At 41.0% G+C, this 144,179-nt stretch overlaps 2 protein-coding genes, 2 long non-coding RNA genes and 1 pseudogene across 10 annotated transcripts; 2 read left to right on the forward strand and 3 right to left on the reverse strand.

Moving 5' to 3' along the window:
• Positions 1–10,724: 10,724 nt before the first annotated feature.
• Positions 10,725–46,759, reverse strand: LOC116561803 (cytochrome b5). Of its 4 annotated transcripts, XR_004273615.1 has the most exons (6): positions 46,495–46,736; positions 20,456–20,584; positions 18,048–18,077; positions 13,928–13,951; positions 12,856–12,890; positions 10,859–11,091 (listed from the first exon to the last, which is right to left on the reverse strand). XR_004273615.1 is itself a non-coding variant. In XM_032293748.1 (5 exons), the coding sequence occupies exons 1-5, from the start codon at positions 46,621–46,623 to the stop codon at positions 11,010–11,012; spliced, it is 405 nt and encodes a 134-aa protein (XP_032149639.1). In that variant the 5' UTR covers positions 46,624–46,759; the 3' UTR covers positions 10,725–11,009. The 4 variants fall into 4 exon arrangements, 3 of the variants coding, with proteins under 3 accessions (XP_032149639.1, XP_032149636.1, XP_032149637.1); XM_032293748.1 differs by lacking the exon at positions 13,928–13,951 and having other exon boundaries at positions 10,725–11,091; positions 46,495–46,759; XM_032293745.1 differs by lacking the exons at positions 12,856–12,890; positions 13,928–13,951 and having other exon boundaries at positions 10,725–11,091; positions 46,495–46,737.
• Positions 41,442–43,275, reverse strand: LOC116561804. The gene is made up of 2 exons (XR_004273616.1): positions 43,149–43,275; positions 41,442–41,861 (listed from the first exon to the last, which is right to left on the reverse strand). It is a non-coding gene; the product is annotated as an uncharacterized LOC116561804 (long non-coding RNA).
• Positions 46,760–54,929: 8,170 nt separating the features above from the next.
• Positions 54,930–56,657, forward strand: LOC116561677. Its single transcript, XR_004273552.1, has 2 exons — positions 54,930–55,134; positions 56,191–56,657. It is a non-coding gene; the product is annotated as an uncharacterized LOC116561677 (long non-coding RNA).
• An 8,764-nt stretch (positions 56,658–65,421) lies between these two features.
• Positions 65,422–110,034, forward strand: CUNH18orf63 (chromosome unknown C18orf63 homolog). Of its 4 annotated transcripts, none has more exons than XM_032293752.1 (14): positions 65,422–65,534; positions 68,932–69,096; positions 71,432–71,510; positions 73,708–73,764; positions 75,034–75,145; positions 76,086–76,127; positions 77,973–78,049; positions 86,128–86,237; positions 92,425–92,521; positions 92,633–92,718; positions 93,926–94,109; positions 103,831–104,853; positions 105,042–105,131; positions 107,344–110,034. In XM_032293752.1, the coding sequence occupies exons 2-13, from the start codon at positions 68,963–68,965 to the stop codon at positions 105,096–105,098; spliced, it is 2,058 nt and encodes a 685-aa protein (XP_032149643.1). In that variant the 5' UTR covers positions 65,422–65,534; positions 68,932–68,962; the 3' UTR covers positions 105,099–105,131; positions 107,344–110,034. The 4 variants fall into 4 exon arrangements, with proteins under 4 accessions (XP_032149643.1, XP_032149640.1, XP_032149642.1 ...); XM_032293749.1 differs by lacking the exon at positions 65,422–65,534 and adding an exon at positions 65,872–65,917; XM_032293751.1 differs by lacking the exon at positions 65,422–65,534 and adding an exon at positions 66,087–66,157.
• Positions 84,066–84,212, reverse strand: LOC116561864 (annotated as a pseudogene).
• Positions 110,035–144,179: the final 34,145 nt, after the last annotated feature.

Raw genomic sequence — 144,179 nt, forward strand, 5'->3', positions numbered from 1 at the left:
CACGTGTAAGTAGTGATTCTTGATCTTTAGGGGATCACAGACCCCTTAAGGATTCTGGAAAAGTTATTTCTTCTCAGAAAGATGCACATATGAACAGAATGCTTTATGTAATTTTTGGAGGTCTAAGGACCCCCTCGAGCTGCTTTTTGAAATAGAGATCAGCTACTCTGAAATTCAGGTGCCACTCATTTAAGCCTCGTTGTTATTCAGCTGCGCCAGAAGCTACTAGAAAGACCTTTGCTTTGGGTTTCTCTCACTGAGAGACAGGTAACTCCTATTCATAAAATGGCAGTTGCTTCTAAGAAAACACACAGAGAACCAAGAATGATAAATGGAAATTTATAATGTGAGCTCAAGATAGGGGAGAATGAAGCAATAGTTCGGATTGAGCAGTATAAACTTTAGAAGAAGCTCCATTAATTGAGCTCAGCCTACTCACCAGATTACCTCTCTCCATGTCCTCTGAGACGCAGATAACCGGTGTCCACAGCATACTGACGTGCACAATTGCCTGCCTGCCTGCACACCGCTGCTCCAACTCCAATTCTTCAGTGCACTTGTACTCACTCTGCTTATATTAGCTTTATTTTTTATTTTATTTTGAGACAGAGTCTCGCCCGGTCACCCAGGCTGGAGTGCAGTGGTGCGATCTCAGCTCACTGCAACGTCCGCCTCCCGAGTTGAAGCAATTCTCCTACCTCAGTCTCCTGAGTAGCTGGGATTACAGGTGCCCGTCACTATGTCCCACTAATTTTTGTATTTTTAGTGGAGATGGGGTTTTGCTGTGTTGGCCAAGCTGATCTCAAACTCCTGATCTCAGGTGATCTGCCTGCCTTGGCCTCCAAAGTGCTGGGATTATAGGCAGGAGCCACTTCGGCCCGCCTTATATTAGCTTTACACGCAATTACAATTACACTAATTGAATCTGATGTAGCCTGAAGAAAAATACAAGTTCAAAAGGAAAGATGTCCCCATAAAGACTATGTTGGATGCTATTGAAAGCTTTGATAAAGGAATTGTTAAAATGGCTAATTAGGCATGTGCAAGGCAGCTATAAAAGACCAGGAAGAAAAATTCTAAAGCTCTAGGAATTCTACAGTATGGAAACAGCTTTGAAGGCTTCTTTATGTTCTCGTTCCACATTAAAGTTAGGGAAAGGGACATTTTAGATGCGTCATGGTTACAGAACTCCTATCAGAGGATCATCCAGACTCAAAGAATAAATTTAAAAAGTTCTTGGCAAATGAACTTAAAATGAGTTAAAATATAACCATTACAATTTTCCAATTTACCTGACTGATTAATCAACCATCCGACCATATAGTTAAGGGCATTCTACTACATTCTAAAAAGAGAGAGGAGACAGCCAACCCGAAATCATGAAAGAAATTAAGGAAATCTGTGAGCACCACTGAATTAATTTTGTTTGTAGCCGTAATGCCATCAGACCTGTATTATTTTTTCTTTGCAAAGTCATGGCTCAGGAAACTGACAAAGACTAGATCCTCTGTAATCCCAAAGAGAAGAGCGCTTTAAAGCTGTGGGGGGACACAGGGAGAGAGACACGTGGTGCAGGTTTGCTTGGGTGAGAAGAGTTTCATGAGGACAGAAATGAAAGTTATGGAATCCAGTTTGAACTCAAAACATATAGGGAACCAGCCACAAATGGGCGTGATTCTCAGGGGATAACTCTGAAAAAAATATTAAAGGAAACATGAAGAACCATCGGAGAAAAAGTGCAAAAATCTATTCCATGGTTTCCCTAAAAGGATTTTGTTTTCTGTAACGTATGAAAACTTCAACCAGAAACATTAGCTGCTCTAACTCACATCTGTGAATTACGTGAGTTACTCCGAGTCTGGGAGTAAATCAGGAAGGAAGCTGTGCCAAGAGGAGAGAGAAAAGCGCTTTCTTTAGTTACAGGTCTGAGGAGTAAGTCTTGGGCGCTGAAATAGTATTTTCCCAGGAGGACGGTGTCACTTGGGGGCCCCTAAAGACAATAGAATCTTAGTTAAAAGGCAAGGCTGTTCGTTAGGCACTGGACGTAGTGACACAAACGTGAACTTCATCAGCACCAAAGTCTACAGACTCAGGGTGGGGGCGGGAGTGCTGAAGTCATGAGATACCGCAGCTCAGCAGAGATAAAGACGAACTGAGGTTATCAAACGCAGGTCCAGAGGCGCAGAACTTCCCTGACCTCCAAGAATGAGCCGGCCCTGCTCTCCCCCACATGTTTGCTGTTGATAATCTTCCACCTCCCTCGCCTTCAGCCTTTTGGGCCCATGCTAAGATCTAGGTACTAGCTTGACCTTCCAGAGTTTCACAAACTTCCAGGATCTGGTGTACTAAGAATATGACGAGCTTTGTCAGGTAACATCTGTCTCTGCCTCTTGCCACGCTGACAAACTGTTGGAGCCGAGCATTCCTGTGCTCCAATATACCCAGCCCGGAAGTCCTGCAGTTCTCAAAGCCCCTGCTTCTAAAGGCTGAGGAGCAGTTTGTAGAGTGCTTCAGAGCTGCCTGGGGCAACAGTGATACCAGAGTGGTGTTTTAGTAAGAATAACCCCATGACGATGGGCACAAGAGATTGAAAATAGAGACTGGAAGTGGGAGACCAGCTGGGGGACTCCAGTCATCTATTCATTTAGTTATGTGGTTAACAAACGCCTCCTTTCTCTCAGGAAAAATTGGATGAGGCCCCAAGAACACAGTGCAGAACAGAAATAATGACCTGGGCAGATCCAGATGAGAGTAGGAAGTGAGTTTTTGCAGCAGTAACTCAGGGCAGCCAGCTGCAGCCTAGACGAGGACCGTGGCACTGGGTGTGGGGGTGGGGAGCGCTGGTTAGAGAGGAGACAGACGGAACTATCTAGAAACACACCACACATCAGCGATCAGTTTATCTTCAGCTGCAAAAATCATTTATTTAACTCCAACAATATGTAAGTTAACAAAGTATACAGTGAAACAGTAAAAGCCTCTCCTCCTTCACATCTCACCCTATCAAGGAGGCCACTCTTAACCAAGCGGTGACTGAAGGAAGTGACGCTGAAGGTGAGGGCTGTGAAGGAGAAACCCTGTTTCTGGCATGACCTGGGTGGATGCACCTGAGATAAGAAATGCTGAGGCCGAGCGCGGTGGCTCACGTCTGTAGTCCCAGTACTTTGGGAGGCCAAGGCAGGTGGATCAGGTGGCATGTGCTTGTAATCCCAGCTACTCCGGAGGCAGAGGCAGGAGAATCACTTGAACCCAGGAGGCGGAGGTTGCAATGAGCCCAGATCTCCTCGCCATTGCACTCCAACCTGGGCAACAAGGGCAAAAAAACTTGAAAGAAAAAAAAAAAGGAAGGAAGGAAGGAGGAAAGAAAGAAAAGAAAAAAAGAAAGAAAGAAAGAAAGAGAGAGAGAGAGAGAAAGAGAGAAAGAGAAAGAAACAGAGGGAGGGAGGGAGGAAGGGAGGGAAGGAAAGAAAGAAAGAACAAAAGAAAGAAAGAAAGAGAGAGAGAGAAAGAAAGAAAAAGAAAGAGAAAGAAACGCTGGACAGGACTATTTCTTGGGCATAGAGAATGAGTTCACCTTGACTATGTTTAATTTTTTTTTGTAACGGCTTTGTTGAAATGTAGTTCCCATACCACACTGTTCACGCACTGAAGGTGTACAGTTCAATGGTTTTTAGTACATTTAGAGTTATGCAGCCATCACCATAATCCATTTTAGAACATGTTTATCAATCCCAAGAGAACCCTGCACCCATCATCAGTCACTCCCCAATTGTCTTAAGCCTTCTTCCCAGCCCTAGGTAACCACTTTCTGCGTATATGGAGTTGCCTATTCTGAACATTTCATATAAATTGAATCATACCATATGTAGCTTTTTGTGAATGGCTTCTTTCATTCAGCAAATGTTTTCAAAGATTCAGCCACGTTCTAGCATGTATAGTACATTTTACTGTGAAATAACATTCCACTGTATAGGTATAATACAACCGTTTATCCATTCCTCTACTGATGAACAGTTGGGTTGTTTCCAGTCTGGGGTGTTATAAATAATGCTATGAGCATTCACATAACAAGTTTTTGCCTAAACGCCTGGTTTTTCTTCTTTTAGATGTATACCTAGCAGTGGGATTGTTAGGTCATGTGGTAATTCCGTTTAACTTTTTGAGGAAACGCCGTACTGTTTTCCACAGAGGTTGCACCATTTTACATTCTCAGCAGCAACGTGCAAGGGTTACAATTTCTCCACCTTTGTCAAAACTTGTTAGTGTCTGACTTTTTTATTATAACCTTCCCCACGGGTGTGAAGTGGCATCTTGCGGTTTTGATTCGCACTTCCCTAGTGACTAATGATGCTGAGCATGCTAATCATGCTTATCTGCTGTTCATGCGTTTTCATCTGGAGAACTATCCATTCAGATCTTTTGCCCATTTTTAAATTGAGTTGTGTTTTGTTGAGTTCTAAGGGTTCTTTATATATCCTAGATACAAGTCCCTCAGATACATGATTTGCAAGTATTTTCTCACTTTCTCTGTCATCTTAGGTTACTTGATGATGTCCTTTGAAACAAGTTTTAATTGTGATGTTCAGTTTATCTATTTCATCTTTTGATATGTGTGCTTTTGTTATCTAAGAAACCATTACCTAATCCAAAGTCATTAAGATTTATGCCTATGTTTTCTTCCAAGACAAATATGGATTTTTGGTTGTATGTTCATGAACTGGCAAACTAAGAAAAGAAATGTGAAGGTAATGCTATCATTACTTATAACGATGTTAAATTTTTCTTTGTCTTTTGTTTTGAGATGGATCTCACTCTGTTGCCCAGTCTGGAGTACAGTTATGTGACCTCAGCTCACTGTAATCTCTGCCTCCCAGGTTCAAGTGATTCTCCTGTCTCCGTCTCTCAAGTAGCTGGGATTATAGGCATGTACCACCATGCCCAGATAATTTTTGTGTTTTTAGTAAAGATGGGTTTTCACCATGTTGGTCAGGCTGGTCTCAAACTCTTGACCTCAGATGATCAGCCTGCCTTGGCCTCTCAAAGTGCTGGGATGACAGGTGTGAGCCACTGTCCTGGCCAATGTTAAATGTTTCTGTGTGAAAATTCTCAAGTGATCTCTCCTTAAACTGCTATTGACTTATAAAAATGGCAAGCATAATCGTAATGGTAAAATAAATTCAGTTTAGCAATAGCATATTAAGATAATGAAACAATAATTTTTAAAGATTGGTGAAGGTTTTCCATATGATATCACTTAAAATTATCATGCGAATTTCAAATTATTTGTGCTACAACTTGGAAGTGTTCCTTTATTTACAGAATTCCCTCATGGCTACAAGAAGATTAAAACAAGCCAAGCTTTCTAATGTAAAACTGACAACATGCCATTTTAATGTTTCCTTAAATTATCTGGACTAGAGGTAAAATTCTTGCAGTTGCACGTTTTGCATTGTTTTTTCAGGAGACCTAAGGTTTTCAAAAAGCAAATTGGTTTCACTTGCTTCTTTCTTCTTTCTAGGGAGTGGAGGTGGTGGAGCGCACGGTGGCTGTCCCACTCTGGTTGTATGTTTGTTTCTAGGCCAATCCCGAAGCCCTTGGTCAACTTCAGCCTGGTCCGACAGATCCCAAATACAACCGGACACAGAGCTGGCTGCATGACAATGGAGACCGTGCCTGGGAACACCCACTACCCTCAAGCTAGAAATTATACTCCCGGTCTTCATGAGGCTTTGGTTCATGTCCGACTCCGTGGCTTACTGGACCCTGTGCCATCACATTCAGAAGGAAGGAGGAGTGACCAGAAGGATACCCAGGCTAGAGAGAAGAGTAGAGAAAAAAGCTTCACTAATTCTTCATTTTCAAGGCCTTTTCCTGACAGATGTCCCCTCCCCACCCAGAACTTGGTTGTGTTTTCTATCTTGATGAAAATGTTCAAATTTCGGTCAAAAAACAAGGAAGACTGTGATTTATATTTCAGGATTAATGTAATGATTTAGTGATCTCTTACTACTCAGATATTATTGATTGATTACAAATTGTGAGTCTTCACAGAACCCCTTAGACACCCCCATCCCTATTTGATAACCCCATGCCCTTCTCTCTTGCTTCTGGCAGGTGCTGAGTGCCAGCATGCTTCTTCCTGCTGGCCTCTGCTGGCCATGCCTCCGCCAAGCAGCTGAGCATCAGACCTCCACCTACATGTGGAGCCAAACCAAATGGTGCCTCCAGATAAGGTGACAGAGCGGACAAACTGCTCATAGGAGAGGAAAAGGGGAGCTTTGTACACTCTGCCAGCCCAGCCTTCCGGACGTGAATGTGATTAGCAACTGCAGTTACTGCAATCAGCTTCGTTTTGTTCAAATTTTATACACCAAACACCTCACCTTAACATAAAGCAAAGTTTAAGAGGTATGGAGAGGGCCGGCCTGCAGTGGGGTGGTCATTTCAATCCTCACCCGCTGAGAAGTCACCGTCCCCAGCATCTGTGGGGCAGGAGTGTGTCCAAGTGTTTTAACATTGTGCAGCCACTGACCAGTCTTAAAATATACCCATCCACCTGCCTTGACAAATGGCCAGGAAGGCCACATTTGAAGTTAGGATTATCAGATTCATCAAAGTTCTGTGCCAGATGGTGGTGGCATTGGAAGAGTCAGCTCCCGGCTCCCCGCTTGCCTTCCCAGTGCCGGTCCACCGGCATGCGGAGTCCAAGTGCACTCACGAAGGCTGCACTTCCAGACGCCACCTCTTCATCCAGGGTGTCCATCCTCTCTGAAGACCACAGGCCCTTGGCTACCCTTTCAGCCCTGATGTGCACCCCTACAGCCTGGTGACCCTCGGGAGGATGAGCTGGGGAGACTACAGACCTGCAGGCAGGACTGGGACGTGCGTGTGGGGTACTGGGGGTTGGAGGGGAACAGGCTCCAGGTGGGCACATCCTTGGCCCAGGGGAGGTCCCTAGCCAGGGGCCAGATGGGGTCCTCCGAGTGGGCAGGGGCCCCTCTAGTCAAGGTCTAAGGGAAGCACTGCTCATGAATTATATCAATAGGAAAGTAAGATTCCACAAGGACAATAATTTACTCAAAGCGATGCAGCTAGCAAGCAGGAGTGCCAGGTTTCCAGCCTCGGTCTCTAAGCCTCCCAAGCGTTTCTTTCTGCCCGAGAGTGACTGCAGACTTCAGTGCAACAGACATCTTCCTGAAAGAGGAGGTGTTTTCATTCTGTCCCTGCTTTATAGTATCAAAGATGCCTTACCTTTAACACTTTCCGATTCAGTGATTCCAACTTAAGAGTCAAGAGTAGAGGGTCTTAAAAAATCAAGTCAAAGACTTCTAAGCCATGGAAAATATTAAACAATTCCCAATTTAGATTCAACTCCAAACCACAAATGTTTCTGTGAGCGAGGCTATGTGCTGAGGCCTTGGACTGACGAGCTAACTACAAATAAAAAGCAATTTTTAACAATTTTTATTTACTATTTTGAAACAAAAACATTCAGGCAGCCTGATATCAAAACTAAGCATGTAGTGCATAACCTCACTCAACATAGACTATTGAGGCTTGAAACTTATGTTCTGATTTCACAGTGCAGCCAAGCCACGGAGAAGGGATGTGGGGACAGGCGCCCGAGGCGGCGGGGAGAGACAAGTGAGAACCAGCCGAGGGCCCCGGCTTTTCACACGTTCTACTTAAATTACCCTTACAAGAGTTTTGAAAAACACCTTCAGCTGCCCTTTAAAATTTTCATCATGAGTTTAAATATTTACGAAGGGCATCGTTATACAACATTTAAAATACTGACATTTTAAAATAAAGCTGAAATATTGCTCTTTAAAATAGACTAAGTAGAATTTAAATATCAATGCAATTTGCCCTCATTTCCCTTTTGTAAAAAATGCTGAAACACTCTTTCTTAGCAGAAACTGTACGTTGTTCCTTTTTCTCCTTGACCTCATAGATCTATTTCTTCTCCCCAGTTTTATCCTAATAAAAAATAGTTATGAAACTCTTTTGCCTCGCAATCACATTGTCTATAATAGAAATGTATATATTCCAGTGAAATTAAAAATTTGATTTTGATTTTCTGTGGACCCATATCACAACATGAGTTCATATGTTACCTGACCAGTCCCCCAGGGTACTCCCTCAGGAGGGAGGCTTTCATCGAAGGTGGTGGAGGCAGAGGTAGAACAGATATTGCTCAATGCAGTGTCACCACCTCTGCTGCTGACTGTCCATCTGAACCCCAATCACCCTCCAGTAGGCTGAATCCCCCATTCCTGCTCTATGTTTCACTGTCAACAGAGCGCAAAAAATCAGACAGGTCTCAATTTAGGAAGCTTATTTTGCCAGCTAGGTGCAGTGGCTCATGCCTGTAATTCCAGCACTTTGGGAGGCCAAGGCAGGTGGATTGCTTGAGGTGGGGAGTTTGAGACCCAGCCTGGCCAACATAGTGAAACCCTGTCTCTACTAAAAATACAAAAAGCAGCCAGGTGTTGTGACACATGTCTGTAATCCCAGCTACTGGGGAGGCTGAGGCAGGAGAATCGCTTGAACCTGGGAGGTGGAGGCTGCAGTGCGCCAAGATTGTGGAGATCGTGCTACTGCACTCCAGTCTGGGCAACAGAGCAAGACACCATCTCAAAAAAGAAAAAAAGTTTATTTTGCCAGGGTTGAGGACATGCCCGAGACAAAGCATGTCAGGAGGTCCTAACATGTGCCCAAGGTGGTCAGGCACAGCTTGGTTTTAATACATTTTAGGGGGACATGAGACATCAATCAACATATGTAAGAAGTACATTGGTTCGGTTTGGAAAGGCAGGACATCTTGAAGTAAGGCAGGAAGACTGAAAGTGGGGAGCCAGCTTTCAGGTCACAGATAGGTCAGACACAAAGGGTTGCTTTGAGTTTCTGATGAGCCTCTCCAAAGGAGGCAATCAGATATGCACCTATCTCAGTGAGTAGAGAGGTGACTGAATGGAATGGGAGGCAGGTTTGTCCTAAGCAGTTTCCAGCTTAATTTTTCCTTAGTGATTTTGGGGGCCCAAGATATTTTCCTTTCACAACCAGCAGATGAAAAGAAAGGACAGCCTTGTGAAGTCTCTCACCTCTCTGAAGGGAAAGCAAGAGAAAAAGGTGTGAAATATCACCTTGAGATTTGAGATTCTGGCTGCACGAACTGTAAACGTAAAAAAGGAAGTAAACTCGCTCTCCTTTACTCCACATGTTGTTCCCAAAACACAAGAAAAATTGCCAGCCCTGGCAGCAAATTGCTGAGTCATTGATAAAAATGTCAAAGTTCAAGTGCTGTGGTTCTTAATGATAAACAGCTGCTATCAGCCAATGTCTTCAAAATGATTTACAAGTTAACCCTTTAATGTCATCTAAAGTATGACAAACCCACTCCGATTCACTTCATGGGTGATTTAGATGGAATGTTTTAAAAAGCACTAAAATGTGAGGGTTTATTGCTAAAACTCACAACCAAAAATACTGACATATTTACACAAGTCCCTTAACAAATGTTGTAATTTATTTTGAAACAAACTAGCTTGTCAACTTTCGCTGAGTAAAGAAGGCAAAGGCGGTGCATGCTCTTTGATTATAAAGGTTGCACTCTGTAAGAACAACACAAGTCCTTTCCAATGTGCTCTGAAGAACCTTGTGGTCTGTCAGCTCACACCAATGCAAACGCACTCACAGCCAACGACACAGGTACCGGGGTTTGACAAAATCATCCTTTAAGTTTCTACATTTAAAAGAATGTCACATAAGGCAGAGACTAAATGGGAAGTATGATGACTGAATCAGCCCCTTAGAGCCCCAACGAGGAGACAGAGCCACACCAGAACTCACAGCTCAACACTAGTGGCTAAATTTCTTCAAAGTTCAGATTCCAATGTCCCACAGTCTCCTTACAAACTAGAAAACCAGCCTTTCCTTAGAAGAGTATATAAACAATTCTCCCCTCTGAACGAGGAATTCTTAAAACTTGAGAGCCTATGAAGCTGAGCGTGTCTTTGCAATGACATGTTTAAGCTGAGAGAGCGGCTAGTTGAGATGCCCTCTCGTGGTCCAAGTGTTTTTAAGTCACTGATGTTTTTCTATCAGTGAAGATAAGAAATCACTTTTATTGGCCCTGTAGGCTACTTTCTTCTTTTGTCTATTTCTTTTTTGAGATGGAGTTTCACTCTTGTTGACCAGGCTGGAGTGCAATGGCATGATCTTGGCTCACTGCAACCTCTGCCTCCCCGGTTCAAGCAATTCTCCTGACTCGGCTTCCCAAGTAGCTGGGATATCAGGCATGTGCCACTATGCCTGGCCAATTTTGTATTTTTAGTTGAGACAGGGGTTTCACCATGTTGGTCAGGCTGGTCTTGAACTCCTGACCTCAAGTGATCCACCCACCTCAGCCTCCCAAAGTGCTGGGATTCCAGATGTGAACCACTATGCCCGGTCACTACTTTCTCTTTTTATTATCTATTCAAGTAGAACAATATTAGAAATCCTTAAGCTATAATTTCTGGCCTTTCTTAATTTCCTTGAAGAAACATACTATATTGAAGGCATACAATGCGTGGAAGGAGGCACTCAGACCTATTTCCCCACCTCCAGTCACATGGCCTCCCTGGATCTGAATGATTTACACACTGAAGGATTCCTCTAAATAATCAGAGATTCTAAACATTAAAGATAATCATACACCAAACAGACAGGCAAACAGTGCATACTTTAAAAGCCAGATATATTTTGAAAAGATCATACTTATAATAAGTAAATTACATAGTAAAGAAACATCAAAGTAGATGAATAAAAAGGCACACTCGAAAAATTAAAAATTCGAGAGCAGAAAGGCCAGTTCTGTTTTGTTTCTAGTATTGGAAGAAAGAGAAAAAAATACATTAAAATTAATCTTTTCAAGTGAAGGTTTCTGTCAGTGAAGTAGTTAGCGTTGGCTTCTTTCCTCCTGTGTCCAAAGCAGGCTTTTCGTGCACTGGCTTCTGAGGAGGTGTTCAGTCTTCCGCCATGTACAGGCGATACATCAAAGCGACGGCCACTGCTGAGATGCCAGGGATCACCCAGTTGGTCCACCAACTAGAAAGACAAAAAGCTAGGATGTTGGCATGACGTTCACTGTGGGAACTTGAAATCTTTGCTCCTTTTAACGGAAAATTACCAGGGCATGTTTTTCTTAACTCTGTAACCAATTTCACTGAAAGGACAACCTGGATTTGTAAAAGTGACATGAGTGCAGGGGATGCCCTGGAGTACTAGCAATCACTGCCCTGCTGGCTTTATGAGAAAACTCATGCCCCACCTGGCTGGGAGCGTTGGCTCAGGCCTGTAATCCCAGCACTTGGGAGGCCAAGGCGGATGGACTACTTGAGGTCAGGAGTTCAAGACCAGCCTGGCCAAAAGGAAACCCTCTCTCTACCAAAAATACAAAAATTAGCTGGGCGTGGTGGCAGGAGCTAATTGTAATCCCAGCTGTTTGGGAGGCTGAGGCAGGAGAATCACTTGAACCTGGGAGGCAGAGGTTGCAATGAGTCAAGACTGTGCCGCTGCATTCCAGGCTGGGCGGCAGAGTGAGACTGTCTCAAAAACAAACCAACAAGAATAAACAAACAAAAAAACTAACGTCCCACCAGCTGTAAAGTTGAAGGGTATGGACCCTGTGACTGTTAAGGCTGCCATTAACACCGCAGCTTTAAGCTTAGTTTTGGAAAAATCTAACCGTTACAGCCTGTGCTGAAGTGGATTTAAAGGTTAAGAAACAGAATGACCAAACTATTTTTTGTGTGTGGTCCACAGGTCTAAATTCACACACAAAAAATGCCTAATTTACAGTCCTGATGCATAGAAGTTTGATCTATAAATTACAGATTATAAATGAAATGAGGGACAAAGGAGGGATGAGCTATAATTGCTATTTGAATCTTTAAATTAGATTTGAATCTTTAGATTTCAATCTTCAATTTAGATTTTAATTTCTTATGAAACAAATTAATGTGTAGGCTTTAGAATATAGAGTAGGTATACATATGTGTTTCATATGAATTATAAGTATAATCCTTTCATAAGGATTACAAGTGTAACTTTCGTCTTAGTGGGATTTGGTGGGGTTTTTCAATTTCACTTTAGAAAGAAACTGACTTGTTAATGACGAGTAAAGTGAATTACTGCCTACCGCCTGCAGACGGGGAATGCTCCAGAACACCAACAGACTGAGGCAGTTCAGTTTGACAGGATGAAATACATATGTTTGCTTTTGAGCTTGGGTCCAAAAAAGTGGCAATGACAGAAGTCAGTATGGTAGAGCGGCCAAAAATGTTAATAAGCCCTTGGACTATAATAAACAAATCTGGTCCCTAGAACAATCAAGTCATGTTACACATAGATTACCAGCTGCAACTTTACAGCTAACTAATAACAATGACCAAGAAAAACTAAGCCAAGCTTAGGGAAATGTAATCATTAGCGTTTAAGAAGCAGACATGTATTGAAAGGAAGGAAGTGGAATTCTGCCCGCTAAGCCAGAAAGCAGCTGTGGGACTGGCCGCCTGAGCTGCTGCCTAGGTTGGGGGTGGCGGGGGAAGGAAATGCCATTGTTCTATATGTTCCTTGGGGTGGATGCAGCCCTCCGGCGAGATCACACGGCTGTGGATGTGGATGGTGTTCACAGTCGGCTGCCTGAAAGTTTGGGGATGAGTGCTCTGAACACTCTGGCCTTCGGTGGAAAGTCGCTGAGACAGCACAGTGTCAGGCCCAGGGAGCCAGCAGGTGCCGGAAGCACCGTGTCCAACCTGGACGCATGCGCATTCCCATCTGCCACTGCTTTAAAAGAAAGCAACCACATACCTGGAACTAGAATCAACAGTAGTGATAAGAGTTTCCTGAAACACAAGAGGAAAAAGTAAAGTTCAAGGGAATGCTGAACTTACTTCACTAACTAAAACCCTGTTTGAAAATAAGGGCACAATATTGTATGCAATGCATTCTTCAGAAGATGTTGAAAGGGAAAATTACATCATAAACTTCTTTTCACTAAAGTGCCTAACTTTTTTTCCAAAATAAAACATTTTAAGCATTATCTATATTTACTTAAGGACATAACTTCAATAATTTAAAAACACTCAAAATTAATACGCTACATAAAATATCTTACACACAACAGGCATCTAAATGCGTTAATGCAAAAACTGAGAACAGATACTCATGTCCATATACACACAATCCCACGTCACCTTTAGGAAAAGCAGTTTAATTCTTCAAAAGCATGGACACAATGTTCAATTTTTAAAAATGAGTTATTTCATCCAAATCTGACAGATGTGAAAAAGTATAGCTAAATTACATTAAATGCATGTCAACCAAAAAGAAAAAGTAAGAACTGCCATTTGAAGTTTTATATTCTAGGCCAACTTTTCCTGGGCTGCTTTAATTCTGACCAGATAGTACCAGCAAGACGCCAGATCTGCCTCACAGGACTGCTGTGCCTAGTGTCACACTTGTCACCAGCCACTGGTCACTGTCACCCTAACAGCAAATCCCCAAATAAGGAAGCCCTGTTTTTATTCTCCAGGGTCTTATGAGTAGCACTAAAGTGAACTGACAACGACTCTGGAAAAACGTATACTTCTCCAAACAGCTGAAAAGCTAAGGTCTGGTGAAATAAAAACTTTCCTGGACTTGAAAATGTGTTAAGAAGCATTATTTTGATGTTCCACACCAGCAAAAGTATTAGTGCCTCAAACAGAAGTTGCAATAAATAAGGCAGCTTCAGATCTGCAGTTTCCCAAAGCACAGATAAAGCATTAGCAAAACAATCAGCGGCCTGAGGCAAAGCATCACTCTGCAAAGCATATTAGAGAAACTCCCGACAGACAGCTGTCAGGGAAAAGCCAGCAAAGCAGTCATGACACCCACCAACCTTGAACCATCGCCTTTAAGGTTCCTGACACAGTAGGGGAAGAAAGGTAAGTCATTTAAAAATAAAATTGCAAATTTATCATCTATTCCAGCAATTTTAAAATCTCAGCATCTATAAAAAGTATTCATAACTATAGCAAGTTGATTTTCCAAAATTTGCATATATGAATAAAATTAGCAAAGATTACTAGAAATAATCAAAATATACAAAAATAATTAGCTATTAGAGGACACAATCCGTTCTGAAACAAAAGAATCACTGAAGGTAACATATGATTGTCATACTAGAAAGTGAAGCTTGAAACAGTCAGGAAGGCAGGCAAACACAAACATCCACGGCGTTGTTAACCTGAGCCCTGAGCGCAGGCATTTCACCCACGCACTGATAACTCTGGAACCTCCCACCTACCCTCCTGCCGCCTTCGTGGTCACCATGGGTGAGTGCTAAGGTTAAAACACTGCTCTCAAATCAGCACCACCAGCAACAGCCATGAACTCGAAAGAGCAGAACCTGAAATGATTCTATCACTTTTTGATTGTTGAGATCTTCTTGGCTCTGTAGCCCAGGATGCTTGACAGTTAAAGGAAATCTGAATTACTACTTTGCACTTTGATGAAAAAGTAATTGGACTTTAGTGGTCAACGCTGAGGGCCTCGCTTATGGACGTGACTATCAAAGTATCATAGCAATGAAGGAGGGAAAGACCGGTTTTTACGATCGGCTCTGCCACCTGTTCACTCCATGACTTTGAGGGTTCAAGTTCAGTAAAAAGAGGTTAGCAATTAAATCAGTATGTCAACGGCCAGGCATGGCGACTCATGTCTGTTATCACAGCACTTTGGGAGGCTGAGACTGGTGGAATGCTTGAGTCCAGCAGTTTGACAACAGTCTGGGCAACATGGCGAAGCCTGTCTCTACAAAAAAATACAAAAATTAGCTGGGCACAGTGGTGTGTGCCTATGGTCCAGCTACTCAGGAGGCTGAGGTGGGAGGACTGCTTGACCCTGGGGGGTGGATGTTGCAGTGAGTCGGGATCCATGCCACTGCACTCCAGCCTGGGCAAGAGTGAGACCCCATCTCAAAAAATAAATAAATAAATAAAAATAAGTATTTCATGCATAATGACTTATAAAAGTCATGTGAATCAGTGTAAATTATGATAAGCTCCATAAATTATGAAAAGCATGCAAAGCCCAACAAGCCTTTGTAAATCAGAATCATCTCATTTAGAAGTTCATCTAACGTAGCCCACTCTTTAGCTGGAAGCCTTTTTCCCTTACGATACTGACAGAGTGATGCCTAATGTGGCATGCCACGACCTAGAGAAGACGTTTAAGAGACTGCAGCTGACCGGCCTGAGACGGGTGCTAGATGGTTCTGGAGCATGTACTGTGAGCCAGGTGCCTAACACCCCCGTTGCAATGTACTCACCTCCCCTGGCAGGTCTAACACGGAGATACTGTGAGGACCAAATACTTTCTATAGGAATGTTTTGAAAACTATAACCAAGAAGGGTTATTGCTCCTACTAATCTTCTCTATGTAATCAAATGTGATAGAAAGGTTTATGTTCCATTCAAATGCATAATCTGTAAGTCTACAATTAATTTGGCAACTTAACACTATGCTTTCATTAGGGTAGGTTCAAGCTAATAATCTTTACTGCATTTTATTTCACTATTCAATTAGGTATTTCAAGCAGGCAACATTTCAAGAATTCAGAACACAGTGTGCATTTTTCAATCTGGAGACAGATAGACGGTTATACAGACACATGACAAAAGAAACACCTATGGGTACTCTTTCCTTCTGCTCAACTGAACGCGCAAAAAGACCAAGCCAAAAAAGTGCTCATGTATTTCCTTTCGTTTCATCGGCTTATGGCCTCTCAAAAAAAGCCAGCAAGTTCTTGTCCCACATTCTTCTGGTTCAGCTCTCATTGAAGCAAAGTTACAATAAAGAAGAGTTGTTTTAAAAAAAATACTCAAAAGTTAATTAATCTATAAAGTCTCTGAAGAGAGTAAAAACATCTACTTTAGACTGGGCACCATGGCTTATGCGGCTCACATCTGTAATCCCAGCATTTTGGGAAGCTGAGGCGGGCAGATCACCTGAGGTCAGGAGTTTGAGACCCGCCTGGCCAACAAGGTGAAACCCCTTCTCTACTAAAAATACAAAAATTAGCTGGGCATGGTGGCAGGTGCCTGTAATCCCAGCTACTCAGGAGGCTAAGGCAGGAGAATCGCTTGAACCCAGGAGACAGAGGTTGCAGTGAGCCGAGATCACGTCATTACACTCCAGCCTGGGCGACAAGAGAGAAATTCTGTCTCAAAAAAAACAACTAACAAACAAAAAAAGACATCTACTTTTAAAAGTGAGTGTGATTCTCAAACTTCAGTAAGACCCTCTACCGGTAACAAGCTGATCAAATATCAACTGCTAATGCTGCAATGAAGTAAGCCATGTCTTAACACACAGAGAGCTGTCACTCTATCATAATGTTGTCAGAAAAGCTTTCTTTGATACTAAAAGCTAAAGTCCTGGAATTTAGCATGTAAACTTCCTCTGTTCCCAAAATCCTCTCAGTATCAAAGTAACTGCCACTTTAAAATAGAAAAATAAGAATAACAAATAGTAATGGGCAATTAATCCAACAGAGTATATATAGGTTGTATGTAATACACATGTTCTAAAAGCAAATAAAGAAGGAAAGGTTCTGTCCTTCAAACAGAAAGCAGTGATGGCAGGAGACATGTTTACAATCCACACCTAAAGTGTTTTCTGCTTGTAGTCTTTACGGTTTAGGGAAACTGCTGGCCCTGTGGTCGTCGAAGTTCATCGAATGCATCTTAAACCTTTGTTTTACTATAGCTAAATAACATACACCAAAATGATTAACATACTAAACACATGATAAAAGTATATATACTCTTCCCTTAAGAGACTTCAGAAAAAAAGGAAAAACTGGATGCATCACAGAATTTCGGCTGTCCAAAAAGTAGCCTCAAAAAAGGTGCTAAAGTCAAATGAGCTCACAGCAAGGATTCCAAGCAATTGTCACAGAGGCCAAATTCTGAAGTCCATTTTTTATCTTCTGGAAGTACTCATATCATGAACATTGAACTTAAACCTGTCTTGAATAAGGAGAGAATAGAAATGAAATTGCTTTGTACTAAACAGTATTACACAAGACTTTTATTGTACCACCAGGGTTGGCGAGGCAACTGTGGCCTTTATGCTCATACTATTGGATTGATGGCTTTGATGCTGCTGCAGATTAAAGACACTGTCTAGGCAGCAGCAGCTCGAAAAATCAGCTTACCAGTTCTCGACACAAGCCCAGTGAGGTTTGCTGTGGCACTTTCTCCAATGAAACCAAGAGTTTACACCAAAATGAAAAATCATATCTTCTTTTTTGTCATTTGTTTTAAGCAAAACTTTCCCCCATAGTCCTTTAATTAGATGCTAGAAACGATTTTGCCGACCTGTACTTTTCAGGAACTTAGGATGTGCACATTGGTTCTCACCCTACATTTATCTTCAAATGTAAGTGAGACGGTCAATTCAGAGAGAAAGGCTAGTGCATCAGAACATAAAATCAGTATATTACCAGAGCTATTTTCCTTTCCCAAGGAAAAATAAGTCAAAAGAATATTATTTAATTTCATTAAATTCATCTGACAAGTATTTATTGAACACCTACTATGCCCAAGAGACTTGAAGAAAACATAAGATGCATCCTTAAAAATCTAAGTAATAAAACCACTTTCCATTCAGATTTTAAGTTCTCTGAAAATAAGGCTTATGTCAAATCTTTTAGATTAGAAGCACAGAGCTACTATGAAAAGTAACTCTTCAAAGGGTACATATTGATAATTATGATGAAAAAAGTAGTTTAAATATTGGTAGCCTTAAAAAATTACACACAAGCCATCCTAACAAATCATACTGACAGGTTTCCATAAATAAAAAATATTTGCTGAGCCAGTAGGTTATATGCTCATTTATCTAGAAAGACCTGTGCTGGCCTCAGTCGGGTAAATAAAAGACCTCCGCCTTCAGCTTGACAAGAATTAAATACAATGAAAACATCCAGAGACATTAGAAATGGTCACACTTACCGAAGGCTTGTTTAACTTTGGTCTGTCATCCTGCAATGAAAAAATAAGGCACATTATGGAAAATCTACAAAAGAACTACCTCCAAAATGCTCACTTTGAGATTTAAAAAAAAAAAATACAATTCGGCAATTAGCATTTCAGATTCAACATTCAGCTATTAGACACAAAGTTTGATCCATCTGATTTAACAGCAAAAATTAGTAGCAGATTAAGTGCCAAGAGATATTTTCTATCTGAGTCCCAAAGTTTAGAACAGCGGCCATGCCGGTCCTCTGTACATGCTGATGTGCACATACATTTATTAGACTCAGGTTGCGATATGCAATTCAGGGAGCAGCTGAAGACTGATTCTTCCCTTCTGTCCTCTCAAATTCCATTTGAGATCGTGCAGTATCTCTTGTGTGTGATATCTTCAGTTAACTCCTGCCATCTCTCAGTTTTAGAGGCATAAACTATTTAAACTTCAGGCTGAAGCTGTCAAAAATACAGTGTGTTTAAAGGCTGGCCAGGGGGAAGTTCAGGGGGTAGGTGGAGCAGAAATGCCTTAGCCAGGGCCTAAACCTGCCCTACAGCTGGAGAGAACAGGTTGGGATCAGGCACTTGTAAAGGCAGGCCTCCCTGACGACCCTAAAACAACTTCGCCTTTGTGAAGTATGGGATGAAAATACAGGGGCAAATAAACTTGCCAGATAAATGAAGCTTACTCCCTCAAAGCACGTATCTCCTACCATCAAAAACAAACTCAAACAAACCTCCCCACTCATTGGAAGTTGTTCTCAAATGGGTCTCCTACTTTCAAGCCTTCTACAAAGAGCCTAATGTAACCTCTCCTTCATTCAGTCATTATAGGAAGCATCCGTGGTATATGGTAAGACTTCGCCTATATTTTTAAAGAGTTTCTCAGTCTGCTCGCTTGGAATGAGGCTATTTGCCTCTATGTTTTTTCCCTATGAGAGCAGAGCCAGCTCCCAGCAGGCCTCAGTCCCCTTCTGGTGGGCTGCTCACCAGGCTCACAAGTGGGAGGGCAGGATGGAGCCAGGCGGTCCCAGAGAGGGGGAAGGCGGCTGAGTGAGCGGCCCTGGGACCCACTCCAGATGCTCAGACCACTCAGAGAATTCTTTCCAAGTTTTCAGCTATTTTCCTGATAACTCATATGACACACTAATGATATTTAACATGGTCATTTATGACTTCCACAGAAGGGTCTAAAATCATAACACAGCCCAGTGTTTACAGAAAAGCCAAATTAGGGTCAGGCATGGCCATTCACACCTGTAATCCCAGCACTTTGGGAGGCCGAGGCGGGTGGATCACCTGAGGTCAGAAGTTTGAGACCAACCTGGCCAACATGGTGAAACCCTGTCTCCATTAAAAATACAAAAAAAAAAAAGGCCAGGCATGGAGGCGGGTGCCTGTAATCCCAGCTACTTGGGAGGCTGAGGCAGGAGAATTGCTTGAACCCAGGAGGTGGAGGTTACAGTGAGCCGAGATCACACCACTGCACTCCAGCCAGGGTGACAGGGTGAGACTCTGTCTCAAAAATAAATAAATAAATAAATTTGGCCATGGTCAATGGACTGGTCCGGAGCTGACATTCCCAAACGTCTGGGGTAAAGTGAGCAGAATACGGACAGTGTGCTAGTTCTACAGAACACAGAGCTTATTCATTTCAGATAGCTCAGCTTTTATATTTTTTAAGTCATTTTTTGGAACTAAAATATCCTTGGTCTAATGAAAGTAGAAGTGGGTTTCTTAATAAAAATATTTTGGTCAGAAAAGGAAAGAGAACAATGCTGGGTTGCTTCTCCCACTTTTTCACATGCGCTGCTGCATGGTATTTCTAGGACTGAGAAGCACCCCCCAGTGCATGGCCTTGGGGTGGGGATGCCGACTAAAATGAAGTGCCAGTAAACAGTGCAACCAGGCTGCGCATGGAGGCTCAGACCTGTAATTCCAGCACTTGGGAGACAGAGGCAGCTGGATCACTTGAGCCCAATTTGAGACCAGCCTAGGTAACACGGTGAAACCCCGTCTCTATAAAAAATACGAAAATTATCAGGTGTGCTGGTGTGCACCTGTAGTCCTAGCTACCAAAAGGCTGAGGCGGGAGGATCACTTGAGCCCAGTAAGTCGAGGCTGCAGTGAGCCATGATCATGCCACTGAATTCCAGCCTGGGTGACAGAGCAAGAAACAAAACAAACAAACAAACAGACAATAAACAGTGAGCAGTGAAATGCAAAGACATTTTTGGTCAATGTATCTATGACAAAAATGGTGTCCTAAAAATCAGGAGGTTTTTTTCTTTACTCCTTTTTAAATGTGTATACATGCAAGCTTACAGATTTGGGTAGGGTCATCTGATAGCCTTAAAGACAAATAAGAAAGGCCCCCCCCAAAATGTACTTACTGGATGGAGCTCCCCAATGATATATGTTTTGGATAATTCCCTGGCATCTGTAGAGTGCCCGACATCCTCAAAGTTCTCAGTAGCGTCACCTCCAGCCTGTTCCCTTAAGACTTCTTCCCCACCAGGATGCTGTTCAAAGGACAGGTAGAAAGAAAACATGGCTTTTTTTCAGGCAAATGAATTAGTCAAATGGCCAGAATTTATTTAGCCAAACAGGCTACTCCTCAGAAGACACAGATGACAATGCGAGACGGTAACGTGTCCATAAATGTGAATTAAAACAACACCTGCCTTTGTATTCAATTTCCATCATGCAAGTACAAGAGGCCTAGGGAGTAGAATTGCTTGAGGCCAAGTTCAAGACCAACCCGAGCAACACTGTGAGACCCCATAACTATAAAATACAATTCCAAAAATTTAGCTGGTCCCAGCTACATGAGATGCTGAGGCGGGAGGGTGGTGTAACCTCAAGAGGCTGAGGCTTCCGTGAGCAGCGGCTGCGCCACTGTACTCCAGCCTAGGTAACAGAGGGAGACCCTCAGAAAGACAAAAGTATAAAAATTTTAAAAATAACCTTCCCTGGCCAGACATGGTGGCTTGGGCCTATAATCCCAGCACTTTGAGAGGCTGAGGAAGGCAGATCACTTGAGTTCAGGAGTTTGAGACCAACCTGGCCAACATAGCGAAACCCCGTCTCTACCAAAACATACAAAAATTAGCCAGGCATGGTGGCACGTGCCTGTAGTCCCAGCTATTCAGGAGGCTGAGTCTTGAGAATCACTTGAATCTGGGAGGCGGAGGCTGCAGTGAGCCAAGATTGCACCACAGCACTCCAGCAGGCTGGCAACAAAGCGAGACTCTGTCTCAAAAAAAAAAAAAAAAAGAACCTTTCACTAACAGCAGCAGTTGCTTCCCCATGTCATTCATACAGCTGAGTAAAAGCCTGAGGCTGGTGTCTTTCATCCTTTGGTAATGTTTGTTTTGTTCTTCCATAAGGCTCTCAAAATTACTCTTAATTGGTACCCAATCTGTTTTTTCTTGACTCCAGCACCTGTGACTGACTCCTCTGACTTCTTCGGTCTAAGTGTGGCTGCAAGAGCTGGCATGTCTGAGATGATGACGAGAGGCACATGGTGTGTTGCTTTCCTTTGGAAAGCACCCTACATGCCGGCAACGTACAGGCAACCTGCCAGACAGAGAAGTCCCTGCCTTTGCAGAACTCACATCCTACTAGGAAAAAAGAAAAGCAAAGCACTTAACTTGCTGAAGACACTGCCACCAGGACACAGTGGAGGCACAGAGGCAGGGACTCCACACTGGGGAGAGGCGGGAAGAGTCTTTTGTGGAATAAGAGTTTTAGTGCTTTCAGCTGCATTCATTAGTGAAACACAGATGGTCATGACGCAGGGAGGGAAATTTTTTCTCCAAGATGATTGACAAGTGGGGCTTGATCACAGGATAGAGGTAAGGAGGTCTGGAGATTCTCAGGCAAGGGAAGCAGACTAATAAAAAAGAAAGTGGAGCTTGGGCAAATCATCCTAAGTGCGTACTTTTCTAGGACAAAAACCTTCTTTAACTGAGCTTGAATGCTATCTTAGATTCATTCCGACCTTGAGCAAGTCACCTGCAAGTGTCCAACAACTGGACAAAAACTGGTCTCCCTTGCAGAGTCGACTATGGTCAGTCCTTAATTTCTCCCAATAATGGAAGATATAAGGGCATATAACACTGTAGGAAGGTGGATCATGATTCTGTTTGGAAGCCTGTTTCTCTTCCTACTTCATCTAAACATGGCTAGTGCTAAGGAAATCTATTCTTCTTTTTCTTTTGTAACATTTATCCATCTATGTTGCAGAAAAATTGGGAATACAATGAAAAAAATTAAAATCACCTATCATCTGGCCTCCAGAGGTGCTAGACACACACACACACACACACGTATGAATAATGTTTACTAGAAACTGTGATCACTATCTTATGAATTGTTTAGTAAATAAAAAAGCAGATAATACATGGTAGAGAGGCAGGGTTGCCTAGTGGTTACCACTCACTCTGTGAACTTGGGGAAATACTTATATAGTTTTTGAGGATGAAATATGTTAACATATGTGTCTGGCACATAATTTATGCTCAATAAATATTACCCAGCATTTTTATTAAATACTTTCCAGTGTCACGATTGTAGTCTGTTTTGTATTGCACTGCTGTGATAAAGAAATACCTGAGACTGGATCATTTACAAAGAAAAAAGAGATTAATTTGGCTCTCAGTTCTGCAGCCTGTATCAGCATGGCACCATCATCTGCTCAGCCTCTGGTGAGACCTCGGGAAGCTTTTGTGTATAGGGGAAGGCACGGGGAAGTCCGTGCATCTCATGCCGAGAGAGGAGGTGGTCCCAGGCTCTTTCAAACAACCAGCTCAACTAACAGTGAGAAGTCACTCACTACTGCCAGGATGGCACTAAGCCATTCATAAGGGATCCCCCCCAATGACCCAAACATGCCTGCTAGCCCCACCTCCAATGCTGGAGGCCATTTCATCATGAGATTTGGAGGGAACACATCCAAACCATGTCAGTCACTAAGTGTTATTCCTCAACATGGCTTTGACATGGCTACCCGATGTTACATTGTGTAGGCATTCCCCAAGTTACTGAAATGTCTTCTACAGGGGCCATTTAGATAAAAGTCCACCTAAAACAGGCATGGGAATGCATGCTATATGTGCAGGCAACAGAGTGGCTAACTCAAAGCCAACCCGAAGCTTCTGGATTCATCTCCAAGGCTGCAGCAATAAAAGCATGGTTTTGTTGATTCTGGAAAAGTCTGTGTAAGGTTGGGCACTTCCATTCTCCTACTGAGTAGCAGAGAAGCCACAAGGCGAGACAGAAAATGATTCAGGCAGCACCCACAACTATGTAAACTCACAGGCTGCTGTTACTTGCATGGGGACGGCTTCACTCAGGAGCTACGGGAAATTTTGACTCCTGTCGAGGATATGTCAGTGGAGACAAATCTCCCAGAGTCAATCATTATTTTCCAGGGACAGCCAATGTTCAAAGGAAGACATCAAGTGAGGTTAAAAACATAGATTTGGACCTTTATAAAGAATCACAAACAGCAGGGCATGGTGGCTCATGCCTGTAATCCCAGCGCTTCGGGAGGCTGAGGCGGGCAGATCACGAGGTCAGGAGATGGAGACCATCCCAGCTGACATGGTGAAACCCTGTCTCTACTAAAGATACAAAAAACTAGCCAGGTGTGGTGGCACATGCCTGTAGTCCCAGCTCAGCTAAACGGGAGGCTGAGGCAGGAGAATCACTTGAACCTGGGAGGTGGAGATTGCAGTGAGCTGAGACTGCGCCACTGCACTCCAGCCTGGGCATGACGGAACAAGACTCCATCTCGAAAAAGAAAAAGAAAAAAAAACAGAATCACAGACAAGTTTTTAGATACAGAATTCTCATCTTTAAAGTGCTAAAATTGAGAAAATAAACGTTTGATTTCATGGAGTAATTCAACAGTCTTAATGTGAAACACAAGTACAAGGGCAACTCCTCACCTCCATTTCTGAGCAAGAACAGCACCGAGGGATAGGTATGTATGAATCTACCTATCTACCTCTGGTTTTTACTTTGCCTAAACCATTTGAGGGGCAATTTTCCAAAGACAAAAAAAAAGAGAGAAAGAGAACTATCTTGGATTATATTGGTTTCGCTGACAACTCACGTAAAATTTCAAAGTAGATTTTAAAAACTAAGAAAAAAACATAGCTTAGAATAAACTGACATTAAAATGTTTTCACTCTATCCTAAAGGTCTGTCTTAATAACTAGTAGGAAAATTACAGACTAAAAATTGATATTTGGAAAAAACAACTCATCTTGATAATACAGTAAAAGATAAGGGTGACCTTTTGTAATATCTAATATTTTCCTTGAAATATATGTATTATGGAGAGAGACACTTAGCCAAGTAAACTGAATCTAAATCATATTTTGAAACTTGTCAATTAATCTTGTCAATCTTACTCTTGTTAGCAAATACACGCAGCAGTTTTAATAAGCACACATCACATTTTCAGACTAAAGAAAATGCTCTTCTCTGCCTGTCAGCATTCTGAAGTGACAAAGGAAAACTGGGTATGCTGGTGTTTGTGCCATCTGGGTTATGCCCAGAGATCAACATGTGGAAGTGGTTTATGTTCTAACCTTTAGGCAGGTTATAGCGCTTGGGGGTGGCCTGAAGAAAAGGCAAGGTAGAAAGTGGTAGAATAACAGGTAAGTAAAATTATCTGATAATTATCTAAAAGATTTAAGAAAAAGACCAAAATGTGTGGTTACACATAGGTAAGATTAGAGGTAACAAAAGACATCAAATTCTCCCAAAGAGCCTGAGCCAAATGGAAGCTATGGTTCCACTTTGGTGAAGTCTGTGGCAGAAATCTGTCCTCCATAACGCACTCCTTGCTAAGCCTCCACTCCCACGACACTGTGGCTGCAGTGACCAGCTGCAGAGCCCAGAGAGCGCGAGAAACGTGGGGAGAGGATGTTGCGCTGAGGGTAACGGGGACCCAGAAGTGGGGATGGGATGGAGACGCAAAGCCGCTTCCACGTGAGCTGCCCCCAACAGTCTTCCATCTTTCCAGAGGAAGATTTCCATTTGTTTCTGTTATTCTGCACTTGAGTTAATTCACTCTATAAACACAGGTGAAGGTCTCCATGTGGCAGCCACAGCCGAGATAGCCAAGGCTCCCGCCCTCGGGGAGTTCACAGCCTGAGAGAGATGAAACATGAATAACTATGAGTATGCAACAGCAAGGGAAAGTAAATGTCCTGAAATGAAAGAGTGTGGTGTCATGAACAATACGACAGAGAAATGTCACAAACGGGTCAGGAGGGGCCCTGCTGAGCTGTCCCACAAGCCAGGAGCTGCAGTCAACAAGGGCCAAGGGGTGCATGGGGAAGGCATTGCAGGGGTGGGGCACGGCAAGTTCAGGACCTGGGAGAGAAGGCCCAATCAGGCCCCAGGGAAGGAGACAGCCAGGCAGGGGTGTGATGGGGCCAGGCCCTGCACTGCTTCTGGGCCTCTCCAAGGATTCTGGTCTTTGTCCTCTGAGCAATGAGAGGTCATGGTAAGGACCTAAGTGGGGGAGGTAACACAATCAGACTGAATTGTAAAATATAACCCAGGCTTCAGAGTAGACAGCAGACAAAAGGGCAAGAGAGGGAAAGCTGTTCTCCGCAGCCATTCCAGAGGGTAGGGTGGGGGCAGCTGCGGGTGCAAGGGTGTGCACAGCGTGAGGCAGCGTGCACAAGAGGGCTTCCAGACAGCGAGGATGGTGGGCAAGACAGGAAGCACCATGGGAGCCAATGTTTGGTTTGCACAACTAAATGGAAGATGGAGCCAAATGCTGAGAACAGGTGTCGGGGACAGAGACCAAGTTTAGGCCTGAACCGGTTACTGAAACGTGCTCAGCGTGCCCACGTATCTTGTGGCTCCTAATACCTCCCACATGCTTTTGTGAAATCTCTACTTTGTAAGTTACCCAGATATACTTTGTTCTCAACAGCATATGAAAATCCCCAGGTATGACCCAGGGAATACAAATACAATGAAAATGCCTTTCACTTTTTACACCTATACTTTAAAGGTTAGCTATGGGAAAACAAACAGGAAATATGCTTTAAAAGATTGAAGGTCAGCACAGTCTAAATTCAGAAGACATTAACTGCCATACCCCTACCCAATAATAAGGGACTTTCGGGAAGACACAGTTCATCCCTGCATTGTAAACGTAATGTCAGCTCCCAGCTCCTAATACTCCATGGCTTTATATGGTTCACACATAAAAGTTCACAGCAGAAGTTGGCACAGTGGTTCTCTTCTCCTTGAACTGGCTTCTTTACTTGACTTCCAGAAGAACAGGCTCTGCTAGTGTTCTTCCAACCTTCTCAGCCACCACAGTCTCCTGATCATACACAAGTCTGAACACAGGAGCACCCTGGGGCTCAGTCCCTGGCCCCCACCCCTCCTCCAACTGTGTTGCCTCTCCTGGTGATCTTATCAAGTCTCCCCGCTTAGAATATCATCTGTCAGCCAAGGAAAGCAGTGGAAGAGCTCAGGCCCCTCCCACGCTCAGCCCCTTCACTCCATAGTTAACGCACATCCCATTGTAACAGGACCAAACTGCATGTCTCACACTTTCTCCCCCAAAATACACTCCCAGTCTTTCCATTTTCGGTAAATGCTGCCACCACACACCCAGTTGCTGCAGCCAAAAGCCTAGAAATCAAGCCTTATTCCTTTCTTTCTTAATCTCCTCCAACAGCCAATCCAGTTGGCGACCTTCAAAACAGATTGAGAATCAAACCACCTGGCTAGACAACAGGGACAACAGCAATTGTCACCTAGCTGGCCTCCCATGTTCTCTATCAACTCCCTGAGATCATCATGCCATGAAGACTTTTAGAAGCTGATTACAGTACCCTGGGAAAGGGATCATGCTGGCGTAGTCTAGGGAGTGGCAGTCATGGCGGCACAGAGGTAACAGGTAAAGTAGGGGAGTTTCAGAGATGAAACAGACGCCTTCAGTGATATTCCAATGGTGACAGGTTCCCACTGCTGTTAACAAACATCCAGTCTTTGCCATGTCCTGCAAGGCCCTTGCTCATGGGTATGGCCACACAGCCCTCAAGCTGGCCACACTCGGTCCCCATCTCAGAACCTGACATCTGCCTTCTGCTTGGGATGCTGGTCTCCCAGACCTTTATCAGATTTCATCCATCATCTCACTTATGCGCTGCTCAAATGTCAACACCTCAGAGTCCTCCCCTGCTTTTCCCATCTAAAGCAGCCTGCCTGGGTGTGGTGGCTCACGCCTGTAATCCCAACACTTTGGGAGACCAATGTGGGAGGACTGCCTGAGGCAAGAAGTTCAAGCTTGCAGTGCTATAATTGCATAATTGCACTCCAGCCTGAGCAACAAAGCAAGACACTGTCATTTATTCATTAAGCTAAATAATTCATTAAAGCAGCCTGCCTGTGTCCCCACACTATTATCTTTTACTGCTTTATTTTCCTCTCAGTACTTGTCACTGCCTACAATTATTGTCAGCCCTCCATATCCATGGGTTCCTTATCTGTAGATTTCACCAACCATGGGATGGAAAATACCCAGGAAAAAAACTGCTTCTGTACTGAACAGGAACAGGCTTCTTGTCAATACTTTCTAAATAATACAGTATAATAACTGTTTATCTAACATTTACATTGCATTAATAGGTACTGTAAGTCATCTGGATTTAAAATACTCAGGAGGATGTGCATAGCTTATATGCAAATAACTACATCATTCTATATCAGGGACTTGAGCACCCTCAGGGTTTGGTATCTAGGGAGGTCCTAGAGCTACTCCCTGGAGCATACCTAGTGACAGCTACAATTCATATCAACTTGTTTCTAAGATTCACGGATCTGTCTTGTTCATCACTGTTTCTCTAACTCTTAGTTCAATATCCATAAGTATTTGTTGGATAAATATATGAAGATCATTCATTACACATTGGTTTTGTAACTATTATATATAACCAGTTCAGCAGCTGATGGGAACTTTCCCTCTCATTCCAACTCCTCCAGTTCATAGCACTCACTTTTCCTGAGCTATAACAGTTCTTCCCATTCAAATCATGTGATTCTGTACTTAACTGCTGTCTGATTCAGTTCATCAGAATATTTTACTGCCTACTATGTGCAAGGCATTGTGTGGGACAGAAAAAGTACACGAAAAATCAGTGTGATCCAATCTTGAAGAAGCATGCAGTTCATTTGGGGATAAAGAAAGAGCACAGAAGAGACTTCTGGCCTTCCCTGAGATAGCCTCATAGTTCTGATGATCTACAAATGACCTAGTGGGTCCTAAACTCGCAGTAACTGAAATATCACTGAAGTGTGGTCTTGAGTGACCTTCCCTGAGGGCAGGAATGAATGAGCCCTGTGGCTACCACAGGTACCTCTCTGGCTCTCCAACCCTCATCCCACAGTGCAGTTTGATGATTCTCACCTCATCTTTTTAAATTTTTAATAATGTTCCCAGATCGATCAAGGTATACCTGAGAAATAAAAATTATATATACGTAAGGTATACGGTGTGAAACTTCGATACACATATACATTGTGAAATGATTCAATCAAGCTAATCACCATGTCCATCACCTCAGGTACTTATCTTTTGTGTATGTGTGTGTGTCAAGAACACTTAAGATGTATTTTCCCAGCAATCTTCAACAATACATTAACTGTAGTCACCTTGTGTGCAAACCATCTCCAGAACAAGAGTTTGGCACAAACGGAACTACTCTGGCAAAATGTGCTGCTGCCAACTGACTCATGCAAGGAGAGGCCAACATAAAAGATGAAGATGGCCAAGGACCAAATGAGTCTCCTATGATGCTGCGGCAGGTTTTAGGATCAAGCTTGACCTGTTTCACCATCTTGCCCACCCTGAGGCATAAAGAGGTCAAGTGAACAAGTTCCCGTCTGGATAATGACAAGGCAAAGAAGGGTTGCACAATAGAGCTTCTTTTACTTACATTAATTTAATATAAATTAAGAGTTTTATGGTATCCGGGTGCAGTGGCTCACTCCTGTAATCCCAACACTTTGGGAGGCCAAGGTGTGCGGATCGCCTGAGGTCAGGAGTTCCAGACCAGCCTGGCCAACGTGGGGAAACCCCATCTCTACTAAAAATATAAAAATACTAGCCAGGTATGCTGACAGGTGCCTGTAATCTCAGCTATTTGGAAGGCTGAGGCAGGAGAGCTGCTTGAATTCAGGAGACAGTGGTTGCAGTGAGCAGAGACTGCGCCACTGCACTCCATCCTGGGTGACAAAAGCGAGGCTCTGTCTCAAAAAAAGAAAAAAGAGTTGTATGGCTTTAGTCCTTGTTTTTACCATCACTAACAATCTGGTGTCTTAACCTTTTCCATTACACTTTATGTAATGTGAGAAACACATTTGTAATTGTACTTGTAAAGCTGAGGATTCAACAAGGTCAAGGGTCCACCAAATACGTACACACAAAAATGAAAGGAATGCAAATATGGCAGAAAGTGAAGTGTTAGCTGAATGGCATCAGTAACTTCAAGGAGAGGCTAGGTCATCTCAGCTAGGAGGACAGTCAAGGGAAGAAGCCCCTGTGTGCCGAGTGATTGACTAGAGGGTAAGGTGACCCCTCTGCCTAACGCAAGTTATCCCAACGAACGGCACTTCCTGCACCTCTGCAGTATTCAATGATCTAAGAGGTTCAGCCCTGGTTTCCTAATAAACAAAAGAGTTTAAAAAGGAAGAAAATACTGTTTTCACAAATTTGGTAAATTATTCTTCACTGGGCACCAAATATCCATAATGAATTAAGCGCAGTCCTTTGGACAATGCTAACAAGCAGAAGCAGCTTTTCATTTCATCCTTAATTAATGGTGCCAAGCCAGTATTTTCAGATAAACACTGTTGAGTGACCTGCTGTGAAAAATCAACACACTTAAAGCTGATGGCCAACATATAGCTCATCACCTACAAAGCCGAAGCCAGCCTAGCTATGGCCCCAGTCCTGCCTCTTTCTTAATATACTCCAGCAGTAAGGATTTACTTTAAACTGAAAGACGCTCTGTGCAGGCGGTGTTCACCTGCTCCTGGATTCTTCCTGCAGCAGAGATGGCAAGGCTCTCAGGGCCAGCTCTTCACTCACAGCTCCCTCAGGGACAACCGTCTTCCTTCATAATTATGTTGTAAGAACCTCACTGAGAAGACACGTGGCCCGCTTAACACCAGGGAGCTCAGTGGTTTCCACCCAAGGTGATACAAAAAGGAACCTCATGCAAACCTTCTGGGCAATGCTGGCATGCCCCATGGATGGCACACCCACAATTGTTCACATGGCACAGCCAGTCCCTAGAAGGCTGCCTTCATCTGCATGCCATTCTCCAGCTCCCAAATGCTCTCTACTTCGGTAATAAGTAGCAGTGAGATGGTGCACACGTGCCTGCTTCCAAATGAAAATAAGGAGTCCAATTAAAATGAAAAGAAGAGTAAAGTAACAGAAGATGCTTTAGAAAAGCACAATAGTGCAAATATGTCACAAGTCAGCTGTAAAATAGTACAATCAATGCAGACATGATCTTGGGATGACTTTGTATGTTAAGAGGCCAAGAATGATAAAATATACATGAGTGATGTTTCCCTTTCTTTTTAGAATGAGGCCAAAGAGAAATGCTAAATAAAATAGATGTATTATTAGAGATTCCACAGTATATAGGATTTTTAAAACTGCAAGAAAATTATATTTTCTACTTAAGAGTGTACACTAATAATGGATCTATAAAAACTGGCAAGATTAAATAAATTTAGATGCTACTCAATACAGATGATTTTAATAAATACTTAGTGTGAAGGCAATAATCTTAAGGAGAAAGAAAACGCTGCTAGGAAACTCAGTCACTCTAGGTTTCAATATGCAGTCTATACCTGTCTCTTATTCAGAAGCTAGTCACCAGGTGAAAACAATTACCAGCTCCATTCTTCATTCCTGTTGTTTCTAGGGCCATTTTATAGTTGCTTACTTTACTCAGAAAGTAAAAATGGGTATATACGATATTTTTGGAATTATCTTTGCCAGCTATATTCCTCTTTAACACAAATAGTTGGATCAAATGACTGCCTTTAGCTTGACACACCATAATATTTGTATTTAGTGCTGTCCTTAACTCCTAAAATTGCTACATTATAGTGGCCTTGGAAAAGCAAGTTATAAAACCTCAAAGTCAAAGGTTAACAGTCTGACTCAGTCAACAGCAGAGGCTTCTGTTCCCGTAAAGGAAACTAGGGTGGGCCTCTCACTGCAGCGGCCAGTTGGTCTTCCTCACTCGGATCCTCAACCCACTCTTGTCCTTTGTGTATACTGCTGCTGGGATCTCATCCTTAAACACTGTTTTGACCATTTCTTGTACCCTCCTCAAAAACCTATGGTGGTGAATTTCTGCAGCCAAATCAAATGCCTCTGGAACTTCTCAGAGAGCTTCAACACCTATGCTGCACAGGAGGTGCCTCAGCTGAACAAATCAGTTGGGGGGAGGAAGGAAGGGGGAGGGGAAGGGGGAGGGGGACTGCTTATTGCTCCAACGTCTGTTTCTCCTTTCCTCCTTAATACTTAAAACTCTGAGCTGGGAACGGCCACTAAAGAAAGATGTTAGAGATACTACCCAGCCTCCCTGCAGCTGCGTATCCCATGTGGTTAAACTCTGGCTCATGGAATGGAAGCCGCTTCCAGGAGTCTTCCCTCCAGAGCGGTAGACCTCCTTCCTTAATCCCTTCCTTAATCCCGCTGCCTGGAGTGGAGATGCTGTTTCTGAGCACCTGGATGACGGCTGTCCCAGGACTGGCCAGAAGGGAGCGGGATGCAGCTATCGCACAGCTCTGGACGCAAAGCTCACTTCCTGAGGGCAAATAAATTCCTATCCTGCTTAAGCCAGTTATTAGGTGATCTCCTGAGCCCAATCCTAATTACTACAGCAATCATTTAGTCAAGAAACATGACCTGAACATGCAGAAGCACCTGAAACGCACGAATACACAGTTGCAAGCCTTGAGAAGCTTTCTACCAGTCAGGGTTTGACATGCACCAAACACCAAGAGGAACATGAAGGGGCATCTGAATTGCTGCCTGAACACAGCAGAGTCTGGAAAACTGGGAGCTATTAAAAAATAACCTTGGCCCCTTTAGAATAGTTAGGATGTGGATCAACAGAACAGATAAGATGAAGAAGCTGAGAAGGAAAGGCTTGAAGAACATGCTGGAGGAACCATCACCACAGAGAAGGGCAGGCTGGTAGGACCCCGTGGTGCGCAGACCAGGCACCCCAACACCAGCGTGGTACCGGGATCTGACCCAGCCTGGAGGCTTCTCCAACCCTGTCTCCCCCTCCACCCACCCAGCCTTAATACTTAACTCCCCTCAGCTTCCTGCACAGCCCACTATCCTCCACCTGCTCTGTGAGCCCGGCATCAAAAGCAGGCAACTGAGCTAGAGATCTTGACTCAATGCAGTGGAGTGAAGGTGAAAAATCCCAGAGGCTCAGAGTTGCAAAGGACCTTCAGAAAACCAACAAACTAAATTGTCAGATGGAGAACATGGGACGCAGAGAAAGAAGCCCAGTGCCACACTGACAGCTCAGGAGGGAGGTGGGACAGGAACCCTGCTTTTTGACTTTGAGAGTTCAGCTTGCCCCACCTTTTTTCCTGAACATGCAAATAAAATGACCATTTCTACATTTCTGAATAAAGTGTCTTTAAACATAAAAAGATGTCTTAAAAATAAAGTTTCTTCATAAATTTCCCTTTTGAGAATTTGGGAGAAAATTCCACACACGTCTAAACTTCAGGAAATGTTGTCATTTGCCTTGCCTTTCTGGGCCTTAGCAAGTACAAAAGATTCAGAAGACAAACACACACACACGCACACACACACACCACCTTCTGTCAGGGCTCCACCTGACTACAAGGTTGTCCCTATTAAACAGTTAAAGCATATGCTGAGTGACACTACAATATGACAATCTGCAGCACGTCAAAGTCATGCCTTCCAAGGGTCTGCATAACCAAGTAAAAAGTCAACGACAACCAGAAAAAAACCCTTTTCACCTAAAAGCAACGCTATGTGACCGAAGTCCATCAATGCTGGAGTTTTAAACAGGATCTTTCATTCCAAACACTTAACACTGCCAAAAAAGGTGGAGTAAAGAGATTGTCCATAAACAATGACTAGGCAAAAAAAAAAAAAAAAAAAAAAATGTATTTAAAGAGCTTATCTGCAATAGTTAACCCAAAAACGAAAACAATTCAAAAGACTTTGGAGAATGAACAATTGATGCAAGATTTAGAATAAGATAACAAGATGGTCTGACCAAATGTTTCCTATCATTTCTGGATGCTGTTTTTCTAAGATGGCAAAGGGTGGTGGCCTCAAAGTTGATTTGAATTTATGAGACTTCTGTCCTGCTCCATTCTGGACTCTGTTGAGGGGCCAGCGTCTGCATGGGGCACAGACTTGGCACTTCATATTCATCCTCACAAGCATTGTTGGAATTACTTCCCATTTCACCTCGAAGGTCATGGCATGAAACTAAAGAGGCCCCTCCGGCAGTCACCCAGCTTGCCTATGGGACCCACAAACTCATTCAAACATCTGATAAATGCCAAGCCATGCTCTGTTGCTACCAAAATGGCAAAGTCATGGTCCCACCCTCAAGAAGTTAGAATCTAATAAGGATACTGACATGTAGACAAATAGCTAGATGTGGCAAGCACCAGGTGTGGGAGTTATGGCACAAAAGACGGAGGGATTAACTCTCCCAGGAGTGTGAGGCACAGAAAGGACCCAGGAGGGGTCACTCAGGAGGCAATGCTTGAACTCCATGTGAACATTTCAGCAGGAGTTTGCCAGGTGAGCAAGGAGAGGCATCCCAAGCCCAGGACACAGACACATGGAGGCTCTGAGGCAGAACACAATGGTGTCACGGAGGATACAGGGGTAACTTTACATGGCTCGGGTGACGGCTTGGGTCTCCAGTGAGAAATTAACCCAGAAAGGCCAGACTGGAAGAGAGCACCTGGAGTTTTTGCCAAAGATCTCTGCATTTCAGAGCCTGAACAAATGCCTTCAATTTCTCTCCTTTCCACTCTAGCAGCTAGCGAAAAAGTCTAGGGACAAATAATGACAAACATCAGTGGGTAACGTTTAACAAATGCTCACCGTGTACAGGGAAGTGTTCTGAGTACTTGTGTGGACCCTTCCAAAGCTCACAAGCCCAAGAGGCAGGCATTACCATTACTACCCCACTTTACAGATGGAGAAGCAGCACCAGGTGACAGAGCCCGTTAGGGGAGGCCCTGGGGAATGAACAAAGGCCGCCTGACTCCACACCGGGTCTCTTAACGCTGTGTGTACTGAGAGAAGAGCCACTTCCCTGATATCTGCTAACAGGGTTCTAAGTCCAGATGATTCTGCGTCCCTCAGGCACAGTCCATCTGGCAGCTACCCACCTGCAAGATTATGTGATATAATTCATTAGTAGCCTCTTTGGCAAGTAAGAGACGTTTGAGAAAGATCAATTCACTTTCCTTTCTTCCCCATCCCCATTTTATATTGCCACGGAGACAGTGTATAGTTCCTGGCACTGTTCCTGGCCTTTGGAAAGTGCTGAAGGCCAATTCCAGCACCAAACCCAAGGGACCCCCTTCTCACCACCTCTCCTTCTTCACCAAACCCAAGGGACCCCCTTCTCATCACCTCTCCTTCTTTAAAAGGTTTCTATGGATTTAATCAACTGGCCGGATGCTACAAAATTACAAAATTTTACAAAAATTAGCCAGGCAAGGTGTTGGGCACCTATAATCCCAGCTACTCGGGAGGCTGAGACAGGGATAAGTGCTTGAACCCAGAAGGCAGAGAGCCAAGATCACACCAGTCACTCCAGCCTGGACAGAGCGAGACCCCATCTCAAAAATAAATAAATACAAAAGATGAGATAACAGAATAGCCTACGCTGAGCCCAGAGGTGGAAAGAAAGGAGGACTAACAGTGGCATGTACCCATCTCTCTCTCTTGTTTTGTTTTTCCCTCTCCATACCAAATAACTAGGCCTCTCCTTCCTTTTGTGTTTAGTATCAATCATGATAAACTGGTGGAAACATGCAGGTGAAACAAAGGAGATAAAAATGATTAAATCTCACCCAACAGCCATTCCGTATCAGTTTGCTAATACTGATAAACTTTTCATTCTTCATTCAATCAAAAAATACTTATTTAATCCTTTCTATGTGCCAGCATTGTTCTAAGAGCTGGATTTATCAGAGCATAAAAGAGAAAAAGTCCTGCATTCACAGAGCATACGTTTCTAGTGGAAGGACACAGACAAGCAATAACTAATACATGAGTAATAAACTAATAAACACCGTATGTTATACACGCTACAGGGGGAAAACTCAGCAGCGTACCTGGGCTCAGGAGTGCAGGGGCTGGGGTAACCTCCAGGTTTAAATACAGTGGTCAGGACACGAGGTGATAGCGAGTGAGTACTCAAAGGAGGTGAGGCAGGAAGCCGTAAGTTATTTGGGGAGAAAAACCTTCCAGTGCAAAGAATGGAAAATGGATCACACTTCAACTATGTCTAGGAATTCTTTGCCTCATCCTAAGTCACTTTAAAAAGTTTTACATTTCGGCCAGGTACAGTGGCTCATGCCTGTAATTCCAGCATTTTGGAAGGCCAAGGCAGGTAGACCACTTGAGCCTGAGAAGTTTGAGATCACCTGGACAACATGGCAAACCCCCATCTAAAAAAAAAAAAAAAAAATATATATATATATATATATATATATATATATATATATATAAGCTGGGCATGGTGGTGCATGCCTGTAGCCCCAGCTACTTGGGGGGCTGAGGTTGGAGAATCACCTGAGTCCAGGTGGTGAAGGCTGCAGTGAACCATGATCACACCACTGCACTCTAGCCTGAGTGACTGAGTGAGACCATGTCTCAAAAAAAAAAAGTTTATGATCTATGATTCATTCTGAGTTAATTTTGGCTTAAGATGTGAAGTTTATGTCAAGGTTTATATTTTTGGTTATTGATGTCCAGTTGTTCCAGAATTATGTGCTGAAAAGGCTATCCTTCCTCCATCGAATTGCTTTTCCATTTCTGTCAACAATGAGGTAGAAATCTTTGTGTGAGTCCATCTCTGGCCTCTCTATTCTGCTGCATGGACATATGCACGTGTCTCTCTGCCAGAACTATACTTTCCTTACAACTGCAGCCAAATCCTAAGTGCTAAAATTGGGCAGTGTGATCAGCCCTTGAAGGGCTTAAACAGAGTATACTGACCCGATCTGACTTCAAAAATGTCACTCTGTTATGGAGAGAATATGCTGTTGGGGGCAGGAGGAGACCAACCAGGAGAACAGCATCAGAGATGGTAAAGAATGGTGAGATTCTGACATTATGAAAGTTAAGCCCACAGAACATCCTGGTGGACTGGATGTGGAGATGAGAACAAGAGAAGAGAGGAGTACGACCCCTAGGATTTGGGCCTGAACAACTGGGAGGATGGAACTGCCATCTGCTGAGATGGGATGTGTGAGGGAGCCAGTGTGGGACAGGAAGTGTTTCACACTTTGTGGTGAGAAGCCTGGCCTCAGGGATACAAGAACCAGTTCAGGACAGAGGTCTTTCTGGCCAGGATGTCATTAGCACATTACAGCCATGCTACTGTGTAAGCCTGCCAAAGTGGAAAAGCCCAGGCCCCAGGGAACCCTCCAATAAGGAGGTCAAACCAAAGAGACTCGGAAAAGGAGACAGAAGGTGGAGGGAGGAGGGAACGGCAACCCAAGGGGGCAAGCATCCACGTCAGAGTCTGCTGAGCCACTGTGTTGAGAACTGAGAACTGACAAGGCACCTCGGGAGACCTTGGCAACCACAGCCCTTGCAGTGAGCAGGTGTGGTATAAAAGGGAACGGAGGAGGTGGACTAGAGTCCCAGCCTAACCCTTTCAGAGGGTTCTACTACATAGGGGAGCAGAAAAAATCCTGGAGAGGGCAGGAGAGTCAAGGGAGGCCGTGTGTGTGTGTGTGTGTGTGTGTGTGTGTGTGTGTGTGTGTGTGGCGTGTGTGTGTGTGTGTGTGTGTGTCTGTGTGTGTTTCAGGGGAGAAGGGACTCTGTGCGCTTTGCAGAAGAGAGTGTGTATTTGTGTGTGTGTGTGTGTGTGTCTGTGTGTGTGTGTTTTTCAGGGGAGAAGGGAGTGTGTGCTTCGTAGGAGAGGAGAAAAAAAAACAGCAGGAACACTAATGAGAATAATCCAGCAGGGTGTAGGCCCCTAGGGGCCTGGTTTATACCTGGAATCATCCTCCAAGGATCAGCAGGTGACTTAGGGAACTTCTGTAAGTGAGAAGGGGAACTGGATCTCAGGTGGGCTCAGGCAGGAAGAGATTGGAAAATGCAGACAAATGTGCTCCCTTCCCTTTAATTCTCCCCTTTCTTTCTAGTGACTTCATGGGAGCCTTCCTCTATGCCTTGTGTTCTAAGCTCTGAGACAATGTCACAATCCAGACTTTCACAATAAAGTCCCACTAGCTTCTAAGTGCGCAATTCTCAGGGCCAAAATCTCAGGCCAAGGTCTACAGAGTAAGAAGAATCACACGCGTATGTGCCGTGTGTGGAGAAAGGGAGAAAAAATAAGATAGTCACAGAACAGGGGCTTGTGTCTGTTCCTCCACCAGGCTCTCCTTTTCCATCCCGGCAAGAGTCACTTCCTGGCACCCGACAAGGGCCGGGTGCACAGCAGCCAGGCAGGCAGGAGCCCTCATCGCGTGGAGAAAGCAGTAGACAGACAGGCAGCGTATCACAACCAGTTGGTCTAACTGTGAGCAGAGGCACAAAACAGGATGGGACACTGTGCTGAGACCTAAACGGGACTGAGGAGAAACCAGGGCAAAGGTTTTAAGGCAGAAACAAGTTTGGCTTGTTTGAGAAGCAGAGAGAGGGTCAATGTGATCAGGTGTGGGCATTAGCAGGGAGGGGTGTGTTATCTGCTGAGGTGGTGGAGGTAGGTAAGGGTCTGATCACTCAGAGCTTTCTAAACCAGGGCAAAGAGATAAGATTTTATTCTCAATGCAACAGGAAGCCATTGAAAGGAACTGAACAGAGAAATGACAATCTGTTTCCAAAAGATAAAGGCTTTTTTGGTGCGTTTCTTCTAGAAATCTCACTTTTTAATGCAATAAATAGCATATATTACTCAAGCTGAAAACTCATAAAACCGCCACCCATTTGATGGAACTAATGAAATACTGAGAATTGCCTGTCCAGGGGCCACCATGAGAGGTGGCAAAGACACAAAAGAGGCCATGCCAGGGCATCTGCTCTCAGCTTGGAGGAGAAAGATGTTCTAACACCCTGCAGCCAACCACATGGCAAATGCAGAGGGAATGTGGACCCAGAAGGGGCAGGGGAGAGATTAGTTGAACCCACTGAGGAATTTATCAGAGCAGGAACCTCCTCTGATTTCCATTTAATCAATCCCTGCCAGGGCAGTCATTTAAGAGGCCTTTTCCAAAACAACACTGGCCTCGTCACACACACACACCACACGAGTAAGCGATCAGCTTCCTAACCAAAACCACACCGATGCTTCAGCCCCTGCCTGGTGACAGCAGCATCCAGGTCAGGAACAGAGACTGTACAGACTCCACCCGACTCTATTTAAAAACTCCTCTACAAGAAACAAGAATGGCTGTTTCCTTCACCTCCTAGAAGGCAACATAGTAAACTGACAACAGATGGAAAGAAAAGCAGATTTTTGCCTATTAACCTTCCAAGGGTTTTGACTTTGTTCAGATCTTTGCATCACAAATTCCCTTTGCTTTCTCCCTGGTTCCTAGAGAGAATTCCTCAGTGATGGAAGTCTCCAGCAAATGACAGCAACTCTATCAGTGGGATGGACTTTTGCTTTCAAAGCTATACTAGTTCTCTTCGGTACTCCTTGGGTCTCAAGCCTCAGCAGCAGACTCAGCACTGAAGACACTGGGCCGCAGCGCCCACAGCCTGGATTGAAGCCCTGCCTTTGCTCCTTATTGGCTGTGGGACTTGCTGAGCAAGTTGCAAAATCTCCCTAAGCCACACTATCTAACCTTTAAAAGGGAGGACACTGTCACCACCAATCCCACAGGGTTGTTTTGAAGGTTAAAAGCACAGGCCAGGCACAGTGGCTCACACCTGTAATCTCAGCACTTTGGGAGGCCAAGGCTGGTGGATCACCTGAGATCAGGAGTTCGAGATCAACCTGACCAACATGATGAAACCCCATCTCTACTGAAAATACAAAATTAGTCAGCATGGTGGTGCATTCCTGTAATCTCAGCTACTTCAGAGGCTGAGGAAAAAGAATCGCTTGAACCCGGTAGGTGGAAGGTTGTAGTGAGCAGAGATTGCACCATTGAACTCCAGCCTGGACAAAAGCAAAACTCCAGCTCAAAATAAATAAATAAATAAAAGCAAAAACACAAAGCTTTTATGTGCAAAAAACACTCTATGTCCATAAACATAGAGCCAATGTCCACTGCTATCACTTTTCTTATTAGCTCACTAGGGACTGCTGAGGATGGGAGGATTAAAGAATAGCATTTACTTAACACTTTCTGAGAAGAGGGAAAGAAGGCTGAAAATATTTTTCGACCCAGCTAATTCTGGACACAGCTGCACAAAGCTTGATGAATAGGTCTGCCAAGAACAAACAATAGCAGGCACTAAAAGAATCAAGCTAGAAACGGATATTCCCAAGGCCTTCAGCTACAGAAGAGTTCAAGTGATTCCATTTCAAACAGGCTTCCGTGCCCACCAGCCAGGCAGAGGGGACCCTTAACTGAGCCTAGAGGCTATTAATCACCCTACCCTTCCCCAAAGTCCACATCCCTTATCCTCTGCACCCTCCAGAGCCTCCCCAGCATCAGTGCTGGTTCACATGACATCATTTTGGCATGGGCCTGTCTAGAGACACAATTCTACAGATGTAAGAAAGTAACTTCTAGCCACCAGCCACAGAGATGTCAGCTCTCCCTAAGCCAACAGGCAGCACAGGCCAGATTCTATTCAACAGCAAGAACTGAGATGTCCCCACCCAGTCTTCAGTTCACCCTCCCGGTCCCCATGTTAGAATTCTGAAGAGGCACTGAACAGAGAAATGACAGTTTCTCTGTTACTATAGTTATCCAGTTACTACCTACACTCAAGACTATGTTCCCAAGAAAACTAGGTCCAAGAGTCACATGGAAGAAAGCGCACTGGATTAACATGTAGGGAATGGCTCTGAGCCTGCTACTCAGCTTAGTAGTCAGCTGCGGCCTCCCATCACTCTTCTGATGCTCTGAGCCTTCAGACAATGAAATTCTTTCATAGAATACACAGGTATTATCGCCACAGCTGCATTTTTAAGAGAATTTGTAAGCTAAAGGTGCTAAAAAATTATTCCATACATTTCCCCTTCTGACAGAAATACACAGCCAAATAATTCAGGAAGGGAGGCAAGTAAGGTGCCACCAAGTTCCTCAGCTCCTAGGAACTGAGAAATGCACACACTGCCGTGCCAGCCCTCAGAGTCCCAATGGGACAAACCACCCAGGGTGCTCTGGTAGCACACAACAAAATGTAGCGTGGCTCATGTCTGTAATCCCAGCACTTTGGGAGGCCAAAGGGGGCAGATCACTTGAGCACAGGTGCTTGAGACCAGCCTGCGCAACACAAGACTCCATCTCTACAAAAAAATACAAAAATCAGCTGCGCATGGTGGCTCACACCTCTGTTCCCAGCTATTTAAGAGGGAAGAATGCTTGCGCCTTGAAGACTGAGGCTGCAGTGAGCTGAGATCGCACCACTGCACTCCAGCCTGGGCAACAGAGCAAGGAGAGAGGATTCTGTAGGTTAGGATCCCTCTATCCAATCAGGAGGCAGCCTGGGAACAGGAGTTACTAAAACTCAGAACTGCTCCCTCAACATCTATTTAGCGGGAAAATGGCAGATTACAGAGCAGCATGCAGAGCACATATCCATGGCTGTGAAGCACATCCACAAGCAGGGCGTTGCGTGGCAAGTGTGCAAACTGCTCATGCAGCCACCTTCAGGTAGCAGAGCTCCAGGCAGCTTTGATTTTCTTCTTTGCAGTTTTCCACACTGTCCAATTCCTTAACATGATCATGTATCATTTTCCCCTTAAAGTTATATTTAAAAGCTCCCAAAATGGAATGATTTCCAATCATGCAAAGCACACACTCCTGGAAAATCATATTTCAAGTGAATATTTGTATTTTGAATCATTTTGTTTACTAACATAATTTCTCAGATATGTTCCCACTAATGTACCTTCCACACAAAAAATTATAACAATTTATTTTAAATTTTTAATTCAATCAAAATATAGTCATTTAAATGCCTTCTCTTTACATACATTTTCCAATGTTTTCACACATATTATTTCTCTCAATGTAGATGCCAGTGACAGAGTAGTCCCCACTTTGGAACAAGGAAAGTGACTGAACTACTTGACTTGCCCAGGGTCACCTCCTTGATAGGTCTATAACCAGGTCCAGTTTCCTAACCCCAGCCCAGTGCTTTCCCATGAGTGCCCAGAGGGACCTGGGTTGTTCAGACTCCACTCAACTACAAAGGCGCTTATCAGCCATCTTCCACAGGAGGACTTTTCAGAATACCAGATATTCACATTAAGTAGAATTGAGCGTATTATTTATTCCTTGATTTACCAAAGCTGGCCTGCCTGTGTTCTCCCTTCCTTATTTATAATTTTCATCCACCTTAAAGATAATCAAAAAGCAAAAGTTAATTTGCTGTTTCTTTGCTGTTTCAAAACGAAGTTGCCTCTTGGAACCTCTTTTCAAAAGTAGCAGCAGGTTATCAAAAAATAAAGAGATATATGTAGAAATATATAAAAGACCCATGGGTTCACATGCCCCAGGTGGCCTTCTAAGCTGTGGTTTTGCTATCACTTTACCCAAGATGCCTAAGCCACCAACACTACCAACGATACCTTTGTAGTTTCCTCCTATGAACTTCAGAATTTCTAAGTTTTATTTACCTAACAGTATATATTAAATAATAATAATAATGTTCCCATTTTATATACTTCAAAGACACATTTTCCAATTGCAGCCTGTTGCCTGAGATTCAAAATATAATCAAATTTTTTTGTAAAAAGCAAAGGCATTTTGTATTTTCTCCCTAAATATGGCAGCTTTCACAAGGACTATGCAATGTAGGCAGCCATGTTCAACGGAAAATAGCAAACAGCAAGTCCCTACAACAAAACCTGCTAGAAAGGACGCTCTTAAGACTCCAAAACTCAGAGTGAGTCAGGAGCCAACAGCTTCTATGAGGCAGAATGCTGTAAAAACATCTAAGGCTCAGGTCCAAGACTATCAGAATCCCAGGATCACTAGAAAATGCTCCATAGAAACAAGATTCCGTTTTTATGATGCAGAGGGAGAAGAGACAACTTCACAAAAAGACATCCTGCTTTATAAACTTCTCCAGGACAGCATCTGTTTCACAAATTAAACAGCCACTGATGTGAACCAAAAGCAACAGCTAATGTAACTTATTAATTACAGAATACCTTTTTTCTCCCTTCCACAGCTCTTTTAAAAACTGAATAAATGCTGCTGCCCAAATCACAGAAAGGGAAAAGCAAACATTTTTCCCCTGGCCCTAAATGCCTGTTTTCATTTCAAATAACTGTCCTTTGAAGTTCTATGATCAAGCAAAGACTCAATTTCACAAATATAAACTCAAAAACTAGAACTCAGGATTGAGAAAAAAAAATCTAGTTCAAAATATGTAGGCAATAAAGCTCAAAATCTTTTAAGTATCAGACAGTGACTAAGCACCTGCTGCTATGTAGATTGCCGTTAATAATCAGCCAGTCTTCCCTCTTAGGTTTCTACCCCTCCTCCTGAACAACAAAACAGCTTTAGAGGCCATTATTCCAGGAGGTCGGAGCACAGGTTGCACAACTGAGCTTCAACCTGTGTTCTTGGCTTGTACCAGCCAGCAGCGCAGGATCCTGCCACCACCGCACCACATACCTTCTCCACATGAACGCAGACGTGTACGTCATTCTAGGATACTCTACAAGAAGGGGAAATATTCAGCCATGAGAAATCTTGTCCATACAGATGCGGGAACTTAGTAAACAGTCTAGCCCATAATGACTGAAAGTTCACTTGAGAATTAGGAGGGGAAGAGAAATCTTTCATATTTAGGTAAATTAGGTGAGATGAAATATTTTTAAGTTGCCACACAAAGGCTTCATGAAATTCTGGAGCCTTTCAACAACAGAAGACAGGAAAGAGGACCCGGCAAGTGGGGAAGAGAGACAGAGGCATTCTGTGCTCATTTCTGTTTTAAAAGTAGGTATAAGACAAACAGACTGGCCTCATAAAACAATGGAAATGAGAGGAATGTAGGAAGAAGTAAAACCACCTGGCAGAGCAGCGTGCTGAAGAACTCTGAGTGAGGAGATGTGAGCTTATTTGAGAGGTAACCCCAGGAACGCAGGAAGTCGCCGGCAAGGAATCCTGGGGTGAACCCAGAGAGAGGCTCCCAAAGGCCTTGCTGGGGGCTGGGAAGCCAATGACTAGTACATGCAGTAAGAAGAGATGGTCACAGAAAGTCAAAGCAAATAATAAAGACTTGTCCATAAAAGGTGGAATCTGGAGGCCTTGCTTGTTCTAAGTTCCACGTGCGTTTTCCCAGAACCACAGGCTGGCAGACAGTGGAGGCAGAAGGCGTGTAGTTCTCCCGACGCCTGAAAATCCCTCCAACGGCCTAGACTCAGCAGGACCAAAACCTAACTCCTCGTTTCTCCCAGACCCTAGCCTCCTCACTCAGGCCATCCTCCTCTTCATTCAGGGGGTTAGCTACCTTCCTGTTCATTTTATTTGAAACGCAGTCTCCACAAAATCTTTAAGAATAAAGGAATTTGTTTTCAGCGAATTTACTTACTCAAGAACTTCTTATCTCTCAGCTTTTCTCAGAAAATTTGTGCACAATCCCTCCTTTCCTGACTCACAGGAATGAAATGTGAAAGTAAATGGTTTCAAGTACATTTTAACAATAATCTTCTCTTCCTTACTATCTCCTTCTGAAAATCTACCCCTAAAAGTCATGTACAATAACCTCAGTAATTCTCAAGAAGAGATTATATGCCCTAGGGGACCTCTGACAATATCTGGAGACATTTCTGGTTGCTATAAATAGGAGAAGTAGGGCTGGTAGGAGATAGGGGAGGTGGTGACTCACACCTGTAATCCCAGCACTTTGGGAGGCCAAGGCGAGTGGATCACCAGAGGTCAGGAGTTCAAGAACAGCCTGGCCAACATGGTGAAACCATGTCTCTACTAAAAATACAAAATTAGCTGGCCATGCTGGTGGGTGCCTGTAATCCCAGCTACTTGGGAGGCTGAGGCAGGAGAATTGCTTGAACCCAAGAGGCAGAGGTTACAGTGAGCGGAGACTGCACCATCGCACTCTAGCCTGGGCAACAAGAGCGAAACTCTATTAAAAAAAAAAAAAATAGGAGAGGTGGTGGTATCAGTCATCCAGTCATCTAGTGAGTAGAAGGCAGGGAGGCAGCTCAACATCCTGCAATGACCAGGACAGACAGCACAACAAAGATCAGCTGGCCCAAAATGCCAACAGTGCCAAGGTTGAAAAATCTCCTTTTAGGAGTAAACAAGAAGAAAAGAAAAAGTTCATAATATAAAAATCCTAATATTCTCTTATAAATGTTACTTTTTTTAATAGACATGAATAGACAAAGCACACATTGTATCTTAAAATTCCACAATTACATATACCATGGGTTGTAGGTAGACATTTAGAATCAATGATAACTGATGTCATCTGGCAGGATCTACAGCTGGGCAGGAGGGAGAGGGCAGGTCAGCTGATTCCCTAACATAAGCCCCTCCTAACTAAATGGAAACAGGAGCGAAATATCTTACCAATAAATATCAACTCCAGCCGTATTTTTATGTAATTGTATTTATTTAGAGACAGGGTCTCACTGTGTTGCCCAAGCTAGAGTGCAGTGGCCTGATCTTGGCTCACTGCAACCTCCGCCTCCCAGGTTCAAGGGATTCTCCTAACTACAGGTGTGCGCCACCACACGTGGCTAATTTTTGTGTTTTGGGGGTTAGGCGCTTCGCCATGTTGGTCAGGCTGGTCTCGAACTCCTAGACTCAAATGATCCGCCTGCCTCGGCCTCCCAAAGTGCTGTGATTACAGGTGTGAGCCAGGTACTTGGCCCAGCCTTATTTTTTAAAACAGGCCTTTTGATTTTAATATTTTCTGCAAAACCAAAGTCCTCTAATGTAAACTGTGATCCAGCTCAGACCAGGCCTCTGTCTCCCGGCTTCCCCACTATGTAAAAAATTCCCATCATTAAACTTTCTCATTACTGGGAGAGGGGCTTGTGTACCTGTTAAGATTTATGATTCAGACTCCCACAAAGTGGTAAAACACTTCCAGAGGGTCTAAGACAATAGCCAAAAACGCCTTAGTGTGTGCGGCAAAAATTATAATCGAAAGCAAAAATCTTATCAAAGGAATGTCTTCCTTTGAGTTAACGACGTCATTTTACACCTTCCAAAGCTGCGAGGGGCGAGCCCCAAAGCAGAACGTGCGTTACTCTACCTGGCCTTGTCCTCTGGACTTGCTTGAGCCACACACCCCGCGGTCTCAGGAGTCAAGCACTACACCTGGCTGCCAAAGCGTGACTGGCAGAGGTTAATTAACACCTGCCCTCCTCCAGGTGAACGCGAACGCGAGTGGGCATGGACCGCAAGGTTGGCCCGTGGGTGCCAGGGGAAGCGAGGGCTCGGACCACACCCGACCTCCGCACTCGAGGTCCCCTCAGGCAGGATCCGCGGCTCTCGGGGTGGGTGGTCTCCAGCCCGCCACTCCGGGAATGCCGCCGGTCCTGGATGGACACCCTTTTATTCAAACCCAACGGTGAAAGGGATCCTTTAAAACCCCGGCGTAGCTGCGCGCTCTCCCGATAAGACGCTCCAGCACCGCCGCAGGGCTCGGGCGCCCGCTCCTGCCCAGTGCGCCCTCGGCCCACGCTGCGAGGATGCCGCCGAGCCCGGGCGCTCCCAGGGGCACTGCGTGCGCCGGTGTGCGGATTCAGGGAGCGCTCCCAGGTGCGTACGCGCAGGTGTGCGGACTCGGAGGGGCGCTGCCAGGGGAACACGCGCAGGTGAGCGGACTCGGGGAGAGCTCCCAGGTGTGTACAGGCAAGTGAGCGAACTCGGGGGGTCGCCCAGGCGTACGTGTGCGGACTCCGGTCCGCGAACGACAGGTCATGCCAGGGAACCCCCAAACCCGGCCCACGCTCCCTGCGGCCCAAACCGCTCATCACCAACTCACCTCTTCCAGAAATTTGGTCAAATCGTACACCTTGTGGTGCAGGATCAGCCAGGTGCTCTTGCTGTGGTTGTGCTTCTTAATCTCCTCGAGAGTGTAGTACTTCACGGGCTCGTCAGACTGCTCGGCCATCTCTGTTCGCCGCGAGCCAGGCCCAGCACACACAGCAGCGTCGGGTGGAGCAGAACGGGCGACTCGGCCAGCTCCACCCGGGACATTCCCCGCGCCGGTCACGGAACCGAGGGCTGGGCGGCCGGCTCAGGGGCGGGGCGCCATAGAAGGACCTCCGAGGGTTGGCCAGCATCTTTGTCACTCAAAAGTCCCCGCCTAGGGCCGACCCCCCCCCCACTCTCGGCCAGCCCAAGCGTGGTCCCGCCCAGCGTGGGGATGTTAATTGGCTGCCGGAGGTGCCCATCACAATATCCCGGCTGCCGCAGCGCGCGAAGGCCGCCACGGGACTCCACGGACAAAAGGGGGCTAGGGCAGAGGTGGAAGGTCGGAGGCGTCCCTGCGTGCGAGAGGGCGAGGGGCACCAGCGGGCATCGATGGGCCCGGTGCAGAGTACATTCTTGTGAGGGTAGTGACCTCGGCCGCGAATCGCGAGACTTTCCTAATCGCGGCAGCCTGAGTCCCAGAAGTTAATTTGTAACAAAAGTAGCTGTGTCCAAGTCCATTAAGGGGGCGTCTCGGGGAGCCGTTCACAGGCACCGGAGAGACGAAAGCCTCGTGCGCGCTAGAAAACGGTTTCGCAACTCACCTCTGGAAGCAGATGCGCTGCCCACCAAAAATAAACGACGAACTTTGCCTGACCTCGCTGGGGCTTTGGAATGTCTCATCCTCACAGGAAAAAAAATCCAGGGAATTCATCTTTTCCATAAAAAGTAAAAGTGTCCAAATTATTTCTGTGGCTCTGAAGTAGTTTCTCTGCAGTTATCCAATGACACGGCAAGGCCATGCTGTATACGTACAGGCTATGTACGTTCAAGGTAAATCAGATTGTTTTCTAGGAGTCTGGAAGAGAACCTCCCCAAAGGGCACCCTCTTTCCCTTCTGACACAAGGGAAATACCACATATAAAGAGCTACAAATATTTGAAGGAGGAAAAAAAGAGAAAAAAAAATCCAGCATGTTAAAATTTGATATTTTATTTAGTCCTTTTGAGCAATGTTAGTTAATTCCAAAAGGAACAACATGAGACGTTACACATGTGGGGTCATCCAACCTTCTAGGGACTCAGAAGGCTCCTATACATACTAGGTGTCTGATGAATGTGAGCTCCCTTTCCCCCTGCTTATCTCCTCCATAGGAATGCATACCTACCCAGAAAAAGGAAAACCCACACACACATATTTTTTAAGTATTCCAAAATGATCCATTGCTTTTCCGTGTCAAGCAAACATTTCCAAGTGTAACACTTTGTTATTCAGAGATATTTCCAAAGGTTAAGTAGTGTTAAGAAGGTAAATTATTTGTACTATAATATACTAATCAGTCGTGGTTCATATATAATATAGAAATGTTTTATTTCACATTAACCAACAAAAATATAATGTTGAAATGATTTCCAATCTTTAATTGTGAAATAATTGTAGGTTCACAGTAAGTTGCAAATATAGTAGAGGTGCTGTGTACCCTTCACCCAGTTTTCCCCAATGGTTACATCTTTTTGTAACTGTAGTACAATATCAAAGCCAGGAAATTGGCATTGGTACAATGTATGTGCCTGCAGTAGTCCCCCCTTATCCTCAGGGATAGTTCTAAGACTCTAGGAGATGCCTGAACTCACCAATAGTACCAAACCTGATTACCACTGTGAAAGTCGATCATACAAATGGGGTCATTCTTATCATGCCCAATTAAAACAAAGGCAAGAGGCCAGGGGGAAAAAGCACTCAGGAAACAACGTATATAACTCTAAGAATGTAATTATCTGCAATCCTAGCCAAAGAAACTTCCTACTGTTAACTTAAAACCAGTTTTATCTAATAGCTATTGAAATAACCTGCCTCTACTATAAGAGGTTTTACCCACCACCAACACTCACTAATCAGAACTTGATGTTCCCCAAAACTTTACTAGTGCTAGTGAACTTTCAGAACAATACATGTGTCTCCTTTTTATAAAGCCTCAAACTTTCTCTTTGTTCGTTGGACATACCAAAGACCACCCGTGTATGCTTGGACTTGCAATTCTTGCTTCCCAAATAAAACATTTTAGATTCACCTCTGTATTGTATTTGACTTGGACATACTTGGTATCAAAAGTGGGATTCCAAAGCTGACTCATCTTGGCTTTGGGGTTTGGATGAGGGAATTTTCCTCTTTATTTGGAGAAGGCTATCATCTTTCTTCGTAAGTATGTACTTTATTTTCTGTCAGTTCTTGCATTTACTTGGCCTTTATTAGCATTTGCATCTAATTGGCTTTGTGTATTTGACATTAAACCAAATCACCTAGAAAAATTTAGTTACAAATGGGCTCTCAAAGTTTAGAGGCATGGCAAGATATTTTTTTAAACTCCAGCCGGTAACATGTTTAAACATTACAGAGATCAAACAGTCAATTGTTCTTTAAACTAAAAGACCACAGCTATAAAATCATATACCTCAAATAAGACTTAGATTTCAATTGATACCTGGAGGCAAAGAAAAAAAAAATCAGTACTCAAAGATTGTCTAATTACAAAATACTGTCTCAAAGCTAGCTGAGAGGCTTTCCTCTCTGGAAGCTTCTCCCCTTCTTGCAATTCCTCCTCTTCACCCTTTTATAACCTAAACTTTCTTTTTTCTAAAACACTAAAGTTATTCTGGTATATGAATTATTTAAGTAAAAATACTTGAAACCAGCAGATATAAAATAAAATTGTTTTGACCTTGGTGCTTTTTCGTAAAAGCTAAAGATTAAATTCTTATGTAAAACACTATACTATAAGGAATGGTGGCATTCTCATCTTCAAGGACAAAGAATTGGGAACAAGAAAACACTGTACAGACCTTGTTAGGGCAACTCTTATCTTCTACCCCTCATCATGTAATTCAGACATATTTCCACAGTTATTTTTTTATCAAATCCACTATATTGGTAACTGCCTCAAACTGCTTTACTCAAAATTTGTTTCACAGCCTTTACAGGATTGCAAAAAACTTAAAAGCTTAGTCTTCTCCCATTTTGTCAGAGATTTCAATTTCAATTCAACTGATTTTTAAGAAACTAGTGAGTGTATATGTTTCACTATCTCGTGACTACAATTCTAAAATAAAATCTGTAACATCTTTCTATGTATGTGTATGTGTTTAGGTAAGTTTATGTATATGTACATGTATTACGTGTTCTGTTGCATCTGCATGATAAAATCTGGTACAGTCAGCCAGAAATCCCTTAAGGAATTCTATTTAGATAACATACATACTCATATAAAACATGTAACAACCTCATATTTTTTTACTTTGCCTTACTTAAGCAAATAATTGATAAATTAATTGGTTTTTAAATTGTTGATAAAATTAGAAAAGTCTTCAAAATTGGCAACATTAATATTTGCCTGGGTTTACTGGTCAGTTTTATATTTGTCTCTGCTAGAGTTCTCAATGTTATAAAGCTATAAACCCAGCCTAAAACAAAATAAGGTTTGTGTATGCAATTCTTTGATGGATAAGATTAATTTAATATTGTTGATTTAATAAAAACAGCTGTATTTTCTGAGTTACCAACAGGATAACCAAATATTAAACTTTAAGGTTCTACCATAGGTAAACACTTGATATTAACAGGCTATGGAATTGTAATAAAAACTAACTTAAAATAGTGACTAGCTCTAATATTTTAATTTTCCATAAGTAATTTAGGTATAATTACTTAAATTAGGTAATTAGAAATGAAATAAACAATTATAAATGAAATTTTTATGTAATTTAAACTTTTCAAGTTATATAAAGTAATAAATACTCATTAAATGACCAAGTTATATCCAAAATGGAAACAAATTGCTAACTACATAAAAGTTTCTTTCTTGGCTTCTTAAATTTTATAAAAATACTAAATATGTTTAGGTCTATTGATCAAAATATGAATTTAGTGAAAAATAATTTTATATGAGAAAAAAATCTTCAGCGGTAAATTTTTGTCCTGAGATAAAATGATTGCTTTTTCCAAAATTTACAAACAGAAAAATTATAGGACTAAGAATGGGAGTTTGGGAAAATAATGAAAGTTCTAAACAAGTTGAAAAGGATTTATAGAAGATGGGCTTTGTGAAGGAAGTTTTATGTGTGATTGGATTGGCTAGGATTTAGAAACAAATTGTTTATGTGTTTTTCTAAAAATTAAAACACTGGTGTCAGGAGTTGCTGACACAGGACCTCTATATTTAAAATAACAAGGATTTCCTGAAGTACTGATCTGTTCTTAATAAAACTACAAGACGTTTAGATTTTTAATTCTAAAACCTGTTTAATACCGATGTTCTGAACTGCACAATTTTTGTTGCTGCCATTTCTTCCTAAGATCTATTTAATTTCTCTAGTTTCAGGTTTAAAATGTTGTCCTTTTCATTGAAAATGGTAATTTCATTTCCTGTGGTAAAGTTTCCTTTTGAAATTTCTCAGATTCACATCTCAGAGATTCAACTTTTACTGTATCTCGTGACCTTGACTTGCAGGTCCAACATCCCTGCCCTCACCTTTTTCTTCCCCTTGTGAAGGCCTGGAGTAACAGTGCTCTTCTCCAACTTTGTTATCAGTTCCTATAACTTTTTTTTCCAGTTCTAACTCTGCTTTTTTGGCCTGAGACTGAAATATTTATCTAAAAGGCCTAAAAAGCAATATTTTCCTTCAGTGTAACTTAATTCTGTACTCTTAGCTTTTCTTGTTGTATATGAATTATTATCTTATAACTTTGGACATAGTCTTCAGATGTCTGATTAAATTTAAATACCCTTTTGCATCAGGCTTGGCATCCAGATTATCTAAATGAGCTTCCATAAGGAGAAACAATCACCCTGCCGAAGGTTTTTCTTTCCCTTTTTAGTAGCAGATCCAAGAAACAAAAATTTTACATTTTGTCAAGATAACTTTCTATGTCACCTTTATTAGATTTTTGATTACTTAGGAAAACTAAGCTTTAAAAGGGTTAAGGTTTTTATGTCTATGTCACTTTCTGGAGTCTTTTGACTATCATTCTTTTTAAATAAATGACTGTTATTTTACAGTGACCTGTTACTCTGTTTTGATTAAGTGGTTTGAGTATTTTAACATCTTTGATAAATTTACCTAAAATCAAATCCTAAGTTAGGCCTTTTTGACCTAGAATTAATTTTAGGATTTTTCAGATGAGCCTGTGAAAAGCCTCCAAAGATATATCTCATATTGTAGAGATATTAGTTAGGCTTATTTGGTAAACTGTGTAGGAAACATTGTCAAATAAGTGATACTAGATCTTTTAGTTATATTTATGGGTATGTTGTTGATAATCATGTTTCAAAAATTACATAAATTCACAGAAATCTAATACGTTAGACATATTAGATAGGTTGATCCCATCACTGAGGAACAATTAAGCCTTACTACACAATGGTTGATCCCTGATGTTTTCCGAGAAAAATCTTTATCAGAAAAGGGAAATGTGAAAGTTAATCATACAAATTGGGTCATTTTCATATTCAACTAAAACAAAGTTGAGAGTCCAGGGGGAAAAAGCACGCAGAGCACATAATATAGTAACATTGCACTAAGAATGTAATTCTCTGCGAGGCTGGCTTCAGAAATTGCCTGTTGTAATCTGAAATCTGTTTTATCTAGTAACTACTGAAACAACCTGCTGCAACTCTAAGACCAGTTTTACCCACTACTATCACTCACCAAACTTTCTGATGCCAATGAACTTTCAGAGTAATACATAACATTTCTAAAACTTCCAACCTGGCTTGTTCTTCAGACATACTAAAGACTGAAGACTGAAATAAAGTATTCTCTGTATGAGGCCAGAATTGCAATTCTTGCTTCCCAAATAAAGTGTTTTAAATTTAGAGATTCATCTCTATATTTTGACTTCAATATTATCAATAAAAACATGTTTCTGTTCATGTCTTCCACTGAGAAATGTAATACTTTTTCCATCTTAACTAAGCACTTATCACACACTGTGGCCATAACTTTTGTAGTTTTTGGTGCAAAGGCAAAACTAACAGGAATTTTTTTTTCTTCACAATTGCACAGATCGAAGATCATTCCTACCTTAGATCTTAGCAATCTCAGCCTATTTTTTTTTCTTTCCTTAAGTTGAGAACTTTCATTTTTTCACTTAAAGGAGGCACTTCACAGCCTCTCTTTAGCATATCTGAATTGCCAGCATCACTACTGTTGCACTTTGGGGCCATGAATAAGCAAAAGAAAGGTCACTGGAACATACACTGTAATACCCCAACAGTCAATCTGATAGCCAAGAAGGCTACTAAGTGGCTAATGGGTGTGGAATGCTTACAATGTGGGTATTCTGGATAAAGGGATGACTCACATGCTGGGATGTGAGGACAAAGCAGGAAGGTGCCAGATTTCATAGTGCTACTCAGAATGGTGCACAATTTAAAACTTATGAATTGTTTATTTCTAGAATTTTTTACTAAATATTTTTGGACTTTGGTTGACCGTTGGTAAATGAAATCATGGAAAATGAAACTGTGGATAAGGAGGACTATGTTAGTTCCATCCTGTCTTAGGACTTCCGTAGATTCGTAACAACCACCACAAACAAGATACAGACTGTTCTATCACCAGGAAGGTCTCCCTGTTGCCACCACTTTATAGTTATATGCACTGCCTTTCCCGTACCACCCCTACCCCTCATAACCAGCAATGTTTCCCATCTATATAATTTTGTCATTTAAAAAATGTTATATAAATGGAACCATACAAAATACAATTTTTTAGATTGGCTTTTTTCACTTAACATGATGCCTCTGACATTCATCCAAGTTTTAACATGTATCGATAGTCAGTGCCTTCTCATTACTGAGTATTATTGCATGGTATGGACATACAAGAGTATCACAGTTTATTTAGCCATTCCCTTCTTGATGGTCATTTCGGTTGCTTCTAGTGTTTAGCTATTACAGCAAAGCTGCAATGAACAATTAGTGTATAGGTTTTTATGTGAACATAAGTTTTTATTTTCTCTAGGATAAATGCCCAGAAGTGTGACTGTTGGGACATATGATAAGTGTATGTTTAGTTTTTTAAGAAACTGCTGAAGAGTCTTCCAGCGTGGTACCACTTTATATTCCTACCAGCAGCGTATGAGAGATCCAGCTTTTCCATATCCTCGTCAACACTGGTATTGTCACTATTTTTTATTTTAGACTTTCTAATAGGCATGTGGTGGTATTTTATTGTGGTATGAATTTGGGACATCTGGACCATCTTTTCATTTACTGAACTTATTTGTCACCTAGGTATCCTCTTCAGTAAAATGTCTTTTCATGTCTTTTGCCCATTTAAAAATGTGCCCATTTTAATTTTTAAAATGTTAAGTTTTGAGAGTTCTTTTTATATAGTAGATACGGATCCACTGACAGATATGGGAACATTTTATCCCAGTTTGTAGCTTGTATCGTCATCCTCTTAGTCTTCCTCAAGGCAAAAGTTTTTAATTTTGCAGAAGTCCAATTAATCACTTTTTTCTTTTATGCATTGTGCTTTTGGTGTCATTTCCAAGAACTTTACCAATCCCTATATTTTCTCATATGCTAGCCTCTAAAAATTGTATAGTATTACATTATGTAATTTATTTTAAGTCACCTACACTGGGTTTCTTTTTTCTTGTGTCTAATTGCTCAAGCACCATTTGTTTAAAAAGACTATCTTTCCTTCATTGAATTGCTCTTTCACCGTTGTCAAAAATTAGTTCATTGTACTTGGATGAAGCTATTTCTGAGTTCTCTGTTCTGTTCCATTGATCTATATACCTATCCTTCCACCAATACCATCCAGTCTGATTAGTGTAACTAGGCAGTAAGTCCTGAAATCAGGTACAAGGATTCTTTCCACTTTTTTTCCCAGAATTATTTTAGCTATTCTAGTTTGTTTGCCTTTCCATATAAATTTTAGAATAATATTGTCGGAATCTATTGATTGTGCTTGAGATTTTGATAGGAATTGCTTTAAACTTGTATGTCAATTTGGGAAGAACTACTGTCATTACTATGTTGACTTTTCCAATCCTTGCACACAGAGTATCTATTTATTTAGAAATCTCCCTTAATATTTTTATCAGCACTTTGTAATTTCAGCATATAAGTCCTGTACATGTTTTGTTAGATTTACAGCTAAACATTCCTGTTTTATTTTTCGAGTGACTGTAAATAGTATTGTAGTTTTTATTTGTTGAGTTAATTGATAATATATAAAAATACAATTTATTTTTGTTTTTTTTTTTTATACCCTGCAACCTTGCTGAACTTAGTTCTTTTGTAAATTTCTTGGCATTTACTACATACATCATTATGTCACCTACAAATGACATGTGCCTTTTATTTCCTTTTCTTGTCTTTTCATACAGGCTAGACCATCTAGTACTATGTTAAATAGCAGTGGTGAAGGTATACCCTTGTCTTGTTCTTGTTCTTAAACAGAAAGCATTCAGTCTTTCACAAGTAAGTATGATGTTGTATATCTTTCTAGATGTTTTTTATCAAACTGAAGAAGCTCTCCACTAAGTTTTCTGAGAATTTTCATTGTTAATTGGTATGAATTATATCTAATTTTTTTCTGTATCAGTTAATGTGATAATGTAATTTTTTTCTAGACTTTCATGTGATGGAATACATTGATTGATTTATAAATATTCAAATAGCCTGCATCTCTGGAATAAAGCCCACTTGTTTTATGGTATATAATTCTTTTTATATATTGCTGAATTCTATTTATAATGTTTTCTTAAGAATTTTTGTATCTATACTTATGAGAGATATTGGTGTATAGTTTTCTTTTTATGTACTGTAATCATCTGGTTTTGATGTTAGATTAATAGTGGTTTCAAAGAATAAATTGGGACCTTCTTTTCTATTTTTTTAAATTTTTCTGGAAAAGATTATGTAAAATTAATGTTAGACTTCTTTAAAGGTTTGGTAGAATTCTCCAGTGAGACCATATGGGTCTAGAGATTTCTTTTTGAGAAATCTCTAGTTTCAGTTTCTTTAGTAGTTATAGGACTATTCAGATTACCCATTTCATATGTGGTGAGTTGTAACAATTTATTCTCTTTCAGAGAATTGGTCTGCTTCATGGAATTTGCCAAATCTCTGTGTGTAGAGTTGTTCGGCATAATCCTTTATTATCCTTTCCATGTCTGCAGGGTCTGTAATGGTATCTTCAGTTTAATTCCTGATATTTGTAAGTTGTGACTTTTGTCTCTTTATTTGTCAACATTTCTAGAGATTTACTGATCTTTTAAAAGGGAAGGTTTTTTTGTTTCACTGATTTTTCTATTTTTCTTTATTTAATTTCATTAATTTTCTGCTTTTATCTTTATTACTTCTGCTTGCTTTGGGTTTACTTTTCTCTTTTTTTCTAGTTTCTCGAAGTAGGTGTTTAGATTATTGATTTGAGATTCTTCCTTTTTTCAAATGCATGTATTCAGTGTCATAAATTTCCTGGACTTTTAAAAAAATATTGAACCAGATTATACTCTTTCCCTAACCATTCTCAAGACTGCTGAATCTCCCCATGACTTCTCTCAGAGCAACCAGACTCTTTAATGCATGCATAAGACCATAATCCAATGTCTATAATCCAAGGTCAAGACTGCTTCAGACGTTAGTCTCAGTTACAAACAGCTCCAGAAGTGCTTAAAAGCAAAATTTTGGTGCCAGTGACCTGGTTCCTAACTCTGATTTAATGACTTATTAGACACCTGACTATGAACTAGTCAGTTAACTCTTCTAATCCCTTCACTTATAAAATGCTTAGTACATGGCCTGGCACACAGAAAGCAATCAATAAATTTTAGCTTGAGGGGCAGAACAAGATGGGTGAATAGTGGGCTTCACCAATCGTCCTCCTCTGCATGAACACCAATTTGAAAACTATCTACACAAACGAAGCACCTTCATATTTTAAGTTGGTGCAAAAGTAATTTTGCTTTTCACCAACAATCAGGTGAGCACTCACAGTGCCTGATTTTGACTTCATATTGCTGAAAGACGCACTGAAAAGAAGAGGAAAGACAGTCTTAAACTACTGACACCAGCCCTCCCCAGTCCCTTACCCTGGCAGTGGCTGCATGGCACAGAGAATCTGGGTACTTGGGAGAGGGAGAGTGTAATGATTGTGAGGCTTTGCATTGAACTCAGTGCTGCCCTCTCACAGCAGAGGGCAGAACTTGACGGCAGTCAGCTGACATCCACCCACAGAGGAAACATACAGACTGGCCTTGGCCAGAGGGAAATCACCCATTCCAGTGGTGAGAGCTTGAGTTCCAACAAGCCTTGTCATCACAAGCTGAAGTGCCCTGAAGCCTTGAGTGAGGGGCAGTCTAGACCACAAAGACTGCAATTCTTAGGCATGTCCCAGTGCTGAGCTGGGCTTGGAGCCAGTGTAAGGGGGGCAGGGCACACAACCTACTGAGACACCAAGTAGGGTGGCTACTGGAGTACTTTCATTATCCCTCCCCCGACCCAGGCAGCACAATCATAGCTCCAAAAGAGTCTCCTTCCTTTTGCTAAAGAGGAGAGGGAAGAGTAAAGATGACTTTGTCTTTCATCTTGGATACCAGCTCAGCCATAGTAGGACAGGGCACTGGTCAGGGTTGTGAGGCCCCATTCCAGGCTCTAGCTCCCAGACAACATTTCTAGGCACACAACTTGGGCTTGAAGGGAACCCACTGCCTTGAAGGGAAAGACCCAGTCCTGGCAGGATCCATTAGCTTCTGCCTAAAGAGCCCTTAGGCCCTAAAGAACCAGCAGTGATACCCCAGTATTATGCCATGGGCCTTGGGTGAGACTCAGAGATGTGCTGGCTTCAGGTAGTAGCTCAGTGACAGTGGAGTATAGCACCAAGCAGGCTCTTGGGGTCCCCAGTTCCAGGCCTTGGCTCTTGAATGGCATTTCTGGACCTGCCCTAGGCCAGAGGGGAGCTCACTGCTCTGTAGTGTGCAGTGGCATTTCTATATGCCAACAGTGAACAATCTGAAAAAGAAATCAATAAAACAATGCCATTTACAATAGCTACAAATAAAATAAAATAACTCGGAATTAGCTTAACCAAAGAAGTGAAAGATCTCTTCAATGAAAACTATAAACCACTGGTACAAGAAATTGAAAAGAACACAAAAAATGGAAAGATATTCCATGTTCATGGATTGGAAAAATCAATATTGTTAAAATGTCCATACTACCCAAAGTGATCTACAGATTCAATGTAATCCCTATCAAAATATCAATGACAATCTTCACAGAAATAGAAAAAACAATCCTAAAATTTATGTGGAACCACAAAACATGCAGAATTGCAAAAGCTATCCTGAGCAAAAAGAATAAAACTGGAGGAATCACATTACCTGACTTCAAATTACACTACAGAACTATAGTAACCAAAATGGTATGGTACTGGCATAAAAACATACACACAGACCAGTGGAACAGAATAGGGAACCCAGAAAAAAACCCATACATCTACAGTAAACTCACTTTGGACAATGGTGCCAAGAATATGCACTGGTGAAAGGACAGTCTCTTCAATAACTGATGCTGGGAAAAGTGAATATCCATATGCAGAAGAATGAAACAAGACCCCTATCTCATGCCATATAAAAAATCAAATCAAAATGGATTAAATACCTAAATTAAGACCTGAAACTATGAAACCATTAAAAGACAGTATCTGGGACATTAGAGTGGAAAAAAATTTCTTAAGTAATACCTACAAGCACAGGCAACCAAAGCAAAAATTAACAAATGGGATCACATCAAGTAAAAAAGCTTCTGTACAGCAAAGGAAACAATAAATAAATTGAAGGGACAAGCCAAAGAATGGGAGAAAACATTTGCAAACTACCCATCTGAGAAAGGATTAATAACCAGAATACATAAGGATCTCAAACAACTCTATAGGAAAAAGTCTAACAATCTGATTGAAAAATGGGCAAATATCTGAATAGACATATCTCAAAAGAAGACATACAAATGGCAAACAGGCATAGCAAAAGATGCTTAACATCAATGGCCATCATAGAAATGTAAATCAAAACTTCAATGAAATATCATCTCACCCCTGTTAAAATGGCTTTTATCCAAAAGACAGGTGATAACAAATGCTGGTGAGGATGTGGAGAAAAGAGGACTCTCACCTAAGAGGGGAATCTAAATTAGTACAACCACTATGAAGAACAGTTTGGAGGTTCCTCAAAGAACTAAAAATGGACCTATTATATGATCCAGAATCCCACTGCTGGGTACATAGCCAAAAGAAAGGAAATCGGTATACTGAAGAGATATGTGCACTCTCATGTTTGTTGCAACTCTGTTTACAATAGCCAAGACTTGGAAAAAAACTAAGTGTCCATCAGTGAATGAATAGATAAAGAAAATGTGGCATAAATATAATTCAATTTATCTGTTCTCCTGTCACTGAACATTTAGTGGTTTTGTTTGTTTTTTGCACTTTATTTTCTCTGACAGACAGTGCTGCTACAAACATATACTTCTTGGTGCAAACATACAAGGATTTATTTAGGGCAATGGTATACAAAGGAATAGGAATTGCTGCATTTAAGGATATATGAATGTTCAACATCAGAAGGTGTTATTTTCAAGTTACATTCCTACATTTAAAATCCTATTCTGCATCTTTACTTACCCTTGGTGTTTTGCCAGTATTATATTATCTCATTGTGGTCTAAAATTACATTTATTTGATACCTAATAAGGTTTGACATCTTTTCATATGCTTTTGTAGTCAGTGCATTTCCTTTTTATGCAAAACACCTGTTAATAACTTATATAATTTTTTCTATGAAACTGTCTTACTACAATCTATTTGTAAAAGTTGTTTACACAATCTAGAAACCAATCACATATGGATATGTACTGTCAATTTGTGGCCTGTATCTTCATTTTCTTTATTTTACTTTTGAAAAACTAAGTTTTAAAAACTTTTAATTATAGAAACATTTAGACATACACAGAAGTAGAGAGGATAGTACATGAAATTCACAAAAGTACAGATAACAGTGTGAAACTTCACTCATATTCAACAATTATCAACAGATGACCAATTCTGTCTTAGGTTTATTGTCACCCTCATCTACTGAATCATTCTAGAGCAAATCCCAGATATACCATTTCATCACTAATATTTCAGTATATATGTCTATAAGTATGGTATAGATGTTCCCAATGTAATAGTCCCCATCTAGAAAATAAATAATTCCTTAGTTCAATCAAATATACAGTCAGTATTCATATTTCTGACTGTTCTATACATTGTTTTATAGCTTGGTTATTCAAATGAGGATCCAAATAAAGCTCATACTTTTTTTTTTTTTTTTTGAGACGGAGTTTCGCTCTTGTTACCCAGGTTGGAGTGCAATGGCACGATCTCGGCTCACCGCAACCTCCGCCTCCTGGGTTCAGGCAATTCTCCTGCCTCAGCCTCCTGAGTAGCTGGGATTACAGACACGCGCCACCATGCCCAGCTAATTTTTTGTAGTTTTAGTAGAGACGGGATTTCACCGTGTTGACCAGGATGGTCTCGATCTCTTGACCTTGTGATCCACCCGCCTCGGCCTCCCAAAGTGCTGGGATTACAGGCTTGAGCCACCGCGCCTGGCCAAAGCTCATACTTTTAATTGGCTAATGTCTTTGAAGTCTCCATTAATCACTAACCTTTTTCCCCTTTAAAATTTCTTTTTTGAAGAAATGGGTTGTATGTTCTGTAGATGGTCTCATAACTTTCTCAGGCCCCAAACCTCAGCGTTAGTATTGTCTCCCCTTTTGTCTCTCATCCACATTCAATCTGTCAACAAACCCATCAGGCCATCCTTCTGAATATTTCCCGAATTCAATCATTTCCTCTTCCTCTACCACTTTAATTCAAGCTACAGTTGCCTCCCATCTAATAAGCATACTGTGGCACTAATAAAGCTCAAGCTTCAGGATCCCTCACTTGCACAGGCTCCTCTCAAGGTCCCATACCTAATTTCCCATTTGTAATTTCATATTCCTTTTCTTCAAGAAGGGCTTCCCTTGTTGAAAGTTGAGGCCCCACAAAGTTGAGGCCTCACAAAACCTGAAGCCATCCCTGTCCCTGAACTACTGTGGGAGTCTCCAACTGGTATCCTTGATTCCAATCTCAAGCCTCTGTATCTCTGTGTAATACTGGAGTCAGAGTGAACACAAATTAAATCATGCTCCTCCTAAGCTCAGTACTCTCCGCTGGCTTCCTATCTCACTTCAAGTTTTAAACCACAGCCCACAAAGTCCCACAGATCTGGGCCTTTGTTACTCTTCTGATCTCCTTTCCCAATTCTATCTTGCTCATCCCACCCAGGCCCACTGGAGTCCTTCAAACATGGCAAGTATTCTTCCACTTTGGGGCCTTTATACTTTCTCATTTCTCTGCCAGGAACATGCTTACCCATGCACCTCATCTGCATCTCTCCTCCAAAGCCATCTTATCAGAATGGACTTCCCTTGCCTCCTTGTCCAGTACAGCCCCTTGGCCTCTCATCACTGTCCCTCTCCTTGCCCTTCATTTTTTCCAAAGCAAACTCTATTTTTACTTAGTAATTATCTGCTCCCCCTCCATTAACATATAAACACTAGGATAGCATTGACCTTGTTGTTTTGCTCACTGCTCCATCCCCAGTACTAAAAGTCATCCTCTAGTAAGTAACCAATAAATAGATGCTGAATAATTAGAAATGTATTCAAAGCAAGAAAAACCTAGCCTCTTTTTGCAAAATTATACCCAATATATTTGTTATGAGAGTGCCTATCTAGGTAGCTTGTCCTGTAAATGTTGTATTGTATGAACTAAACCATCCTCCAGATTCTTCCTGACTAAAACCTGCTGGAAATCAACGTTGGGAGACTCAGGAAAGAAGTGGGGGTAGGGAGGGGTTAAACAGAGAAAGAAAGAGGCCGGTTCTGGATATCTAGTGACCAAGAGAGGAGTGGACCTCTGAGCAGCCCCCAGAGCTGAAATGGAAGGACAGTCCCCACCCAGAGCCGAAATGGAAGGGCAGTCCCCACCCAGAGCCGAAATGGAAGGACAGCCCCCAACCAGAGCCGAAATGGAAGGACAGCCCCCACCCAGAGCCGAAATGGAAGGACAGCCCCCACCCAGGGCTGAAATGGAAGAATTCCTACCAGTTCAGGATGCTGATGTGATTAAACTGAATAGGGAAAGGCAGCCATTTCTAAAATCCCACTCCCTTGTGTATCCTACTAGAAAATAGTATCTTGAGTCAATGCCTGCTAAGTATATTCTTTTCTAGTTTTTCCATTAACACAGTTAAAATGTTTAATAATGAACTGTACCACCCAACTCTTCCATTAGTCTGGGTACAACACTGATGTTACGCAAATTGAGTATCCCCATTTCTTAACCTTTAGGGAAAACAGCTTTTAAGACTTTTGTATATCTCCCATCTCTCTTGCCATTTTATTTTAGTACACAAACTCTTGGGAAATAGATACATCATTCTTTTCATAAGCCATCATCAAGTTTCAATAAAACAATGGCCCTCATTGATTTACTTTCATTAATTTTAATTAGTTAACTTATTTAAAATCTTTTTTCTAAAAAAATGTTGAGATAGTTCTTAGATATCCATGTAGTATAATAAAATTTAAAAAATATATAGTGCCTTAGTCTGTTAGGGGTGCCGTAAGTACCACAGACTGAGTGGCTTAAACAATAGACATTTATCTGTCACAGCTGACATTTATTTGGATGCTAGAAGTCCAAGATCAAGATGCCATCAGATTCTATTCCTGGTGAAGGCTCTCTTCCTGACTCATAGATGGCCACCTTCTTGCTAATTTCTCACAGAGAAAGAGAGAGAGAAAGAGAAAGAAAGAGAGACACACAGAGAGAGAGAGAGAGAGAGAGAGAGAGAGAGAGAGCTTGCACATGCACACAAGTGTCTCTTCTAATGAGAAGACCATTGTTTTTAGATCAGGCCCCCACCCTTACGATTTCATTAATCTTAATTATCTCCTTGTAGGCTCTGTCTCCAAATATAGTCACATCGGGGTTTAAGCTTCAACATATGAATTGGGGGAGGGACATGATTCAATCTATAGCAAATAAAAACCAAAGCAAAGGAAAACCAAGGCGGTAAAGTAAATTAAAACAAGAGTTAAGTTTGTAAAAAGAGGAACTAACATTCAGTAAGTGTCTGTTTTGTAGAAGTATTTCCAAACATTTCATATGTGTTATCTCATTTAATCCTAACAAGAAGACTCTGAGCTAGTTACTATCATTCCCATGTGTCATATGGTCAAATAGTATCTTAGAGAAGCAAAATATCAGGCCCAAGGACACATAGTAAACGTGACTAGTATTAAAACATACTAGTATAAGATACAGCCTTCATAGCCTGTTTTATACTTCTTCCCTATGGTTTTAATGTTAACTATAACTGACACTTAAATTGTCCCTACATTAAGCACTGATATAAGTATTTTATGTATTTAATGTGCATTAACTCCTTTATTATGTTAAGGGGTATATTATCACCCTAAACAGTACTATTATAATCCCTGCTGTTAAAGTAATGAAACTGCACTACAGGGAGGTTAAGTGTCCTACCTTAACATCACATAGCTAGTAATTGGCAGACCCAGGATTCAAATCCAGGCAGTCTGGCCCCAAAGACCATGCTCCTAACCACTAAGCCACAGCTCCTCTCATGCACATATAAAGATGCATTTCCTTAAGTCCTGCACAATTGCTCAAAGTGGATCTCAAATTTGCTTCTTATTGGCTAAATCAAAGATGGTAACAAGATTCAGAATTCATGACATAAAATGATACCAGTTTCTCATAGGCATAATATAAAAGCTTGGGAGAGATCCACTTGTGAAAGCATTCAGTAAATGTTTGTTAAGCACCTTTTATGTTATTAGCAATGGCCTATTTTGTATTTGGGTATTTGGTAATGTGAACATAATTTAAAACTTCAAATGTCTTTAATTCTGCCTTGGTTAAAATTATTGTTGAAACCAGAGGCTATAAGTTCAATAGCACAGATATTAAGAACATAAAGTGTTGATACATGTGCTTTTCAAATAAAGATCACTTGGCTTCCCTTTGTTTATATAGATAGGCAAGACTAGTGGATATCCACTGTTACCACAAAATTTAAATTGAATCTATATTTACTTTCTACCTGTCTTCACAAAACAAAGGTTTTTTTCCCCATGTGTATATACCAAATAGGACAAAGAGATTTTCTGTAATATTGAAAGATTTGTTTTAATAATTCCAAGGACTGTGACATAAAACCTTCAAACTATAAATGTTAAATTTGAGACATTACATTCATTAGACTATTTCAGAAGATTGTGTTTTGTTCAATTAATACAAAGTATATTTGTCTTAGGAGGCTGACTTCTCTCAACAATCTTGTGATAATCACTTACTATGATCTCACATCTGGGGTCATAAGTAACCAAACAATTGTAAATATTGAACATATTCTTATTAATAGGCGGATATTGAAAACATTCCTCTTTGCCAAAAATTATTTTGCAAATAAAATATGTAAATGACTAACTGATTAGACTTCAAACACAATATAAAATCTCATTCTTTGACAATACCACTTCTGGGAGCTGGGAAGATGTGAGATTGAAAAGTAGCAAATCTCTGACTCAATGAAAATTTCCTGACATTGCACCCATAAGGTTCCTCATCATCTCCCTGACCTTATATTGGGGTGTCCCAGGATCCAGTGTGAGGGTTCCTTTTCTTCCTACACTCACTCTCTTGGAGATCCAATCTGGTCTCGGGTTTTAAATAACATCTATTACATGCAAATCTTTCCCCAGAACTCTTATTCTTCCTCTTCATGTCTCAGTGTCAGCAAGTCCCAAACTGACACGAACCCTCCTGATCTTCATCGCCAAACTTACTCCTCTTAGACTTCCCCTTTGCAATGAATGGCAATCCCATCCATCCTTCTGAATTCTTAGTATAAAAACCCTGGAGTGATGCTTGATTCCTCTCTCTCTCTCTCAAACCCCACATCCTTATCCAAATCCTATTAAATCTAATTTCAAAGTATATCCAGAATCCAATCCCATCCCACCCCCTCCACTGCCACTACTATGATCCAAGCGACCTCTCTCCTTACTGCCATTGCCTCCTAACTGCTTTTCTTCCTTTCCCGGTCCCCTTCCGTCCATTCTCAGCTCAGCAGACTGGATGCACCTTTAACACTTTCATAGCTTATCCGGCCTAACCCTGTCTGGCTCTCTTTAACTCCTCGGCCTCAAGGAGCCAGCTCTTTCCTGCTCTGCTGCAGCCAGCTGGTGCCCCTCCTGCCCTGGCCTTTGTACGATTCCCTCTCTCATAACACACGTTCTCCCCCGAGACACGCACAAGGCTGCCCACTGTCATCGTTTTCATGTCTATCTCAAATGTCCCCTTCTCCATGAGGCCTTCCTGACCACACGATCAAACGTAACGACCTCTCCCTGGCACGCCCGTCTCCCTAACCTACTTAATTCTTCTCCAATGCACCTATCACCATCTGCCACACTAAGATTTTGCACATTTATCTTGCTTACCTGTTTCTCTCAAACTCCCTAGGAAAATGTGCGTCCCAGGCGGACCGGGAATGCTGCTTGCTTAGTGCTCTAGCAGCGGCCCCTAGAAATGCGTCTGTACACGGTAGGCGCTTATTGCATTTGCTCCCACGAGCTTGCACCATGCTTCTGTTGCACACCAGGCATTAAGATGTTCCAGTTATGGAGATTCCGCACCACTAAAGGAACTGGAGAAGCTGTCAAGTCGGGCATGAGAATTTGAGGGGAAATGTGCGGAGGTGAGAGGCCAGGGCGCCCCTGAGCAGCACGCCGTCAGTCGGGGCTTCAGCGCCGGCAGCTTCCGGGCAGTCATTCGTGTTCGCTGATCCAGCTTTCCCGCCTTTGAGGGCGGGCAGAACCTTGTGCCCCGTCCCAACCACGCCAGCGGGCGCTGAGAGAAGCTCTCAGGGAATCACTGGGTCCTACAAGGCCGGCTTTGGTGGACTCCTGCGTTGGCGGGAAAAGTTGACATTCATTGCGTGCTAGGACGCAAGGCTTGCAGGGCATGCTGGGAGAGCGCAGGGCACGCTGGGAGAGCGCAGGGCACGCTGGGAGAGCGCAGGGCACGCTGAGATTGTCTCCTGAGGGCCGCGAGGAGGGTGCGAGGGACACGCTGAGGAAGGTGGGGCACGCTGGGCAAGCTGGGAGCCAGGGGCGTTTCCCGAGGGCCGCGAGGAGGGAGTTGCCGCACGCGGGTTCTCAGTCGATGCCCCGCGGAGGCCAGGAGGCTTGGCCTGGGGCCGCAGCTGCTTGGAGGAGGCCGAGTGGAAGCGAAGGAGGCCGCCGAGGCCCTGCCGCCCACCCGCCCTTTCCTCCGCCTGAGGAGAAGCCTGGGGGCGTTGGAAGCGTTGCTTTCCCAGTTGTCAGGCGGTTTTCCCGATTCTCTTCCACACGCTTGGGGAGGCGCAGGTCAAGGCCGTTCTGAGCGCGGGATCCCAGTGCCTGTGCCCTGAGGGCGTTGGTTTGGATCACGAAAAAAAGTCTTCATCTCCAAAGACCCATGAGCCCCAGTTGTTCTGGCATTTTATGTACTGGAAGTTTATAGAATCACCTTTTAAAACGGATTTAGCAGAACAAAGACTTTAGATTCGTTTCCACTCATGTCCGTGACTGTGGACACAGCCAGGCCGGGAGAGGGTGGGCGCTTGCCTGGGGGCCGCCCTGAACCCCGCGCCCAGGCTGATTTTTAGGAAGGGTCCCGTGGGCAGAGGCCAGTGGGGCTCCCGATGGGGCCACGGTCCCAAGGCTTCGCGCCGCACTGCACGCGCCGGGCGCTCCCAGGGCTTGGTCCTTGGGGGGTCTCCGAGTCCTCGCGTGCGGAATTGTGTGGGTTCCCGTTGTGCGCTCCTAGCACTTGTTCCTTGCCCTGCTGGGGATTCGGAACAAGGATGAAATCCCGGGACAGGAACGTAGTGCAGCGACCCCCTGGACAGGATGTTCATAGCGCATCCGTGGTTGTTAACAAGGCTTGGCCAGGCTTTGAGCTTCACAATATACTTCTTTACAGCCTAGCCAAAGAAAACTACACCCTTTTTGAATCTGAAAATTTTGCTAACTAGGAACTCACAAAATTAAAAAATAGTAGTGATTCTAATAAATCCATGCTTATCCCTGATCAGATCACTCTTGTTTACATACAATTTTCCAATCCGTGAGTATTTGAAGATTGGCAAAACGGGAGGACTTGCACCCAGGAACTTTTCAGTGACCTGGAATTTACCTTTCTACAATAATTTAAAGGAAAAATGAGATCTGCTGGGTGCAGTGGCTCACGCCTGTAATCCCAGCACTTTGGGAGGCAGAGGTGGGTGGATTGTTTGAGCCCAGGAGTTCAAACCAGCCTGACCAACATGGCAAAATCCCGTCTCTACTAAAACACAAAAATTAGCCGTGTGTGGGGGCACACACATGTAATCCCAGCTGCTCTGGAGGCTGAGGCATGAGAACCTCTTGAACCCCGGAGGCGGAGGTTGCAATGAGCCGAGATAGCGTCACTGCACTCCAGCCAGGGCGACCGAGCAAAACTTGGTCTCAAAAAGCAAAAGAAAAAGAAAGTAATTTTAGTTGGAAATGTGTGTTAGAAATGAAGGTAACAGCCCACAAACTTTCACCCACGTCTTTGTCCTATTTTCTTTAAAATATGTATTTGTCCTGAGCCAAACCATAATCAGCCTTTTGCCATATATTTTACCTTGATCATTATTGATGCTATCTACTAGAAAACTTCAGGTGAAGAGAATTAAAAGTGTGAAGTCAGCAGTGTTTACCTTGGAACTTGTTTTTTTTTTTTTTTTTTTTTTTTAACTTTTCAAAACATAGAATCAGAAAGGGAGTATTTTTATTTTTCATGAAACCAGGAATCATCTTAATTCATCAACATCTTGTGTGAATTTGTGTTAACCATTTTAAGAGTACTTCCATTTTTAAAAGAACCAACTGGTTCTCTCATGATGAAAATTTCAAACGCTGTGATGCTAGAATGAGGAAGATATATTGGAGCCAAAGGGCATTACCAGCGTTCCTCAGATGACACCACAAACTCATTTCAGTGATTAGAAGGCTACTCACACTGCACATTCCTGGGCCAGTATGTTATTCCTTCTTAAAAAGAAAAAACATATTGATGTTGAAAAGTTGGAAGTAACTAGAGTCCAGCTTACTTTTCCCCCATGTGTTTGTACATGCTAGAGTACTGAGGGTTCACTAGGTTGCTTTGCTTTTATATTCCAGTTTTCATTTCTGTAGTAAAATATAATGTAGACTTCAAAGGTATACCTCGTGAATTATCAACTGTACACTGTGCCTCCAATAGAATTTTAAAGCTGGGTAACTTAGTGGAAACAAAAACTACACAACAATTTAGAGATTTCAGTGAACACTTTCTTTTGTGTACAATGAAAAATGATATATTCCTCAACCTTGAAGTGCTTTACAGAAAAACCTGAAACAACAGAAGACTTTGCTATACACTTTGACTTTTAAAAAATAATAATAATGTTATTTCGATTTTCAAGATAGAGTTTTGCTCTTGTTGCCCAGGCTGCAGTGTGATGGCGTGATCTCAGCTCACTGCAACCTCCGCCTCCTGGGTTCAAGTGATTATCCTGCCTCAGCCTCCTTAGTAGCTGGGATTACAGGCATGTGCCACCATGCCCCGCTAGTTTTGTATTTTTAGTAGAGACGGGGTTTCTCCATGTTGGTCTGGCTGGTCTTGACCTCAGTTGATCTGCCCACCTTGGCCTACCAAAGTGCTGGTATTACAGACATGAGTCACTACACCCAGCCAAAAAATAATTATTTTATAGAAAAGGGAGTGATGAAAATATTCTAAAATGTATTGCAGTGATGGTTGCACAACTCTGAATACAGTAAAAAACAGTGGATTGTACATATTAAATGGGTTTTATGTTATGTGAACTGTATCTTGGTAAAACTTGTACCAAAAATCCTAGAAAATCATTGGAAGATCTTAAAGGTAAATAGCAGTGATACATAACTGCTGAAGTTTGCAAACTAACTTGTTTCTATGATTCTACTCTAACACAGTATCAAATATTGTTTGCTGACTTGGTATTAGAACTCTATTGGTAAGATAATTTACTACCTTTTTTTTTTTTTTGCTGTTTAGTTTTAAAGGTCTGATTTCTGAGACAGTCAAGAGGAAAATATGAATAATTCTAGGCAGCAGTCTCTGTTCTTCATCACACTTCCAGATTTAAACAAACTCTGTGCCGTCAGAATAATACTGAGTAATAAGATGGCAGATACTGAGATTAGGACTACACAAATGAAGATGTGCAGGTAAAAAATACATCTTATAACTAAGACTTTTAAAACTTAAGACCTATAAAAGCTGTCTTAGAGGAATTTTCTATACAGCAAAGTACTCACTCAATTTGTGTTTATAATTTTAAAATAAAGGCAGTCAATTTTGTTTTAACCAGGTATATTGGATTACATTTAAGGAGGGACTTAAAATACTTGCAATAGAATATCTCCCTCTTGAGTTTTTATATTTGTGACCTCTTACATGCTTTTTAAAAGTTTAAAATCTCCACAGACATTCATGAATTAAATCAGGCTCCCAAAAACTTAGAGATCCTAATTAATCCATATTTATGGAATACCTACTGTTTATGGGGCACTTAGAAATAATATAAACATTTTAGATTAGTATAATTTCTTAATTCTCAAGTCAGTATGAGACACTGAGGAGTATTTCTCTAGGATCTGTCTCAAAATATCTGATCCCTCATAGTCTTTGAAAAACAGCTTAGAGGGCTGGGCGCAGTGGCTCATGCCTGTAATCCCAGCACTTTGGAAGGCCAAGGCAGGCGGATCATGAGGTCAGGAGTTCGAGACCAGCCTGGCCAACATGGTGAAACCCTGTCTACTAAAAATACAAAAAATTAGCCAGGCATGGTGGCAGGCGCCTGTAATCCCAGCTAGTCGGAAGGCTGAGGCAGGAGAATCGCTTGAACCTGGGAGTTGGAGGTTGCAGTGAGCCGAGACTGTGCCACTGTACTCCAGCCTGGGCAACAGAGCAAGATGCCATCTCAAAAAAAAAAAAAAAAAAAAAAAAGAAAGAAAGAAAGAAAGAAAAACAGCTTAGAGAAGCCTAAAGTATAATTCCATGATTCTGTGATTAAATTGTTTGAGGCACTCAAAGGAAGAGTCATAGAATACATGAGAAGATTATGTATTTAAATGGACTACTTAGAGAAGAACAAACAATATTAAGGACAATCTGTGACTCCTTTTGGAAATACTAAACTAGGTGGAAAACCTAAAGTGAGGTTTTTCTTCTGTTTGCCCTCAAATTGAAGGTGGCCATGCCCACAGAGTGGGGTTATCTTAACTCACCCTCACAGTAATTGACAGCCAGTCTTGAATAAAGAGAGCAGAGCCCTCTCTGTTAACATCTGGCTGTGTCAGATAACGGCAGGCCTTGCCAAAGCAAGTACCTGATCCACCTGGGTTCCAACAAATATGAAGCCACCAGAAACAGATTGGCCCATGTTGCTTTTTAAAGTAACCCCATACACATCCTAATGGTTATTTTGTTTCTTTGATGATTAGTACCGTTGAAGGTTTTCAGATTTCCAATTGTATTCTTTGTGTGTTTTTCCTATCTTTCCCTTGAACCTTGAAATTTAATTATTAATGGTAATTTGTTTGTGATGATGTTTGTTGTTCATTTGGCTGTTGAAACCACTACCCAGTTCTTTCTGGCTTGGGAAGAATTTCCTTTTTGAAGGAAAAGAATTTAGTCAGTGGTTCTATATATTTAAGTGGTTGATAACTTCACTGACAGGTGAATCCTTAGACTTTTGCCTCTAGTTCCCCCTACCCACCCCGCCCTTTTTTTTTAACAAGGAAAAATGGAAGAAATAGGAGTTAAAAGAGAGATTCTTTACCATGTTTAGATGTCTTCAAGTATATAGGGCAAAAATTGAATTCTAAAATATTAGATTAACAGATGAAAGAGGTTGGGAAATTCAGATGCAGGGACAAGGTCTCACATTAGTATTAGTATCTAAAACTTCCTAATTATTTTAATTCAAATATTGGCTGAGTACCTAAACCTACACTGTTCAAGGTGCTATGCTAAGTATGGGGAAAGAAAGTCTCTAACACAATTGTTGCCTAGGAGAAACTTAACATTTTAACTAACCAAATGTTTAAAATGTTCCAATAAAGTAAAAACCGACAGTGAGTACATTTGTCTGTTTTGACACTATAAAGAATTACCTGAGACTGGATAATTTATGAAGAAAGGAGGTTTAATAGACTCACAGTTCCATAAGCTTAACAGGAAGCATGGCTGGAGGCCTCGGGAAACTTACATTCATGGCGGAAGTCTGAAGGAGAAGCAAGCACCTTCTTCTAATGGCAGCAAGAGAGAGAGTTGAGGGTAGGAAGTACTACACACTTTTAAACAAGATCTGATCAGAACTCACTCACTATCACAAGAATAGCAGGGGGTAAATCCACCCCCATGATCCAATCACCTCCTGTCAGTTATCTCCTCCAACACTGGGGATTATAATTCAACATGAGATTTGGGTGGGAACATAGAACCAAACCATCCATATCCGTGAGCAAGTTCACTTTGTAATATATTTCATCTCCACAGGCAGTTGCTGTTTTTGCATGAAGATATTCTTACATCACCTGTGTCTGGAATATTAAACCAAATTTGGGTGGTGATGTCGGTTAGTATTTTAACATTTTTTTGACATATTACTAGTTGAGAACAATGTTGACAAATAATAATTTAGGTATGATAGCTAAAGTTGCTTATGAGGATTAATTGATTAATCACAATGTGTTACAGGTTAATTGGATTATTAACTAACATTGATATGCCTGATGTTTAAAATCCATTTTTGTGGTTCTAATTTAACATTTATTTTTCTCATTATTAATGCTAAGATAAAGACTAGTGATTAATAAAACATGCAACAGTATGATTTTTAAAATAGCATGGGCTTGATACATTTTATCATATTTTATTTAGACTAAAAGGAAAAAGTTTGACGTTTCAATGAATCTCCTCCTGTTTTTAAAGAACTTGAATCAACATTTCTTCTAATAGAACATTTTATTTAAAAATATTTTTACACTTAGAAATTTTAAATTAGTATTAGAAACATTTCCCAATTCTATATGTAACTGGGAATATAATGAAGTGCCAATAATCTTTTGAAAAAAATATGTTATCCTGAGATTTTCATCAACAATCTTTCTGGAAACTCTGTTTCTCTGATATTTTAATTCCCCAGAATCCAGTGAAATCAACATTTATTAACAATGCTGACAAATAATCTAAAAGTTCTTTTATTTTTCTCCTGGGTCTAGGTTATATGTCCATCTTGTCTTTTTTTTTTTTTCTTTTCTTTTTTCTTTTATTTTCTCCTCTCCTCTCCCTCCCTGTCTCCCTCTCCCTTTCTCTCTCCTTTCCTTCTTTCATTCCTTCCTCCCTCCCTTCCTCAATTTTTTCCTCTCTCCCTCCCTCCCTCTATTTTATATATTATTTTATTTTATTCTTTTAGATAGGGTCTGACTCTGTTTCCCTGGCTGGAGTACAGTTGCTCCATCTTGACTTACTGCAACTTCCACCTCCCAGGCTGAAGCAATCCTCCTATATCAGCCTCTCAAGTATCTGGGACTGCAGGTGCACACCACCATGCCCAGTTAATTTTTTTGTATTTTTTGTAGAGAGAGGGTTTCACTGTGTTTCCTGGGCTGGTCTTGAACTCCTGAGCTCAAGCAATCCTCCTTGGCCTCTCAAAGTGCTTGGATTACAGGCGTGAGCCACATGCACAGCCATATTTTCTTAATATAGTTTTTTTAAAAGACAAGCTTTTGGTGAACAAGGAAATTAATATCTCGTACTTGTATCTTTTTCTACCCAAATATCTTTATGGAGAAAGGACATTATTTTAGAGTACTAGTAAATTCAAGTATGTGAATTTTAGCAAGGGTGATAAGAGGAAAGTAGCTATCTGTTTTTTAAAAATGTATTGCTTTCTTACAAAGGTATTCTGTAAAAAAAAATGATGTTTAAAGTAGAAAATGGGATTACATACATACTATTTTGAAACTTGCCATTCATTTCCCCTTAAACAACCTTTCCTGGATATCTTTCCATGTCAGTATATGTATCTTCCTTATTTTTAAGGCTGGGAAATATTTCATTGTATGGATATATAGTAATTTACTTAATACTTTCCAGTGCACATCTGAGTTTGTGCTGTTACAGTGTTTCAGAAAGCATCATTGAAATTGTATCACTTATTTGTCTGATAGTTTCTGTCTGTTACATTTTTAGAGGTAGATTGTAATACACTTTAAACTATAATATAGATACTGCTAAATTGCTGTCTCAAAAGCTTTTTGCTGGACTGCATGTTACCAAAGGGTCTGGGAGAAAACCTATTTTCCCATACCCTCATGAACACTGTAGATATTCACGACTTTAAATAATTGTCAGTCTGTTAGGTTACAAATAATATTTTCCTTTAATTTGTATTCCTTTTATTAATGAGTTGGAGCACTTAGGCCTTTTGAACATAGTCTTCCATTTATGTCCATTTTCCTTATGTATGCCTAGGAGTTCTATGTTAAGAAAGGTGTTAAATATTTATTTACAAAATTTATTGGCCTTTTCCTTTATATGAATAATGGGGTCATGCCACTCCCAGAAAGGCTTTCCTCACTTTGAAAATGTGCCCACAGATTCCAGTTCAGGGAGAGAATGATCATCACTTCTGCAAGGCACAGAGGCTAATTAGATGATGGCCTGATTCTTTGCCCTCTGCAGAATAATGCCTAAAATCTTTCCTTGTTGCATTATTTAATTACATACTTATGTTAAGTCCTTTTTATAAATGTGGATTTTTGTTACAGATACCATTTTATAAAGCAAGAAAACTTAATGCCTATGTTGAAAAATATGGAGCTAAGGTAAGTGTTAAAAGTGATATTAATAGCATATGTTGTTAATATTGATAATGTATTTAACTCCTTTTGTAAACAAACAAAAACTGGAGAATCTTTCTCATAAATATTGTTATGTGCATGAAAGAACCCAACAAATTTTTTCCAATAATTATTATGTGCACATTTAATTTTTAAAATTAATTTGGTATTATACAAATACAGATATTCTCTTGGTTTCATGTGTGCCCATGTAAGTATGTATTTTCTGGAGTTGTGGCAGACCAGGTCTCACTAACCCAGGCCTCCATTACAACTGTCCCAGCACTGACTGAGTAGCAAGGTTAAACTTTAAAAGCTAGTTGAGCCTGTGCCCTTTTACAAAGGCTGGAATGTAACAAAGACCCCACCAAGAGTTTTGCCTAGGCTTTTCCTGGGCCTTGAAGCATGACAAGATAATGAAGGAATTCTTAACAGGACTCTTTTAGGATGAAACAAGTTTTATCGGGAGTCTGAAGAAACTCCCCAGGCCTCCTCAAACAAATTTATTGGGGTCTAAAGGAACTCCCCAAACCTTTATGATTTAGCAGCAGACAAGATAAAGGTAATCGCCCCAGCACCTAGATCCATTTAGATTAAATAAACTTACTGAGGCTCCAAAAGAAGGTCTTCATGACTCAGATCTTAGTTATAGATTAAAAGAAATTAGCTACTTATGTCTTTAGATGAATGCAGACTTACACGTAGACATGTAGCTTAGAAGGTATATAACCTCTGGAAAACTTTGTAATTTTGAGTTGGTCTGGTAATAACTTCCAGGCCTTCTGCCTGTAACCAGTTGCAGAAAATAAAAACTCTCTTTTTTTCCAGTTCATCTGCACCTTGTTATTGGGTCACAAGAAATAACATCCTGACCCTCAGTTTGATCCGGGAACAGAGTGAACAGTAATGACTATTGCAAGTTTGTTCTCATTTGGATTTGTCTGTGTAGAGCAGAATATGAAGTAATGATCAAGGGTTTTAGCACAGAACTCCCAAGATTTAGATTTATTGGCCAAGGTAAGCAGGTAGTATTTGGCCGTGAAAGCATGACAATAGTAGTGGTTTTGAAGTGATATATTTTAACACTTCTTTAACTTTAGAACCAGATATGATTAGCTCTAGCAATGACTATATCTTTATGTGGAATAGCCCAATTTGTTGGATGGTGATCTAAATGAGCAGTCATTTCCTATTAATATACGCACACAGCAGTTGCTCTAAACTTGCCCATATTTTGCCGTTTAATATTTTTAGATGGAGATCCCACAAAGAGTAATTCCTGTAATTCTTCAGAACTGCCTTTCATATTCATTCACGGCTAGACTTGCTCCAGCCTGGAATAGAACTGGCCATCTATTGATACAAGGTAACTTTATCATTTTAGTCATTGGGGATTTCTGAACTAGATTACTTCTATTATGTGTGTATTAGTCTGTTCTCATGCTGCTAATACAGACATACTGGAGACTGGGTAATTTATAAAGGAAAGAGGCTTAATGGATTCACAATTCCACATAGCTAGGGAGGCCTCACAGTCATGGCAGAAGATGAAGGAAGAGCAAAGGGACATCTTACATGGCAGCAGGCAAAAGAGCATGTTCATGAGAACTCCCCTTTATAAAACCAGCAGATCTCATGAGGCTTATTCACTATCACAAAAACAGCACAGGAAAACCACACCCCCATGATTCAGTTACCTCCTACTGGGTGCCTCCCACAACATGTGGGAATTATGGGAGCTACAATTCAAGATTCAGGTGGGGACACAGCCAAACCATATCAATGTGTATCTGTCCTTAATTTTAAGATATATAACTTTTAGAGAATAATTCTTGAAACTGACCCACCTAAGCAATCTCAAGCAAGCCCACAACAACATAAATGTCATTTCTTTACTTTGGGATTATATACACACTCCTGCTGATGTTTCTTTAAAAAATTATTATATAATACTTGATACTTAAGAATAAATATAAATTATGAAGCAGTATGATAAAATGAACACAATACTGTTAAAACTGAGAAGCTATCCTGAATTTTTGTTGAAGTCTGATTGTTTTCTAAATATAGCAGGAAATAGATACTTAGGGGAAGAATTGGATGTTTCCATCCTTTTAATTGAAGAGATACTTTTTGAATGATTATATTTTTTCTCTGAGCTGTCATCAGATATTCCTTTATATAACAATTGCGTTTTAAAGTATTTTCTTTAGCTTTGATAATTTCACATCAAGCATAGTTATAAATATCAAACATGATTATTTATGAGTTGTAGTAATATGGCATATTCTATGAATTTTTTTAAGGAAGAGATTTTCTTTCTCACATGGGAAAACAAAGTGCTGTTGGTGAGTAAAAATGCATAAGTCAATAGATAATATAATTCATAGTTTTTAAAGAAAACAGTATCATATGCTGGGCATGGTGGTGCATGCCTGTAATCCCAACATTTTGGGAGACTGAGGTAGGTAGATTGCTTGAGCCCACAAGTTGAAGATCAGCCTGCGCAACATGATGAGACTCCATCTCTACAAAAAATTTTTTTAAGTTAGCCAGGTATGATGGCACATGCCTGTAGCCCCAGCTACTTAGGAGACGTAAGTGGAGGGCCACTTGAGTTCAGGCTGCATGCAGTAAGCCATGATTGCGCCACTGCACTACTCCAGCCTGGATGACAGAGCAAGACCCTATTTCAAAAAAAAAAAAAGAATAAAAATAACTAAATCATTGGGTTGTTATAATTATTGATTAATTAGGAATTAGGTTGTATAAGACCTTAATCAGATATTATTGTAATGAGAATTTCACCTGGGAAATCACTTCTTGTTCAAAATGTACATTCTAGACTATATGAGAAAAATTCATCTTAATTGGAAAAAGCCATGTTTTTATTTTCTCTACTTAAGAAAACCATGACCATGAAGGAGTTTAATTCTGCAGGTGTTTATATGTATAGTTTCCAGAATCATGTATTGTCAAAAATTCTTTAGTACTGATGTAAGTCAAAGCTTTATTTATTATAAGAATAGGATTCTTTTTCTCCTTAAAAAATTGTAAAAAGAGACACAGATGATCTAAAGTATACAGTTTAGTATATGGCTTAATCTAGTTCTTTCATTGATTTGCATGGTTATATTTCAGATAGACACTTCCCTAAACAGTAGTCCAGAGATAGCAGATAGATGAGAATCCTGAGTCACCACCACTACATTAATAATGTAGACGTTATTAATCAATCATGATAGCGTTTCATATCATTTGGGCATAGCCTTAAAATCCTGAGCTGTAATCTAAAACTATTAGATCTGAGTTGACTTTCTAGCTGAAGCCTGTTTGCTCTCCTTGCACTAGTTTTATGTTTAAGTTGTATAGTATCAGTCAGTGTGCCCTAGCTCTCTAGGTGAATGGGTTCATTACCTACATCTAGTTTCATCATCAAACACTGTCAATAGACTATAGCTGTAGGGATTAAAAATAACAGTTTAGAAGAGGAAAATTCCTCACTCTTGTGTTAGGATTTTTTTTTAACTTTTATTGAAATTAATACACTATGACAAATTTTAAGTGTGTAGCTCATTTAATTTTAACAAACTAAACATATTCTTGTAACCATTCTCAGATTGAGAAACAACGTTAAGAGTACCCCAGAACCCGCTTCATGTTTTTTTCATGTACTAACCCTTCCCAAAGTCAACACCATCCTGACATTTCAGAATTAGTTTTCTTTATGAAAAAGAAACGCAAAGACTTCAAGGCTCTAGGAGTTCTGGAATCTGCCAGTACATTTGAAGATATTTGTTAGTAAAAGACTACTCAAATCAGAAACGTGGTGTGATACCTCTTTAGATTACAGAAGAGGACAATCTCTTTATTTTTATATATAGGTCAGATTTGTATAAGGTATTTCTTGGATTTTCCTCTTAACTGTGGGGTGTCTCATTTTTCTTGTTGTAACCTTGCCTGTGACCTGCACCCCACACACATTCATGCTGTTTCATACTTTTGTCCTCTTTTAGATGTCTCATCTCTAAACTGCCAAATATTAAGTGGTTATTATTTGAATTTTACCATGTATGGAAAAAAATCTGTTCTTGTTTTTGACTTGAATAAGTTTCCTTTGTTTCTAAAATACTTAATTTAGTAGTTTGGAGTAATAATTCCAATTAGCTCATAGTTAAATGTTTTATTTTCAGTATTAAACATCAACGTAACAGAAACTCAAGTTTGTCTAAGTATAGAAGCTTGCACAATCAGACTACCACCACCTGAGGTACCACATATTGTGATTTATATACTTTACTGTATTTGCTATATACTTTTTATGTTTGTTATTGTTACTAATATGGATTAGATTTTAATTTTTAACATGAAGGGTGGTAGGGAGGTTTTTATTATCAAAATCTGTATTATTAAATGCTTGATATATTTATATTGTTCTAAATCTGCTTCCCCAAAGAAAATATTATTCTGTCCATTTAACACAGGTCTTCACATTATTCCTTTGTTTAAAACTTTTTTAAGGTGCTGAGACTCTCCACAACTTATTCTGTCTTAACACCCACTTCATGCCTCTTCTTTTACCTCCAAATGTAAAAAGAATGATTTCAGCTCATTAATTTCATATTAATTCCCCTGCCCTTGACATTCTGGTGGAATTTTTTTGCATCTGTTTTTTACACATAACACTTTCTGTCTTCTTAGTAGAAGGATATGTCTTTTATTTTGTCAATTCCATAGCACCTAGCATAGAACCTTATGTGCTAGTGTCATTCAATATTATTTTCTTTCCTCTAGGCCAGTAGTTCTCAATGGAAGCAATTGAGGGCAGGGAAATGAATGATTGGCTCCTTATGAGAAATAATTATGTCTAATTTTGGCTGTCACAATGGGAGAAGGTTGGTGTTGCTACTGGCATCTAGTGGGTAGAGGCCAGAGAAGGGATACTACTGCATATCCTTCCCTGCACAGGACAGTAATCTTATCCCCACCCACAGAATTATTCGTCAATAGTGGTGAGGTTGAGAATCCCCAGGCATAGGACAAATGACTCTTCCTTTGCTTAGAATGCCCCTCTGATTGGCTGTACACATTCTGCTCATGTTTTAAAGCCCAGCTCAAATGCTACTCCTCCATTTATTTCCATTTAATTTTTTGATTACCTCTTATGTGGATAAGTAACAAAGGACAATTGATAAGTCAAAGATGAATAGGATCTACTTTTCTGCCCTGGAGAATGATATAAGCCAGTAGGGAAGTTGACCTACATATAAATAACTGGAATGGGTAACATGACATGTATATCTTGGACTGATGAGGAGCCTTCCCAAGGTTCCAAATCCTGTGTGATTGCCCACCCTCATTTAAACCCTCATACTCTCCTATACCATACTGTCATTGTTTTCTGTCACTTAGAATATCTGAAATTGGGTAATTTGTAAAGAAAATGAATTCATTTATTACACTTATAGAGACTAAAATGTCCAAGGCCAAGGGCCATATCTGGTGAGGACCTTCTTGCTGTTGCAGACTCCGTTGAGTCCTGAGGTGGTGCATGGCATCACATAGCAAGAGGGCTGAGTGTGGAAGCTGAGATTTGTCTTCCTCTTATAAAGCTACCAGTCCTAATCCCAAGACAAACCATTAATTCATTAACTTTCTAATCCACTAATCCGTGAATGGATTAATCCATTCATGAGGGCAAATCCCTCATGACCCAATCACCTGTTAAATGCTTCACATAGCCGGATGCTGTGGCTATAATCCCAGCACTTTGGAAGGCCAAGGCAGGCAAATCACGAGGTCAGGAGTTCAAGACCAGCCTGGCCAATATGGTGAACCCCATCTCTACTAAAAATACAAAAATTAGCTGGGCATGGTGGCACATTCCTGTAATCCCAGCTACTCTGGAGGCTGAGGCAGGAGAATTGCTTGAACCAGGACCTGGAAGGCAGAGGTTGCAGTGAGCCAAGATTGTACCTCTACACTCCAGCGGGGGCTACAGAGTGGGGCCCCATCTCAAAAAAAAAAAAAAAGAAGAAGAAAAAGAAAAAAAAAAGCCCCATATCTTAATACTGTCACATTGTGGATTAAATTTCAAAATTAGTTTTGGAGGGGACACATAGTCAAATGGTATTTATACTCACATACTTATTTCTATTTTTATAATTATACTAAGTTTATACCTCTGATTTCCTTTGAAGAAGCATCATGAAGACTAATATTGTGACTTACTGACCTTTGAATTTTCTAGAGATGATACTTCGGTATTCTACACCTGAGTTTGAACCAAATTATAGATTGACAGAGGAGTAAGACATAAATAGAGATCAGAATGTCACCTTTATTACTAGAGTGAGATTATAATTTATCCTCAAAACAGGATGCTTCTGAGAGTGAAAGGGACACTAACCTGATGGGATGCTGGCCCTACATGCACAAACTGGAATATAGAGTCATGCTGTTCTTTACTGGAAAGGAAAAACAGCTCTTGGAGGACATGGCTTATCTGAACCTTAGAGTGATGCAGACTTATCCACCCTCTTATTGCAGTATTGGAAAAACCACAGGCCTCTCTTGGGAGACCAGGCACTGGTTCTGATATGTCAAAGAGAGTGCCTAACACCACTCTCTGCCATCAGGCCAGGTCCCAAGAGGAAGGGGAGGAGGTGAGCCAGCATGCCTGGTTATTCATCCCAATTTTACCTTCTGTATTAGTCCATTCTCATGCTGCAATGAAGAAATACCCCAAACTGGGTAATTTATAAAGGAAAGAGGTTTAATTGACTCACAGTTCCTCATGGCTGGGAAGGCCTCTGGAAACTTACAGTCATGGTGGGAGAAAAGTGCCCAGCAAAGGGGGGAAAGCCCTTTATAAAATCATCAGATCTTGCAAGAACTCACTATCACAACAACAGCATGAGGGTAACTGCCCTCATGAATAAATTAACTTCCACTGGGTCCCTCCTATAACATGGATGGGATTATGGAAACTACAGTTCAAGATGAGATTTGGGTGGCAGTGCAGCCAAACCATGTCACCATCCATCTGCTCTAGGGAAGAATGAACGATGGAGCAGAGTGATTCCAGGAATATGTGTTAATAGAGCTTTCTGGGCATGGAAGGAAACATCAAAAATGGGGCAGACACATTCCTCTCCTCTATTCAACATTATACACTCAACATGCACTTGTTAAATTAAATCAATTCTCTAAATTATGATTGTTCATCAGCTTCTCTGAGTCTCACTTTTGCTTATGTTTTTTATATGGCATCTTACATATTCTGACTGCTATAAAAATTAGTTTCATATATACCTATGTTCCCACTAAACTGTAATCTTTTGGAGATTCTATGTACTGTCTTATTCAATTTTTATTCCCCATGGAGCCTAAAAGATAATTGCATTTAATTTTCCTTTTATTAAAATCTGGCATTGGTTAACATAACCAAAAAGTTATGCCAGATTTAAATAAAAGTCATTTAAAATGACTCAGGTTTATTTTGCCAAGGTTGATGACATGCCCAGGGAAAAGAAACACAAGTTACTATAGGATCTGTGCCCTGTGCTTTCTCCAAAAAGGGTTTTGAGGACTTCAGTATTTAAAGGGAAAAGAAAAAGCAGAAGGGGAAAGAGGAAGGGGAAAAAGGAGGAGGGTAGACAATGAGGCAAGTAAGTGAATCTACATTATACACATGAAAAGAGGGGTAGAGGAAAGGCCAGTTATGCATTTCTGTCACCCAGTAAATCTACATTTACAGTAATAATCTGAACTAAGCTATCTGGGAACAAAAGGAAGGCAGGGTTTTTTCGTTTGTTTTTTGTTTTTGTGTGAGTCACTTCCCAAGCTTAATGTTTCCTTTGGCATAGTAAGTTTGGGGTTCTGAGATTCTGGTTACTTTCTTTCATAGTTATTAGGTCAGGTTGGCGGAGGGGATTGAGGGTGAAGAGGTGAGAAGGAGGATGTTTCTGGTTTCTTTTTCCTCCAGTTTTTGCTTTCATTCCTTTTTTCAAAAATTTGCCATGGCCTCCATTGACTATAAGATGCAATCTCAGCTGTTTACCATGACACACAAGGTTTTCAGCAAGCTGATTCAAACTCACCTTACTTACAGCGTCACCTCCCATTACTGCTCTCCAGGCAGCCAAACTATGAATCATTTCCGAGAGATGGTTTGATCTTTCATCCCTCCATATCCTTGCTCACACTGTTGTCTAAGCCTGTAATTCCCTTTCTCCTGCTCATCTTTCAAGGCTTATCTCAGACATCACCCCTCTGAGGAATTCCCCAGCTCCCAAGTCTCATCTCTGTTGGTGCTCCCCTGCCATGTTTATCACATGCTATCTATGCAAATATCTCATTAAACTGAGAAGTCCTAGAGGAAAGGGTCTGTGTCTTATTAATCTTTCTATCACAGGAGCCTACCTTAGTGCCTGCCACACTCTTTCATAAACATTTATGGAATGAATGGAGCATTAACTGGAGTGAAAGACTAATTTATTTTTTGAAATAGGTGACTTTTGTTTCTAAATTCTTTTTAATTCCTTTGGGCTAGAGATTGGAGTACTTTATAAAATCCTGACTTTTGATCCTATTTAGACAAATTTGAAAGCAGATTTCAGCCTTATCTTTACAATTTAGAGATCAAAAAATTTAAGAGGTAATTGAAACAATAATTTACTCATTTCTTAAATTTTAGACCATGTTAAACTTTAAAATAATACTTTCCTGAAAGTAATTAAATGTTTCGAAGGGAATTTAAACGCACAAATTGCCATTTTACTGTTTGGTTCATTGAGATTATAATTGAATCCACAGTTACATAAGGGATATATTTCAGAAAAGCATTATGTAACCTTAAACTATTTGTCTTGAAATATAATTATATGGAAAATTTCGGAGACTAGTGCCTCGAAACAAATTTCTATTTATTTCATAGATATTTATTGGGTACTATTATGTATATGTGCCAAGTGCTGATGGAAAACATTTTTTTCTCCCAGAATTTTTTGTCTAGGTCAGAAGAAAGAAGAGCATGCACACATAAAACTTACCAGAAGAAGGGAACATTTACTGAGGACTAGTTGATATTCACATACCCAGAAAATTCAGTGTAGGCTTAGAATCACATTAAAACTCTCAGATCTGCACTAACAAACAGTGCTTCTTTGGCATGTTACTTACTCTTGCAGAATCTCCATTTTTCTTATAAATTGGAAATAATGATATCTACCATCTAGGATTATAAGAAGGGTAGTGGAGTAAAGTACATTAAGGGCTTAGCATACTACTGACACCTAATAGAGGTTCAAAAATAATAGCTATTGTTATTATTTTATAGGTAAGTAAATTAAGACACAAAGCAGTTAAATGAGCCGCTCTGGGTCGTAAAGGTAGTAAGTAAGAGGTTCAGGATTTGAGTTTGTCCTTCGACTCTGTTCTTTCTACTATATCATGCTTCCTTCACCTAGCCTTAGGTTTTTTGCATCAAATTTGCATGTCCCATAAAGCCTTACAGAAATAGATACCTAATATATGTTGAATAAAAATACAATTAAAAATGTTTGGTAATGGAGTATCAAAATTAGTGTTATAGGAACTATGTTACTTTAGGAATTAAAAAAAAAAGAAAATGTCTGAGGGAATCATATGTGAAATCTTTGGAATATTTATACTATTTTCCACCCTTTTCTTCTTGAAATAATTTCCTTTCTTGATTTCTCTGAAACTGATTTTTCTGGAATCTCCTGGAATTCATTGGTGGTTCTTCATTCATTTATCATTTTAAATGTTACTGTTTCTTAGGGTTCCATTTTCGGCCCTGTTTTCCTTAGTAGGCTCAACCATTTCAGTGGCTTCAGCCTATACAGCAGTACCTCCCAAATATTCTTGTATAGTTGTAACACTTCTCCCCTCTCTTGGATACTTTCAAATGAATGTATTAATGGCAGTCAGACTCTCTTATGTGTAACACTAAATATATTTATTTGTCACCTTCCCCAGCCCAATATCTGCTCCTCCTGTGTAATTATTTTCATTAGTGGCATCAGCAGCCAATCATTTACCTACCTAAAGACTTCAGAGTCACCCTTGGCTTTTCCTCTTTCTCGTTTTCTCTTTCCAGTTAGTCTTTAATAGACAACTCTAGTCTCTTAAATTGACTCCTTTCTGTCTCCATTTCTGTTACTCTAATTCAGACTCCTTTTTTTTACTTGAACTATTAAACCAGTCTCCATATGGGCCTTGTTTCCGGTTTCTCTCCTTTAAGTTTTTTATTTTTTATTTATTTATTTTTTTTTAAGCCCTGGGAGGAACCTGGGGCCGCAAGTGCGTTCAAAGTGTCGATGATCAATGTGTCCTGCAATTCACATTAATTCTTGCAGCTAGCTGTGTTCTTCATCAAAGCACGAGCCAAGTGATCCACTGCAAGAGTTGTATCCTTCAAGTTTATTTAATTTTTCCTCACAGTGTCAAGAGAGTTCACTTTCTAAGACAAAGATCCCCAGCCTAAATGTCTTTAGTATTTCAGTATTGCCTAGAAAAAATTAAGTCCAAATTCTTTAGATTGGCATTTTAAGAAGAAAGTAATATTTATACTGCTTTTCAGTATGGTTTTGGTCATAGAAGGGCACTTTATAAATATTTGCTAAATAAATAAATACAAAGGGTGAGCATTCGCAGTCTCTTGGGGTATATCGTGAACAGTTGGGTGGTTTGCCAGTCTTTAATCTGTGTTGAGAAAGATCAATGTAAACATTAAGTACTGGTACTATTGAGGTCCCTGCAGCATTTGACCTGAGTCTCTGAATACTGTAGAAAGTACCCAGAAGGATATATACTCGAGCTATATAAGTAAGTGTATGAGAGCCCATAAACTTTAAACATTCGAACCTGATACCTACCTTCTATGAATTCAATTTTAAGTTCTGTTTTCTCTCAGTTTCTTCATCCCTCTGCAACCAGTCTTATTCATAACCATGCCTGCTCTAACCATGTTTTTATCACACAGTTCAGGCAACTGATCTCTTAAAGACAGTACATCACAGTGCAAGATTTATCTCTTGTGCACAGGAAAATATGTGTCCTTATTCATTCTGCATGTCCTTGCTCTTTTGCCTCACAACATAACTAGCTTATCTTATCTTCCTCTTCCTGTATTCATGTTTTCCTGCTCTTCCTTGCTCCTCTATTTCTGTTAGTCTTGATGAAAGCCATAGGAACTCAGAGAAGGATCAGTCACTGGATGTGGAGAAGATGGGTCTAGATCCAGACAATAGGACCTTATTGATAGGAGTCAGATGAATCAGAATGGGGGCAATACTTTAAGCAACTATATTGTTAAAATGCTAATGAGTTGTCCAGGCAATAAAAGGTTGTCTAGTTTAGTTGGACTTCCTTGAAAAGTAGTAGGCAGTGAGGTTAGAACATTGTTTCCCAAAAGATGTTAGGTGGTTGGTTAAAAATGGGGTAAGCGTTTATGAACCATTCTCTCTAATCTAAATATAGTGTCTTTTCACCCAAAATTTGATACTTAATTTTTTCACCCTCCTTGAGGTCTCTCTATATCTTTGGCTAACTGTAACATTGCCTCTCAGGGAGATTTTCCAGGGTAAGAAAGCTGTAATCGGCAAACTTTTGTAGGTTAAATACAAACTAAAATGCCTTATAGGGAGGAAACTGAAGGAACAGGGAATAAAGTGTTCTAGGAGGCTGGGAGGGATATAAAAGGAGACTGAAGCACTGGCTCTTCTTTTCTCCTCCAAAAGACCAGATAGAAATATAATTCCCTTACTCATTCTTCATTAAAAAAAAAAAAAAATCGGCCTGGCGTTGTGGCTTATGCTTGTAATCCAAGCACTTTGGAGGCCAAGGCAGGCGGATCACCTGAGGTCGGGAGTTCAAGACCAGCCTTACCAACATGGTGAAACCCCATCTTTATATATATTAAAAAAAAAAAAAAGAAGAAGAAGAAAAGAAAAAAAATCGAGGTTAAAAGCTATTACTTCAAAATATGAATACCTTACTTTGGAAGAGATTCAACTTCCTGCAAAATTAACATAATTAAAAAAAAAAAACCCTGAAAACCAGCTAAAATAACTACAAAATAGGAGTTTGGGCTTGGATGGTAAGATGGAAAGCATGAAATACTTTATATATTGTATAGAGGAGAAGCAGGGTGAGCTGCAACATTGATTACTTATGTAAAGTGGTTATACCTGATTCCATGTAACTTAAGTCTTTAAAAACTACTTTATAACCTACTGTGTATGTAACAGATATGTATCTTTTAAAATGTCTTCTTTTTTGCTGAATTCTTTGAGGACTTACAAATCTTATTTCTATTAAAAGCTAGAAGAGTTTGAGATTTCCCAGAGGATTATAAAGGACTTTCATACTAACAAGCATGCTGTCATTAAGAGACATTCCATTTTAAGCAACTGGTGCTATGTTTTGCCGAGGTGAGATTTCAATTTGTAGTATCTAAGGTGGGTTCAAAATATAGTAGTTTTCTCTTATTTGCTTTCTTAACATTGACATGTGCAAAAGTATAAACCATTTTGATGAATTTTAAAATACTGAATTATGACTTCACAAAGGCATTGAAACAATATTGTCATATTTACAAAAGTCATGAATTTTCTTTATCAAATTACTAATTGTATTACATATTCACATTTTGTTAGATCTAGCTTCAAAAAGGTAATATTTCTAGATTTCTCATTATAAAATAAAAACTGTCAAAATAATATTAATAAAACCTCATAAACTTTACCTACTAATTAATGATTCATTATAATTTGATATGAGCTGAGTTTTAAGTTTGTACTATCTTCAGGAAAAACTAATTTGTTACTAGTATAAGCAGGATTATTGGGATAAAGTTTTAACTTGCTTAGGAAAAAGAACTTTAGTAGCATACACATAATAATTCAATCATCAAAGCCAGGAGGAGGTCGATAGAAAACATGAGTTTAACTCTAATTCATTCAACTCCTAACAGACTTTTCCCTAAAGTCTAACAATTACCCGTAATATCTTTGGGTGGAAAAATGGTAGTCATTATTTTGTGTTTATAATTGGCACATTTTTTACAACAATCTAATTTAGTTTTTTCTAGTACTTCTAGTGGTTAAGATATAACACAAATAAAGGCCATATATGACAAACCCATAGCTGACATCATACTCAACAGTGAAAAATTGAAAGATTTTTTTCTTTAAGATTAGAAACAAGACAAGGATGCCCACTCTCTTCACTTCTGAACATAGTACTAGAAGTCCTAGCTAGAGCAGTTAGGCAAGAGAAAGAAATAAAAAACATCCAACTTGTAAAGGAAGAAGTTAAATTTTTGCTGTATGGAGGTGACATGAACTTATATATAGAAAATCCTAAGGACTCCACAAAAAACTGTTAGAACTATTAAACAAATTTAGTAAAGTTGTAGGATACAAAATCAACACACAAAAAAGTAGCATTTCTATACACTAGCAACAAACTATCTGAAAAAGAAATCAATAAAAATAATTTTGTCCATAATAGTTAGCAAAAACATACTTAGCAATAAATTTAACAACCAAGGAGGTGAAAGACCTCTACACTGAAAACTGCATATCTGTGGAAAAGTACAGATGACAAAAGCAAAAATAAACAAATGCAGTTACATCAAACTGAAAAGCTTCTATATGGCAAAAGAAACAGTCAACAGAGTGAAGAGACAACTTACAGAATGAGAGAAAATATTTGTAAACCCTACATCTGATAAAGAGCTAATATCTAAAATATGTAAGGAACTCAAATAACTCAATAACAAGAAAACAAATAACCTGATTTTAAAATTGGCAGTGATTTTAAAAGCACTTGAATAACATTTCTCAAAAGAAGATATTTAAGTGACCAACAGGTATATTTAAAAATGCTCAGCACTGATGGAGATATCCAAGATGGCTGACTAGCAGCAGCTCAGGGTTGCAGCTCCCAGTGAAGGTGCAGAGAGTGAGTGGACGCCAGACTTCCAGACGAATTTTTGTTGCCTGCGGACCAGGAGCTTTCCAGCGGAGGAGCCCCACGGGTCACTAGAGTGACTCTTTTGGTTGGTGCGGCTGTTTTGCCTGCGTCCTGGCGCAGCAGTTCTCAGTGCTGAGTATGTGGGACTGGATGCCCTTTTAGTTGGCGTTTGGAGCTCTGGGAAGGCAGAGTCGCCCATTCAGCTGATTGAAGAGGGAACTGAAGCCGGGAGCCAGACTGGGAGATTCCCCGGGCAGAAAAACGCCACGAATCTCAGCACCGCTGTTTCAGCTGGCGCGGTCACTACACGGGAAATTGCATAGATCTTAGCGCCTTTTCAGCAGGCGACTGGGGACCTGGGAGAGAATTGACCATTCAATTGGGAAAAGAAGAAAAGGGGGCTCCGAGGTGGGGAGCCAGGTGATCCGGCTCGGCTGGTCCTGCCCCCACAAAAAAACAGCAATTGGAAACGCTGATGGTTGAGAGTTTCATAGCAAGCACAGCTGAACCCAGGAAGGTCCAGCTCTGTGGGGGAGGGGTGTCTGCCGAAGGAAAACAAAGAAACAGAAATAACATCACCACCAACAAGCTGGACGTCCACTCAGAGACCCAATCTGAAAGTCAGCAATTAAAAAGACGACAGGTGGATAAATCCACAAAGATGGGAAGAAACCAGTGCAAAAAGGCTGAAAACATCCGAAATCAGAATGCCTCTCCTCCTTCAGGGGATCGCAGCTCCTCATCAGCAAGGGAACAAGGCCTGATGGAGAATGAGTGTGATGAATTGTCGGATTCAGGCTTCAGAAGGTGGATAATAAGAAACTTCTGTGAGCTAAAAGAACATGTTCTAACCCAACGCAAAGAAACTAAGAAACGTGAAAAAAGGTTTGATGAAATGCTAACGAAAATAGACAATTTAGAGAGGAATATAAGTGAATTAATGGAGTTGAAAATCACAATACGAGAACTTTGCAAAGTATGCACAAGTTTTAGCAGTCGAATTGATCAAGCAGAAGAAAGGATATCAGAGGTCGAAGACCAACTCAATGAAATAAAACCAGAAGACAAGATTAGAGAAAAAAGGGTAAAAAGGAATGAGCAAAGTCTCCAAGAAATATGGGACTATGTGAAAAGACCTCATCTATGTTTGATAGGTGTACCTGAATGTGATGAAGAGAATGAATCCAAGCTGGAAAATATTCTTCAGGATATTATTCAGGAAAACTTTCCCAACCTAGCAAGGCAGGACAATATTCAACTCCAGGTAATACGGAGAACACCACAAAGATATTCGTCAAGAAGAGCAACCCCAAGGCACATAATCATCAGATTCACCAGGGTTGAAATGAAAGAGAAAATGCTAAGGGCAGCCAGAGAGAAAGGTCAGGTTACCCACAAAGGGAAGCCTATCAGACTCACAGCAGATCTCTCAGCAGAAACCCTACAAGCCAGAAGAGAGTGGGGGCCAATATTCAACATCCTTAAAGAAAAGAACTTTCAACCCAGAATTTCATATCCAGCCAAACTAAGATTCATAAGTGAAGGAAAAATAAAATTTTTTGTGAACAAGCAAGTACTCAGAGATTTTATCACCACCAGGCCTGCTTTACAAGAGCTTCCGAAAGAAGCACTACACATAGAAAGGAACAACCAGTATCAGCCTTTCCAAAAATACACCAAAAGGTAAAGAGCATCAACATAATGAAGAATCTACATCAACTAATGGGCAAAACAGCTAGCTAGCATCACATGGCAGTATTAAACTCACATATATTATTATTAATCCTAAATTTAAATCAACTAAATGCCCCAATCAAAAGACACAGACAGGCAAATTGTATAAAAAGCCAAAATCTATCTGTATGCTGCATTCAGACCCATCTCACATGCAAGGATACACAAAGACTCAAAACAAAGGGATTGAGGAAGATTTACTAAACAAATGGAGAGCAAAAAATAAAAAGCAGGAGTTGCAATCCTCACCTCTGATAAAATATACTTTAAAGCAACAAAGATCAAAAGAGGCAAAGAAGGACATTACATAATGGTAAAAGGATCAATGCAACAAGAAGAGCTAACGATCCTAAATATATACGCACACAATACAGGAGCACCCAGATACATAAGGCAAGTTCTTAATGACTTATAAAGAGACTTAGACTCCCACACAATAATAGTGGGAGACTTTAACATCACATTGTCAATATTAGACAAATCAGTGAGACAGAAAATTAACAAGGATATTCAGGACTTGAACTCAGACCCAGAACAAGTAAACTTAATAAACATTTATAGAGCTCTCCACCCAAAATCCACAAAACACACATTCTTATCAGTACCACATTACACCTACTCTAAAAATGACTACATAATTGGAAGTAAATCACTCCTCAGTAATTGCATAGCATTTCGCAGGTTTAAACGAAATATTGGTTGGCTGCTCGTTTGTTATTTTCCTCCCTTATTCCTTCCTGTCTCCATTGTTAAGCATATTTATTGGCATAAAAGAGGTTTTCAATACCCATTTTTAGACTGCATTCTAGCCTGGCAATAAAGCAAGACTCCCGTTCTCTCTCCCTCTTTCTCTTCCTCTTTCTTTCTCTCTTTCATTCTTTTTTTCTTTCTTTCCCTCTTTCTTTCTTTTTCTTTTTTTCTCTCTTTTTTCCCAAAAAAAAAAAATATAGAGTATAATTTAATTGTTTGTACCACAAAGGATAAACGTGTGTTTTGTTTTTTTTTTTTTTTTTTTTTGGGACGGAGTTTCACTCTTGTTACCCAGGCTGGAGTGCAATGGTGCAATCTCGGCTCACCGCAACCTCCGTCTCCTGGGTTCAGGCAATTCTCCTGCCTCAGCCTCCTGAGTACCTGGGATTACAGGCACGCGTCACCATGCCCAGCTAATTTTTTGTATTTTTAGTAGAGACGGGGTTTCACCGTGTTGACCAGGATGGTCTCGATCTCTTGACCTCGTGATCCACACGCCTCGGCCTCCCAAAGTGCTGGGATTACAGGCTTGAGCCACTGCGCCCGGCCCAAGGATAAATGTTTGAGGTGATTGATGCCCCATTTACCCTGATGTCATTATTACACATTGTGTGCCTGTATTAAAATATCTCATGTGCTCATGAATATGTATACCTAGTATATACCTTCAAACATTTTTTAAATGTAAATAAAGAACATTTGTGATGCATTTTATGAAAAACAAAATGCTGAACACCACTAATCATCAGGGAAGTGCAAATTCAAGTCACAATGAGAGTTCACCTCATGCCTGTTGAATGGCTATAATCAAAATGACAAAAAATAACAAATACTGGCAAGGATGTGGGGGAAAACAACACTTGCACACTACTGGTGACAATGTAAATTAGTTCAGCCATCATGGAAAACAGTATGGAGGTTCCTCAAAAAATTAGAACTACCTTATGGTCTGGCAATCCCACTACTGGTGATACATACAAAGAAAACTAAATCAGTACCCCCATGTTCATTTCAGCATTATTCATAATAGCCAAGATATGGAATCAACCTAAGTGTCTAGCAACAGATGAACGGATAAAGAAAATGTGGTATATAAACAAATAGAATAGTAGTCACCTTTAAAATAGAAGGAAATCCTGTCATTTGCAACATGGATGAAACTAGAGGATATTATGTTAAATGAAATAAGCCAGGCACAGAAAGAGAGATACTTTACCATCTCACATATTTGTGGACTCTAAAACAATTGAACTCACAGAAACAGAGGTAGAATAGTGCTTACCGGGGGCTGGGTAGGTGGAAGTGAAGGGGTTGATTGGGGAGATGTTGGTCAAAGGATACAAAATTTCAGTTATGTAGGAAGGATAACTTCAAGAGATCTATTGTACAGCATGGTGACTAAAATTAGTAAGAATGGATTAGATTGGTGCAAAAGTAATTTCGGTTTTTGCTATTGAAAGTAATGACAAAAATCGCAATTACTTTTTTTACACACATATTAAAAGTCATTAAGAAGGGGTAAGGTGGCTCACACCTGTAATTGCAGCCCTTTGGGAGGCCAAGGTAAGCAGATCACTTGAGGCCAGGATTGAGACCAGGCTGGCCAGCATGGCAAAACCCTGTCTCTACTAAAAACACAAAAATTTGCTGAGCATAGCGGTGTGCACCTGTAATCCCACCTGGTGGCTAAGGCAGTAGAATCACTTGAACCTGGGAAGCAGAGGTTTCAGTAAGTCGAGATCACACCACTGTACTCTAGCCTGGGCGACAGAGTGAGACTCTGTCTCAAAAAAAAAATAAATAGCACTAAGAGTACAGTTTAAGTGCTCTACCACACACACACACACACACACACACACACACACACACACACACACACGCAAAGTATGTAAGTGCATGTTAATTAGCTTGACTTAGCCATCATAATGTATATATATATTGAAATACAATGTCGTACATGATAAATATATACAATTTTTATTTGTCAGTTAAAACAAAAAGACAGTACAATGTGTTTGAAACTTGAGCAAATGTTTAGTTTATATAGTTAGTGAAATAGTTGTTAAATCTTTTTTGAACACTTTCTAAATCACATAGTTGACTTATTAAACTGTATTTAAGCATTGGCTCATAATGTCTTCCTCTCATTTTTCACAGTATGAAAATGGGACAGATTATAAATATTCTTCATGCCATCCCCCCTGGCTGTCCTTTTCGCTCATATGAAGATTTCCAGAGACACTGGGATGTCCTGGTAAGGAATGGAAATATATGTTACATTAGAAGTTACCTGATTTTTGTTTATTGTAACTTAACCTAAGTTCAGCTTTCTCTAAAATATTTAAATTTTGTGCTTAATTTTTAGTATGGCTATAAACTTCCAGATGATTGTAGAAAACTTAAAATATACTGCAACATCTATTTCAAAATGCTCGGAGAAAGGACCTTCACATATCCTTTACACACCAATTGTTTGAAGCAGATGCTCTCTGCCCACCTTATAATCTAGTTTTGTTTCCGCTCTCATGGTCATCCTTTCCAAACTTCTCTGTGTCTGACTGAAACTATGGTACATTTCCCCCAACTTCTTATCTGCACAAGTGTTTTTGGTGTGCTTAGAATTTCTTTCTATTTTTATTTCAGGATGAGCTTAATAAGGATATTTTCTTTTAACACCACTTCAACAATTTAGAAAACAAAAGTTAGAAAAAAATGTGTACTTAGAAAGTAGAAAGCAATCATGATTCTCCTTAGCCAAGTGCTCCCTCCAGTGGCATTTCAGATACAATTGAAAGGGTTCGATTAAAAGGGTAGGTGGTAAACAAAAGATTTTTTGTAAAACAAGATTTTTCTTTTGAGGAGATTATCTAATTTTATAGGAAAATTTTAGATGATTTGCCTTATGCTTAATTGCACCCCATTGACTTAAGAAAATGTCTTTTTAAACAGTATTTTTAAAATTTTAAATATACATATGAAAAGAGTGTAAGTGCTCAGGCGAAACTCAAATCTTAGTACTGATTTTACCATTTGTGTCTGTATTCTGACCTGCTGGAGTTTAAAAACGAAACAAGAGCCATAGTGTTGTCTTTTTGCATTTTACGTTTCCTAAGCCAAACATTTTAATAGTAAAACTGGGGTTAGCAAAAGTTCATTATTTTCTTTCATAAGATGCCAATGTATTATTCAAAATCTTCGGAATATGTTTCATCAGAAAAAGTAACTGCTTTTCTCGAAACACCACTTTTGTAGCTTGAATACAATCTATATATATTATTTCTCTGTCCTGATTTTTTTCAGTTTTTGGAGGTGCAATCTGTTCATTGTTTATTATAATACTTATTTTGTAATTCGTAAGGGTTATAGTATCTTCCTTAAAAATCTTTTTTGGAATACCGTAATTGCCCTTTCATTTAGAAAGCCATATAATAAGATATTATGAATTCTCTTGATTTGGAGTGTTAGAATAGAAAGAATGAAGATCCCTGTGAGAAAACATGCTTTCAGCTGTGGATGGTATCAGATAAGCAATATAAAAGAGTTAGGATGTATTTATGTGTGCCTTTTTGACATTGCTACTTTAATACTTTTTAAAATTCCATATAAATTTCTGCCTCTTATGTTAAAAAATCAGACATTGTTCTTTAACATTGTTCAGATATCCTCTCAGTTGCATCAGAAGTCAGCCTGTACAGTTCTTTCCAAGAGTAGATTCGGAAGTTGTGTTGAAAAGTTTTCTTTCAGATTTAAAATCTAAACTGCACCATATATGTGGATTTCCAATAAAGATGACAAGTAAACCGTGCTACTACACACAAGAACTAACTAAACCTAGTATACAGGTAAGCGATCTCTTGTCCTATCTAATTCTCCAAGACATATTATCCACCTATTTTACTTGAATCTCTTGCTTTCTGGAGTGGAATACCAAACCCAATGTGAGTAATTCTTTTCTCTCAGTTCAATGTTTCCCTAAACTATTTGTTATTATTATTATTGTATTTAACACGGTACTATAGTAGTAGTTGTTTACTGAAATGTTTCACCCACATCCAGGATATAAATGAGTTGGGTTATTGGAGATTAAAGAGACAGAGTTTTATGAACACTATGTATTTGGAGACATTGTGATGTCAGTACAAGCTCAGTTAAGTGGAAGGTAAGACGCCTGCCCCTCACCAAGTCAGATAAGCTGGGGCTTCTATGCAACCACTTAGAGCTTAAAGTATGATCTCTTCTGTATAAGGAAGACAGGGGGCTAGTGTCTGGCTCCTGTCTGACTTCATTAAGAAATTAATATAATTGGTTGCCTGATAATGGACAAGTTAAAGAAGAAATGGCCATTTGGGGATTGGCCTACACCCCAGAGTTTGTCAGAAAAAAGCGGTTGAAGACTTAACTTGAAATCAGATTCAGGGTTTATATTTTTACTGAGGCTGGAAACTATTGGGGAGGGAAGATATTTCCTACTGAGTTTGTCTCCTCTGCATTTTAAAAATCCATTTTTATGGTAACACATGGCACACATACAGAAAAGTAATACTGTACTGCTTAATGAATGATTATCAAACATCCATGTAACTATTACCCAGATAAAACATAGAATCTTGCCCAGGCATGGTGGCTCACGCCTATAATACCAGCACTTTGGAAGGCTGAGGCAGGCGGATCACCTGAGGTCAGGAGTTTGAGACCAGCCTGACCAATATGGAGAAACCTTGTCGCTACTAAAAATACAAAAAATTAGCCAGGTGTGGTGGTGCATGCCTGTAATCCCAGCTACTCAGAAGGCTGAGGTAGAATTGCTTGAACCTAAGAAGCAGAGGTTGCGGTGAGCTGAGATTGCACCATTGCACTCCAGCCTGGGCAACAGAGGGAGACTCCATCTCAAAAAAAAAAAAAAAAAAAAAAAAAAATAGAACCTTGCCAGGACTTTAGGAGCCTCCTACTTGCATCTTCCTAGTCATAACTCCTTTCCTCCTCCCGAAAGGTGACTACTTCTACGGAAATTATTCCTTTTTTGTTTTTATTAACTAAGTATGTGTCCTTAAACCACATTTCATTTTGCCTGCTTTTGAACTTGATGTAAAATAAATCATAGGGTATGTATTCCTTTGTGCCTGGCTTTTTAGGCTCAGCATCATGTTTGTGATATTCATCCATGTCATTCCACTTAGCTGTAGTCAGTTTACTTTCCTTTATAATGTAGCATTTTATTATATGATTATGCTATAATTTATTCAGAATATTATTGATGAATGTTTGGATTGTTTCTCTTTGGGGCTATTACTAGTAATGCTGTGATGAACATTCTTGTGTATGTCTGCTGGTGCACATGTACATGAAACCTCCAGGAGTAGAATTGGTATGGATAGTTCTAACTTTGCTGGCTACACCAAACTATTTCCCTAACTGATTTGTGCTCCCCTCTGCCCTAAAGCAGTATAGAAGAATTTATGTTGCTTCACATCCTTGCCCGTTTTTGGTATTGTTGGTCTTTTATTTCAGCCATTCTGGTAGGTGTATTTATTACTATGTGTTTTTAATCTGCCTTTTTCTGATTATTAATGAGATTGCATATCTTTTCATATGTGTATTGGCCATTTGGATTTTTTTTTGAAATGCCATTCTTTCATTTTTCTACTGTTACATGTTTTCTGATTGATTTATATGTATTTTTAACATAAGCCAGATACGAATTCTTTATCAGTTATACACAATTATCTTCTTTCATTCTATAAGATACTTTCTCTCCTAATTCTTGGTGTTTTAATAGTGTCTTTGCCAGCAGGTCCTAATTTATAATCAAAATGATCTGTCTTTTTCTTTATGGTTGCTACTGTTTATATCTGGTTTAAAAAATCTTTTTGTACCCCAAAGTCATGAGGTATTTTCCTCTAATATCATCCAATAAAAGCTTGTTTTCCATTCACTTTTAGATCTACAATGCAATTGGAATTTATTTTTGTAATATGATGTGATATAGGGAGTCAGATTTGTTTCTTAATATGGATATCTATTGTCCAAGCAAATAAAATAGACCATTCTTTCCCCAGTACATTTTTCCCAATACTTTTTCTCCCCTCAATACTTTAGAGCACTACCTTTGTCATAAATCCAGTGTCTTTGTGTGTATGGTATTGTTTCAGGCTGCTTTAATCTCTTTCTCTGGTCAGTTTGTTGATCCTAGCACCAATATCATGCTTTTAGAATTATCTTAATTATGTAATCTTAAATTTTATATTTATTATAAATAGTGTTTTAATCTTAAACTTTGTACTATTTTTGAAATTTGATAAAGCATCTTATCTATTGATCTGTGCATTTCCATACACATTTAGTTTCAACTTGTCAACTTCCACATAGACACAGACACAGACACGTGTGCGTGCGCGCGTGCGCACACACACACACACACACACACACACACACACACACACACATACACAGACAGAGACAGAGAGAGCATGTTGGGATTTTGATGGGAATTTCATTGAGTCTTACAATCTATGAATATTGTATATTTCTCCACATATTAAATATATATTCTTTAATTTCTCTCAATAATAGCTTATAATTTTATGCATAGGGAAGTCCATACTTTCTACACCTACATTATTTTAAAATATACTTATTAATTACATGAATTATTTTGAAATGCACTTACTAACTTTCTAAGATATGGGAATGTTCTAGCTATCTTTTTTGGGGGGCATTTCTAGTTCAAATACATTATTGTCAGTTGCTGAGAAGTGTTTTCTAATCTCCCAGTATGATGTAGATTTATCTACTTTTCCTACTTTCAGATTTTGCTTTATGTATTCCGAGACCACAATATTAGATACATGTAAATTTAGAATTGTGAGATGTTTATTTTCCTGATCAGGGGCCAACTCTTCCCACTGTTAGAGAAAAATTGTACAGAAACCTGACAACCTAGACACAAAGGCCTACAGGCAAGGTCATTTCTTTAGAAGGGAGAATGAGTGGACAAATGCCAGTTGACATCTTTAAAATATTATTAAAATTTTATGCAGACATAATATTTTTTAAAGTTGCTGCCAAGTCTGAATCTAAAGAATTTGGAAGAAGATATGTTGTTACATCATGCATGTTTATTGAATATACTTCTGGAGTACTTAAGATTTTCAGCCCATGTCTGTTTTAGAAATAGTGAATCAGAACAATGTGCTTGTTAAAATTTGCTTCATAAATGTAAAATAACATTTAATTGGAAATTATGGTTTTATATTGCTCTTTACAATCAGAGTTTATCCTACTCAATTCTATTGAGTGCCTTCTGCATGCCAGCTGCTTTTATGTGTATTATTTCATTTAATAATTAAAATTGATTTTTAGATAAAGAATTTACTCAATTTTGCAGAAGAGGAGATCAAAGCTCAGAACATCTAAATAATTTTACCAAAGCCACACAGTTAAATGCATTGCAGAATTAGAATTGAAACCCAAGATTCCTAGTTCTATAATTGGAAAAAGTTCATATTTGTAGCTAAGAGCTGAAGCTCCAGAAACAGGCTGCTTGAATTTGAACCTCTTACTAATTGTATAATTTGGGACAAGTTATTTGATGTCCGTGTGCCCAAATTCCTTAGTTGTAAAATGAGGCAAAGGCTAGCAGTGGTAATGATAAAACTTGTCACAGATCGGGTTCTCTAGGAGCAGATTCTGAGGTGGAGTCTAGTGCACGTGATGTTTGTTAGGGACTGCCCTTGGAAGCAATATCTGTGGAAGGCAGGGAGGAAGCAAGATTGGGGAAAGGGAGAAGTCAAAAACAAAGCAGACACTAGATGGCCCTGGCCACCCTTCTGAGGAGCTCTGAGATTAAAATGGCCCATCTGAGTTGTTCTGCCCTGGCCCAAATAGCCAGGCCTTTCTAACCCCTTCTGCATCCATCATTGGATTTGGGCCACCCTGAGACCGGCATATCCTTGGGCATTGGCCCTCTGTAACCAAAGCAATCCCTAATGGGGCTTCTGCTCCGCCAGAGGCAGAGTAAGTCCTTCCTTTGAAGGTGGTCATGTCTTTTGCAGTACTTACTTCATAGTAGTTTTTAGGACTAAATGAGATAATACAGAGAAAAGTTTCTGGTGAGCTCTCAGTAAGTTATTATTACTAGACCACAAACATGTTAACTCTAAGATTCATGCAATGTAAAAGGCATAAATTTAAAATAATGGAAATCAAATTGATCAGACTACTTGATAAAACTCAGCCAAGTTAAAAAAATTAAATTAGGAATGCTTAGTCAAACTTGTATTTTTTAACATATAGAAAATGTCAGAGATACATAATGGAAATTAGCATAATCACCTCTCATGTGCTTCTCATCTAATTCCCCCTTGACACATTTTTGGGTAGGAAGTAAACTGGAGGATTTTAGAACGAATCCCAAATGTAGTGTTTTACCTGTAAAGACTATGGCATACGTTTCTATCTCATTTCAAAATATTTTTACATAACCCCCATGTTATTACTACACCTAAAAGATTTAACATCTCTTAATATCAAGTACTAGTTCATACTGCAGTTTCCCATTTATCTCACACAGACTTATTTTTAGTTTTGTTTAAATCAGAATCCAAAAAGGGGCCCACATAATTTATGTATGTCTCTTAAACCTCTTTATTCTGTAACATCTCAAACTCTCTCCCCTTTTATTTAGGCCACTTATTTGCTAGGAAACTAGATCGTTTTCCCTGGAGACTGTCCCATATTCTGAATTTGACTACTTCCTTGTTGTGTCATGTCACTTAAAGAAAATATTCTTCAAAAACCCATATGTCCTATAAGCCTGTGGTTATATCTAAGCTTGACTGAATTCTGCTTCAACTTGAAGCAAGAAATATACTGAGGTTGTGCAATGCACTGAACCAAATTTCGATCGATAAAACACTTTTGATTAGTCATCTTTGTCATTTCTCAAGTTTCATTTAATTATTACTTTAATATTAGGCTTCTGTGAGATATTCATTCATATCTAAATGTAAGTTCAAGCTTTTATCTTTCTATAATGTTTTGTTAATGTATAAAGTTATATAAGTTGTATATAAATTCTAGAAATTAAACTTTAACCAAGTTACATTTGCCAATGACAGTTAATGAATAAGTGAAGCAGAATGATAATGACATAATAAAGCTTTTTTGTTGTTGTTGGCTTGTGACTTCACAAAGCTGTAGTTTCTTGACTAATAAGTATATTTAAATTCTATGAATTATTTATGATCTCATCTGCTGTTTACATAGTATCTTTTATAATCTTTTTATAAATTTTGCATATAAACCTAGAGGTTTCCCCCTTTGAGCTATTTACTTTATCTTAAAAATGGAAAGAATGGGTAAATAACATATTGACAGGCTAGGCTAGGGAGCAAAAGAAACTTCTGGAAATTATGTTCACCATATGTATATTTCTAAAAGACAGCTGAAGAAGAAATAAAGTGTGAATATAAACATATTTTATACACAACACAGTTATTCTAATACATTTATATATCCAATTACAAATAATTTATTATATTAATCTGCCTGTGAGTTTTCTTTTTTCTCAAGTAGTAGATATGCTATTTAAATGTTACTATAGTTTATAGAATCTAAGGATCCAAACACTGCATGTTCTTTGGTTTTCCATAATTGATTTTAACTTAGTTCTTTAACCCTTTTATCATCAAATGGAAAAAAATTCAATCTGGATACTTCAAGGTGACTCAGCCCCTTATGACAAAATATCTCTTTAAAATAAAAGTGTTCTTCAATCCAATTTAAGAACCTTCTTCTCAGGATAGCATCTGAGCAGGGAAACCTTGCATAGGATTAGGGTAGTGGTGTGTGATGAAGAGCATTGGTATGTTTGCCTAGTATGCTCTATAGCAGGGGTCTCCAACCCCCAGGCCATGGACCTACCAGTCTGTGGCTTGTTAGGAAGCAGGCCATACAGCAGGAGGTAAGTAGTAGGAGAGCAAGGGAGCATTACCGCCTGAGCTCTACCTCCTGTCAGATCAGCAGCAGCATTAGATTCTTATAGGAGCACGAACCTTATCGTGAACTGCATACACAAAAGATCTAGGTTGCATGCTCCTTATTAGAATCTAATGCCTGATGATCTGAGATGGAACAGTTTCATTTCAAAACCATCCCTCCTACCCCATGGAGAAATTGTCTTCCACAAACCAGTCTTTGGTGCCAAAAATGTTGAGAACTACTTCTCTATAGCAAGAGAATGGTGCCCTACATTCTGCTCTCCTATGCTTTAGCTGCTAACTGTGTAACTGAAAATAAAAGATTCATAATTAAGCTTTTCTGCAAAAACAGAAGTGTGGCTTGATCTCACTTATCCTTCCAAATATTTTATGAGTGCATTTGATTGGGTGGTTCTAAATCATGTCCAAACTCTAGCTGCAAAAGATGAATTGTTAGATTTCCAGGCTTTGGTCTAGGTAGGAGCACTAGGAGGAAAGTGGAATGGAGGTTGAACACCAGTCTGTCCTATCCATTTACCCTAACTCCCCTGTACAGGAGGTCTTCAGAAAAACAGCTGCATCCTCTCTCTACTCTCTCTAGAAGTATATCTCCAATCTGTTATGGGTTGAATTGTGTACATACGCTGAACTCCTAACCCCCAGTACCTCAGGATGTGACTTTTTTTGACATAGAGTTACTGCAGATATATTTAAAATGAGGTTATACTATAGTAGGGTGGGCCCCTAATCCAATATGACTAGTGTTCTTACAAAAAGGGGCAATTTGGATACAAATAAACATAGAGGAAGAACACCATGTGAATGTGAAGAGGGCATCTACCAGCCAGAAAAGGAGCCCTGGAACAGATCCTTTCCTCATGGCTCTCTGAAGGATCCAACCCTGCCAACACCTTGGTTTCAGACTTCAAGGCTCTAAAACTAAGATAATATGTTTCTGTTGTTTAGGCCATCCAGTGTGTAGCCCTTTGTACCACATTCCCCTAGCAAACTAATACAAACCCCTTCTTGATGCATGCTTTTTGACTCAGCTGAGCAATGTCAAGGGGCAGTAAGCCAGCAATTCTTGGTTAACTTCTGTATTTCTTCATTCAGGGTCATGAAACTTAGCTAGGATTTCTTTGTGCCCCTTGAAAGTAATGGGCAAATTAAGAAGGATGTGCTATGGTCTGAATGTATTTCTCCAAAATTTAAATGTTGAAACCCTAACTCCTAAGGTGATGATATTAGGAGGTAGGGTCTTTGGGAGGTAATTAGGTCATGGGGGTAGAGCTATGCTAAACAGGATTAGTGTATATATTTAAAAGGTCCAAGAGAGATCTGCCTTGATCTTGGACTTCCCCGCCTCCAAAACTGTTGGATCCTGGACTTTCCAGCCTCCAAAACTGTTGTTTATAAGCTACCCACTTTGTTGTAGCAGCCAAAACAAAATAAGATGGGGTGTCTGATTGCCCTGGTGGCATAGGTAAGCCTCCAACTGGAGTAATCGCCAGATAAGAAATGAATCCTGGTTAGCTATTTTCAGCATCACCCCCAAATCTCAGTATTTTCTTGGGGATTTTCCATTTTTCCCAAGGATAGTCAACATGGAAAGAGTAGTATTGTTCTCCATAATGACTTTATATTATGTCAGCTTAAGTATTATGGAACTAGGTTTCTTGCAGTTTCCTTCTCCACATCTATTTGGCCGTGTGACAATACTCCTCCCATTGAGGTATGGGTCTCTCTTTGCTTGAGTCTGGATGTCCCTATGACAGAGTGATGCAACATACTCTGAGGCTAGGTCTTTAGGAGAAACAGCTTCCACCTGGTCTTTCTGGACAACCCCATCTGGGAGAGATCCTCAGCACAGGAAGAGACTGCCTGTCAGCATTCCAGCCAACAGCTAGCATCACCCATCACATGTAAAAGAGGAAGGGAGTCCAAGGTGACTCCAGCTGCAGAGTATCTAACCACACAGCATGAGAGATGCCAAGCTAAGCCAAGCCAGTCCCCAGAATAGTGAGAGATGATAACATAATTATTACTGGTTTTAAGCAACTAAATTTTGGTATGATTTGTTATACCTAATAGATAATTGGATTAATCTGCTTGTGCCTATTTACAACTCTGATTTCCCAAAACTTTCCTATTCTCTTCTCAACCTCATTCAACAATAGAACCTCCAGTAGTGAAGAGGAAAACCAATCATTCAAGTTTGCATATTATTCCTAGCAGTTTAAAAATGTTTATTTCAAGCTGTGAACCTGTGTTTTCATGGGGACAGTGAGAAAATAAGTTGGTTTTCAGTGTTTCAGATTATTGCCACCTATCACTCTTTTATAGACAACAGGACTCAACAGATATGTACTTTCAAAGACAATACTATCTGCCAACAGATGAGTGGATAAAATATGCTCTATACATACAGTGGAATAGTTAGTCATGAAAAGGAGTAAGTCTTGCACTTGCTGTAACATACATGAACCCTGAAAACATTATGCTAAGTGAAATAAGCGAGACACAAAAAGACAAATATTGTATGATTCCATTTACATGTGGTACCTAGAATGGGCAAATTCATACAATAGAAAGTGAAATAGAGGTTACCAGGGACTGGAAGGAAAAGGAAACAGGAAATCACTATTACAGAGTACAAAGTTTCTGTTTGGAATGAAAAAAAATGTGGAAACAGATAATGTTGATGGTTATATAACACTACTTATAAATGGTTAAAGTGGTAAATTTTATATTATTTATGTGTATGTATATGTATATACACAGTTGTTCTTTAAAAGACTGTAAACACTTGGCTTTTTTTTAACGTATCTGACAAATTTGACAAATACTTGCTGAATTGCTATCAGGTACCAGGCATTGTGGTAGGCAGTGAAAAAATAAACATGATTAAGACACAGATAGCGCCTTCCCTGTAGTCAAAATCCCATTTATTCCTAAAGGCCTAGTGTAGATGCAGCCACCTCTTCATTAAATTCTTTCAACAAGGATTTTTTAGTAACTGTGAAGGACATAAGAGTAAATAAATCATGGTTCTTACCCTCAAAGACTCTAGTACCTACTTAGGAAGATGGAACATGTGCACTAAAAGATAAGAGAGCTTACCTTGTACTATTTTTCTTGACAAATATTATTTAATTGATAGCAGATCCTTGGAGAGTTGACAGGAAAACAGTCACTTTATGGTAGATTGATGGGTGGGAGAAGGTGGGACTTTGAGTACATAAAGGAGGTCATACCTTGTTCAGTGAGCAAGACAGCAGCATGAGCATGTTTGGAGGACAATGGGTAGCTGTATGGATGGTTTTTATAGTAGATTTATATGAAATGTAGAATGTACTTTTATCTTTAGATGGTATCTAAAGGGGGATACAAGCCATAAGAAATGTATACATTTCCGTTAAAAGGCTCATTTTTATTTTGTTTTTCTTTACCTTTCTGTATATCATAGTGTTGCTTTATATTCTCATTTGGTTGATATTTTATATTATATGCAGTTAAGTATATACAGTTAAGTTTCCATTAAGGGCATTATTAACATTTTTAAATTTTTTAAATCTCATTCTTTCAGGAAAACAAAGTCAAGCCACCAAATTTGACCACTAAAAAAATGTTCAGGGCATCTCTGACTCAAGCCACTTCCATAAAACCTGCCTGTGCTCAAAGTCTTCTACCATGTTCAATAGCAGTGGACCACAAGGTGGCGCTTTCAGTCAGCCTGCCAACATCAGGCATTTTCTCACCTTTGCATCTCCAGCCAGAGTCTGTTCAGGGTAGAAAGAAATCCCTGCCTAACAGGGCTCCACAAGTACATTTGGAAGTATTAATGCCCAACAGAGGAAATACTGAAGTTCAACACACAAATCTTAGCTCCCAAAGTAATATCACTTCCAAATTTGTACCAGTTTTCAAAAATAAATTGTTACAAATGAACAAAAATACCTCAGTACTTAGCAGCCCAAAAAGAAAACAGCATATTGTGACACAATCTAACTTGTTTTCACTCAAAACTAGTATGATCCAGCATGATAAACTCAATTTAGGTCCAGCTATTAAAAAAAGATCTAATAGTAACATTCAGATGCAGGCTGCTAGCAATTTAAATCAGGAGAATTCCAGACCTCTGCAAGAAAAAAAAATTAAGTCCTGTGAAAATATGACAGAATTTTCCTCTTCTAATCGAAAATCGACTGTAAGCTTAAACAAAAGTAAGCAACTATCTAATAGTGCAGTATTTCTGATGTCAAATAACAATTTAGGGATGATAAAAAGTGCTGTTGACTTCCAAATGAATGGAAAAGAAAATTTAACAGACAAACATATAACACAAATGTTAGGGAAAAGCCATGGGTCACTAAAACTGAAAAGACAACCACACATTTTTGAATCAGCTGGAGAAACAGAAGATCCCCGACTGCTACAGCAGCAATCAGAAAATCAAGCTAAAGAAGTTGGTACAAGTGACCACACACTGATAGTAAGCAAAATAACCCATAGGTCTAAGAGAAAATTATGTCCAGAGTCTTCCAAAACTTCAAAGAAGCATCGTTCCATTACTGTGCACTATGACCAATCCAGTTCTTCTAAGAAGCAGGTAAAAATAAAATTAATCTGACACTATTTATCATATGCTAGACCTTTAAAACCCCTAAATAAGGATTTAAATGGTTTCCCCAAGATCATCTAGAGCCATCTAATTAATAAACAGAATATCTACCCTAGGGCAACTGTACGTATACGCAGTTAATTTGTAACAAAATGTAATTCTTCAATCTAATACAGATACTTCACTCAGATAAGTCAAAACCTAAGAAATCTCTCATCATTCCTAATGCTTAGAACATGGACCTGAAAGAAGAAAATGTCTACCAGGTAACAGATATCTTTTGTGTTTACATTATCTGAATTAGGAGGGCCAAATTTAGGGGTTTCTACCCTCTTGGTGAGAAGGAGCTACTTTTAAATTCTTTGAAACACTAAAATCAGCAAAGAAATAGGACATGGTGGGAACAGTACACCCCTTGAATAAGAACTGTACACAGCAGCTGTTTTGTAATGACTCTGAAGAGGGACAGGTGCAAGTGGTCCTCTGTGGGCCTCCTCCCACTCTGTTTTGGGGATCCTTGCAGACTAAATCACTCACACAGCAGCAGCAGACTATCTTAAGACAGAAGATTTGGACAGCTAACTTTTTGGGATACCTACCCAAGCTAATAAACCTGAAATGATGTTTCAAAGGTAAATTATTTAGTTAAAATTTACTCCAAAAGTGCTACAGTTGACTACGTTTAAACTTGATATTCAGTTGATAACACTGAGTTCATGGCACTGAATTTACAAAATAATACATCTGGAAATTACATTTCATTTTGTTCTGCCATCTGTTCTAAGAACAAACATATTACTAAAATACCCACAAGTTATTTTTTACATAGAACTATTGGAATACTTTCAATTCAGATTCTTTAAGAATCAACCAGAAAACATTTTCTTTTCCAACTGTTATTTCTTCCTATAACTAATAGAATTTTCAACCTGATTTTAATTAACTAAAAGGTATTTCAGTTTGTTCCTGTATACACTATGATGTTGTATTTTATGTACATTTTGACATCTTAACATTTTAATGCACTCAGTAGGTGGTTGAGGAAAAAATGCAGGTGCCTTGAAGATGTTACTTGCATTTTAGCAAACTGACACAAGAACAGAAAATCAACACCACATGTTCTCACTCATAGGCAGGTGTTGAACAATGAGAACACATGGACACAGGGAGGGAAGCATCACACACTGGGGTCTGTTGGGGTGTAATAGGGAAGGGACAACATGGGGTAGGGAGGTTGGAGAGGAATAACATGGGGAGAAATGCTAGGTATAGGTGATGGGGGCATGGAGGCAGCAAACCACATTGCCATGTATGCACCTATGCAACAATCCTGCAAGTTCTGCACATGTACCCCAGAACCTAAAGTGCAATAAAATTTAAAAATAAAGAAATGAAATCTATTCTAGGTTTCAGACTGTTTTAGAGGTATAGCACTTTCTCACTTTGAACTACTTAAGTCCTCACACAATTTTAAAAATTAAAAAGTCATCCAGGAGTGGGGGCTTACACTTGTAATTCAAACACTTTGGGAGGCTGAGGCGGGTGGATTGCTTGAACTCAGGCGTTCCAGAGCAGCCTGGGTAACATGGGTGAGACCTTGTCTCTGCAAAAAATATAAAAAAGTAGGGCTGGGCGTGGTGGCTCACACCTGTAATTCCAGCACTTTGGGAGGTCGAGTTGGGTGATTCACCTGAGGTCAGGAGTTTGAGAGCAGCCTGGGCAACATGGTGAAACCTCGTCTCTACTAAAAATACTAAAAATTAGCCGGGCGTGGTGGCAGGCGCCTGTAATCTCAGCTACTTGGGAGGCTGAGGCAGGGGAATCGCTTGAACCCAGGAAGCAGAGTTTGCACCATTGCACTCCTGCCTGGGTGACAGAGTGAGACTCTGTCCCCCTCCCCCCAGAAAAATTAGCTGAGCATGGTGGTATGTGCCTGTAGTCCCAGCTACTTGGGGGGCTGAGGTGGAAGAATTGCTTGAGTCTGGGAGGTGGAGGTTACAATGAGCTGTGTTTGTCACTGCACTCCAGCCTGAATGACAAAGTGAGACCCTGTCTCAAAATAAGCATTAAATTAAATTTTAAAAATTATTTCATCAGGTAGAAGGAGTAACATAATGAGAAAATTTTTAATATTTCTTTAAATTTATGGGGTACAAGTGCAATTTTGTTACATCGATGTATTACAGTGGTAAAGCCAGGGCTTTTAGTGTATTCATCATTGGAATAATATACATTGTACTCAATTAAGTAGTTTGTCATCATTTACCCCCTCCCACCCCATACTCTTCTGAGTATTGTCCATCATCCTGCACTCTGTGTCCATGTATATACATTATTTAGCTCCCACTTGCAGGAATCATTATAGAAAATAATTTCCCCCAAATAGAAACTTGATACATACTCCTGTAAAAACCTTGAGTAGTACAGAGCAGTTTCAAGAAAAAAGTTTTTTAAAAAATCTGTAATTTCTCTTTACAGAGATGACCATTCTGAACATACAATGAACACTCTTCCAGAAGTCTCTCACACTCCTGTGACCATGAAATCAGCTCTGCATACTACTGTGGAACCTCCTTTTTCCCTCAACAGTTTCTTTTTAATGTTTGCGTAGCATTTTGTTATATGTGGGTGTACTGTATTTACTGGTCGCTACTGATTGACACTTCAGTTGTTCCCAGTTGTTCACTATTACAACAATGTCATCTAAATAGTCTCATGCAGATCTTTGCAAAACATCCAATGATCTTATACAGTAATTTTGATAGTTGAAAATATCTTTATTTTGCCCTTACTATTATTGAAATTTGAATTTATCATTTTTATTGTCAAAATTTTCAAACCACCTAAAGCACAGATAAGAGTATGAAGAATCTCTAAGTACCTATTGCACAGATCTACCAGTTTTTAATATTTTGTCACTATTTCATCTGTTCCTCACAGACATGCTCTTTTTTGCTGTAATCTTTTAAAGCAAATTCAAGACATCATATAATTTTACTCATAAACACTAAAATATATATTTCTAACATAAGATATAGTATATTTTTTCAGGAAACAAGAATGTATATATATATTACATTTTGGGGATCTCTACTATATCTCTGCAGGCTCGCTAAATTTCACTTTTGTTTTTACATACAAACTAACAGGAAGCCCTGAATAAATGTAAAACCTATTTCTCAACAAACTAGAGTCTTTATTGGGGTGGAGATTTCTGTTTTCACTAATGCTCATTAGCATCTTCTGTGTGCCAGGCAGTGGGGAAAACAGTGTCCACTCCAGAAATGGATGAGAGAGCCATGGCCTGAGCCCTGAGGGCTGATGGTCTAGTCTCAATCAAATTCATTCTGGGTTCCTGGCACAGACTTAGGAATATGTATGTATGAAGCACATGTCCAGAATGACCTTCTGCTCCATATTACAAATAAATTAACATTTGAAAAAACAGAGAAATAGAAATGCAGCTTCTCAGTCAATATTATTCTGGCTTTCAAACATTTTAGATTTTTAATGTACAAAATATTTGTTGCAATATATTTAAAAGAAACAAAAAATCTTCATTGGACATTCCACTGAAACAATTATTATATAAAAATAGCCAGTAGAGATCCAAGTATAAGTAACTCTGATCTTGTAAATGTGATTTATTGTTTCCACCATTTCACTAAACCATTGCAATTAAAAGCAAAAATAAACACAAAGTCTCCTTCAAACAGTAAATGTGACTCCTCCTCCTGAAACTGTGTTTAGTTAATTAATTTGCTATATACCTTTAAGCATTCTGTTTTCCAGAATTATCTCTATTTCCCAATTATTTTACCATTTTCATAAGGATACACATTTTGTCTGAAGCCCATTTTTGAGTATGGTTTTCTCATTCTCAAGTTTGCATTATAGATATCTAGTAGACTGCTATAAAGAGTGGTATGTCACTTTGTGAGGCTGTGGTGAAAATAACATTGGTAAATATGCATATTTGATGAGCACAGTCATCCAAGGCATGTAGTCATTCCTGAAGCCAGCCTTCCCCACTGTTCCACATACTCACAGGCTGCCTTCCTGCTACTGCCCACTCACTATGCCTCAGGTAATGGAGACGTACTTTATTATTACACTGAGCAAAATAATGAAAACCATACATCCACTGCTGAAGTAGTATGTAGCATCTTCCAGTTCTTTATGTAAGTCATCTTGGTAGTCCCCTCCTATATTCCATTACTGTCTAAAATTTAGAATATATAGTATAGTACTTCAGTTAGATCAATGTTAACCTACATAGCAAAACCTGCCATGTTAATATTAGCCTATTTTTTGTTCAAAGTAGGTTTTATTTTTATCTTACGATATTTATCCTAATGAAAGTTATAAAAATATATGCATATATGTATACATATGTGTGTGATTTAATATGGATTTTTGATTCATATTTTATGTTCCAAGAAGAGGGTCTAGGTAAAATTTCTGTGTTCAAAATCACCAGAGAAATCAATTAAGATTTTGATTCATTTTAAACACTGCAATTTTTGAAAGCCAAAATAATTCCAAATCTAATTAGGGGGAGCTACATTTTACTTCTTTGTGTAAACTTTTGGTGATCTATATTCAGTGTAGACCGCCCTCCCACCATAAATTATTCTTATGTTACAATTGTACATTAATTTTAGAATGATTTTAATTTTAAAACCATAAGTAAATAATTTTATGTTTGCCTATGTCCAGGAGCTTAAGAAATCAGCCATTACTTTAAAAAACCTATGGCAACGTCAAAATTAATGCCAAGAATCATATTTCTAGGAAGCAAAAGTGCTTTTCTTATATATTAGGTTTCATAGTATTGGTTGCCTACTATATTTGTTTTTATTTCTATTATATATCATAATTATACATTTTTATTTTATTTGCATTTGTAAAAAAATGTGGACTTGTTAAGGATGAGCTTTTATTTGACTAACCAGTTGACCAATTTTTGCTCTGTTTTCAAATTGCATATGATGGGCTATTACATGGAAACTGCTAATATAAGGTGTATTTATTGATAAGATTGGTCGGTATTTACAAATATTTAAGAATGTCATGGTCCTTATGTTTTGATGCTTAAAATGTTCATGTTGTTGAACCCTACATAATGTCTTATTCCAAATTAAAAATAATAAAGGTATTTCTAATAGATGTAGTTTTCATATGTCAGAGTGACTCTGTATGGGAATGGAAAGGGTTAGATAAACTACAAATTTCTTTCCCTCTGTGGTTCCATTTCTTCACATGCATTTGATGCTGGACTCACGTAAACTACCTTAGGTCCTTAACACTTCATAGAACTTTTATTCTCAAAAGTCCTTCTTTCTTTCATGTGACAGATATTTTCATTTGACAGATATTTCATTTGACAGTATTTGCTATGTGCAACCATTATTGTAGATACTTGCAGTATATCAGTGAATACTGACATTACATTCTAGCAGGGAGACACAGATGATAAGGATAAGTAAGTAAATTATATAATGCAATAAAAAATGGCAAGTACAGTGGAAAAAAACAGAACATGGTAAGGGAAATAGTAAGGGTAGGCTTCCTTGAGCAGAGACTTGAACAAGGAGAGCAAGTTGGCCACATGGAGTTGTCCTCTCAAGGACGTGCTTTTTAGGCATAAGGAACAACCTGTGTGTTGGCAAAATATTTCAGGGGGAGCCCAGGTTAGAGTAAAAGGAGCAGAAAGGAGGAATTGCTTTACCCTGACTGAAATGGGGTGGAGGCCAGAAAAGTGAAGTGATCTGACTAGGTTTCAACAGGACCCTTCTGACTGCTGTGTTGTGAATAGACTTGGGGTGAGGGGGAGGGGTGAGAAGAAACAGGGACCCCAGTTAAGAATCCAAGAAACAGATGGCAGTGATGGCTTGCACCACTACGGTAGCGGTGGAAGGTATGAGCAGTGGGGATTCTGAAGGTAGAGCCCACTGGCCCGGGGATTTAAGAGAAAGAGGTGTCTAAGATGGCACCAAGATTGCTGGCTCACTTGGAAGCATGGGGTTATCATGAACGGAAAGGAGAGAGTGGGTTTTGGAGTAAGAAGACTGAGAATTGACCAAGGGATTTCACACATGGGGGCCATTGTTATCCTTAGGAGCAGTTTCCGTGGAATGGATCTAAGAGAGAAGGGAGGCTGGAATTGGAAATCCCAAGAACAGACAGCTCCTTTGAGAAGAGTCATCAGTAGACTTTTCTAAATCCTTTTTTTCGTTTTCTCCTAAATTGTTTTTTGGATTATCCCCCTCTTTAAGTGCTGTTCTCCCATGGCCTCTATAATCTTAACATTTCTGGATGCATTTTTCCAGTTTCCTTTACCAACTGGCATTAAGTACCCCAGGGACCCTGAAGGAAGAACACATTTGGGTCACCAGAGAAATGGGAAGAAGGCCATTCCAAAGACTATAATGAGCAGAGGCATGAAGATGCATGTGTGCTTAGGGAGCAGTGGATGCCGATTCTGGTGTGGTTAGCATGAGCTTCACGTGGGGACCAGAATGACTGCAGATGAAACGGGAAGGTTGTCCCAGGCCAAGGCCATGAAGTCATCCAGAGGCTTTCAGAAAACAAATTCAGAGCGCAGAGATGGAAAATCAGACTCCAGGGACAGACCCAGAAATGGCAGCTCCTGGAAAGCTGAGAGCACTATGTGCCACAGAGGTGGAGTCAGAGATGAAGCTGCACTTTCAAGCTTGAGCTGCTGCAAGGAGAGTGTTGCTTTTTAAAAACAGAAGATGAAGGCATGGTAGGAAACAACGTGAGCAGATAGACGTCTGGTTTATGTGTTACAAACTGGGTTGGTGGCATTAGTGGAAGACCCTGGTAAAGATAACCAATCGATAATGAGACTGAATCTCAAGAACTGACAGCATTTGGGAGTCATCCACGTAGACATGTCAGCGGGATGTGTGTGTGTGAGTGCATGCAGTGAAGCCAACTGATGCTGGAGGAGTGGGTGGGGGAAGGAGGATGGAGACAGTCCGGCTCTGGTCAGAATGCAGAGGTTAGGTCAGGGAGGCTGGGGAGAAGGGAGTGTCAGGAGCTCACAATGTCAAGTACGGTGAAAAGTCCAGGAAAAGGACCTGAAAAGAGATGAGGGGACTTAGTGTCTGAGGGGGTTCGAATGGCCACCACAATCCAAACACATGTCCTGAAGATGTGAGGGGTGGTCAGGCCTGGAGGACACAAGGGCCCGAGGCCTCTGTGAGAAGCTCGGCTGTGAGGGAACACAAAGAAAGATCAAAGGTAGCACAAACAAAGAAGCAAATGGGTAGACACTTAAACTAAGGCAGGAAATTCAAAAGTACCTAGTGAGAATATAAAAATAGAATTTTTTCATTTTAACCTTTTCCCCTATGATTTTTTAAATCTGGGGAACCTGCTACCATTTAGTATTAACAGAAGAAAACTCATAGTCATCTTAGTTTATTGAAGAGTAATATGACTGAATCTTTCAATATTACATGTATTTTTACTCCTGTTTTCTGCAGTAACATTTTTTCTAATTTCCATAAAAAATAAAATGCATTAATGTTGCATTTCACAAAGATCATCCTGACTACCAATATATATTCGGTATATTATGAAATTCCTGAATTTAAAAATATTCAAGAAATGTTTTGCTATTTGCATTCAAAGATTATATATTATTCACCTTGATACTATGATATATATTATGTAGAGTATACACACAATATTTTAAATTTTATTCCACTAGCTTCTTTCCAAAGTATCGAAAGGAATTATTTCTAGTTGACAGCCTGTATTCCTATTAAGAAGTATAAATCTGCAATCATCCTCAAGGAGAAAATTGGCAAAACATAATTGGTTCTGTGGTTTATTCTGTATATACTTTACCACTAAAATAATTTTGAAATATTCAAATCTCTGAAGTACGTGAGTTAAGCTACCTTAAAATAAAATCCCGAGTCATTACTTACAGGGACTATATATCGGTATAGTCATTTTGCTAAAATGAATAATATAATGGAATTTTATAAACAAACTGTTTAAACCATTACGTAGTCTTATTTTTTTTAATTATCCTGATAACTCACAGAACCATAAAGTTTTATTTCTGAGAATAAAAATTTTATATAAATTTTTAAATTCATTTCTAGCTCTGCTGCTTACCAATACTGCCATACTGAAATAAGCCTATTAAGCAATATAGAAATATATTAAGCAAAGAAAGCCTCACTACCTTCTTTTCCTCTTTAGTTCTAAACTCCTGTTTTGGTATGAAGCAGAATTTGAAAACTAATAGCTTTCTGCTTGGGCCAATGGCAGCCTGGGTTATTCAAATTCACCTCTCATGGGCAATGGCCCATCATGCTGGATTTTTTAAAGTTTATAGAAACATCAAAGAACCAAAATAATATAAGGAATTACCTGTCTAAAACCAGAAATGTAAGCAGGAACCAAAATGAACTTTGCTCTGAAAAGATGTGATGACCCAGATTTGAAGCTGAGCTGCAGTTTTGATGAACGGAGGAGTCGGCGGAATAGAAATAAAGAAGTCCAGGGCCCGCCAAAGCGGGGCATCTCCCCAGCACTGCCCACAAATCCCTGCCACACACACATTTTGCTGTGTCCCTGCATGGCTATGCCCTCAGGGTGAAGCTAAGCCACAGTCACCAGCTCTACTCCCACCCGCAGGGCACCACAGAGGTCTATTGCCTCAGTGCTGAGTAAAGTAGGGGAAGAGCATACCTGAAAAGGACCCCCACCATCCCTGGTGGATTTCAGCCTACACTCATATCGCCAGCATGATCCAGGAAACCTCAAACCAAGAATTTAGTTTAAAATAACAACAGAAATATCAAAAACTTTAGAGAGAAAAAATGAAACTTTACTGAGTGCCATTAAAGGGAATCAAAATAAATGGAGAACTTTGTTATATTCATAGATTAGCCTTGGAGATGTGGATATAACTCATCCCAGAGATGAGAGTGAGCAAGGACGCCTTTATTAGCAAACAGGTGGCCGTGGCCAGGTGTAGTGGCTCACGCCTGTAATCCAAGCACTTTGGAGGCCAAGGCGGGAGGATCACCTGAGGTCAGGAGTTCAAGACCAGCCTGACCAACATGGTGAAACCCTGTCTTTAAAAAAATAAAAAATAAATAAAATATTAAAAAATAAAACAGGTAGCTATTTTTCCTGCTGAACCTAAACCCTCAGCCATGGCTGAAGAGTTAGCTTCAAGCACCGTTTCACTGGGACTCAGGCAGGCATCACTGGGATCAATTATGGTCTTTTTTGTGTTGATCCCAGTCTCACACTGCCATGGGGACAAAACATTTCCCTTTGTTTTGGGCCAGTTTGGGTTGGAATTATTGACCCTTGTGACTCAAGGAGTCATAAGCAGTACACATCCTAATTATAAAGAGTTTATACAGAAAAATGTAAAGAAGGAAATTAAAAATCACCCCAAATCCCACCACCCTAAAATAATCATTGTCAACAGATTGGCATTCTTCCCTACAGATTTTCATGTGTGTGTGGATATACCTAGATTTATTCTTACAAAATTCCCAGCATACTGCATGTTTTGTACCCTGATTTGTTTCAGTTAACATTGTTTTATATAATCCTCATTTGTTGAATATGCTTCAAAAATGATTTTAAGAAAAGTACAAATTTTCATTATATGAATATGTCAAACATATTTGTTTTCTTATTATCCTGCTCTTCTTACTCTATGAAAGATTTTAAAATTTGTACAGTTGCTTTTCAAGGCCACAAAAGAAGAGCTTTTTGATCAGTATTATTTATACCAAATTCTGTAAAAATACATACAATAATATATTAAATTGTACTATATTTTATAATTAAAGGTACTTTCACTACAATTTTCCATCTGTTATTTCTCATAATATCATGAGGTTCTTATTTTCATTAATGAGATGAGAAAATTGATGTGGAGAGAATTTATAAAATGTACTCAAAATCATACAACTAACTACATCTACATGACAATGCTAAGGTTGGGACCCAGATTTTCAGATTTTTCTAGATTTGTACTTTTAGGTGGCTGTGGCTCCTGACCTTCTAAAAGGGTGACATTCACAAAAAAGTAAGTTAGCCTTTGCTGAGCCAAGTAAAGAGAAAGAATCCATCCTCGAATGCAGGGAGCTACAGGGCCGTTCTGAAGATGAAGCTTTCAGCCACCCTGTGGATTCTGTAACTTCCCTCCTGCTCTTTCTCCTTCTCCGGTAAGAATGGGTGAAATGTAAGAGTTCTCCTAACCCAGAGTGTAATTAACTTCCACCGTGCTCCTCTTAAGAAGCACAAGTTCTGGCCAGCCAACAAGTGGTCTATTTAAAGTAAGAAAAATAAAGGGTAAAAAATGGAAAGGAGGCCTGGCAGGTGACGGGCCAGTGACCACAGCTGAGGAAAGGGGGGCCTCCACTGTCCAACGGGCTGAGCTCTTCTCGCCCTGGAGCAGGGATCCTCTTTTTGTTATTGGTAAGTTCTGGTCTTCTTTTGGACAGCCGCTTACGGGACAGAGATCCAGCACGATTCCAAGGAAATGTATTTCCTTTTTAGGAAGTTTAGAAAATGGAACAAGAAACGATTTGTCTTCCAGATCCTTATGTAGGAAAATGTGTCTATAAATAAGAAGGAAATTCTTTAGAAGAAGGAAATCACTTTATATAGCTGGCAAGATTATAAAATGCTTTTCTGAGATAGTATTGCAATTTTTAGCTTCTGAGTGAATTGAAGTCCTAGAAATAAGTAGAATTCTCAGAAAATGTGGCTGCCAACCAGTATGCCACAGCTTAGTAGAACTAGATCATAAGCCTCACATGTGACCTGCTATCACATGAAATGTAATGTAATCAGATGAGGGTATTGGAGAAGTTTACATTAGAAACGGTTAGTGATAAGAATGTGAACTGACCTGTGATCTCAGGTCTGCAGTTGGCTTGTATGGCTTTTACTTTCAGGGCCTCTTTTTAAAAAAATCAAATAATGTGAGTTCCAGAAAATACCAATAGCTCATATTCTCAGTTTCCAAGTTAGTTTAATTTAATAGATATCCACATAATGAAGGTGCTGAGAGATAGACCCGAGGAGGGGAAGCTCCGTGATGGAGCTCATTATGACCCACGCGAATCTAAGCTATTGTTATTTTTTGTGTCTTCTTCAGGATTAACTAGAGAACAAGATTGCATCAGAAAACTGTTCCTTTACTCACTTGAAACGCAAATCCCAGTTGTTATACCGTGCAATAGGAATCACTGTGAAGAAAAAGCCACGACCAGGTGTCTATAGTCTGCTCATTTGTAAAAAGGCTGTTTACATTGTGGTAAAATATACATATAATTAACCAAGAAAGGAAAGAAAGAGAGAGAGAGAGAGAAAGAAAGAAAGAGAAAGAAAGAGAGAGAGAGAAAGGAAGGAAGGAAGAAAGAAGAAAGGAAGGAAGGAAGGAAGGAAGGAAGGGAGGGAGGGAGGGAGGGAGGGAGGGAGGGAGGGAGGGAGGGAGGAAAAGAAAAAGCCAGGATGTGGCATATCTTAAACTTTAAAGGGAGAAGGGGGAACTGCCCCCCTCCAAAAAATCAAAAAATAAGTGACCCAGAAAAGCAGGAGATAGTAACCAAAAATTTGATTGTTTGAGAATGGATGGGGGAACAGAATTCACAGCTGTAGTCAGTATTGCCAACAGGAAGGGGGGATAGATGGGAGGCAGAGTCCACCCAGCATCTTGTTAATCCTGCCAGGATTAGTGCGAGCCTCCAGGATGGCTCCACAGAGTCCCACCTTCTGCTGCGTGTGGCCTGTGTCATGTCTTCCCAGCACCAAGCCTCTCTCAAATCCCTGACCCACAGAAACTGCAAGGGATATTCACAGATGTTTTCAGCCACTGGATGTTGGGGTTAATTTGCTACATGGAAATAGATAACTAACACAGTGGTGCAGTGTAGGAACAAGGTCTAGAGTAAGGGGGTGCATTTGAAATGGCTAGGTAAGCACTTGAGAACAGTGACATGAAAAATATGAGAATATGTCTATGCAAGTTAGACCAGGTTCACTCTCACTTTGCTTTGCCTAGGAGGAGAACAAAGCTCTGAAGCCTTACTACGCAAAACAGATTCCTCAGAAAGTCTGGAGAAATCTGTGTTCTTACCAAGTCAACCCCTCTGTGGGAAACACTGATCTGTTATCTCAAGATGGGGAAATGATGCAACGCCAGGGCTCCCTTCCCTGGTTAACTTCCACCAGTGCTGCTAACATGTCAGTTCCACCAGGAAGCCTGGTCAACCCAAGTCAGGGTTAGCGGCCCCTTTCCTAGCACTCTGTATTTTCCCTTTTGTGGGACTTTCTTGATTTTGTAATTGCCCTTTTACTTCTCTCTGGGCCATGCTGGGCTCCTGAGCCACTCCTGGGAGGCAGGGGCCATGTGGCGTTGCCATGCTCGGCAGCCTTAAAAGAAAACCAAGGCTGTGAGAGGCAAGGTGACCTCTGCCTGCAGCTAGTTCAGCTGGCCGGTGACACACAGAGCAAACATCGGATCTTTCAGCGTTTAGTGCAGCATTCTCCCTGCTAAGCAACACAGTGGGTCACTGCTTTCAAGAAGTCTTTAGTTTTCTGATGTACTCTTGTTCTCTAGCTAATCCTGAAGATGACACATAAAAAGCTGGGCATAGTGGCTCATGCCTGTAATCCCAGAACTTTGGGAGGCCAAGGCAGGCGGATCATCAGGAGTTCGAGACCAGCCTGGCCAACATGATGAAACCCCATCTCTACTAAAAATACAAAACTTAGTCGGGCATGGTGGTGGGAGCCTGTAGTCCTAGCAACTTGGGAGGCCAAAGCAGGAGACTCACTTGAACCCCGGAGGCAGAGGTTGCAGTGAGCAGAGGTTGCACCACTGAACTCCAACCTGGGCAACAGAGCAGGACTCCATCTCAAAAAATAAAAACAATTTTAACAACAACAACAACAACAACAAAATTAGCCGGGCATGGTGGTGTGCGCCTGTAATCCCAGCAATGCAGGAGGCTAAAGCAGGAAAATTGCTTGAAGCTGGGAGGCGGAGGTTTCAGTGAGCCGAGATCTTGCTGCTGCACTCCAGCCTGGGCCACAAGGGTGAAACTCAATCTCAAAAAAAAACAAAAACAAAAACAAAAACGTGATCTAAAGGCGGGATCTAGAAGGTATGTTCACATGGTCATTTTAATGGGTGTCAGCAGTCTCCATTGCGTGTACATACAACTCCTTCGAAAACCTTTCTTCAGAGTCGGAGCTCTCCGTCTTCTCTGTCCTTCCCCGTTCCCGTGTAAACTCACTTCTCACTTCACTCACAGCTGACTGAGGGTTTGCACGCAGTGCATGGAGTGGATATATTTGAAAAGCCCCTCCTGAAGTTAGCTGGGTAGTAAGGGATTGCCTCCCGACTTTTTTGTTGTCCTTGGGAATCATTCCTTCACTCTTTTTTTTTTTTCCTTCTTTTTACCAACAACCCATTACAGCAGGGAATCACTTTTTTTTTTCATTGTACTTTAGGTTCTGTGGTACATGTGCCGATCATGCTGCATTGTTGCATAGGTACACACATGGCAAGGTGGCCATGTATGTACCTATGCAACACCCCATCATCTATATCTGGCATTTCTTCTCATATTATCCCTCTCCAACCTTCCTACCCCCTGCTGTGCCTCCTCTAACCCCCAACAAAGACCCCAGTGTGTGATGCTCCCTTCCCTGTGTCCATGTGTCCTCATTGTTCAACACCTGCCTATGAGTGAGAACATGTGGTGTTTGATTTTCTGTTCTTGCATCAGTTTGCTGAGAATGATGGTTTTCAGATTCATCCATGTCCCTATAAAGGACACGAAGTCATTGTTTTTTATGGCTGCATAGTATTCCATGGTGTATATGTGCCACATTTTCTTTGTCCAGTCTATAATCAATGGGCATTTGTGTTGGTTCCAGGTCTTTTCTACTGTAAACAGTGCCGCAATGAACATATGTATGCATGTGTCTTTATAATAGAATGATTTATAATCCTTTGGGTATATACCCAGTAATGGTATATACTGGATATATACCAAATGATTGCTGGTTCAAATGGAATTTCCATTTTGCCACACATCTGCAACCATCTGATCTTTGACAAACCTGGCAAAAACTAGCAACGGGGAAAGGATTCCCTATTTAATAAATGGTGTTGGGAAAACTGGCTAGCCATGTGCAGAAAGCAGAAACTGGACCCGTTCCTGACACCTTATGCTAAAATTAACTCCAGATGAGTTAAAGACTTAAATATAAGAACTAACACCATAAAAACCCTAGAAGAAAACCAAGGCAAAACCATTCAGCACATAGGCATAGGCAAGGACTTCATGACTAAATCACCAAAAGTATTGGCAATGAAAGCCCAAATAGACAAATGGGACCTAATTAAACTCCAGAGCTTCTGTACAGCAAAAGAAAGAGACATTAGAGTGAACCCGCAACCAACAGAATGGGAAAAAAATTTTGCGATCTGCCCATCTGCCAAAGGGCTAATATGCAGAATCTACAAAGAACTAAAACAGGTTTACAAGAAACAAACAAACAAACAAACCCATTAAAACGTGGGCAAAGGATATGAACAGACACTTTTCAAAAGAAGACATATATGAGGCCAACAAACATGAAAAAACGCTCATCATCACTGATCATTAGAGAAATGAAAATCAAAACCACATTGAGATACCATCTCACTCCAGTTAGAATGGCAATCATTAAAAAATTGGGAGACAGATGCTGGAGAGGATGTGGAGAAATAGGAACACTTTTACACGGTTAGTGGGAGTATAAATTAATTCAACCATTGTGGAAGACAGTGTGGCAATTCCTCAATGATCTAGAAATGGGAATCACTCTGAATTGGTATGGGCCAGTGCCCTGAAATCTTCCTAGTTTATAGCACTGAGAACTTTTTGAGAAACAAGTGTAAACGCCCCTCAGTTATCAGTAGAGAGGCTTGACCCTCAGCAAATGTGATCAGGGATCCAAAGTCCATCGAGTGGTAACACCATTCCCTGCCAATCCCCAGTCCCTGACCAGGCAGTTGTTTTGCAGGCGGGGAAGTTTGGGGGACTGACAGAGCCCCGGACGCACGTGGCCTATGTGATCTACTGCCTTAGAAGGTCCCCAGGAAACTTGGTAAACTTGCTAAGGCCCCCCAATATAAATGACAGCTAATGGTTACAACAGAGATTTTTATGGCATATCTATAAAACAAAGAAATTCTATATAATGTAAAATTGAGCAAGCTTGGTGTTTCCCAGAGCAATAAATTCAGCCGTTTTCCTCCCAAGAACATTAGTACTTTGTAACCCAAAGTAAACCACACTATGTGCAGGGCTGCCTAGATGAAACAAAGGAGAGTATTTTTAGTTATATTTCTCTTTAGCCAGATTTACCACATTTCATTTCTTTGCTGCCTACTGTTGCTCTGTGCTCCCTAAGGAAGTAAGTAGATGAAATTGAGAATAAAAGCAACATAAAGGAGGCTATCCAGTACCCCAGGTTGCATATACTCAATCAGGCCACACTATGATTAAATTTGGCTCTAGTTAACCTGATTTCAAGTGCGGTTCAATTCTGGGGCTATGAGAAACAGAATACTTGCTCTATATTATCAGAAAATATTTACATTGAAACATATGGTTTCAAGTTTCCCTGCTGTATAGGAATACTAACACATAGCAGGCAGGTTCTACCTTCAGAGATCACTGAACACTGCATTTGTGCCATCAACTTCACAACTTTACTTGGTGAGGAGAACACTAACCAGCACTCCTCACTACTCACCTCTTCACACACATGTGTAGACGTACACACACCCTACCCTGTAGCATCTCTGCCCTGTCACGTCTAGGAAAGAATATAGATTTCCATCATCTGGTGGGAACTGTGACATTTTGACAGGCAGCTCCATTTAGATTCAGTCCTCCTGTGCCAACCTTGAATGTGTTGTCACACTGTTTGTAGAGAAGCTCCAAATTGTGGGAAATCTGTGTAGGTGGAAACAAAGAATTCTCAGGGACTTAAAGCTGATGATATAACCAGGCCATGTACTTTCTTCCTGGGGAAAGGGATAGGTGGGATTTCCAAATCAGATTGACTCTCTTGCCTGAACTGGTCTTAATTAACTGGTATATCTGCAGGGAAAGTAATGGAGATGCCCCAGGAGTTCCCTCAAGATTCTGCCAAGCCTGCCTGCGGTTAACTGAGTCACAGGACATAGAGCAGAAAGGAATCGTCTATCTTGTGAGCCCAGCGCCTTCACTTGGCAGGGAGGGAGCTGAAATACGAGGAGGGTATGCAATTCTTACTCACATGATGATTATCAGCAAATACCATTATGCCACTGTATATATTCCCATCTTCCTCATTAAAAAAAAATTATATTATGAAGAATATCATGGATTCAAAAGAGTTCATGCAGTCCTATGTACAATGTAAAGACTAATAGTGACTAATAATGAAACAAAGAGCTTGCACCATCACCCAGGTTGAGGACGGACCCCCACAGGAACTTCAGGAGCTTTCGATGGGCTCTTCCTGGGGATGCATTTTTTTAGAGTTTCACCAGTGGTGAATATATTTTATACAGTACATCTGAATCTTATCTAAACGGACTCAATACTCTGTGTGTTTTTCTGTGACTTTTTTATCAACATTATGTTTTGAGGTTCAACCATGTCAATGACTTAGTTGTGGTTTATTCATTTTCCTTTAGATACACAATCTCATAAATTATGAATCTACCATAATTTACCTATTCTACTATTGAAGGAATTTGGATCATCTCCAGTTGCCATTTTTATTCGTTTTAGTTTGTGTGTGATTTGCCTATGTGTAAGTTTGTCTGGATCCTAGAGGTGAATGTGAAGGGAGGTCCACCTTTAAACTGACGTGGCATTTCAGCTGAGTCCCCAGTGGTAAGAAGGAGGTAGCCATGTGAACAGAGCAGAGTGTTCCAAACAGGAGCAACGCATGCCAAGGCTGCAGGGAGAAGCTTGGGGTGCTAGAGGAAGAGCAAGAAGGCACGAGTGGCCAGTGCATCAGGAGCCCATGGGAAAGCCATGAGAGGTAAGGGCTAAAAGGCAGACAGGCTCAAGATCACGCAGACCTTGTGTCAAGGCTGGGTGCAGTGAGTGGCTAGTACAGGGGCTGTTCTGGGTGGCATGTAGAGGTCGGATTATATAAAAGAGAAGGCAGGAGGGCCATTAGGAAGCTGTTGAAGTAATCCAGGCAACATGCGATGGTGGCTTAGATAAGAGGAGCTGAAAGTTTTTTGGAGAGAGAGAAATGAATTTGTTGCTGGGTTGGACACGAAAGGTGAGACAAGAGAGAGAATTTGAGCTTGAGTCCTGCATTCCTGCCTTGAGAAACCAGGTGGCTGTTGCGGTGGGTACTGGAGGTGCGGAAGGCTAGGAGAAAGACAGTGGTATTTTAGAGATACGAGGAAAATAAAACTTTTGTGTTAGCAATGTTAGGTTTGAGATGCGTAATAGACACACAGAGAGTAGCTGGCAGGCAGTTAAAGTAAAGCCTCTGAAAAAGACCTGGGTTAGAGAAGTCACTTAGGCAGCATCAGCAGGTCTCTGGTAGTTAAAGCCAGGGGAGAAAATGAGATTACCCAGAAAACATCTAGAAAAGAAGAGGTCCAGCCGGGCGCGGTGGCTCACACCTGTAATCCCAGAATTTACAGTACGCTAAGACAGGCAGATGACAGGGACAAGAGATTAAGAACATCCTGCCCAACATAGTGAAACCTTGTCTCTACTAAAATACAAAAAATTAACTGGGTGTGGTGGCACACACCTGTAATCCCAGCTACTCAGGAGACTGAGGCAGGGGAATCACTTGAACCTGGGAGGTGGAGGTTGTAGTGAGCCCAGATCATGCCATTGCACTCCAGCCTGGTGATAGAGCAAGATTCCATCTCAAAAAAAAAAAAAAAGAAAAAAGAAAGAAAGAAAGAAAAAGAAAAGAAAAGAAAGAAGGGGTCCAAGAGATAACCCTAAAGTACTCTCAACAGTTTTTAGACAAGATGAGGGAGAAGAGCCAGCAGAGAATGCGGGAGTGAGAGGAGAGCCAGCAGGGCGGGGTGACAGAAGCCAGGAGCTGACAGTGTGCCTGGAAGGAGGGTTTGCTCTACTGAATGCTGCCAAAGGCTAGATAAGATGAGGACAGAGGTGTGGCTCTGATCAGCAATAGCTGGTAACCTTGGAGAAAGCAGTTTTAATTCAGGGGTAGGGGACATACCTGGTCAGCGTGTGTGGGAGTGAGTACTAGCAAGGAAGTGGGGACTGCAACCAAGATCAGATGTTCCCATAGTAAGTGTAGCTTTCAAGGGAGCCAGAGATATCAGGGTAAAGCTGGAGAGGAATGCAGGGTGAGAGGAGGGCTTTTGCTCATTTACCATGGAGGTTATTAGAGAATGCGTGTGTGGATGAGAAGAATTCGCTGGAGAGGGAGACGTTGATAGAGCAAGAGGGAACTGCAGGGATGAAGTCCTTGAGAAAGCAAAAGATGACCCAGAACACAAGAGGAGAAGTTGACCTGTGATTCAAGCCGAGACGCTCACACAGAGTAACTTATAATAGTAAAAATGTGGGAGCAACCTAAAGGTTTAACAATAGAAAAATCACTGTTTAAAAAGTGATAGCATCCAAAATCATGTGAGTCAGAGGTAGATGAAAAATGAGTGCCATTGTGTTCATACTTTTCAAGTGAACAGTAGCTATAGCAGAGCCGTTAGACAAAGAAAACCATATTAATGAAACACCTCCCAGTTTAGCTTCATAATGGCCTTTTGCATCGACAAAATGTCAAGTTATAAAAATCACTTTTCTGGGTTATGACGTATGTGAAAAAAGTGATGTACAAAAAAAATCTTAGTTTAGAAAAGAAAAATATACATCTGTCTGTACATGTACAAAAAGTCATGAAAAGAAATGCATCAAGACATTACCAACGGTCTGGGTGTGGTGGCTTACACCTGTAATCCCAGCACGGGAGGCCCAGGTAGGCGGAACATTTGAGGTCAGGAGTTTGAGACCGGCTTGACCAACATGGTGAAACCCTGTCTCTACTAAAAATACAAAAATTAGTCAGGCGTGGTGGTGGGTGCTTATAATCCCAGCTACTTGGGAGGCTGAGGCAGAATTGCTTGAACTCAGGAGATGGAGGTTGTAGAGAGCCAAGATCACATTCTTGCACCCCAGCCTGAGCAACAGAGCGAGACTCTCAAAAAAAAGACATTACCAGTGATTATTTTGTGTATTATTTGGGGTGACTTATTTTTAAATACTTTTTAAAAGTATCCAAATTGGCCATAATGAATGTGAATTATTTGTATTATCAAAGAAAAGATCATTCATATTATTGGTTTTTTAAAAAGATGGTACAGGCACGACATTTTCTGTTTAGGCCAGACAGCTATTTCCTTTTGCTTGATATATGCAAAAATGCCACAGGAGTGATAGTGTTAAGTTTAGGTTAATTCCACCTTGATTTGCTTGTCTTATTCTTACTTTATCTGTTTTATCTCCTTCATGGCTTTAGGCATATTTCACTCAGGGGCACGTTACAGCTTGTGCTCTTTCTAGGGTGCTGGGTAAGCACCCAGATCATTTTGAACATGTAAAGTTAAAAAGTAAATAGTCCAGCCAGAAAAGCCTAATGGGAACCTGCCAGATAACTCTACCCCAGTCCCATTCATCAAAGGGAGTTGACTGAATAAGAGGAGCCTGTACACTTACAGGAAATCCCAATAACATGTTTAACTAAGAAATTACAGTTTTAAGTAATTATAGTTTTAAGTAATTAAGCCATAAAAGCAGATCAGTTTTCTCAAGGATGAATATTGAGTAACTACTGGAGCCAGGGTAAGTAGCTTCTCAGAAACCTCATGAGCCCCAAGACAGAATCCAGGGCTGTTATTAAGAGAGAAAGACAATTGGATGCTGGGAGGTGACCCACGCTGACTGCAAACTGTGATCCAGAAATGCCGATCTTCTTAACCTGTAACCACAAGCTTCGTGGTAATATTTCCTCTAAAATAGGCTTTCGTTCATTTATCAAGTAGATATTAGGCACTCAGTAAGTGCCAGAAAATGTGCAAGAGGCCAGAGATACAATCTGATATACAAGACAAGACCCAGCCCTGGGGAAGACTAAAGAAGACACCACGGTAGGTTACGCGCTACCACAAAGGAAGTACAGTGAGCTGTAATGGAAGCATATAGCAGGATCCAGGCTTCCAGAAAGAAGAGAAATTCCATGGGTGGGAATTAGCATGGTGAATAGGAAATAAAAGAGTGGTCAGGCAAGGAAAACGTGTGTGAGAAGACCCAGAGAGGACCGTGAGCGCTTTCAGGACCTAGAGAACATCAGTAAGGCTGAAGTGCAAGGAGGAAGGAGTGGTGAGAAATGCAGTTGACAGGAAGGAGCTAGGGATTTGGGACTGGAGGTGACTCAAGATAGGGGGATCGGGAGGCTGTGACAGCATGACAGAGGGAAGGAAACTGATTAACAATTACTTCGGTAGCACAATTGACAGGACTTACCATTAATTGAATATGGTAAAAGCTTAGATGACCGACTAGACTTTTCTTTGCCAATAAAAGCATGAAATGCTATAAATATTCTTCGAATTACTGCTTTAGCTGTATCTCACAATTTTAACACGTTATATTTTCATTTTCATTCAGTTTAAAATACTTTCCAATTTCTGTTTAGAAGCTTATTAATTTCCAAGTATTTGTGGCTTTTCCATGTATTATGTCCTTCTCTTATTGCTATTTAGTTTTATTCCACAGTGGTATCTATTTTAAATTTATGTAGGCTTATTTTGTAGCCCAGTATATTACCTGTTATAGTGAATATTTTACAAGCTCTTATGAAAAACATGTATTCTGCTGTTGCTGAGTAAATCTATCCATAAATGTCAGTGAGGTCAATTTGATTAATACTATGTTCAAGTCTTCTATATCTGTACTGATTTTCTATCTACTTGTTCTATAAATTATTCGAAAACTAGTTTGATTCTTTTGAGGTTTACTTATAAGCTTTTTTGGGCCTAGAGTAGCCTTTATTCCAGGACTGATTTCACCACTTCTTCTAAGTCTGATGGTAGGGCTCACCTTGTTTTCTTCCTTTTTCTCAGGAATCACAATCTTGTTTTGCCCTATATTGAAATAGCTGCTTTCTATATTTTACCTTTTTTTTATGATTGCTTACAGAGGGAGGGAGATCACAGGCTGTCCTAATCCCTCCTGACCAGAAGCATGTGTACCCTCGGTAATGGGATCTAGAGTCTATGGAGAAAGCAAGAAGTCAAGGAGAGTTTTGAGGTTACTGCCAGGGGCAAGCAGGTGAAAGATGGTGACATTCATGGAAATGGCAAAAACCAGGGTGATAAACATGGGTAGGCGAGGGCATGCAAGAACTCCGTGGGCTTACTGCCGCATGTGTTTGCAAGTCATTAAAGAGGTGAAAGCAGCGGAGTTCTTCCCTTCAGTCTCTTCATTCCACTCTGGGCTACAGTTGCCATGGGCTAGTGAACCCTTCCCAGGGTAATCAGCAGTGGTTATATCCACTTACTTTAGAAGAACATTTTATTTGTGAAATTTAGTTGGGATAATCCTGACCCATATTTTTCTAAAATATTAGGGTTCATGGCCCAGCATCGGCACGTTTCTCAAAGGTTGGATTACCCTTTCCAACCCATGCAACAGATGAAACACCAGTGACCTAGTGCGAGTTGCATTGCCCCCAAGCCCAATTCGTTCCTTCCTTTTTTTCCCCTGACCTGGCCTTGACTTACGTTTCCTTCTCTCTGTTTTTCGTTTGCAGTGATCTCTCCTCCAGTGTGGAGAGGTGAAGAGAAGGCCAAGCCTCCAGGCTTCCTACCGCCTGGGGAACGTGTCTGGGGACTGCCTGTGGGGAGCTGCGCACCAACTCCACAAAAACAAGCAATAAAACACTTGCACGCTGTGGTCTAGATCCATAAGTGGGAGAGAAAATTGTTCTAAGGAATCGCAGTCTGCAGCAATGTAACTCTGACCACAACAATTACAACCTTTACTTTATTATCCAAAGGGGTTAGATCCTTGGAGCCTAGGCTGCATGATATCTTCTTCCCGGAGGAGGTGCATTCTCCACTGGGGTGATTTCCTAGAAGCAAGAAGGCCTCAAAGAGAAATTCAAGTTCCTATCCCTTAGGAGGCAGGAAATTGCACGAACTTTAAATTTACAACTTTTAAATATTCTCCTTCCTTAACTATATATACATGTGTGTGTGTGTGTGTGTGTGTGTGTGTGTGTGTGTGTGTGTACATGCATACCATTTATATATAAATAAAACCTTGGGATCTGGCCTCAACCTGTGTTTTATTACTATTGCATGATATGGAAGAAAATCCTATATTAGGCTGTGAGCATTGGCAAGAAAATGCGGATTTTGCTTTGTTTTCTATGAGTGGCTACAGCATAAAAATAACCACTGAATCCCAATGAGCATATATTGATATCTAATGCCAGCTCCTTTTTCTAATTATAATGGTCCCTGGAAAGTGTTGTTCAACTTCCTTCTTACAACACTGGAATCCTAGTAACTTTGGAGACACTGTGGTCATTTCTCCTGTTGCAGAGAAGTTAGAATACTATTTAATTGGGTGACAGCTGTACTCAGGAAAGGCCGTGCAGGTCCCTGCCTTGTAAGCCATCAATCAAAGGAGTAATTGACAAAAATATAGTGCACAAATTCTGGAGTTGGTAGTTTGAATTCCTGTAAGTCCTTAAAATCACAAATGTTAGGGAATTTGATAGTATTTAAAGAGAAGAAAACAGAACCTTTTTTTTGCCATTCAGAATTGTGTACTTTGAAAGAGGAAGTGGGGTGAAGAAAGGGGGATCGCGTGGGTTATGGCGTCCTGTGGCAGCCTGCAACAGCTGCAACTTAAAACAGCTGAGGGCACGTTTTATTCTCCAGGTTCTTAAAACCATGATCTCTACCCACACTCCCTAACCAGGAATTGTAAGCCACATCTGTCCCTCACCTGAGAACAGCACATTCGTGCCTCTGTCAACATCCTGAGCCCTGTTCCAGCAGCCACCCTTGCCTTGTACGTCATTCCTCCATCAGGCTCCAGTTTGGAATCGAGTCCTGATGTGACCACAACCTCATGGGAGATGCTGTACCTCCTCTAGTCACGCTCGTGACCCCTGGAAGCCTCCACGCCCCATGCAGCTGCCCGGCCCGGGCACCCACAGCCCAGCTTCCCTCCACATGCAGACCTGTCCTCCCTGACTGCTGGCCCAGCTCCTGCACAGTCACCTAGCAGCCACCAGAGGACCCGGCCAAAAATCACACAGGACTTTTATCCAAGTTTTGTAAAATAAGATCACTTATAAATGCCACCATCAACCACATTCATGGTTTCGACTTCATTTCTACCTTAGAAGTTCCCACCAGCTTCCTGCCAGGCAGTCTTCATCTGACTCCCTGACGGACTTCTGAGGATGTTTCTATCTGCACAAGGTAAGAGGTAGGAGCTGAAGAGTTTCTTCTAAGATGATTCTGTGGAAGAAAATCCAGAAGACAATATGTAGAAATTATTAGATAGGAGATTGGGCATGTGGTTGTATCTGTTGCCTCAGCCCCTAACAGCAGAGTTCTCTACCCAAAATGCAAAGAGCACTGAGGTTAAGAGAACCTGAGCCAGAGAACATGAAGGTATACCTGCTGACCCTCATTTCCTCAGAGCTACAGAGTTATAAGAGTTACATTTCCTGTAACCCAAAGTTACAGAAAATTAGGACCTAATCTACAGCACCCAGCCTTTTTGGGACCAAGGATTGGTTTCACAGAAGACAAGTTTTCCAGGGACCAGGGCTGGGGGATGGTTTGAGGAGGCTTCAAGTACATTGCATTTATTGTGCACTTTATTTCTATTATTATTACATTGTAATATATAGTGAAATAATTACACAACTCACCATCATGTAGAATTAGGGGGGCCCCTGAGCTTGTGTTTCTGCAATCAGACAGACCCATCTGGAGTGATGGGAGACAATGACAGATCATCAGGCATTAGATTCTCATAAGGAGCATGAAACCTAGATCCCTTGCATGCACAGTTCACAATAGGGTTCGCACTCCTATGAGAATCTAATGCTGCTGCTGACCTGACAGCAGGGGAGCTCAGGTGGTGATGCCAGTGAGGGGGAGTGGCTGTAAATACAGATGAAGCTTCGCTCACTTGCCTCCTGCTGTGTGGCCCAGTTCCTAACAGGCCATGGACTGGTACCGGTCCATGGCCAAGGGGTTGGGAACCCCTGATCTACATGATATATTTACACTGGAAAAAAATAACTTGGACACACAGCATAACTAATAAAGACTAACAAGTGGCCCAGACAATCAGTGCTCTGAGTTTAGTGGACGAAGAGAGTCCTACTGGGATCTGCCTTCTATCTGGGACAGGTAGAGAAGACACCTCTGTGAACTGCAGACTTGAGAAGAACCCTGAGAAATGGACAAGAGAGGCAAAAGAAGGACATTTGCAAATATCTGATGCTGGAAATTTACAGATGTGTTAGAGGGCAGGGAGTAGATGGAGGCCTTTAGGAGGCTTGGGATTTTATTCAAAATGATTTTTTCTTTTTTGAGATGATGTCTCACTCTGTCACCCAGGCTGGAGTGCAGTGTGGGATGATCTCAGCTCACTGCAATCTCTGCCTCCCACGTTCAAGTGATTCTCCTGCCTCAGCCTCCCAAGTAGCTGAGATTATAGGTGCCTGCCACCATGCCCAGTTTTTTTTTTTTTTTTTTGTTTTTTTTGTATTTTTAGTAGAGATGGAGTTTCATCATGTTGGCCAGGCTGGTCTTGAACTCCTGACCTCAAGTGATCACCTGGCTCAGCCTCCCAAGTGCTGGAATTACAGCATGCGCCACTGTACCTGGCCCACAATGATTTTATAATCACTAGGAAGCATCCAGTAAGTTTCTAAAATAAATGATAAAGGTGAGAAGGGAGACATGTATTTTGAGTTTCCCTCCCACAGTCGTGTGGCTGCCATCAATTCTATTTCACGCCTCTGCCACTTCCCTCTAGACCCAAGACAAGTAGACATCCTCATGCTGGGAGTAAGAGATGGCAGCAGAGGGAGAAGAAAAGAACACAGATTTCTTTCAACCATGGGAGCCAACAGCAGGGAGCCCTATATCCCCACTATCCTATATTCATTCAGGCAACAAACATTTATTGGGTGCCAGCTGTGTACAGATGTTTGCACATTGATTTATTATGGAATCATAAATCTTGGGTAAGAATGAACCTGAAATGTAGTCCAGGCCTTCAATGAACTTGAGTACAAATAAACCCCTGATGTCGGTGAGCTTCTAAGGCCACAGGAAGAGAAGAGAGTCTGTGTTTCTCATCTGTACGTGGCAGGCCTGTAGCCAGAAGCCCTGGGCCAGTGCATGGAGGCGAGTGGCTTTCAAGCTGTGTGTGGCAGTGGCAGTGGGATCATCTTCCTTCACATTTTCAAACTGAAAACACCACCATGTGGCATTGCTGGGGTTTGTTAAGATGGGAAACCAGCAATTCTAAACACTAACCAAGCTGTAGCAGCTCTGCATTCTCCACTGGTAGGTAAGGATTGTGGCTGGACAGTGGAGCCCATCAACACATGAACAATAAAACAGACCCCATGGTCACCTCTGACAGAGAATCAAGCCCACCAGGCATAAGTGGCAAGAGTGAGTCCTCTCCCTCAGCACTGCTTTTAGACAAAGACCTCTGATTGCCTGAGGTCACAAAGGCCGTCCTTGTCAGATACAGCTTCCAAGAGGCTCAACATCAGCTGAGCAGTGCCCTTGTCCTACTGCGGAGCTGCACCAGGGAAGAAGAGAGAGAAGAAATGCTGCTCCCCGCCATCCTTCTAGCCAATGGCTTTGGCTCTGGAGAACAAAGTAACAGGAAACCACTTGAAAATCCTCCTTGTTTATGAGGTGCAGTTCTTAATGGCCCATGAGTCAGGGCCCCCATCAGCATTGGGAGGGGCAGCTTGCAGACAGAGCTTTCTGTCTCAAAACTGTGAACATTGCCCCATCCAACTCCCTCCACCAGACGGGTGAGCCGTCCTCCTTATTAACATCTGAGACCTTCTCCATAACTTCAAGTTTTTAACAAGCTGTGTTTGAATTCTGTAAGACTCAGCCATATACATGTCAAGATGTAAATCTCACATTGTACCCATGGCCCTTCCTCTCCTGCAGAGCAGACCCAGACTCGCCCTAGGAGATTTGTGAGGTGTGTGCGTTGTGGGGAGGGGTGGTAGGAAAGTGGGGGGCAGGTGCCGCTCTTTCTCCTCCCCTCTGCTGGTTCACCCTCTGATAGGAGCCAGGGAGGACAAAGAGAGACAGAGACAGTTTATCTCTGACGCAACAGTCCTGGCAAACTGCTCTCTCTGGGTTGATCCTGGCTGCACTTCCAGCCATGGGTCTGAGGGTTAATGTGCAGGCTACAGGCCAGCAGCCCCATCCACCCAGCAGAGCCCTGGGCCCTGCTCCCAGGGTGGCTCGGAGCTTTCTCTGGCTCCTCAGGCCCTGCCTTTGGGACTGGAACCTTGGGTGATGGCCCTTGCTCCCCCTTCCTGGCTATCCCAGTACACCATGCCTGCTCCAGGAGCTGTGGGCAGGTCATCCTCCCCATGGCTGAGCGATGCCTCCCTAGGAAGGACATGAGGTGCCCTTTCCTTGAAGACGCCTGGGACTTGACGAGGGGTTCCCTTGGGTCTTGCTGCTCCTCTTTTCCCCACCCCCCCGGGGAGGTGCAGGGTGGGGCAGCCTCTCCCAGAACACACACACTCCAGAAGGACAGCTGTCCTCCACGTTGTCTGAAACAGCCTTGGCAAAAATCATAAAAGTGAGAAAATTATGTGTTGATGAAGGGTTGAACTCTAAAATATTTGAAGAGATTTATTCTGAGCCAAAAATGAATGACCATGGCCCATGACCTAGCCCTCAGGAGATCCTGAGAACATGTGCCCAAGGTGGTCAGGGCGCAGCTTGGTTTGATACATTTTAGAGAGGCAGGAGACATCAATCAAATACATCTAAGAAATACATTTGTCCAGAAAGGCGGAACAACTCAAAGTCTCAAAGCGGGGGTGTGGGGCTTCCAGGTTGTAGGTGAATTTTAACATTTTCCGGTTGACAATTGGTTGAGTTTGTCTAAAGACCTGGGATAGATAGAAAGGGAATGTTCAGGTAAAGATAAAGATGTAGAGACCAAAGTTCTTTTGAAGTCTTATGGTGGCTGCCCTTAGAGATAATAGATGACAGATGTTTCCTATTCAGATCTTAGTTAATCTCTTTAGAATTGGGAGGGTCTGGAAGAAAAAGATCTAGCTATACTAATAGAGATTCTTTACAGATGCAAATTTCCCATCACTTGCAGGCCTTTTCAAAATATGGCAAAGAAACATGTTTTGGGGTAAAATATTTTTATTTTCTGCCTTGTCTCATAATGTTATGCCAGAGTCAGTTTGGAAAGTAAATCACTATATATAGGGTTAAATAAAACCCATTTGATGAGAGTTTATGATTTGTAGGACATGACTCCTCAGACCCCTTAGATAGCAATGTGGGCAAGATTTTAAAAAATCAGAGTTCAGTCCTCATATGGCAGTGAGGGGGATCTGATCTAGCTAACCCCCAACTTGCCATTGGCCTTCAAGTCACCCTTGATTATTCCTGGACTTGGATCAAACTAACTTTGGGAGACACAGAGTTTATAGTGTAAATGATAACAGCCTTTCCCCAAACTCTGTCACCCACCATTGTAAAGTGAATGCAAAGCCACCAGGCTAAGCGATGAGAGGAGCCTGAATCATGCTAAGGTGTGGACATAAACATTACAAACCATTATTCCAGAGGTCACAAGATATGCAACTTCCCCAATGACTCCTGCAGATAACATCACTATTGTAGAACCTAAGAGTGGTCTTGCAAGATATATATATATACATTTTGAAACGGAGTCTTGCTCTGTTGCCCAGGCTAGAGTGCAGTAGCAGGATCTTGGCTCACTGCTACCTCTGCCTCCTGAGTTCAAGTGATGCTCCTGCCTCAGCCTTCCAGGTAGCTGGGACTACAGGCGCATGCCACCACACCTGGCTAATGTTTTTGTGTTTTTAATAGAGACAGGCTTAGCCAGGGTGGTCTTAATCTCCTGACCTCGTGATCCACCCGCCTTGACCTCCCAAAGTGATGGGATTACAGGCATGCCTGAGATGTCTTTTCAGGCTTTTTGTGCATGTCTGATGACTGAAGGCTCCACCTAGACTCACCAACTTCTCCTGCCGCCCCTGCAGAAGTGACTGATGGAGCATGAAGACCATTTCCCGCGGCCCTGTGATTGCACCCCCACACAGTCGGCAGCTAGCACCCATTGCCTAGCTACCACCACCATTCTTCCCCCAAACTGTCCTTGAAAGACCCTAGTCTCCAAATTTTTGGAGAGGCTGATTCAAGCAATAATAAAACTTCGGTCTTCCATTTAGCTGGCTCTACGTGTGTAAAGCTCTTTCTCTACTGCAGTTCCCCTGCCTTGACAGATGCGCTCTGTCTGGGCACCAAGCAAGGAGAACCCATTGTGTGGTTACAAGTGCTCCCCTGAGCTAGGTGGGGTCCACCAGTGGCTGCAATGGTGTCCTTCAGCACACCCCATGGGATGACATTGCTCCCAGTGGCTGTGGTTTTCTAAACAGAGTGGGGAATTCTTGGGGCCCCCAACTGTACCCCCAAAGGCAGCCGGTGTTAAGTTTCTTATGATTCCTTAAAACCCCTCCACACTGCTTCTCTAAGCATACATACGTGAATCGATCCATTTGTTTTCTAGTGGCACGAGAGGGATCCTGCACGCACAGAGCTCCGCATCTCACTTTTCCCGTAACTACATTTTGGAGAGCTTGTCATTTCAGCCTACAGGTGACAGCTGCATCCTAGTCCTTAATGTGCATAAAATACCATTCACCGCCACCAGCTCTGTGGTAGTGAAGGCGTGGTTGGTTCGCACTGACACAGCCGCAGGTAGCACCCTATCCTCATCCAGAGCACATGCTGCCTGCAGAGTTTGCTTCTGGTCTTTTTAATGCATGTGATTCTGCTAAGAGAGGATCCGCTTGATAGGAATTCCCTGACTTTGATGAAGGATCAGTGTTACTAACTCTGTCTAATGGTAACCCTTACATGTGTGCAGCATCTTACGCCAGACCAAGCATGCACACACCTACCTGCTGTTCAAACCCACAACACCCTGCCTGCCAGAGGACTTCCCTCCCTCACTACCACATATCGGAACCCGTGGGTGGGGGGCTTCAAACATCTCTGCATTTCTTACTGATGGCAGGTATCTGCGTCACCGCAAGTTACTGGTGGAATATTCATTCAGGTCTGCGGCAGCTTCAGCTCTCGCCTCCTCAGAAGAAAGAATTCAACTAAGGGGCATAAAGCAGGAAAGAGACCAAGAAAAGTTTCAGAGCGGGAGTGGAAGTTTGTTATCATTATTATTTGAGGCGGAGTCTCCCTCCAGGCTGTGGAGTGTAGTGGCACGATCTCAGCTCACTGCAACCTCCTTGAGGACAGAAAAGAAAGGAAGATTCACTTGGAAGAGACCCAAGTGGGCACCTGAGAGTCAAAGAGCCAGTGCCCCATTTCATTGTAATCCTAGGACTGCACGAGTTCGCCTCTTTCTGCTTCCCTCGGGGTGGGCTTCTCACCTGGACAGTGCCCTCCTTGCCCGTAGGAGGTGAGCACGCACCGTGTGTTTAGGAAGTCACATGCATGCCCCTCTGAGGCTTCCTTCCCTTTTCCCACGGAGAGCCCCGGGAAGGTCATGTCGGCATTTTGTCTTATTGTACATCCCCAGGGAGTTTCTTCTCCCTGGCATCTGCGTTCAATTAACACTTTAATGTTAATAGTTGTGGGTCATCAGGAGATTATCTCTCCTTGGTGGGCTGGCACCAGCTGCCAAATTCTTGTTTTTAGAGAGGCAGTGTGATAATTTTTGACCTGGCATTCCTAGTGGGTGGGAGGAAAGCCACTTCTGCCCAGCTCATGCCTGTCTGACGACCTGTAACATACTCAGGCTGGACCCTACAGCAGTTACAGCAGAGCTCTGAGCACGGGACCCAGGTCTCAACGTTGCCTTTAAAACCCCGGGTGATTGCAGAGGGCGGCCAAGGTTGAGAACCTCAAGGCCGTTCTGGAAATGTGAGCAGAAAGGCCAGACGGAAGGCAGTGACCTGACTCCACCTCATCTAGTGCATACAGGGAGTAAAGGTAAGACACTCCTGGACACGTCTGTCCCGTCGTGAAACTAACACAGACTTACCATCTGCACTCAGTCACTGCATTATCACAGTACCCTTCCCTCTTAGCTACTGCATTCTGACATCTGTGGAGTCCTCATAAGGGAAAGGGAATCAGGCTGGTGGGAACAGGGGAAAGCAGAAAGACAAAGCAGACAAGCTCTAAGTCTGCCTTTCTCTGGTCCGGGACACATAGCCCTCCTGCACAAATAACAGTCTTGCTGCACCTGACTTATTATCAAACACCTTGGCCGAGAGAAAAACGCAAGTTAGCCCACTGCAGCCTCAGCTTCATCAGTGCTGCGTGTAGCCCTCTGCAGCACAAGCCCCATCCTGTAAAGCCTCCTACGCCTTCCTCGCCTGGCAGGCAGCTCTTCTCTTGCTAATCTTCCCATTGCTTTCTTGCAACGTATTTCCCTACTTTTTCTAATAAATCCTCGTTTCTTTGCCTACAACTGTCTTGGTAAATTCTTTGTACCGCCCACACCACTGGCCCCAGAGAGTTCCCACCCACAATGCCACCCCCATCTCTCCATTGAAAATGCCTCTAAAGAGGCCACCAAGGCCACCTCACATACCCGCCTCTCAGCCCCAGCCATGTGGACTGACCCCCCCATGACATCAAGCGGGTAGCCCCCACCCCTCCTGCTGAAGTGCCTCCCCAGGCTGTGGGACACCAGCTGCCTTGGCGTCTTCTGTCCTTGGCTGTTCCTCCACGTGTTCCCATTCGTCCCCCTCTCCTTGCATGTTATGTTCCCAGAATTCTGTCCTCACTCCCGCCCTATCCAGGGACCTGGTTCGCTCTACAGCTCTCATTACCACTTATATGCAAACAATTTCCAGTCTATATTTCCAATGCAAACCTCTTTTCCTGAGCTCACTCCCGCTGATCATCTCTACATCAGTGCCCAGTTAGCACCAACGCTCGTCAACGCACGTGCCTGAGTTCTGACTCTCACCTGTTCGCCCTGATTTGCTCCAATAAGCTTCCCAGCTAGTTTACACATCTCTGGACTGGCCCCTGCAAACCTGATACATTCTTACAATGCAGCCTGAGTGCTCTTTCAGGATGTAATATTTCCATCTTCCAGATTCATAACCAGGAGGACTCCTCCAAAACTGTCCAACGATTCACTTGTTTTGGCTTAACCTGCAAGCCTCACTCCTCTCTAACTTCACGATTCCCACTACAGCCAATGGCTTCCTCTTCTCCCAGGCCTTTGTGATCTTTCCTCTTGGCCAGAAATGCATTTCTCAATGCGGCATCTCTCTAAAGCCCACCCCCGCTGCTCCCCGTTTTCTCACGTCCATGGAACTTGCATGCAGCTGTCACCTCACATTTACTTGGGGGCTCCACCTCCCTCCCAGGCCATCGACTCCTTCGGGGCCATTTTGGTCTTATTTCATTTTTTTTTTTTCAGTCCCAGCACCTGAGAAAATATTAAAATAACTTCTGAGATCCTGAAATGAATTGTTTTTATATATGCTATTTATTATTTGTGTTAATTCAACCAGCCAAAAGAAGTGCAGTGTTGCTTCTTACATGAAATTAGCTAGACACTTTTTATTGTTAGTTTTGTAGCCAGAACAATGATTGTTTACAGAAGGAACAAATACAAAAAGGATCTGCACGTGCAAAGTCACTGTTTCCTGCACATAACTCTCTGCATTGTCTGGGTCCTGAATTCATATCTTTCTCATTAATTGAGATTATAAATCAGATGTTAGAAATAAATATGTAGGCACACGCAAGGCCTTGCCAGTAAAATGTTAATCAATGGCCAGATACAAAGAGGTTAGGGAAGGCTTTACAATTCCTGGCTTGGAGTGTGATGAAATTTCCTCAGCCCCTTGGGCCTGCTGGGACCAGTGCGAAGCTGATGTGATGCCATGCCTGAGGCTGCCAGGAAAGCACCAGCAATGGGTGAGGCTGCAGTCGTACTTCAGAGAACAGGTAGGGTTTTGGAACCTGGAAATGCGGCTGCAACAGCAGATTCAGAAACTGGAAAATCCAACAGCAGGTAGGCAAATGGCTGGATGTACATGCAACTTCCCAGAGACATGTCTATGGCGTGGAGGTACCTGACGCTGCACAAGTCCATCTCATGTGTTGACTGCCCGAGGGCATAAAGGGCTGAGTAGCACCTGCGATGGGTCCCCAGAATCAATCCATGCAGGACCTGCTGTGGGTCCACAGGCAGAATAGGCCTGACAATGCCTTTGAGGTGCTCCTGGTAGATGATGCCAGCCAGGATGATGGTCCCCAAAGCACGGTGCATCCTCAATGACAGTGGTTCCTAAATCCATGGAGGGTCGGCCATTCCTTTGTCAGATTTAGTTTGGAAACCCCTAGCAGAATATAGTTCCTGAATCTGCTTTCAGTTTGAGGAAGCCAGGGTTGGGGCTGCAGCTTTCTGCATGGAGTTTGCGGACCACAGCCCATTTCTCCGCCAGGAAAGCAGTGGAAGTGACATAGCCAGGCTCGGTGAGGAGAGACGTGGTTTTGTTCAACTCACAAAGAGACAGCTGCCTTCCTCTCCCGGCTGGCAGGGCCAAGGTTCTCCAACCCTGGTCCTGGGGTGCTCCGTAGACTGTCCAGAGAGGTGACACTCACCATTCCATTCCTCCTCTTCACTGTGACAGAGTCTGAACCCGGGGAGGAGATGATGAACCTGTGAGCCTCACAACTTCTCCAGATTAATCGGATCAAAGCCTGCCTCATGGTGAAATGGGCTCTTCAGGAAGTGTTTGCTCAGCTCATTGTAGAGGACGCAGGTCCTGCCGGCTCTGTGTATCCTCTGACACCCACCAACAAAGACTTTCCTCTTGTTTTTCACGATCCCTAACCCTGGTCATCAATCTTTGTCTTTCAGATGTTTTCCTAGACAATGGGAGAGGGAATGAATCCAGTGTGGTCGGCCTACATTCTGAGAAAGTCAGAGATAACATGGCCACAGGGCCCACGGAGGAGCACTGGGGGTCAGGTCCCAGGACCTGCTGCATAGAATCACCTGGAATCCAAGCACAGGCCACGAACTGACAGCCAGGCTGTGGTGGGAGGGAAGCAGAGCAGGTGAGCCCCCAAAGCAGGGCTTAACCTGCCAGGATTCTTGGCTTTGCCCAGGAAAGAATTCAAGGGCAAGTGGAGGAAACAGCTTCATTGAAGCAGCAGCATGATGCTCCGGGACTGCTCCTGCAGAGGCAGAGAGTAGCAGTTCAAGGCAGCTCCGCAGTCATATTTATCCCTTCTTTTAATTACACATGGAGTAAGAGGTGGTTCATACAAAATTTCCAGGCAAAAGGCAGTAACTCTGGGGCTGTCAGGTCATTGCCACAGAAAAAGGTGGTAATGCCCAGGTTATTGCCATGCAATGGTAAACTGACATGGCACACAGGCGGGTACGTCTTATGGAAAGCTGCTTCAACCCCATCCCTGTTTTAGCTAGTCCTTAACTTGGTGCAGTGTCTAAGCCCTGCCCTACAGGTTGAGTCCAACTCCCACCTCAAGAGCACCACAGCAGGGAGCAGAGAGCTGCGGCCAAAACCCAGATTCCACAGGACGGCTCACTCATGCCAGTCCCCCTCCTTCATCTTCACAAAATGTGACCGACAGTTCCTGTTAGGTTGTTAGGAAAATGAAGCCCAAAGAAAGAGCAAAGATGGCCCACGCTGCAAAAATAAAGTATCCATACAAATTTTTCATCAAAAATATGTTTTAAACAGAAAACCAATGTTCTTCGGTAAAGAGGAATTATCTTTAATAAGTCCCCCCTAAAGTGCTCCATGTTCTTATCAATCCCTGTGTATCACAACTCTTATTATGAACATGGAGCATTTTTGGAGTCGGAGTTTCGCTCTTGTTACCCAGGCTGGAGTGCAATGGCGCAATCTCGGCTCGCCGCAACCTCTGCCTCCTGGGTTCAGGCAATTCTCCTGCCTCAGCCTCCTGAGTAGCTGGGATTACAGGCGTGCGCCACCATGCCCAGCTAATTTTTTGTATTTTTAGTAGAGACGGGGTTTCACCATGTTGACCAGGATGGTCTCGATCTCTTGACCTGGTGATCCACCCGCCTCGGCCTCCCAAAGTGCTGGGATTACAGGCGTGAGCCACCGCGCCCGTCCGACAACTCTTATTTTAATTGGGCATAAAAATTATATAATGCAGAAATTACGTAATGTAATTACATAACTGCATGAGGCTTTGGGGTTGGAGTATTCTGATTTGCTAAATAAAACCACCTCAGAATTTTTTACAGAAAAAATCCCTGCATTAGAACAAGTGAAATATCCAGGCCAGCTGGTTGGATGAATGTTTTGGGTAAAATACTAAATAAGTCATATAACACATTATAAATAACATACTATAGACAGTTTGGAAAATAAAGGGAGAAAAACTGCTTATAACCTCATCATCATGATACAACTGTTACGGTTTTGTGGTTTCTCTTGTATTTTTTACGTGCAAAAGTAAATAGTTCTCCTCATCGTGTTCTGGTAATCTTGCAGTTTGGTTTTCTTCAACTTCACTTTATGCTATGACCAGATTCCCATGTTGCCCATATACTCCACACAATTATTGTGTTAACATTTGTTGTTTACAATTTTTGCCATTTTTTACATAATGCAGTGATGAACATCTTACTCCATATGGCTTGGTTAATAATATTAATTGTTTTGATGCAGCTAAAGAAAATTTATGTTTCATGATTTTTATCTTCCTGGTACTAAGCACGTAGGCTTAGCACTGAGGAGAGAAAAGACATTTCAAATTATAGTCAATCCAATAAAAGCCTTCACGTGGTTAATTCTATAATATGGCAAAACTTCATTACTTCAGAGTAGCTTGGGGAAAGTCAGGCCCAATTAATGGATCTAATTAAGGAAATTTTATTTTATAATTTCTAATTACACAGAAATGTGAGTTTATTGTTTAGTTTTTCCAAGCGAAGATCCTTCAAGGTTTGTGAATACTATTTAATTTGTGAGAATCACTGACAATGCTAAGTTGACCACAAGTGGGCACTGATAATGGATTTACAATGTACTTGATATAATCAAGTAGCAAGGTGATTTTAAAATCTGGAAAGCATCTTGGCCAGCTGACAGGTGACTCTGCATGGCCGGTCGGACGAAGCAAGGCATTGCTGGAGGTTTGTCTAAGGAGCAAGCTCATATCCACCACTTCTGCTATGTAGGTGACCTGGCTGCCACAGACAGGCTGAGGTTTCTTCTCCACAGATGTGATGCAGGCTCTTGGGCTGGGAGACACTTTACGGCTGAGAGCTGGAACACGGTCCGAAGAGAGGGGTGAAAGGCCAACAGCAGTGCCCAGCACATACATATTTACTGAACTAATAAATATTTATTACAATAAATGTGCTCCATAAACAGTTATTGAATTAGTCATTGATGAACTAGTAATCACCTAATTGGATGGCGAGGCTGTGATAGTTTGCCTCTTTGCCTACTTGATCAGGCCATGGTACCCAGTTGCTGAATTAAATGCTGACCTAAGTGCTGCTGTGGGGTCTTGTGCAGATGTAGTGAACACCTACAATCAGTAAGACAGATTACCCTTGATAATGTGGGTTGAATCAGTTGGAAGTCTAAATAGCAAAAACTGAAATTTCCCAGAAAAGAGGAAATTCTGCTTCAAGACCGCAACATCCCCTTCGGCCTGAGTCTCCAGCTGCCGGCCTGTCCTGCTGATTCATACCTGCCAGCTCCTGCGGTGGTCTGACCCGGTCTCCTGCTGGATCTGCCCCTCTGGAGAACCCTGGCCCATTCAGAGTGCCTCAGCTTTCCTCCAAGTTGCTCCTGGAACTCTAGCACCAAGCCCAAGTCATCCAGGCAACAGACTGTAAAACGCTTTTCTGAGAAACCTGACCAGCTCGAGAGGAAATTTCCTAAATACAGATAGTGGTGCTAGAGGTCCCCAATTGCACAGCTCAGCAAATCACCCTACGAGAACCCCACACCCCCACACGAATCCTCACATCTTTAATCAGCTTCTTAGTCCCAGTTACCAACTATGAACAAGAATGAGATCCAGGAACACTCAGGGAACCAAAGTAAAAGTGCTCCTGGCTATGAAAAGATAATGGCAAAATGAAAAACTCCACAGAAGAATTAGAAGATAAAGAGGAGGAAATCTCCAGGACAGAGAGCAAAAACAAAACAGAACAGAGAAAAGATAAGACAAAAGTGGACAGTCCTGGAAAGCCTCATATCGTTTTTAAAAACATAAAAAAATATATCTAAAAGAGAAGAAATAATAATTTTTAAAAAATAATTCAAGAAAATTTCTCAAGAACTAAAAGGCATGAGTTTCCAGATAGACCCACTAAGGACCCAACATAATGAATGGAATTTTATAGCATGGTGAAGGTTCAGAACACTGTACACAAAAAAATACTGCAAATGTCCAGAAAGAAAAACATAAATGACTTCTAACAAGTAGAAATCAAAATTGCTTCACTAGGCAGTAGCAAGAATTCAGAGGCAATGGTGCCTAATTTCTTCATTATTTTAAAGGAAAAATAAATTTTCAGCTGAGGTATCTCTGTCTAGTCAAGTACATTGCATTAGAGCAGATCTGAGGCATTTCAGAGAGGCAAGGTCTAAAATAAGTGAACTCCCAGGCTCCCTTTCTCAGACAGCCACTGAAATGTGCTGCACCAAACCAAGAGAGCGAAGCTATGGAATACAAAAAGGAAGTAAGAGGAGGAGAATGTGTGTCACAGTGGTGAAGGGCCGCCTTGGAATCTAGCTGCTCACGTAGCCTACAGGGTGACAGAAAGAGCAGGTAGGAGGATCTGAGAGACATCTTCAGGACAGCAGGACTGGTGCGGCTGAACATCTTGACAGGAGGTTCAGACAAATGGAAAGTAGTTTCAGGTTGAATTTATAATAAAAACATGGACCAGGCATGGAGGCTCACACCTGTAATTCCAGCACTTTGGGAGGCTGAGGTGAGTGGATCACCTGAGGTCAGGAGTTCGAGACGAACCTGGCCAACATGGTGAAACCCTGTCTGTATTAAAAATACAAAAATTAGCTGGGTGTGGTGGCAGGTGCCTGTAATCCCAGCTACGTGGGAGGCTGGGGTAGGAGAATTGCTTGAACCCCAGAGGCAGAGGTTACAGGGAGCCCAGATGGTGCCATTGCACTCCAGGCTGGGTGACAAGAGTGAAACTCTGTTTCAAAAAAAAACACCAAAAAACATGAAAACCAAGGAAACAAAATAGGAAGTGCAGGGAAAACAAAACTTTGCACGGCAAAAGCATGGCTCAGCTATGAATAATCTTTAGTCATAATGATATAAACGTTGAACCCTGACCTAATGGTGGAACAACGTTGGAGAGGTGCATGAAGGTGCTGGGGGTGGGGGAGAGTGCAGCGAACCCTCGTCTGCATCACAAGTGAGTAAATAATGTCTGATGCTGCAAGGTTAAAGGTGGCAGTGGCAATTGAGTACGGATTTTAAAGACCAATAGGTAAATACTCAAATCTCAGCTGCCAGTGAAGTGGCTGCTTCCTTGAGGGGAAATGAGGGATAGGAGGGTTGGGAGCTGCTATTTTTTGTAACGATATTTGCAGAGCTTTTTGAATGCTTAAACTATGTGCATATATAACTTAGGTGATAATAAAAACTAGAACACAAAACAAAAAATGAAAACCTTCAGATTTTGCCCAGTCTATGTCCAAATGATATCAAAAGTATCTAATAAATATTTGCGACATTGCTGTTGTAAAACCAACACACCTTTGAGTAGTTCTAGCATGTCACCGTTTCATTAAAATCTTACTGCTATGGAGGTCTGGGTGACAGTGTGGAACCTGAGGAGCTTCACAGTTGGGAGTGTGCCCTGCCCGAGGATTAGGCAATGTTGCCATTTCCTGTGGAGGTGGAGAACCCATCGTCTTACCGAAGGGGATCATCTCCCGTCCCCATTCTAGAACGCTTTTCACCTTTCCTCTAGCTGCTTGGTCAGAGCTGCACTCCGCTGAGCCTGATGACTTGTCAGTGCTGATCATGAGTGGGACTCAAGCACCAAGGTGTGTAGTCACCGGTTTATCAACACCTGGAGGCAGGTGTTAACCTCAATGACATAAGAGACCTCACAAGCTGAAGGTGGCAGGGAACGCCGAGGGAAAAGGGCAAATTTTGGTTAGGAAAATAAATTTGTGCTGGTGTTCTCAATACTATTCCTCCACACCTGGTATATTAGTTTGTTGTCATGCTGCTAATAAAGACATACCCAAGCCTGGGTAATTTATAAAGGAAAGAGATTTAAAGGAGTCACAGCTCCACATGGCTGGAGAGGCCTCTTAATCATGGCACAAGACAAAGGAAGAGCAAAGGGACATCTTACACGGCGTCAGACAAGAGAGCGTGTTCATGGGAACTCCCCTTTATAAAACCATCAGATCTCATGAGACTTCTCCACCACCATAAGGACAGTGTGGGGGAAACTGCCTGCATAATTCAGTTATCTTCACCTGGCCCTGCCCTTGACATGTGGGAATTATTACAACTCAAGGTGAGACTTGGGTGGGGACACAGCCAAACCATATCACCTGGTCATGTCTAGTTGTGTGTGTGTGGACCTTTGAGATTGGCTCATGGCCCGTGGGCTGGGTCTTTGGGAACAAGGACCAGCACCTCTGAAAAGGAGACATTGTCACCACCTCCTTTTCCAGATGGACAGGCTGAAGAGCACTGCTGACCAGCAGCAGAGCTGGTACTTGGTACTCAAAGTCAGGTCTGCCTGACTCCCATGCTCGTGGTTTTTCAACTATTCTTGAAAAATTTTTGAGGGCCTGTGGTAGTTAAGTTTATGCAGCCCACAGGGTGCCCAGATATCTGGCTATACATTGTTTTTCCTTGCTTTGCT

The sequence above is a fragment of the Sapajus apella genome, unplaced genomic scaffold (genome assembly GCF_009761245.1).
Source record: "Sapajus apella isolate SASKATOON/1434 unplaced genomic scaffold, GSC_monkey_1.0 scaffold30, whole genome shotgun sequence".
Lineage (NCBI taxonomy): Eukaryota > Metazoa > Chordata > Mammalia > Primates > Cebidae > Sapajus > Sapajus apella.

Bases quoted from the DNA above. Each gene is read 5' to 3' on its own strand.
- LOC116561803 (XM_032293745.1), bottom strand. From the start codon at position 46,623: ATGGCCGAGCAGTCTGACGAGCCCGTGAAGTACTACACTCTCGAGGAG. The intron at 20,585-46,494 runs GTGAGTTGGTGA...TCCTTTGAACAG, and splicing joins TGACCAAATTTCTGGAAGAG to CATCCTGGTGGGGAAGAAGT. The intron at 18,078-20,455 runs GTAAGTACATTT...TTTTCATTGCAG, and splicing joins TCATTGGGGAGCTCCATCCA to GATGACAGACCAAAGTTAAA.
- CUNH18orf63 (XM_032293752.1), top strand. From the start codon at position 68,963: ATGAATAATTCTAGGCAGCAGTCTCTGTTCTTCATCACACTTCCAGAT. The intron at 69,097-71,431 runs GTAAAAAATACA...TCATCTCCACAG, and splicing joins ACACAAATGAAGATGTGCAG to GCAGTTGCTGTTTTTGCATG. The intron at 71,511-73,707 runs GTTAGTATTTTA...TTTTTGTTACAG, and splicing joins AAATTTGGGTGGTGATGTCG to ATACCATTTTATAAAGCAAG.